This window comes from Hylobates moloch, unplaced genomic scaffold (genome assembly GCF_009828535.3).
Source record: "Hylobates moloch isolate HMO894 unplaced genomic scaffold, HMol_V3 SCAFFOLD_4, whole genome shotgun sequence".
Classification (NCBI taxonomy): Eukaryota; Metazoa; Chordata; class Mammalia; order Primates; family Hylobatidae; genus Hylobates; species Hylobates moloch.
Genome location: NW_026652279.1, coordinates 41,952,606 through 42,073,894, shown reverse-complemented (window position 1 = coordinate 42,073,894; position 121,289 = coordinate 41,952,606). Strand labels below are relative to the sequence as shown.

Genomic DNA, 121,289 nt, shown 5'->3' with positions numbered 1-121,289 from the left:
GCTTGAAGTTACCATAGTCATGAGATATGATATGCCTAAGGATGAGAAGGATAAAGAGCAGAAAAATAGAACAAGCCTAGGTTTTTTGGTTTGCTTGCTTTTTTAAGACAGGGCCTTGCTCTGTTGGCCAGGCTGGAATGCAGTGGCACAATCATGGCTCACTGCAGCCTCAGTCCTCTGGGTTCAAGTGATCTTCTCATCTCAGCCTCCCAAGTAACTGAAACTACAGGCATGTACCACCATGCCGAGCTAATGTTCTTATTTTCTGTGGACAGGTTCTCACTACATTGCCCAGGCCAGTCTCGAACTCCAGGATTCAAGCAATCCTCTGGCCTCAGTCTCCCAAAGTGCTGGGATTACAGGCATGAGCCACCACACCCAGCCAAGGCTAAGTTCTTGAAAGCACCACTGAGTCACTATCTCAAACCAGGAGCTTTTAATTTCCAAACTTCCTAACAGGGAGGTAAATTACTTTTCTGTATTGCTTGTGTCAGTGTAGTTGGGTATTCTAGTGCTTGCAGTTGAAAGCATCCTAATTCAGACCTCCCTAAGGACAACTCTTCAGGGAACAGTTCTCTGAACATCTGCTAATTGTCTTATTCTATAAAAACTGAACAGCAGAATTATGCTCTACCAATAATTTTCTTTCTAAAGTTTGAGTAAACTATGAGAGGAATTCCTCCTATAAACTCAATTTGACCATTCAGGGTGACCTGTTAGGTGAACAAGATGGTGTAGTGGAAATATGGTTGTCTATTCAATATCCATTTATCTCTTCCTCAATTGTGATGGAATTTGTTTTGTCCAGATATCAAACCTGCACATGGATCTAAGCAGGGGTGGGGTGGAGGGGGGCGGATCTTGTGTAAGCCATCAGCATAAGGTATTCTGTTGATAACTATTACTGGTCCATAAAAATACATATAACCTAATTTGGCTCAATCAGACCTTTAAAAAAGGGACGAAGAGTCCATGCCCAGGAACGGTTTCTCTCTCTTCCACTGTACTTGAACAAGAAAGCACATGACAGTCTTCATCAGTTCTGGACGAGAAAGCTCTGAGATGAAAATAACTTGAGTCTTGGGTGAAATCAGTGACCCCTATGATATCATCACATCTAGAGCTGACTCTAACTGGACTTCCAGCTATGTGAGTTTTCCTTATGAGGATTTTCTATTACTTGCTATCAAAAGCACCATAATCGACACAGATGGAATATCTAGCAATTTTTAATACCTAAAGAAATAAATACTGGGCATAATCACACATGCACTGTTTAGGAAAGCATCTTGGAATATCCATCATACCACTGAGCATTCAACTTTATATTTCTATGGTTTATATACATATATCCACTAGACTATAAGCTCTTTGAGGGAAGAGTCTATGTCTTACTACTCTTTGACTACTACTCTGTATAGTTGGCATATAGTATGTCCTCAGTAAGTGATGAATCAAATAGCCTCTCATCTTGAAAAACGTATGTCTGATTCACACATGAATTATCAACACTAGGGCTGTTCCCTGCAAATAACAGGCCTTCACTAAGTATGCATTAAGTGAATTTATAACTACAAATACATGATGTTTATACTGGATAACTAGTACACCAAAGAACACTGGGCTTCAACTTGCATCGCAGGCTACCAGCTGTTGGATCAGGGTGATTTCCTTAACCTCTCCAAGCACCTATACTCACCTGTAAAATAAGGATCATGGTTTTTCCATCACATCATAGGTCATATTAGACCTGTGAAAGACATAGTATTCCCAAGATAGGCCTTACTTAAGGATATGATCCTGTTTTCATCAATCTTCAAGTCAAACATTTCAAGGTTAGACAAATGGGGGACTAGAGAAAATAGTGTGAATATATCCGTATTGAGTTTAGTCATTATTGTGAAGAGCAAGGGCTTAGCAAAGAGGTGAATTAGAATGTGGTTGTTACCCACTAGGAGGCCAAGTTCTTCATTTTTCAAGTGACTGTGGTGATATCTCTTATCATTATTACCGAAATGCTGCACCTCATCTTTGGGAAGATTTAAGCACTAGGAAAGAGTGGGCAGAGGGTCTTGTGAGATGTACTTTTAAGTGTTGCAGAGGCCAAAAAGGGTGCTTTCAGTTCCTTTACAAATCAGGCAAGCATACCAAACTGGCAATAGTTTAAAAGAATTGTGTTGCTCAGAGATTAGAGAAATCAGTGCTCTCAGACACTAAGGTGTAAATGGATATATTTTTTCTAGAGATCACTTGGGGGCAGTCCTCAAAGCCTTGAAAACATGCATGGCCTCTGGCCCATCCTTAGCTGAGTGATTAGTAAAGGACACTTGTAAAGACTTTCCATAAGACTTCTATTGCAGTGTTATCAGAGTATCCAAAAAAAAAAGAAAAAAAAAAGTAAAAGGTGTACACACACACACACACACAGAGAGAGAGATGAGAATGTCATCGAAGAGAGGTTCTCTTGTAGACTGGTGGGATTTCAGATTTCTTCCTTATTATGTTTCCATTAAACCAACCAACAAAATAAAACAAACAAAAATTCAGAATTTAGGTTATCTGACATATATCCTGTTCCAGACTGAGACCCAATTCCTAGAATGGCATCTGACATACAGAAGGCACTCTATATAAAGTATTTCTTTAATGAATGAATGTTCAAATGTGCAAAAAGAAAAAACAGCGTATTGGTTAAATTACGGTCACAGATGAATTTATACATAGTCAATACAAATGACACCATAGACCTATACTCAGTGATGGTAAAATACATTAGGGGCAAAACATGATAATGTTATAACCTCATTAAAAATATGTAGCATAGAAAAAATTTTATTTTTGTTTTAAAAAATGTATAAAGGCATAGGAAAAGTCTGGACTAGTATATATCAGAAATTAACAATGGGTGATAAGGTTATTGATTTTTTTGTTTTCTTTTTTGTAGTTCCAGGACATATTCAAGCAGAGTTTGGATAACCATCTGCCAAAGATCTGTATTGGGTGGGAAGTTGGTTCATACCTGTCTTAATTGTCCAAGATTCTATTCTTCACCCAGATTATCTCTGTAAATCATGAAGTGCTTACTAAAAGTATTATATCCAAATGAATATTCAAGTAAAAATATAAACAGAATAAAATAATAGAGAATGCTAATAACAGTGCTAAATACTGTGTATACATCATTTTTAATTAGTACTTATAATCTTGTAAGTTAGGTATTACTTCTATAACCTGGTTTTTTTTTTTTTTTTTTTTTTTTTTTTTTCAGCTGAGAAAAACAGACCCAAAGAAGCTATGCCTTGCTTGAGGTCACATAGCCAGCTATTGAACCTAAGTCTGTCATACATCAAAGCCATGCTCTTAATGAATTAGGAAAGAATCTTAAGGAATCATCTGATTCAGCTCCTTATTTTATAAAGGAGGGACTTTTCCCATCACACAATGACACATGAACATTACATATCCTCTTAATTATGTTCTCAGTATCTTTTGTTCTTGAGATTTTAGACTCAATGTACTTACAAGCAGAATATGATCATACTTCATTAGCCCATTAGCAGCTATGAGGATGACAAGGTTGCTATACTAAGGAAATCACACTCTGTTCAACTCCAGGCATCACCATGGCATAGCACTGAGCTGTTTGATTAGTGACGTTTAGTACCAATTCAGTATCTAGCCTAAGCCAGCTTCTAATTAATAAGAGACAACTGTCTACCCTGTAGGCACGAAACTTAAGATCCTAGTCTATTTTAAAATGTAACTACTCGTGTACAGATTCATAATGCCAAACAGTTGAGATCTTCCAAGCCAAATCACCCTAATCTGGTCCAAAATCTAAACTAACTTTTCCAAAAGACAGCTAGTAAAGAATAACAATAATGGTTTAAGTAATAAGACTAAAGGCTTGTTCTTACCTTTAAGAAAGTTAAAAAAAAAAAAAAAGAGAGTGTTGAATGATATGATATGGCTACCACACTGATTCTGAATTGGTAAAGGGTTATTTTACTTCTATGCACCTAATTCTGGAGATTTCATTGGCTGAGATCAGTATCTGCTTTCTCCTGACAACAGATATCCAGAGTTCCCAGAATGACATAGTAATAAGAACATAAGAACCTTATGTTACAAGATTTGTTGGTATATATCCTTTGGGGGAAAAAGCCACGTGAGCAAATGAGGAACACAAAAAAGAAACAAAACTGAAGATCTTCCACTAGTAATATTTTACTTTCTTCTTACAATAAATTATAAATACTTTTTCCACATATCAATGTTCATCAAAGAACTCCCAAAATTAATCTTCTTCATTCTTCAGGAATTATTTATTCACACAGCAGACCACCTACAGAAAAATATTTATTTTAGAAAGTCAAATTTCAAACATCATGCCAGATCTATGGAGTCAGGGAATTAAGACTACTAGAAATGAATGCCTCAGATGAGTAATTAACTAATTGCCAGAATTATTCCAAATCAGTTATAAAATTCAAAATCAACATTTTAAAATTCTAGGTTTGCCTAACTAAAAACATCAGTGAAATTATTCATGATATTGTTTACTCTTTAAAAGTTTTTGAAGTAAAAACTCTGTGTGTGTATATATATATAATACATGTGTGTTTGAGAAATACATATTTCTCAAAAATATCCTCCAAAAAAGGCTAAAGCAGTTATTTTTACAGATATTCAAGAAACAAGACTTGCAAACCCCTCTTTGCTGATTCAAATATGCCTGGCGAAGATCCACAAAGTAGAAGGCAGAAGGTCAGCTCAGTACCCAAGGCACTTCCTGTGGAAAGTTACTCACTTAATCCCAAAGGCAAGATAAGGGCAACCCTTTAAAATTCATTTGGAAAAATCAAAAAGGGAGAGTAGCATAGATAGGGCTGCTGATCCAGTCAAGTCAATACCAGGCTTCTCACACCTCTCCCAGTGCCTATCCCAGAAGATTGAGAATAATGCTAGGCAGGTAATTAAATTGGGGTAGCTAACTCTTCAAGTCTAACGCAAATATTTCCCTCATTTAGCTGTTCACTTCATTTGGTTTAAATAAAGATAAACCACATCAAGATACAAACATCTAAACTCTCGCTTTTCTAAAAGGCTCAAAGGAAGAATACATTTATAGAAAAGTTTGGAAAGATAACCAAAAACGAAGCCATTCAACCTTTCAATTATAGCAGCCCATAGCACTGTTACCACTTTTGCAACTGACTACATAACAAAAGGGGCTATGTGGTGGAAGACGCTGGATTTAAACCTGTTTGGCTATATCTCTGGATGTAAAGTCTTTGACTGGAGGGATAATCTTTCTCCCCTCAGTATTTTCCAGGGTCTTAATAAATATCTGTTGAATGAATACATGTTTGAATGGCAGAAATGACTCTTTCTGGATTATCTTGGGATCATATTTTCATACATAATCAGTTTTGTCTGTGTGTGTGTGTGTGTGTACAATTCAGCATATTTTAAGCATCCAACTGTTAAGTTGTTAAACTTAATATTGAGTATCACCACTACTTAGTACTAGTCCTTTAATTTCTTTCAACAACTTTAGTCTCCAAAATAGGTTATTTAGGCTTCTTCTGACTCCTAAAGGCAGAAAAATAGTAGCCATCCATTTTCTCCTTATATTTCTAATGAGGTTCTAGGTTCTTCTAATTACTCTTTTCAGTAAAAGCAGCAGTCATAAAACAGAAAAAAATTGTCTAAAATCACTACCATGCCTATTTTTTCTTGAGTTTTCAAGTCTCTGTCTTTGCTACTACTAAATTTTCAGATAATTTACGCCTAGCATTATCCCTGCTATTCATCTTCAACTTAGGCCAGTGGTTGTTAAAGAGGAGTGCACTTGAAAATCATCTAGGAGTTTCTCAGTCAACAGGTGCAGACCAGGGCCCAAGTTGTGAATTCTGGAAAACACTCTTCAGATGATTCTGAGGTGCACCTCTGGGTAAGAACCACTGGGTGAATATAGCCTACTTTCAGGTTAAGTATAAAAAATGTATAATAGATTTATTCCCAATCTACTGCACTCGAGGTACAATTAAGATCTACTTAGGAATAACATTAAAATCTACAAAGGTTTTTGAATTAAGGAACTTTCATGATCATTGCCAGAAAGATCTAAGTTTGCAAAATATTTTTCCTTTGAAGCTATTCTCAGAAAAATGTGATCTAACAGTCTAAGAAATACCGACTTAGGTTAAGTTTATCTTATAGCAATGCAGACAGTTGTGTTGGATTTCACCCTCCAGCCAATGGCTGTTTACTGGGTTATATGCAACTGTACATTTCAGCAACAGGTCTTTCTAATTAGCATTCATAATGAGGTTTTAAGATTGAAGATCAAGATTATGTGCAATCCTAAAAATGAGTATGTTGGAATAAAATCTCATTAAGTACAAGGAGTGAAGTGTAAAGTGCCTGTGATTTGGAGAATATAAAAATCTTACTCTAATTTAATTCTACCACTATCCACTCTTAACTTGAGCAAGTCTTTTTTGACTTCACTGTGCCTCCATTTCCCCACGGAGGTTGGGGAAATAGGACACCTGGGACCAGTAAGGATCCAACACCCAGTCCTCTTCCAAAAATATTATTACACTGAAAATGAAAAACATGGCAGTTTGAATTCTTAGAAAGGTCCTCTATGGATTCAGATTGTTCTTCTTGTAACCAGGATTCAGTAATAATCAAGTCACATACTTAACAGACCTCAACTGAATGTCTGCTATCCACAACTCTCAAGGTACGAGCTATTCTGTTCTGGTTTTTACAGATGATTTATCATCACAACAACTCTACGAAGTAGTTTGGGCATGCATTATTGTCTCCATTTTACAGATGAGGAAACCAAGGTACAGAAAGTTAAGGACCTGCCCAAGACCACACAATCAGTTAAGCAGCAGATTTTCTAAGTCTAAAGCTTTTACATTTTCTTTTACACACAAATGAAGTACACAGACATAATTCTCACTCTCTGCCCCAATAACATAAAGAAAACTATGATATCATATGGTACTTTTGAATATATGCCACTTATAACAATTGTACCACCTTTGTGGTTCAGATGAAGTCCAAGATAAGCTTTTGATATTCCTAAAATTAGCATTTCTTTTTTTTTAATCACCACTTTTTATCAAGGCAGGTTCAGCACAAGCCTACAGCTTACGCAACTGATGAGGGAGTTAGATCACGAACAAGGAAACCATGTACAAATGTTAAGGTTGCATCTTTAAAAATAGTTAATAAAGTACACTTACCTTTTTAAGAACACACTCTCCTTCAAATTTACTTATTTTACAAAATAGTTCATTATGGGATTTCTTTAAATAACCATCTATTCTAAAAGCTACTTAAGTATATCATTTACACAACAGTAGATATACCATACTATATATAGAATCACAAAATGTATTATGGTTCTCTTTTTATAAATAATAAGTGAAATTCAGAGGAGTAATGTCTTGATGAAGCTAAATGTAGCTAAAGTTAAAAACATGCTAAACTAAACACCAGGAGAATAAAAATAAAGCCCCAGGACTTTCAGCCTAGACTGTTTTCCATTACACAGTAACTTCTTATCAGCTTGCGACAAGTTCCTTATCCCTCCTTTTTTATAGCTCAGTGAGGAAGACTGGCCATATGTGAAATTCCAAAGAGGCAGGAAAGAGGTGCAAGGGAAAGAAGGCAGGCTCTCCAATACTAATATATTGGCATGTGGCTTTGGCATTCTCTCTCAGCTGTTATTAAGTTAAAAGTGGTAGTGTGGTGTGGAAGTTAGGGTAGGGGCAAAAAGCAGAGGGAATCGGCCTGGAGACTGAGGCTCCAGTTCTGATACTGCACAACCCACCTTGGGGGTTATTTCATAACCATAAGCTTTAATTTGCTTATTTATTCATTCATTTAACAATCCTCCATTAAGCACCTACTATGAGCCAGGCACTGTTATAGGTAGTGGGGATATGACAATAAGTGAAATAGAAAATTCCTACTTTCTCAGAGCTTACATTCTAGCTGCTGTGAAGCAACACAGATAATTAAAAATATATATAATATGCAGGTGACAGTGTACAGAATAGAGTAGCCACTAGCCACATGTAGCTATTAAAATTTTTAAAAACTAAAAATTCAGTACCTCACTCTCACCAGCCACAATTCAAGTGCTCAACACCCAAATATGGCTAGTGGCTACCAGACTGGCAAGTCCAGGTACAGAGCATTCCCATCTTCACAGAAAGCTGTTACGACAACACCATGATAGAGTGATGGGGAACGGATGTAATTTACATGGGGTGTTGAGGGAAAAACTCTGTAATAAGGAGACTTTTGAAGAGACCTGAGTAAAGGGGGAGTGGGGCGAGGGGGTGAGCTAAGTTGATAACTGAAGAAAGAGCTTCCAAACAAAAGAGTATCATTTGTTTGTGGAATTGCTGGACACATATCAATTAAGGTCCCTTTCAGCACTTAAATTTGGATTAAGAGTTCCAAGTTCTTTTAAAAAATGGCCTGAGGCCCGCCGCCCTGTCTGGAATGTCAGGAGTGCCACTGCCCGGCTGCCCACTGTCTGGGAAGTGAGGAGTGCCACTGCCCGGCTGCCCACTGTCTGGGAAGTGAGGAGTGCCTCAGCCCAGCTTCCGCCCTGTCTGGGAAGTGAAGAGTGCCACTGCCCGGCTGCCCCACGTCTGGGAAGTGAGGAGCGCCTCTGCCCAGCCGCTGTGCAACCTTCCAAGTGTGAAGTGACAGCCTTGCGTGTGATCTTTTCTGTCTTCCCCAAGTTTGCATTTTCGACATTAGGGTTTACTTTTTAATTTAAAAAAAAATGGCCTGAGGGTTTAGTTTTATTCGAATAAAGCATGCTACAATTCCATTTTCATTTTTCAGAAAGCAATACTTCCATGGGATACCCACTCCCTACTTAAAAGCATTTATTGGCCAGGAATAGTGGCTCACACCTCTTAATCCCAGCACTTTGGGAGACCAAGACAGGAGGATTGCTTGAGTCCAAGAGGTTGAGACCAGCCTGGGCAAGATGGCGAAACCCCATCTCTAAAAAACAATACAAAAAATTAGCCAGGCATGGTGGCCCACACCTGTAGTCCCAGTTACTCAGTAGGCTGAGCTGAACCTCCCAGGTTGAGGCTGCAATGAGCTGTGATTGGGCCACTTCACCCCAGCCTGGGTAACAGAGTGAGACCTTGTCTCAAAAAAAAAAAAAAAAAAAAAAAAAAAAAACATTTACTGAAGTCCCACAATATTAGAAACAAGAAAGAGAATATGTTTCTTTTAGTTCCTTCAATCAATTTTCCTAAAGCCATGAGACCTAAAGGCTTTTGTCAAACCCTTTCTTTTTTTTTTTTTTTTTTTTTTTGAGACGGAGTCTCGCTCTGTCGCCCAGGCTGGAGTGCAGTGGCACTATCTCGGCTCACTGCAAGCTCCGCCTCCCGGGTTCACGCCATTCTCCTGCCTCAGCCTCTCCGAGTAGCTGGGACTACAGGCGCCCGCCACCACGCCCGGCTAATTTTTTGTATTTTTAGTAGAGACGGGGTTTCACCGTGGTCTCGATCTCCTGACCTCGTGATCCGCCCGCCTCGGCCTCCCAAAGTGCTGGGATTACAAGCGTGAGCCACCGCGCCCGGCCAAACCCTTTCTTAAAAGCTCAATTCTCCCCTTCCCCAATCTGCTAAATGCCTGTCTTTACTGACATAATTTACTCCCTTCACTGGGAACTGAAAAATCATGGTTTTTTCAAATTGATACTTAAGCATTTTAGATTAACCAGGCGAACTACCTTTCAGAGAGAACGTAGCCCAACTGCTGCTAAATCTGTAAAGCAATACACAATTTTGAAGCAAGAAGCTTACCATTTCATATTTTAAATCCTAGGGCTCTCATGCATTCCTTGTGGGCCTCAATTAGATGTCCACAGTGTTCTTCTCCTTTCTCGATGATACTATAAAACAAAATGTACTTGTTATCTAAATAGGCATTAAGCACATTATTAAGTATGCATGATAGTGATGGGGAGTGAGACAAAACATGGGTATAATGGAATGAAGCTGGAATTAAAACAAATGCTATTACCTCAAACAGCTTTGTTTTTATTTGATCTTATGATATGTCCATGCCTATGAAGACATTCCATAGATAAGTGATTTTGGGGGGGAAATCTGATAAGAAATAATCACACATATTAAATATTGCCTCTAGTCAATATCCAAGGAGTAACACTGCTCTATAAAGAAATAAACTGACTGAGTAAAATATTTATGCTAAATGAAGGGCACAGAGAACAGCTCAATTTTTTGCTTATTATCACAGATAAATTAACTTTCTGATTTTGCCCTACATTCAAACACAACCAAATAAATCTACTTCTAATTACATTAAAAACATAAACATCAAAAACATCTGGTAGCCAGGAGACCAAGAGGGGCACCCCCTCATGATGATCAAAGAACATTTTACTTGTAAAATTCACAAAGTAAAGACCAAGACTACACAGCTTTATTTCTAAGGCCTGAAAATGTGATTTGGCAAATAACCAAGTTAAGCCCAATTCAATTACAAGGAAAAATTGACTCCTGACTATGGATATTTGGGGAGAACCCACGTGGTCTGAGGCAATCGAGGCAAAAGGAATTTAAGGAAGGGAATAGGTTCTCCTTCCATGGAAACTCTACCCATCCTTCAATAGCTCAAGAGCTGCCTGCAAATGGGAGAGATTGCCTGGGATAGTGAGATCATTGTGAAGATAATAGCTAGCACTCTTTGATCATTTATTGCCATGTATACTGTGTTAGGCACTTGACATGGCTTGTATCATTAACCTTTACAATAATACTGGAGGGAGTTTCTTTTATTAGAGTCATTTTACAGACACATGAGGCTCAAGGTCACCAAGTTAGTGGATTAAGATTCAAACCTTGACTGTGGATCCCAGACTCTTAATCATGCTGTCATACTATTCAAGGTTCAACAGTACTTACTGTTAACCACTGGAACAATTTGTTCAGACTGCAGTCTTTCAATCCTGCCTTCACAGTATTATTTACAAAGTACTGAGGATTAATAAAAGCACTGAGCTCCTACACTCTTATTATCCCATTATAGCACTAATGATTTCTTTCTTATATCTACTATCTGGGAAAACAAAAAGGGCCAGAGGAAGAGATGCACATTCACGTTATCTGAGGACGTCCTCTAATGGGATTTGCTCCACAAGAGAGGCTACATGAGAACAAACCTTTTGTGGATTGACAATCTAGATGAACTATTCTGAATACTTTGTCCCCTGCGCCGTAGACTGGTTGATTTTCAACTTTTGGTTGCCTTAAAAAGGTTGAAGGGTAACTCTTCAGAACTGTAAGGAATGCACTCTGTGTCCTACTGTCTCTAAATTTTGGGAGAAAGCCTTAGAAATTACCAGAAAACCTTTCCTGTTTGTTCTTAACAAATCTATCATAGCCCTTACCACGTGGTATACAAGTCATTGGTATATGTCTCCATTAACTTTAAGCTCCTTTATATCAAGAGCCATCTTTATCCATGTCTACATCTTCGGACCTAATGCAGTGCTTAACCCATAACAGATATTCAAAACACATTTGTAGAAAGGAATGAGTGGTTAAAGCTTGCCGTTCTCCTCTCTCTCCATCGTTTCCCGGGACTAAGCTACGGGATAAGTCAACAGAGACCCGACCATGAATCCTACAAGGCCCAATAATTATCTCCAGAGCGCCGCAATGGGGCGGGGAGGGGGGCAGACAGGGAGGAGGAGTGGGGGAAGGGGGGAAGGAAGAGGGCAGAAGGCAGAGGGCAGAGGGCAGAAGGCAGAAGGCAGAGGGCAGAGGGCAGAAGACGTAGGGCAGAGGCACCGGAAGGCACAGGCCGCGGCCCGGGGCTCGTCGGCCGCGCCCTCTCCGGCTGCGCACTGACCACGCATCGCGCGCCTTCTTGGTCTCCGGGCAAGCGCAGCAGGGCTTCAGCGGCTTCTTCTCCTGAGACTCAGGCGGGGCAGGGTTTGAGTCAACCAGACCCGGCATCTTTCGCGCCAAAAGCAGCTATGAGCGGAGACAGCCAAATCTATGCCAGCCTCGGCAAACGCCGATTCGTCCGCAGTCACTTCCGGCAGTCGTTCTAACAAGTACAGGAAGTCCTGCCTCTCTCTGACAGGTGGGGAATTTAAAAGGGGCGCGTGCGCAGAAGAGGCAAAATTCGGGCCTTAACGAGAGGGTACCCCTTCAGCGCATGCGCAAGGAGGCCCGTTGAAAGGTCACCTGGACTGTGGTATTTATACTCTAGGACTCTAGGTCATAGAGTATTTGTTAAATCAACTTGGGGAGGGCTCACGAAGAATGAAAGCAGCAAGACAACAGAGATCTCGTAACACCTGCTCCTCCCCACCCAATATCGAAACGGAAGCCCAAGATGGTGAAATGATTTGTTCAAGCCAAACAGGAGAAACCACAAGTGAAAGCAAGTTCCCTTGAATAACAGACTAGTTTCCCCCTTTTCTTTTATCCGCCTTCTTCCTCATCCCCACACACTGCAGGCTTTTCCTGTCTTTCATTGACCTATTTAAAAATGAATAGCAAAGACATAGAACCACCGAATCCACAACTATTGGGGGGATTTAAAAGGTCCTCTAACCCCCTATACACCTCCTACGCACATTAAATCCCCAGCTAATTTGCATTTATAGCCCCCCTCCAACTGATTTCAGTATGAATTATTCAGTCATATATTCGTTAATATACTGATGAATAAAATTGAAAAATACCATTTCCATAGCATTTCCTCAGGTACATAGATAAACTGGTGCCTGTCTTATTCGCAACGAAATGGATATAATCATTGGATTTTTTTCCTGCAGAGAATTGTTGGAAACAGGCAATAAACTCTATTTTATTTTATTTTATTTTATTTTATATTTTATTTTATTTTATTATTTTATTTCATTTTATTTTATTTTTTGGAGATAGGGTCTTGCTCTGTGGCCCAGGCTGGAGTGAAGTGGCACAATCTTGGCTCATTGCAACCTCCACCTCCTGAGTTCAAGCAATTCTCCTGCCTCAGCCTCCTGAGTAGCTGGGATTACAGGTGTGCACCACCACGCCCGGGTAATTTTTGCATTTTTTAGTAGAGACGGGGTTTCGCCATGCTGGCCAGGCTGGTCTCAAACTCTGACCTCAGGTGATCCGCCCACATCAGCCTCCAAAAGTGCTAGGTTATAGGCGTGAGCCACCGCACCCAGCCAATAAAATCATTTTTTAAAGCAGGACTTGGAGGCACTGTTCAATAGCTGCCTGGTGATAGGTATTTTTAGGTACTTAAACTTTCAGCATCACCTAATCAAAGTTTGTTTCTATATTATAGATATTTAGCTCAGGGAATCTACAGGCATGTCTGTGAACTGGTGCTGTATAAGAGTAATTTCTATATGTGTATTTTTCAAGTTACTAAGACCATCCCCATTTTGTCATCTGAAAACTTTCAATAAGCATGATTTTTATTTCCTTCTGGATTGATATTTTAAATAATACAACATATTACCCTCATGTTCTAAATTCACCCTCATCCATTATCAATTCTTTCAACTAGGTGCTAACGCACATTGTTTAGAATCTTGCTAATCAAACAGTGCTTCCTGGATGAGCAATATCAACATCACTTGTAACCTTAATAAACAATAAAATGTGGTTCAACAAATCATTGGGGAAAAGAAAATAGGCTAACCATCTGGAGAAAATTAAACATTATATTAAAAGGAAGAGTGCTAGATGCATTAAAGACCTACACTGGAAAGATTGAAATATTAAATTAATAGCAAATTGTGGAGGAGAATATTTTAATACTGAAGGATGGGGGAATAACTTATGTTACAACATTTCAAAAGTACAAATTGCATGTCAAAAAAATTGAAGAAATCAATTACACCAAAATAAAGGCTTGGGGTTTTACATACAATACTATAGACAAAGTTAACAAATAAATGATAGAATTGGGAGAAAATATTTGAAATTAAATATTTTTAAAAATTTTAAAAGTTAAAAAACTAATGTGTTCACTTAGAATATGTATTCAGTTGAAACAATGTCACCTTCAGCCACAATATCTTCCATATACGTAGGGCTGTTGAGGTTGTGAACCATCATTTAATCTTCATGGCAGTCGAAATTATTATCTACATTTATAGATGGGGAAAAGTTGAAGTTCAGAAGTGTACATTTGTTCAAGGCTGCATAACTTGAAAGTGGCAATCCTGAGTCTCATCATCTTCTCCCTGTATTCTGTCTACTATCCTACTTAATTTATCTAAATGCAAGGCAAGGCCTGGTACAGTGGCTCACACCTGTAATCCCACACTTTGGGAGGCTAAGTCAGGCAGATCATCTGAGGTCAGAAGTTTGAAACCAGCCCAACCAACATGGTGAAAACCCATTTCTACTAAAAATACAAAAATTAGCCAGGAGTGGTAACCTGTAATTCCAGCTACTTGAGGGGATGAGGCATGAGAACCTCCTGAACTCAGTGGGTGGAGATTTCAGTGAGCCGAGATAGTGCCACTGCACTCCAGCTTGGGTGATGTAGTGAGACTGTCTCAAAAAAAATTAATTAATTAATGCAAAGCAAATTTTTTTTTTTATTTTAAAACTAATCATTGATCTGTATTCACTTGTGCTATTGCATTTTTATGTATAGGTAATGAACAAGGAAGAAAAGGAAGATAAATATCTAATAGAGTTTAGAGAGTTAAGAGAATTGAGATAAACAGTAGGTACAGATTACAGACCCAAAGACTCAAACAGCTTTTCTGCAATTGAGAAGATTTTTTGGCCCACTGTCCCTCCCTGCTTCAGGGAAGAAAGATTACTGGTTGTGATAACACTGCCTGTGACTTCCTCAGGTTAGCTAACACAGGCAGGCCTCAGGCAAAGGAGTTGAGTAGCAGCACTTTCTGTACCACACTTCTTTAACCTGCTGTGTTCCAGACATTTACAACCTTTGGTTTCCTTGCTGAGCGCTGTAACCCTTAACACTCTTTCAACAACTGCTTCTTCAGGATGAAATATTCTCCTGACTTTGAAAAAAAAAGACCAGTGGCCTTTCCAAAGTGAAATATTTAGTCATTTATATCTAGCTACTAAACTATCCTCTTGTTTCAGAATGGTACAGCTAACCCACATATGTGGGTTTCTTTTCCTTCCACCTTTTAATTTATGTGAAGTAAGGTGGAGCGTGCTGGCTCACGCCTGTAATCCCAGCACTTTGGGAGGCTGAGGCGGGCAGATCACTTGAGGTCAGGAGTTTGAGACCAGCCTGATCAACATGGTGAAACCCCGTTTCTACTAAAAAAACAAAAATTAGCCGGTCGTGGTGGCAGGCACCGGTAATCCCAGCTACTCAGGAGGCTGAGGCAGGAGAATCCCTTGAACCAGGGAGGCGGAGGTTGCAGTGAGCCGAGATCATGCCACTGCACTCCAGCCTAGGCAACAGAGTGAGACTTTGTCTCAAAATAATAATAATAATAATTTATATAAAGTAAGCTTTAAGGTCAACTTTTGATTTTTATGTTATCACTATGCTTTTCTTCTTTCTCTATTATTTTTTCTTTTCCTACCCAGCCTAAATGCTTTTATACTTGTGGGATGGCCTGTTTTGGTATTAAAGGAAAAGTAGGAGTATATAATATATGAAATTTATCATTTCCTATTCTACCCCAACAAAAATCTTAATAGCCCACTTCCCCCAAGAAAAATAATTTTAGAGAGCTGTAACTAGAGTTTAAATTGACAGTAGGTGGCTGATCAGTACCAAATAATAAAAGATAAAATTCACCCATCTGTCTTACAAAGGCAACTCTGAGATTAGTTTGATTCGTACCTTTTATATCAAGCTCTTGCTCCTCAATTTTGATTTTAACCAGAATTGGAACTCTTTTAAACCTTTGGAATGCTTTGCTATTACTATAATTGCTAAATTAGCAGGCATTAAGACTTGAAGTGGGGACTGTAGTGGACTTTTTCATAGCACAGTGAATATGTTTATTGTATGTTATTGAATGGGGATATTAGCTACCAGTGGCACCAAACAGCAATTTTGTGGATGCATGACAGCCCTGGTAATGCCAGAAGCAACAACTAAGAAAGTACTTTCTAAACTCCTTCTATGATAAAGGTATTTTTAGCCATTTTTCAGGCCTAACTAATCCCAGGTGTGCCAGCTTTACCAAGGAAGGGTGAGTAGTTGTTGGTGGAGAAGCAGTGACACCACATGTTGAGAAATAAGAATTACAAGACTTAAATTCTCATTGGCCTAATGTACTATGTCTACTTTGTATAAACTAACTTACAAAAGTAAGTAAGGTGATTTTTGTACTTATATCTGCCCCTGCAAAGAAAAAAATGCTTTCCAATTTCCACAGGTAAATATGTACTGTACAACGTTCTCTATAGCTGCAATTTTATTCAAATTGCCTGCCACAGTTTTATGAATGTTGGTTGTATTAGTCTGTTCTCATGCTGCTATAAAGAAATACCCAAGACTGGGTAATTTATAAAGGAAAGAGGTTTAATTGACTCACAGTTCTGCATTGCTAGGGAGGCTCCCAGAGACTTACAATCATGGTGGAAGGCAAAGGAGAAGCAGGGACCTTCTTTACAAGACGGTAGGACGGAGTGAGTGCCAACGGGAAATGCCACTTATAAAACCATCAGATCATGTGACACTCACTCACTATCACAAGAACAAGATGGGAGAAACTGCCCCCATGATCCAGTTACCTCCACCTGGTTCCACCCCTGACACGTAGGGATTACAATTCAAGATGAGATTTTCAGTGGGGACACAGCCAAACCATATTATTGGTAGAAGCCTCCAAGCAGCTAGGTCACACATGAAGGACAATTTATGACTTATAGCAATAGCAGCAGCAGAATATCAGCATTTTTGTGCCAGTTCCCTGAGCTCCAAGTCCCACAGGGTGATGTGAAGAAAGCCAGATGATATCCACATATGCACTGGGTTGAATTACAGGAAAGGAACAGTGAGCTTAGGAAACTCAAATATTTAGTTGTGGGCAGTAAAAATGTCTGACTTTTGCTCCCAAAGTAGACACTACCTTTGTTTTCCAAGGTTGTTTCCTACACAAAGGAACAAAGGCAAACAGTGCCACCCCTTGAAAGACATGCAGAAGGCCGGGCACGGTGGCTCACACCTGTAATCCCAGCACTTTGGGAGGCCAAGGCAGGCAGATCATGAGGTCAAGAGATCGAGACTATCCTGGCCAACATGGTGAAACCCCATCTCTACTAAAAATACCAAAATTAACTGGGCGTGGTGGCACACACCTGTAGTCCCAGCTACTCGGGAGGCTGAGGCAGGAGAATCGCTTGAACCTGGGATGCGGAGATTGCAGTGAGCCAAGATCGCACCACTGCACTCCAGCCTGGCGACAGAGCAAGACTCCATCTCAAAAAAAAAAAAAAAGACATGCAGAAACATGTGCGCCCATGGAGAATTATCTCCCAATGTTACTATGTACTTCATTTTAATTAAATTTTATGAACTAACATCTCTTTCCAATATCAAAGTTATTTTAATACAAGTAACCTCAATGACATGACCTAATTTCACAAAGGTTGTGTATTAGTGATTTATTGCTATTACTACGGACTGAATGTTTGTGTCCTGCCATAATTTATATACTGAAACCCTAATCCCCAGTGTGATGATATTTGAAGATGCAGCCTTTGGGAGACAAGTAGGTTTAGATGATGTCATGAAGATGGAGCCCCCATGATGGTATTAGTACCCTTATAACAAGAGGAGGAGACCAGAGCCCTTTTGTTGTACCCATGTGAGGACACAACAAGAAAGCAGCACTCTGCAAGTCAGAAGTAAAGCCAGGATCCTTGCCAGGTACTGAATTGACTGGCACCTTGATCTAGGACTTCCCAGCTTCCAGAACTGTGAAAAATAAATATCTGTTGTTTAAGCCACCGTCTATGGTATTTTGTTATTGCAACCCAAGGAGACTAAGACAGCTGTATAACAATATTACCACATACCTGGTGGCAATACATATTTATTATCTCACAATTTCTGTAGTCAAGGGCATTACTTAAGTGACTTCTTTGATTAGGGTCTTACAAGACTTGAATCAAGCTTTCAGCCAAGACTGTGGTCTCATCTGTGGTTCTACTGGGGAAGAATATGCTTCCAATCTTATGTTGTTGACAGAATTCAGTTTCTTGCTATTGTAGGACTAAAGGCTTTGGTTTCTTGCTGGCTATCAGTTCGAGGCTACCCTCAGCTCCTAGAGGCCTCCTGTAGTTCCTTGCAAAATAGGGTTCCCAACATGGTCACTTACTTCCTCAAAGCCAACAAGGGAGAGAGAGCCACCCAGAAATATGGGCATTACAGTCTTATGTAAGAGAAACATGTAATTACATCTATCCTATCATATTTGGCATTTTCTATTGGCTAAAATACTCGAAAAGAGGGGATCACATGAGAACATGAACAACAGGAGGTCAGGATCCAGGGGCCACCTTAAGAATCTGTCTACCACAGGTCGATTATCTAAAGTGAAAATTGATTATACAAATGGAGTCATTCCTGTTATACCCAACTAAAATTTAGAGTTAGAGGACCATAGGGGTGAAAAAACACTCAGGTCTCAAAAGCCTGCTCCAGAAACTATCCCACAAGCCCAATCCAATGAAACAGCTGCTACAATTTTAAGACTAGTGTGACAACAAATGGCTGCCATGACTTCAAAGCTTGTTTTACCTAGTAACTTTTGCCACCCAGCAATCAGAGCTTGCCAGCTCCTGCAAAATGCCACAAGCACCAATGAGCTTTCTTTCATAACAACTTAAATGACCTTTCTCTTTTCCCAATGAAACCTCAACCATTTCCTTTTTTTGTTTGTTTTTTTTGAATATATTGGAGACCACTTCAGTTTGTGTGTTTGTCCCAGATTGCAATCCTATCTCTTTGTTTATTCCAAAATAAACTCTTTTTGCTTGGAGATTAGTCTGTATATATTTATCTGTTATTGACATTACATGGTGTCAGAAGTGAGATGCAAAGCAGATTCACTTGGAAAGATAATGGCCCCTGGAACTATGGTGTGCAGTACTCACAGTCAGACCCCTTGAGCCCCCTACTTCTGCTGGTCATCTTTTTTCACCCCAGTGAGTCTTTCCTGGGTTAAACACCTTTTTTTTTCTTTGGATTTGAGTTCTTCAGCTTTATTTAGGATTTCTTTATGAAGGGCCTTTCCTCTCCTATTTATTAGGCCTCCTATTTATAAGGGATTTGAAGAAGGCTTTGTCATTCTTCCCAGTGAGTATGTACTTTACTCTTTGGTTCATTTTGTGTGCTTGGTTTTTATTTTGGCTCTTGTGTGTTTGGTTTTGCACTGACTCACTTGGGTATGTTTATTTACAAATGGACTCCCCAAATTCAAGGATATACCAAAATAGCCCCCCCAACATTGGGGACTCTAGCTTGTAATATGCTTAAGGATTATGGTCCATCTTGCTACTCTTTTTTTTTATCTCAATGGACCAATTACACTAAAGAAAATTTGGAATTACAATGGCCATCTCTTGAACTCCCTATCTTGTTTTCTTAGAACTAAATTAGAAGGCCATAGCTACAAAATTAAATTGCCTGAAAGGAGCATAAACTTTAAGTGGTATCTTGAAGCATCTAAATGTATTCAAGCCTCAAAAATCACCTAACTCCAAAATACCATCGCTAAGTTAACTAAGACAGATAAACAACTAAAGGAAGATTTTAAAAGGCCTTAGAAACTCAGAGTCTTTCTGCTACCCTGGTACCACCACCTCTCTCTCCTCTCTACCCTTCCCTTTCTGAAAACCCCACTCAATCCTGATACTTCCTCCCCTACTACCCTCCCAGCTTCTGATCCCCATCCTCAACCTATAAAAACTCATCCCTGTAGGGTTAGACCCATTAACAATCCTGAGGTTCCTTAGATTGCCTATGTCCTTGGAATAAGGCTGAAATCCATGTTAAAGCCAAGGAATTTCCTAAAGTTACCCAGGACGCTCTTTGCTTTGCTGATGAATTTAACATTACAATTGAAGCTTACTAGCCCAGCTTCTCTGATCTTAATCAACTTGTCCACATGGTTGTGGGAGAAGGCCAGGCTAATCACTGGGTGAAAAAGGTCAATTGTGGCTGGGTATGGTGGCTCACGCCTGTAATCCCCACAATTTGGGAGGCTGAGGTGGGCAGATCACCTGAGGTCAGGAGATCGAGACCAGCCTGGCCAACAGGGCGAAACTCCGTCTTTACTAAAAATACAAAAATTAACCAGGCCTGGTGGCACAGATCTATAATCCCAGCTACTCGGGAGGCTGAGGCAGAGTCATCTGAACCTGGGAGGCAGAGGTTGCAGTGAGTCGAGATCACTCCACTGCACCCCAGCCTGGGCGATAAAGTGAGAGACCCTGTCTTAAAAAAAAAAAAAAAAAAAAAGGAAAGAAAGAAAAAGGTCAATTGCACACACCCTGTATTAGTCTGTTTTCATGCTGCTGATAAAGACATACCCAAGAAGGGGCAATTTACAAAAGAAAGAGGTTTAATTGGCCTTACAGTTTCACGTGGCTGGGGAAGCATCACAATCATGGTGGAAGGCAAGGAGGAGCAAGTCCCATCTTACATGGATGGCAGCAGGCAAAGAGTGAATGAGGAAGATGCAAAAGGGGAAACCCCGGATAAAACCATCAGATCTTGTGAGACTTATTCTCTACCACGAGAACAGTATGGGGGAAACCATCCCTGTGATTCAATTGTCTCCCACTGGGTCCCTCCACAACATGTGAGAATTATGGAAGTATAATTCAAGATGAGATTTGGGTGGGGACACAGAGCCAAACTATACCATTTTGCCCCTGGCCCTTGCCAAATCTCATGTCCTCACATTTCAAAACCAATCATGCCTTCCCAGCAGTCCCCCAAAGTCTTAACTCATTTCATCATTAACTCAAAAGTCCATGGTCCAAAGTCTCATCTGAGACAACACAAGTCCCTTCTGCCTATGAGCCTGTAAAAAAAAAAGCAAGTTGGTTATTTCCTAGAAACAATGGGAATACAGACATTGGGTAAATACAACTTTTCCAAATAGGAGAAATTGGCCAAAACAAAAGGGCTACAGGGCCCATGAAAGTTTGAAATCCAATGGGGCAGTCAAATCTTAAAGCTCCAGAATGATCTCCTTTGACTCCATGTCTCATATCCAGCTCATGCTGATGCAAGAGGTAGGTTCCCATGGTCTTGGGCAGCTCCACCCCTGTGGCTTTGCAGATTACAGCCTCCCTCCTGGCTACTTTCATGGGTTGGTATTGAGTGTCTGTGGCTTTTCCAGCTGCATGGTGCAAGTTGTCAGTAGATCTACAATTCTAGGATCTGGAGGACAGTGGCCCTCTTCTCACAGCTCCACTAAGCAGTGCCCCAGTAGGGATTCTGTGTAGGGGCTCCAACCCCACTTTTCCCTTCTGCATTGCCCTAGCAGAAGTTCTCCATGAGAGCCCCGCCCCTGCAGCAAACTTCTACCTGGGCTTCCAGGCATTTCCATACATATTCTGAAATCTAGGTGAAGGTTCCCAAACCTCAATTCCTGACTTCTGTGCACCCTCAGGCTCAACACCACATGGAAGCTGCCAAGGCTTGGGGTTGGCCATCTGAAGCCATGGCCTGAGCTCTATGTTGGCCCTTTCAGCCATGGCTGGAGTGGCTGGGATGCAGGGCACCAAGTCCCTAGGTTGCACACAGCTTGGGGACCATGGACCCAGCCCATGAAACCACTTTATCCTCCTAGGCCTCCAAGCCTGTGATGGGAGTGGCTGCTGTGAAGACCTCTGACATGCCCTGGAGACATTTTCTCCATTGTCTTGGGAATTAACATTTGGCTCCTGGTTACATATGCACATTTCTGTAGTTGGCTTGAATTTCTCTTCAGAAAATGGTATTTTCTTTTCTATTGCGTTGTCAGGCTGCAAATTTTTCAAACTTTTACGCTCTGTTTCTCCTTTAAAACTGAATGCCTTTAACAGCACCCAAGTCACCTCTTTAATGCTTTGCTGCTTATAAGTTTCTTCCACCAGACACCCTAAATCATCTCTGTCAAGTTCAAAGTTCCACAAATCTCTAAGGCAGAGGCAAAATGCCACCAGTCTCTTTTCTAAAATATAACAATAATCACCTTTACTCCAGTTCCCAACAAGTTCCTCACCTCCATCTGAGACCACCTGAATCTGGATCTTATTGTCCATATTGCCATCAGCATTTTGGGAAAAGCCATTCAACAAGTCTCCAGGAAGTTCCAAACTTTTCCACATTTTCCTGTCTTCTGAGCCCTCCAAACTGTTCCAATCTCTGCCTGTTACCCAGTTCCAAAGTTGCTTCCACATTTTCAGTTATCTTCTCAGCAGTACCTGACTCCTGGTACCAATTTACTATATTAGTCCATTTTCATGCTTCTGATAAAGACATACCCAAGATGGGGCAATTTACAAAAGAAAGGTTTAATCGGGCTTACAGTTCCACAAGGATGGGGAAGCTTCACAATCGTGATGGAAGGCAAGGAGGAGCAAGTCCCATCTTACATGGATGGCCGCAGGAAAAGAGAGAATGAGGAAGATGCAAAAGCAGAAACCCCTGATAAAACCACCAGATCATGTGAGACTTATTCACTACCACAAAACAGTATGGGGGAACCGCCCCCATGATTTAATTATCTCCCACCAGCTCCCTCCCACAACACATGGGAATTCTGGGACTACAATTCAAGATGAGATTTGGGTGGGGACACAGAGCCAAACCATATCACACCCCTAAAACAAATATGTGAAATATGTAAAAAGTGCATGCATTCATAATGATATCAAACAAGCAAAAACTTTGTGGTTAACTCTGGAGTTTGGTAGGGCACCGACTCATGTCTCTGAAATTTCATAATTAAAGAGAACGAATCCAGCATTTACCCAGTCTTTCCTCTAAGAGGCTATCCTGGTTATCTCAGGATAACCAATGAGTTTGTATGAAAAAGTTCCTTTTATAGAAGAACCTCTGGTAATAAATAGAGAATTATTGAAAGTATTAGAAATTCACTGCTGTAGGATAAAAGACTTAAGAGACATACCAAAATGCAACATGAGGACTTTTTTTTGGATCTTGACTGGAACAAACCAACTATAAAAGATAATTTGGACTCAAACAGGAAAATTGGAATATTTATAGTACTAAGGAATTATTGTTAATTTTGTTAGATATGATAACGGTTGTTAAATTTTAGAAATCTGTATCAGTTTGAGATGCAGACTAATTTAAGGGTAAAATAATATTATGTCTAGGATTTCTTTAAAAAAGAGGGGAAGGAAACTGAAACTTGATTGGCAAAATGTTGCTAAATGTTGATTCTGAGGGATGGGTTACTTGAGGGTTTGTTATTAAAAGTAGAATCACTTTTGCTTATGTTTAAAATTTTCCATTATAAATACTTTTTAAAAGCAGAGCCAGTGCCTACCCCAAGTCATCTTCTGTTATCTAATGCCCAGGACTCAGAAAGGGTCAGCAATCTCAGATCAACAGTTAGTGATGACCTAACCCACCCTAAACACTGATGCTAATGAGTGAGGGGCAAAGTTCACAGCGTGCTAAGGAGCAACATTTAGGAACCTGACTGAATTCCGCAGCTCTCGGGACAAGCCCCCTGGAAAAGGGCTGGGGGAAGGGGCGGGGAGGCACCCAATTATTCTAGAAGGTTCTGAGATCTCCCAGGGATTTCCAAGAGGCTACGAGGTGTAACTGGCAAATCAATGACTTAAGAGTAGCTTTCTCCCAGCCTCCCCACTGTCTCTGGAGTATAGAGAGAAGCGAGCCTTTTCCTCTTCCACTCCGCCGCTCCCCTCTCTTCTCATCTTCCCCTCCACTCCCCTCCTGACCCTTGTCTGGCCACTCCTGCTTTCACTTCTCTCCACTCCTCTTCGGCCCGGTCCCGAGGCCTCCTCCCTCCTCCTTGCCCCGCCCCCCTATCCCTGCGCGCCCGCGGCCGTTACCATAGCGACGTGCAAGCAGCAGCCAGGCTTGACCCGCTGGTCCACTGCTGGCCGGAGGAAAGAGGCGGCACCATGAGCCACGCAGTAACCATCCAGGAGCCCCAGGCCCAGCCGCAGGTGTCTCAAACTCGGTACCGGGAGAGGTCGCGGGCTGGGAGCCACATCTCCAATCGAGCGTATGATTTTCTGTACGGTAAGGACAGCCGCAGACCTTCCTCCGCGTTCGTCGACTCCTGGGCCAGGTGGGCTCCCAGATGGTGGGACCTGGCCAGGGGCATGGCGAACGAAACACGACCCTCTGAACTGACCTCTTGCCCGCGGTTGTCCCTGGTCGGGTGGGGGCAGCTCCGAGCCCTCCAGGTGGCCGCACTCAGGTTGGGGTCTGGGGTTCGGGTGCATCGAAAGGCGCGGGTGCGCTCCGCTTCAGGGGGCGATCTTCCTGAAATCTGTTCCGGGAGTTTTGGTACCCAGAAAAGTATGCAACGATTTGTAGACTCGGAGATTCACTCAACGTTCCTGCATAAAATGCCCTACGAAAATGATCTTTTCTCTCCAACTCTCTGGGCAAATCCAAGTTGGGCGAAAAGAAGTGCCAGTTTATCTCATGCTTGTTTTTAGGTTTTGTTTTGTTTTTTTTTTTAACTTCTGCGTCAAAGCATTACTTATAGACTGGGTCCGCTGGCTCCTCTTGGGCCAATAAAGCCCCAGTTTATTTTAACGGCTTGGTTGTCCATTTTATGTTTTCTCTCTCTCCATGCTCCTTGAGTTCCTTAAGTTCTTGTTCTATACATTTTTGTAGCCTTCTGAGCACCTATTCTAGTGCTGATACATATACTAGGCGCTTCAATAAATAAATGTTTATTGAATTTGCCGTGGCAAGAATTGTAACCAGCTAAGCATGATTTTTTCCAGTTTTGCCCTCTGCAATCCCAGGTTTTTCACCTGAACCTTGATTGCTTTCAGCAATGTGGTGTTGCTTCTGGGAATCCCAGTCTCCTTTGTGTGGGGATCTCTAGGGTACACATTCCTAGATAGAGGCTGTGTAATGATTGTGACATATTCTGGCCAGTGGTTTTCTGTATGTACTCTTGGATTTGTGAAATAAATCAAGTTAGCTCCTGTAAACACATCACCATGTTTTTTTTTCACGGGTAATTTGAGAAGGAGGACAAACATCTCCCCAAAATATTAAGCTGGTTGTTTCTTTGATGCCGAAGTGCCTCTTTTACAGAGGAATTGCTAAATGTTTCCATGTCCCTTGCTAAGAACAGAAATTCACTCAGAGTAGATCAAATAAAAGTTTGGATTGTTATAAAACAGACAATCTCGCCGCTATTCATGGACAGGAAGCGAAGTATAGCCAGGGCAGATGAGAACCTGGACGGGGAAAATCAGAACTAAGATGCTGTGCTCTCCTGCTTTCTTTCTTTGACCTTATGACCTTTCACCTTGTTAGGGTTGCCACATTTAGCAAATAAAAATACAAGAGGCACCGTTAAGCTTGAATTTCAGATAATGAATAATATTTTAGTATAAATTTTTGTCCTGTGCAATATTTTGGAACATATTTATACTAAAAAATTATTCATTGCATATCTGAATTTAAATTTAACTGGGCATCCTGTATTTTATCTGGCAACTCTAGCCTTCTTTCTATGTATAGTCAAGCCCCAAGTTATGATATTTCAGTCAACAGTTGACTACATGTATAAGGATGGTCCCATAAGATTATAATGAAGTTGAAAAACTCCAATTACTTAGTGACATTGTAGCTGTCATGACATTGTAGCTGTCATAACATTGTAGCACAATGCATCACTTTTTCTATGTTTAGATATACAAATACCATTGTGTTACAGCTGTCTACAGTATTCAGTACAATAACATGCTGTATGGGTTTGTAGCCTAGGAGCAATAGGCTATACTATATAGCCTAGGCGTGGAGTAGGCTATACTAGCTAGATTTGTGTTAAGTACCCTCTGATATTTACACAACGATAAACTCACCTCATGACCCGATTCTAAGAATGTATCCCCATCATTAAGCAACACGTCACTATGCTTGCTTCCTTCCATCTGACAGAAAGCCTCTTGTGTATGGATTTCTCTTACTATGATAGGGACTAGGGTGGCATGCTTCTTGACTAATTAGCCCTAAAGCTCACCACCAATTGTATAGCATCTTTGTGTATTGTAGCTGAAAATTTAAGTTAGAAATTTAAGATTGGTTGTTGGCTGGCCAATGAATTGACTGGCCTTGGGCCAGGTTTCCACCTTGACAGAACTGTGGTGGTGCAAAGTTGAACACCTTTCCAGGCTCTTTTACCCTTCCCTACAAAGCCCTATGTGATCAGTTCCCTAGTTACTTCTCTGGCCTCTTATCTACTCTCTTTCCCCTCCTTCATTCTGCCTCATTCATCCTGGTTTCTTTGCTATTCTTCAGACGTATCAGGCATGTTCCCATCCTAGGGACTTTGCTGTTCTTCAGATGTATCAGGCATGCTCCCATCCTAGAATGTTCTTCAGATATCTAACTAGCTAACTCCCTCACCTTCAAGTCTCCTTACATGCCACCTTCTCAAGGGCCTGCCCTGACCACCCTAGTTAAAATTGCAACCAATCTTCCTTACCCGATTTCTTCTTTTTTAAAAATAACAACCCTCAAATTCTAGTGTGTAATTTGCTAGTTTATTATGTTTGTTATTTATTGTCTTTCTCTCGTGAAGTCAAAGATTTTTGTCGTTTTGTTGATGTATTCTAAGCACCTAGATAGAGTAGCCAGTCAATAAACATGTGGTGAATGAAGGAGCAAAAAGAGCCTGAGCCTCTTGCAGTTTTTCAGGCTTGGTGGGAATATCCAATGTCTGCATTCAGTAAATCGTATTTGTTGGGTTACTAATGAATTATTAGGTTTTAGGAATTGACACACATTATCCAAATTCAAAAGAGACTTATTTCTAAATCACAACCCCCAATTTATTAATTTCTATGGAGAAATATGTGTTACCATGTTATCTAGACTAGCTGGTCAGGGTATTTGCCTCCCCAGAGACAAGTCTACTTGGGAAATCAAGTGTATCTGAAGGCTGCTCGTTAATTTAATGGCAAATCAGTTGATTTTAAAGGGTGGTACAGTATAGTCAATCATGAATACTCTTCATCACTTTAAAGATATACCTGATAAACAGATACTTATAATAGCGGGGCAATATTTTGCTGAACTTTGTAAAAATAACAGTCCCATCATCAGCAAACTTACAAACTTAAGGGGTGAATTCTGAAGATAGCTGATTTTTTTTTAAACGTGTTTACCAATTCTGAGATATCATGTGGTTTGCATCTTTCTAGTGCACCAAATATGGGAGATAGTATAAATGTATTGCTTCTTTCACTTGCAAATTGGCATAGTGCATATATACAAAGTCTTTCCCTTGAAGACTTTTTTGGGCTACCCAGGCTCAAAAGGAGTTTTGTTCATAGGAGAGAAGAAAGTGTGTTTAGGGTGTAGTACTTGAAAACATGCTGGACTTTCTTTATGAATTCCACTTCCGTAAGCTGACTTGGAATACTCAGAAAAGAAAAACATCTTGACAACTGTTGCTGGCAGAAGTGGTAGAGTAACAGGGCCACATGCACAACAGAGCATGAGCTGCTGCAAAGTCAGGCAATATTTAAACTTTTAAATTTGTTTTCCAATTAAGAGATTACATTGCTTTGCCATTATTCTCAGCTTAGGGGTAGATATGTTCTATTTGTTATGCTACTTGATTGTTTATTTTGCAGATCCATTGTTTATTGTGTCAAGTGAGAAAGACCACACACAGGCAAATATCCAAGCCACCCTGATTCGCAGCAGACTGGTATGTCTAATTCATCAGCCAAGGCTACCTAATGAACCCGAACCATCTAGTTTGCCTAACTGCATTGATCAGATTGACTAATCACCAAATCTTCACTGGATTTTAGGTTCCACAGAAATTACCTTGCCAAGATTACTAGGGGGCAAAGCATCTTAATACTTGTGGCTCATTGTGAGGATTAAGTCACTAATAATGAATAGAGAACCCATAAGCTAATTTATTTCAATGGGATAAATATAATAATATATGCCCATGTTAAAAGAATTTAAGTAGTACAAAAGCATATACAGTATGCAGTAAATTCTAGCCCTGCTCCCCACCCCCTCCACATAAACAGCCATTGTCATCAGTTTCTTGGGCATCTATTTAAAGATATTCTGTGCATGTAGCAATAACCCCTCTTCTTATGCTGTATACATTGTTTTGTATGTTTTTAAAAAGAGTTTACAATGTAAATAAAATGCCTTAGAAAAGCTGATGGTATCATTTTGTCCTTTGTCTCCCTTCCCTAACATTAGAGAAAAGTTCCCAGGTTTAAAACCATGTTCAGTAACCTGATCCATTATCCAAGATATTCTCTATATTGGAGCAAGTCAGATCCTGTCCCACCATTTATCAGTCGGGAATGGAAGGGACATGAGGAGAAACACAGAGCAGCCCTCCGGCAGCTCGCCACGTAAGTGTCGGGTGGCTCCAGGGCCTAAAATAAATGCATTAAAAACATTTTTTTAAATTCATTTACCATGTGTGGTTTTAAAATGTTCAGTTGTGGTGTTATACTTAGGCCAAATTTTCTTTCTAAACCTCTTTTGACTAAACAAGCCTGATTATATATAATAGATATATGATTTTGTCTCGTGTGTGTGTGTGTGTGTGTGTGTGTGTGTGTGTGTGTATAGATATATATAATGACAATGACAACTCACCGCCAAACGCAGGGATGACTGAGTTTGTTGTTGCTTGGATCTAACTTAGCAACTGAAAGTGCTCTTTTCTGCTAATATCTAAAATATTTTTTGGAAACTTGCGGCCAAAGCACCTTCAAGGATAAGTCGAATTCTTTATTCTTTTAATTACTTACAAGTTCACATTTAGTAAATTAAAAATTATAAAGCCTTTTAGGCTGGACATAGAAAAACTGTCTTTTGGCCAGGCACGGTGGCTCACGCCTATAATCCCAGCACTTTGGGAGGCCGAGGCGGGCAGATCATGAGGTCAGGAGATCGAGACCATCCTGGCTAACATGGTGAAACCCCGTCTCTACTAAAAATACAAAAAATTAGCCGGGTGTGGTGGCGGGCGCCTGTAGTCCCAGCTACTCGGGAGGCTGAGGCAGGAGAATGGCGTGAACCCAGGAGGTGGAGCTTGCAGTGAGCTGAGTCAGCCTGTGTGACAGAGCGAGACTCCATCTCAAAAAAAAAAAAAAAATTGTCTTTTAATATTTTGTTATTCTTGTGTGCTTTTAATTAAAATTGGGCATTTTTGTATGTGGGATTTCATAAATCCACTCTTTTCTCAGCTCTTCCTCCCTCTGACTAAGTCCTGGTCTCCTGGCTCAGGGCAGGGGAAGAATCATATATACTCTAAGTTGTGTATGGCAGTCAAATGCAGGTTATGGAAGACTTTACTCTCAGTATGAGATACTCTGTGTAGCTCCTACTCTATACACAAGAAATATTAAATAGAAATTATATGTGGAAATATTTTAGACTTGAATAATGTTTTCTTGCTTCGTTTTAGAACTGACACTTCTTTTCAGATGCCTAGAGAAGTTTATGAAGATCCTGAAGTTACTGGAAAGAATCGCTATAAATACTTTGAAAGGTAGAACGTAATTACTAATGAATATTTGAGCCCTAATATTATTAGAGAACCTCTTTATGGTAATAATAACAGTTATCATTTTTCAGTGCATACAATGTGCCAGACTCTATTTTAAGTGCTTTACATGCATATCATCTAATCTTTACAACAGAAATGTAGGCTAAGATATATATGATCCCCGTTTTACCAATAATGAAGCTCAGACTGAGAAATGATAAATAGATTGCTCAAGGTCATATAAGCTAGCAAGGGGTAGATCTAGGGTTCAAACTAAGCCTGCCTGACTTTAGAGATACTGATTGCAACTAAGAATATGTATTTGAAAACATTTGAAATGAAGTCATCAAATGAATGAGACACAGTGGAGATACCATGAAGTCATAGTGAAGGGGAAACTTGTGTTCAGAGGGATAACATTTGTTCTCTTTGTGTGAATCTTGCCCAAACCAACATGGCCAAAAGATTCGTTTTATTTCATTTGTGATTTATGCTCATGCAATAACCATATACTCAAATCAAATTAAAATTAGATGGGGATTTCCTTATATATCTTACTGGAGTTAGAAAAAATAGTCTTGATACCACATCTGCATAAGCTTCCTTGAGAAAGTAAATTTCTAATCCACATTATTATTTATGAGCAACCTCCTTATGGAAATTTTGTGATGCTGACTTTTTCAGAGAAATGTTAAATTCTTAACTGTTAACTATACAAGTCTTAACTTTTAGGGGGAGGCTTTAGATTAAATCATTGTGAATTTCAGAATGTCTCAGGAACTTGAGAAGTTGCTGGGAACTAATGGCTGGCTGAAGCCCAAGTACAGGGCTTAAAGTGTGGCTTGTGTGGCTTCTTCAAGTGTGATTTGTTTACCATCTGAAGAGAAAATACTGGAGTGTTTATTAAGAATGCACATTCATTGGCTCTGCCCTATATTTACTGAATCTCGTGGGCCAGATCTGGGAATCTGCATTTTAGACAAGAACCTCCCCACCCTGCAGCGATTTTGTATATCCAGAAGTTTGAGTAACACTGATAGATGGGATATTTAAGCTCACTGATTTTTAAGGGACAAATATTAGAGCTGGAAGAGAGCTTAGAGTGCATTCATTGCAAAAGTCCCACACATTTATATTTTCTTTTTCCTCCCAGGCCTTTTCTTCCATTTTTTCAGCAGATGCCATTCAATGTTGTTTATGCCGTGTCCAAGTAAGTAACCATTATTTGAATGGTTTATTTATTGTTTGCTTCCATATTTTTTCTTAGAAGATAGTTCTCTAAATCACTATTTTTCAAATTGTGGATCACAAAGCATTAGAAGGGTATGAAATCTTCTAGTGTGTCATGAGCAGCATTTTAAAACATGAAACAGAATAGAAAGTAACCAAAGCATCAGGTATATGGAGGGTAAGTTGGTTTTTGTTTATAACCTTTGTTTCAGAAAAATATATGCATATGTTTATATGTATATGATGGATTATGATATAAAATGTATTTCTTAGTGTTGTCCATTTGTGCTGCTATAACAAATTAACAGATTGGGTGATATAAATAAAATAAATTTATTTCTTGAAGTTCTGAAGGCTGGGCAGTCCAAGAAGCAAGGCAGTCCAGTGGGCAGTCAGTGTTGGTGAGGGCCTTCTTGCTGTGTCTTCACATGGCAGAAGAAGCAAATGCTGTGTCCTCACGTGGTGGAAGGTGGAAGGGCAAAAAGGACCTATGCTAGTTCTCTCCAATCCTTTTATAAGGCACTAATCTATTGATAAGGGTGGAGTCTTCATGACTTAATCACTTCCCCTAAAGGCCTCACCTCTTAATACCACCACAATGGGGACTAAGTTTAAACATGAATTTTGGAGAAGACACAGACACGTATTCAAATTGTAGCAGTTGTAGTTTAAAAAAGTTGAAAAGTGCTTTAAATATCTTCTTTTGCTTCTCTGAAACACTTATGTGATGACAGTTCTTCAACATTTCATTAAATAAACAAATCAGTCACGTAATATTTTTTGAATGCTAGAATTTTATAACTTAATAACCATCTAACCTACACAGACAATGTGGTATACAAAGATAAATAAAACATGGTTTCTGCCCCACAACAGAGTGAACCAAGGTAAGAGGGAGGTAAGGGACAAGGGCTGAATCCGAGACAAATGTGTATTTCTCATCTCTAGTTTCAGGACAAGACAGCAGACTGGTAGAGTATTCCTTTAAAAATCTAATTTTTGCTACACTCTTTCCTCCGTTAATATAATTTAATATTTCTATAAGAGAAAAAAGTCCAAGGTATTCATGAAATTATCAGGAATAGAAACCTTTTTTTAAGGTCTCATATTTCTGAATACAAATTTATTCAGGACTAGGTTTTCAAGGGTGCATTTAGAGAATATAGTTATACCTAATAATATATATCATCATATGAATAGGACATATGTTATTAAATATCTGTAATCCTCAAGATAAATGCTAGTTATGACTCTACTTCACCCTTGACTTTTTTTTAAGACTGTGTGGATGCCTTTGGCTCTTTATAGAGATGGAGTACAGATTCCCTGCTCTCCCCAGACAGAGCAACTTCCTGGGGTACCAGTTTATCCAGAAATAGCTGTAGACTTACATTCTATGAAATGTTTTGTATGAGCAAAAGGGGAGCTATGAGCTATGTAGATCCCTAAAGATCCTTCTGGTAATTCTTTAAAATCAGGCTCACTGAATTACCTGCTTTGGAGGTCATAACTGCCTCAGTCTAAAAGTTGTTAAACTAATTCTAGGGAGTTCAGAGGCCTGCAGTGATGAACACCATGACCTCCCTGACTCCTCCCTAAATAACTGTGACACAAGGGATAAAGATTCCATCCAAGAGTTAAACCATGACATTTGACATTGTAGCTACTCTCTATCTCTCTTAGAACTTTTTAAAGAATGAATCAGTATTCCTGAGTGAGGTCAATTCTGGAATTCCAGTATGTTTGTTTCTGAGCAGTGAGTATAATGCCACCTTGTGTTATCAGGGATGGAATTGTCTTGGGACCAGCTGGCCTTCTCCAGCCACACTCTTTTCATGACTAGCTGTTGGAGGCTTTCCTTAGGATTCTACATAAGAACCTTTTCAAAGAGAATAAAAAGTTAATGCTTTTAAAACATTCAATGAAGTTCATAGTAGGACAGGATTTGCTAGGTTTGTGAAGCCCCTCTCTGTACAGCTCTTTTGGGGCTGGGAGAGAAAATCTAGAAGACTGTAGGTATGGCAGACAGTGCATGCTCCTGGTGCCTAGGCAGTGGTGGAGGAGGAAGGGCCTGGATAGAACACATAGAACAGCCCTGGCTGCCATAAGAGTACTAAAGCCAGAGCAGGTGAGCCTGAGGGCAGGAGCCAGGACACAGCAGGGGTCAGGCCAGCATGGAGCAGATGTGGGACCTTTCTGAGTTTGGGTCCTGTTTGAGGTTGGGGAGGAGGTGGGAAAGGGATCATTGCTCTTTGTTACTCATATTTTACTCTCCCCTAAAGCCAACAGAAATGGGGAAAAAATAGGTTGGAGAAATTAAGAAGTTAGTTAAGAAACCACGTATTAAGTTACTGAAAGAGTTCAAAGTAGCTTTCCTCTTTTACATTCTATTCCCTGACCCACCTGGAAAGATATAAAGCCAGAAACCTCCATCAGAAGAGTTCATTAGGCCTTATCATAAACTAAGCACATTTGATCAGATGGTTCAAATGTGTAATTATTTAATTTGAGAAAAAATAATTTATTCTCTTGATTCAAGATAATGGTGCACTAATATAATAAAACTTCATGTAACTTCCGATGACATAAAGCTGATTTGAAGTTATTTCTTCAACTAGAATTTTATAGTAGAATAATTTCTACTGAAAACATAAGAAGCCATATATTATCTACATGTTAGAAATCTGTAGCAACTACTGGAAAGTGACTTCAATAGCAGTTACAGTTCAGCATTAGAAACTCAAGCCCGGGCGCGGTGGCTCACACCTGTAATCCCAGCAATTTGGAAGGCCGAGGCAGCAGGATAACTTGAGGTCAGGAGTCTGAGACCAGCCTGGCCAACATGATGGGACTCTGACTCTACTAAAAATACAAAAATTAGCTGGGTGAGGTGGTGGGCACCTGTAATCCCAGCTACTTGGGAGGCTGAGTCAGGACAATCACTTGAACCCGGGAGGTGGATGTTGCAGTGAGCTGAGATCATACCACTGCACTCAAGCCTGGGTGGCAGAGTGAGACTCCATCTCAAAAAAACAAAACAAGACAAAAAAAAAAAAAAACTATGTAAAGTACTCGCTCCAGCACAGGTTGAACTTCCAAGCCGGTATTTCTTTCTAACTGGCTTGAAATGCTTTTTTAAAAAATTTTTATTTTTATATTTATTTATTTATTTATTGAGATGGAGTCTTGCTCCATCACTCAGGCTGGAGTGCAGTGGTGCGATCTCGGCTCACTGCAACCTCCACCTCCAGGGTGCAAGTGATTCTCCTGCCTCAGCCTCCCAAGTAGCTGGGTTTACAGGCACGTGCCAGCACACTCAGCTAATTTTTTGTATCTTTAGTAGAGACGGGGTTTCACATGTTGGCCAGGCTGGTCTCGAACTCCTGACCTCGTGATCCGCCTGCCTTGACCTCCCAAAGTGCTGGGATTACAGGCATAAGCCACTGCACCTCGCCCTTTTTTTTTTTTTTTTTTAAAGATCTTTGGTGTATGTATTTGCTGTGCTCGTATATCAGCTCTTACCATTGCCTCTGTTTTTCAAAATGGAAATATCTCTGTTATTGCCTTCATCTTTAGTTATTTATATAATTTAATCAATGCTTTCACCAACCTGAAAAAAATGTCTTAAGTCAAAGTGGCTATATTGGTTTTTTCTTATTCCAGAAGCAATGCATGTACATGTTAAAAGAGAAGATTCAGAAAAGCATAAAGATGAAAAAAAATTATCTGTTTAATTTTACCATCTAGAAATAATTACTATTATTTTATTGTATATACATCTAGGTATTTTTGTATGCATAAAAACACAGTTTTAAAATGTAAAAATGGAATCCTACTATACGTACCATTTAATAGTGTCATTTTTTTCTACTTTACAATGAATCATGGACATTTTTGAATGCTCACAGGTATAGATTACATTATTATTTTGAATAGCTGCATAAATTCCATTATGGCTGTGTCATTTTTTTTAAACAATTCTTGTATTGACGTGATCATTTAAGTTTCCAATTTTTCACTCTTATAAATGAGACTTTATGAACATGTTTACATATATATCTTTGAATACCTGTCCAGTTATTTCCTAGAATAACTTCCTAGGAGTAGAAATGCTGGAGCAGCCGGGTGCGGTGATTCACGCCTGTAATCTCAGCACTTTGGGAGGCAGAGATGGGCAGATCACGAGGTCAGGAGATCGGGACCATCCTGGCTAACATGGTGAAACCCCGTCTCTACTAAAAATACACACACACACAAAAAATAGCTGGGCGTGGTGGCGGGCACCTGTAGTCCCAGCTGCTCGGGAGGCTGAGGCAGGAGAATGGCCTGAACCCAGGAGGCGGAGCTTGCAGTGAGCCGAGATCGCACTACTGCACTCTAACCTGGGCGACAGAGCGAGACTCCATCTCAAAAAAAAAAATAAGAAATGCTGGAGCAAAGCTTATTTTAACTTGTCAGTTAGGTGTACCTATTTGTATTTCCGTCAACAGTTTATGAGAAGGCCTGTTTCTTCACAGCATAATCAATGCTAGGTACTTTCAATCTTTTAAATCTTTGCTTATGTGATAAAATAGCATAAAATAGTATCTTGCTGTTTTACTTTTCTTTGATTACTAGTTATTTTCGTTATCTTCTCATATGTTTGTTAGAAGTTTTACTTTTTGTTTTGTGAATTCTCCTTTACTCATTTTTCCATGGGGTATTTAACTGCCTAATTGATTTACAAGGGCTTTTTATATAGAAAGGCTATTTAAACTTTTTATCATATATGTTCCAAAACCTTTTTCTAAGTTTGCCATTCGCCTTTTAAATTTGTTTGTGATATTTTGAGGCATAGAAGTTGAAACTTACCCTCAATTCTATTGATCATCTCCTTTTATAGTTTCTGGCTTTTAAGCCAGGCTTAAAAAGACCTTCACTCAAAGATGATGTAAATATTGACTTATGTTTCCTGTTAGTACTTTTATAGTCTCATTTTTACATTAATTTTTTTAAAGATCTAGAATTAATTTTTCTGCAAGAGACAAGGTAACTTTCCCGCATGTTAATAACAAAGTGATCCTAGCATTAAATTATTGAATCATTTATCCAGATAGAGCCTGTCTGCCTGCCTGCCTGCCTTCGTTCCTCCCTTCCTTCCTTTTTCTCTTTCTTTCTTTCAGCAGAAACCATCTCTTCTCTTTTCTCTGCTCCCATATTTCTGGAGGGAAACAGAGTGAGTATCGAACTGAAACAAAGAAGAAAGAAACCAGAGAATGTAGTAATGCTGAACAGGTCCAGAAGTGCTGTACAGCATTCTAGAATAGCTCTGTTCTACAACTTTGCCCAGGGACACATATAAATAGGCACTTTTGTGGGTCAACCATGGTACTTTGACCCACTCAGTTTCCTGGCAGAGGTGAGAATAACAAGGCAATTCTCTCAAGATTTGGGCGCATAATCCTGGTTATAATGGATTCATGACTTTGTACCTGTCAACATTTAAAGGAGGAATGGACTTGACGAAGCTTCGAAGATTTGTTTCTACTTGATTATATAATATTTTAAGTGATCATAACAGGTTTCAATTCTTAAACTGATTTTTCCCTTTTAGGGCAGAACCATACACTTTTCCTCCTACTTCTACTAAGCACCTATCCATCCCTTCAAAGTCTACTGTGGGCACTCAGACTGATTATCGGGATGCTGACGTTCAAACAGATCCATACTCTCCAGAGTATGTAGTATGTCAGGACTCAATCCCTGAGCTCTTGACCTTGGCTACGCTTACTTGGGGTAAGTTGGTAAACCTCCTGACTATTGGCAGATGACAGTGCTGATAACCACACATGCTGTTCCAATGGCCCATGTACAGGCAATTGTGGTTTACAGTGTTGCTGTATAAAGTGTCTTACTCAGTACAGCAACTTCATAGACTCATAATTTTTCTGATACCTCTGGTCAAATAAAGATACTATCTTTTTATTGTAAGTAGTTTTATCGTACTCTATCTGTGAAGCTGAATTTCACCTTAATATTGCAGTTGCTTTGCTGACTACTCACCTATGTCCTCTCATTTCTCTCTCCTAGTGAATCACTTCGTTTTCATTGAGCAATCATACTTCTTTAAACATAAGCTTTGAGTGTAAAATACTGAATGCACATTCCTATGTATGTCATATTATCTTAATGTGCTAAAATATCTTAATTTACCAAACCTCCCTTATATACTTTATTAGATGATTTGGATGACTTGATATTATCTCTGAAATGCTAAATATCTTTCAGGCTCAGAAATTAACTCTTAGAATGTAATAAAATCTGGCCTAGGCCTATATTATGTGAACCTATAAAATTAATAAGTGAGAGTACCTTTAGAAATTATTAGAAATTAGCTTATCTCACTCACTTAGTTGTATTAATAGCTGGGAAACTGAGAACCAGAGAGGTTAACTAATTCCTCCAAGGACATAGAGATAGTTGATACATGGTAATGATTTTTAAATGAGATTACTTCCCCCCATTGTAACAGATAGCTGTGATCAAGTCTGCATCCCAGGCAAAGAAGATGTTTATATCTGGGCTCTAGTTTTCATTCTTGTTTCCTGGCCCACTTTATGAATCCAGATTAAGCATTCTCAACACCCATACTTTTTTTTTTTTTTTTTTTTTTTTTTGGAGACGGAGCCCCACTCTGTTGCCTGGGCTGTAGTGCAGTGGTGCGATCTCGGCTCATTGCAACCTCTGCCTCCTGGGTTCAAGTGATTCTCTTGCCTCAGCCTCCCGAGTAGCTGGGAGTACAGGTGCGTGCTACCACGCCTGGCTAATGTTTTTCTTGTATTTTTAGTAGAGGTGGCGTTTCACCATGTTAGCCAGGATGGTCTCGATCTCCTGACCTCGTGATCTGCCCACCTCAGCCTCCCAAAGTGCTGGGATTACAGGCTTGAGCTACTGCGCCTGGCCCAACACCGGTACTTTAAAGCAGAGGCTCTACTTTCAGGCCTAGATGGTAAATTAAAAATATGCTGAAACCTTCCCTTTCTGCTCTGAATGCATACAAATTACAGGAAAAAATTAATAAACATATAGACACACTTAAAAGCAAGAAAGAAAATATTCGTAATGTAGAAATGGAGACTTTTTCCTAAGAAAGAAGTAGCTGGGAACCTTTGGTGGTGAGTAGGAGCTGTGCATGGCAGGGAACCAGGTCCAAGTCACCTGCCTGAACGGGAGGGGCCAGCGCCCTGCTCCTGCACACAGGTGCAACTGAAGCCTGGTGCCTGCCCGATAAAGATTACAGACAGAGCAGAGTCAGGCATTCCTGCCTGTGCCCTTGGACTTTACCTCTTGGTGTGATAAGGACTTGGCGTTAAACTGCAGAAGGACAAGAGCCAGGCAGAGGGTCAGAAATGCTTCACTAGGCAAAAAACAAACAAACAAAAAAACAACCTAATCTGGTACACTGTCATAGCAGAACTGAGGTTAAAGTGTCAATAAAAGCCTCTATGAGCCAGGCCTACTCCTACCATTTGTGGGACCCAGGACTCTAAGGGAGGCCCACCTACCACGCGTATAGATATTTTAAAATTATAAATCAAGCTAGTATCTGTTAAGTAAAATACGTGTGTGTTTTTTCACAAACATCTTTATAACAAGTTAAAAGGACAAGTTTAAATTAGAATTCTTAGACTCCTGGGATTCCATACTGCAATGCGGCAGTGAGGCAAGAGCCTGCTGTGGCCTGCCCTTTTCTCTCCCCACCCTGGCTCTGCTCTACGTCTGAGGGGCCTGTCATGCATGCCCGTGATTACCCCAGCTCCTCTTCCCAGTGTTCACACATCCCTATGAACAGCTGCCATTTAGCCCCACCTTGGGCTTAAGGGTGAAGAAACAGCAGCATATAGTATGCTCTCAGGAATCTGAATCCTGTGAAGAGGCCCACGGAACCTTTGGAAGCAGGCTCGGGGCCATTTGTAGAAAGATTTCCAGGACCACCTGGAAATAGCTCCAGGTGGGCATGGAGCCTTGGACTCCTCACCTTGTGATGACGAGCAGGGCTCTAAAGAATGAGTTTAGGTAGTAGCCACTCGCAGGTCAAGGCTGCTTACTGACCAGGGTGCTTATGAGAGAAACCTGCAGCTGGTCTCCACCCAAGAACCCCAAAGCACACAAGGAACAGAGACACCAGGAGTGACCCACAACAAATAAAGGAAATGGAAGAATAAATTTCTGAGTAAACAGGAAATGGAGCAATCTGAAAAGGACTTAGGAAGTGCTTTCTATATTCTCAAAAGGATGAGGGGGAAATAGCAACACCAAAACAAGAATGGGAGTCATGGAAAAGAACCAGTTGGAATCAAGGGGGAGGAAAACTATAACGTTTGAAATAAAATGAACTCAATAGTAGAATAGACAGAGCTGAAGAGCAAATTAGTGAAATGACAGATTAAATGGACACATATTCCAGAATGTAACATATAGTGGTAGAACAAGATAAAAGAAAAGGAAGAGCTGTGGGGGCTAGGACATGAGTCTAGGGAAAATGGTAGAGAAGCAATGCAAGAATCAGTGGCTGAGAACTCCCCAGAACTAAAGAAAGACATTAGCCTTCACACTGAAAAATTCCACTGAGTACCAAGCAGAATGATTCTTTAAAAACTCACACCTCCTAATAAAAGACAAAGAAAAAATGAAAAAACTATTAGAAAAACTATTAGAAAGATAACTCAGATTACCTACAAAGGAAAGAAAAGATGGATATTTTGTAGTATTGCCTTTAAGGTGCTGTGGGAAAATGATTGCAAACGTAGAATTCTTTTACCAGCCAAACTGTTATTGAAGAGTGAAGGTGAAATAAAGACATTTTCATACATAAGAAGAATATCTATCTCATAGGATATTGTAAGGATTAAGTAAATTTATTTATATAATGTGTTCATATCTACAATCCAGCAATTTCACTTCTAAGTATACATCAAAAAATAAAAATGAGCACATTATTCTACTAACGGAAATGCATAGGTGTGTTCACCAAAAGACATATACAAGAAAACTCACAGCAGCATTATTCATGATAACTCCAAACTGAAAACAACCCAAATGTCCACCAACCATAGAATGGATGAATAAAATATAGTCTATTCACATAATGGAATTCTATATAATAATGAGAATGAAGTACAACTACATGTGGTTATAAGGGAGATTGTAGATGTGTATATAATCGCATATATAATGCTGAACAAAACAGGATACAGAAGAGCGCCTACACTGTGATTTTATTTACATAAAACTTAAAACCAATCAAAACTAAATTAACGCATTAGGAATGAGAATGGTAGCTATCCTTGGGGCAGGTAGAGACTGGGAAGGGAGTATCATGGGCATTCTAGTGTTCTGGTAATATTCTATTCCTTGATCTAGGTGCTGATTATATGGGATTTTTTTTTGTTTGTTTATGTATGCTATACATTCATGAAAAGTTTACATAAAGATAAGGGAAAAATAACGACAGTGAAAAAGGATGACACTGTAAGCACTGCGGGGATAAAATTAAGTGCTTATGATGTGTCAAGAACTGATCCAAGTGCTTTACATTTTAAACCTATTCAGTCTTCACATGTTAAATGAATAATAAAGTTGAAATAAATAGTTGATAATACAGATCTTTTTTTTTTTTTTTTTTTGAGACGGAGTCTCGCTCTGTCGCCCAGGCTGGAGTGCAGTGGCACAATCTCGGCTCACTGCAAGCTCCGCCTCCCGGGTTCACGCCATTCTCCTGCCTCAGCCTCTCCGAGTAGCTGGGACTACAGGCACCCGCCACCACGCCCGGCTAATTTTTTTGTAATACAGATCTTTTAAAAGGCAAAAGAAATGGTCATTAGGGCCATAAGTAATTTTCTAATAAAGATTAGTAGTACAGCCAAGCCTCTTGTAGGAAGTATCAAGAAAGAAGACAGAAGATGCAAACAGAGTATTGGGATTGAAAGGGCGACAGAGTAACTACAGAATAAACAATTTAAGAAATACGAGAGTGCTATGAATATCTTTCGCCCTATATTTAAAACTTAGAAAGGCTGGGGGTGGTGGCTCACGCCTGTAGTCCCAGCACTTTGGGAGGCTGAGGCAGGCGGATCACTTGAGGTGAGGAGTTTGAGACCAGCCTGGCCAACATGGTGAAACCCCATCTCTACTGAAAATACAAAAATTAGCCAGACGTGGTGGTGGGCGCCTGTAATCCCAGCTACTCAGGAGGCTGAGGTTGCAGTGAGTGAGCCGAGATTGCGCCACTGCGCTTCAGCCTGGGTGACAGAGCGAAACTCCATCTCAAATAAATAAATTAAAAAAAAAAAACTTAGGGGCCGGGTACGGTGGCTCACGCCTGTAATCCCAGCACTTTGGGAGGCTGAGGCAGGCGGATCACGAGGTCAGGAGATGGAGACCATCCTGGCTAACACGGTGAAACCCCGTCTCTGCTAAAAATACAAAAACGAACAAACAAAAAAATTAGCCGGCGTGGTGGCGGGCGCCTGTAGTCCCAGCTACTCAGGAGGCTGAGGCAGGAGAATGGCGTGAACCCGGGAGGCGCTGCTTGCAGTGAGCCGATATCACACCACTGCACTCCAGCCTGGGCGACACAGCAAGACTCTGTCTCAAAAAAAAAAAAAAAAAAAAAGAAAAGAAAAGAAAACTTAGATAAATTATATAATTTTTAAAGAAAATATAAATTACCAAATTGGTTTTAAGAAGAAATCACAAACCTGAATAGAAAAGTAACTGTAGAAATTGACTTGGTAAAAAGAAAAAAAAAATCCTTTTAAGAGCACCAGGCCTAAACGGTTTTACAGGTAAGTTTACCACACCTTTAAGGAACAAATAAGCTGTTTTATGCAACTTCTTTCAGGAAACACAGAATAAAAGTTAATTTATTCATTTTAATGAGACCAGTATAGCCTTAATTTGAAAACTGAATAAGGACAGTACAGTTATTCCTTAGTATTGGTAGCACATTGATTTTAGGACCTTCCAATCCTACCAAGATTTTTGGATGCACAAGTCTCTTATGTAAAATGGCATAGTATTTGCATATAACCTACACACATCCTCCCATATATTTAATCTCCAGATTACTTATAATTCCTAATGCAATGTAAATTCTACAGAAATAGTTATTATACTGTATTGTTTAGGGAATAATGACAAGAAAAAAAAAGTTTGTACATGTTCAGAACAGACACAGTTTTTTAAAAAAATATTTTCAACCTACAGTTGGTCAAATCCACAGATGTAGAACCATGGATATGAAGGGCCAACTATACTAGTAAGGAAACTTACAGGCCAATCTCACATATGAAGAAATATGCAAAAAAATTCTAAATAAGATACCAGCAATCTAATCTTGCTGTATTTTAAAAGAGTGACTTATAGCCAAATGGAGTTAATCAGAGAAATTCAAGTTTGTTGCAATACGAGAAAGCCATTCATGTAATTTATGTTTTAACCGAAAACATAGGAAAAATCCTCTGGATGCAGAAAAACGTATTTTATAGCATGCAATGCTCATTTATGACATATACTCTGAATAAACTGGGAGCAGAAGGAAATTTTAGAGACTTAATAAGGAGTATCTACCACAGCCTGTAATAAACATCGTACTAAAGGTGAAACTTCAGAAGCTTTACCTTAAAAGAAAAAGACATTGATAATGCTCATTATCACTACTATTTAACAACGTAGAGAAGATCTTAGCCCAGAGTTTATCAAGTCTGGCTATGATCTCTCCTTTCAGGAACATTTGGGAATATGAGTGGCATTTTTCTATGTAATAATGATAGGAAGTGCTTCTGGTATTTAGCTCATGGGACAGGGTATAGCTGATAGGCTGGCATGGATACTAAACATCCTGTACTGCTTGGAGGAGTTTCATACAAATAATTATCTGCCTGTTATGGCAATAGCACCCTGGTTGAGGAACACTGAGTCAGTGTAGCAAGATAAGAGAAAAATGGAGGCATGGCAATTAGAAGCAGCAAAACTATCCTTATTTGCACACGTGCTCACTTAGAATATCAAATGATCAGAACTAAAAAGAGAGTTCAACAAGAAGTCAACATAGATCAGTCACTTTCCTGTATGAGAGCAATATACAATTAGAAAAATTGTTGAGGCCAGGTGCAGTGGCTCACACCTGTAATCCCAGCACTTTGGGAGGCCAAGGCAGGAGGATTGATTGAGGCCAGGAGTGAGACCTCCATTTCTACGAAAGAAAAATTAGCTGAGTGTGGTGGTACACACCTGTGGTCCTAGCTACTCAGGAGGCTAATGCAGGATTGCTTGAGCCCAGGGGTTCAAGGTTACAGTGTACAGTGAACTATGATCTTGCCACTGTACTCCCACCTGGGCAACAGAGTGTGGCCCTGTCTCTAAAAAAAAAAAAAAAAAGGAAGAAGAAGATGAAAGAAAGAAAAAGAAAAGAAAAATTATTTACCTGAGGTCAGGAGTTCAAGACCAGCCTGGCCAACATGGTGAAACCCCATCTCTACTAAAAATACAGAGAAATTAGCTGGGCATGGTGGCATATGCCTGTAGTCCCAGCTACTTGGGAGGCTGAGGCAGGATAATCACTTGAACCCAGGAGGAGGAGGTTTCAGTGAGCCAAGACTGCACCACTGAACTCCAGCCTAGGTGACAGAGCAAGACTCTGCCAAAAAAAAAATATATTGAAAAAAATTACATTCATTTATTTGTTTTAGAGATGGAGTCTCACTCTGTTGCCCAGGCTGAAGTGTAGTAATATGATCATAGCTCACTGCAGCCTCAAACCCTATGGCTCAAGTGATCCTCTCACCCCATCCTCCCAAGTAGCTGGGACCACAAGTCCACACCACCATGCCACGCTAATTAAAAAATATATATTTTTTTGTGGAGATGGAGTTTCATTATGTTGCCCAGGCTGGTCTCCAATTCTTGGACCTAGAAATTCTCCTGTCTCGGCTTCCAAAAGTGCTGGGATTACAGGTGAGCCACCGCACTTGGCTGAAAAAGATTACATGCACGATAGCAATGAATAACAAAGTGCCTGGGGAATCACTTAATAAAAACGTGCAAGGGATTTATGGTGAAAAGTATAAATTATTCTTTAAGCACATAAACAAAGATTTGATGAAAAGAGAGAGCATATTTATCAATGGGAAACTCATGCTTGAATAGATAAGACTTCTCCCTCAAATAATTTATACCTTCAAGTAGTTCTAATCCAGATTCCCACTCTCAATATAACTACGCCTGGGTAAACTAGCACTTTTCAACTTCTCTTCCCAGAAATTATACAAAAGCAAAAACAACAATACTCCCACAAACTCCATTTTCAGTAAAACTAAAAATATATGTAATTCATGAACCACTAAATATTTGTAAGGACTGCAAAAAGCAGCTGAGATTGGGCAGATGCAATGTGGGAGGAAGTGAAGCATGCACCATGGGAGAGGAACCATCAGGGGATCTCAGAAGGCAGGGGCAAAAATATACTTCTGAGGGTAAATTAAGCAATATCCAGAATTAAAAATGATCATATTTTATGATGTAGCTGCTAGACTCTAGCATTTCTACTTCTAAGAATCCTAGAGAAGCTCACATATGGTACAATGAGACCAGTACAAGGATGTTTATTGCAACATTATGTATGATCAAAAAATTAAAAGCAATCTAAATGTCATTTGAGAAGATAGATAGCTTAAATTGTAATAAAGCCTTACAGTGGCAGAAGGAAACTAGATCTGTGTATATCAGCACAGCTAGGCTTCCAAAACAAAGATGAGTAAAAAAAGCAAGTTGCAGAATGAATAGCTATAGTACAATACCATGTATGTAAATATTAAACGTTTATCAGCACTGTGTCTTGCTTCTGTAGAATTCATTTTTGGTTCATATTTGCTTTTACTAGACAGGAAGTATAGTATAGTGCACAAAAACACAAGGTTCAGACTGCCATGTGCAAGTTACTTAGACTTTTAGCCCTTCAGTATCTTTATTTGTAAAACAGGCATAATTATGTTTATGTGATAGGGATTTGTTGAAGATTAAATGCATTAGAAAAGTGCTTGGCATAATAAAAGTGCTTAAATAGCCAGGCGCGGTGGCTCACGCTTGTAATCCCAACACTTTGGGAGGCTGAAGCGGGCAGATCACCTGAGGTCATGAGTTTGAGATCACCCTGGCCAACATGGTGAAACCCTGTCTCTACTAAAAATACAAAAAAAAATGAGCCGGGGGTGGTGGCAGGTGCCTGTAATCCCAGCTACTAGGGAGGCCAAGACAGGAGAATCGCTTGAACCCGGGAGGCAGAGGTTGCAGTGAGCTGAGATCGTGCCATTGCACTCCAGCCTGGGTGACAAGAGCGAGACTTCATCTCAAAAAAAAAAAAAAAAGTGCTTGGCGTAATAAAAATGCTTAAGTAATTAATGTTAGGTTTTATTATTATTATAATTCACTGACACATACATTTGTATATAAAATGTTAAGATTGAATAGAAAATTACAAATTCCTTTTTGTGTTTACTTTGGGAAATGAGAGAAGGGAATGGGGTTCAATGTGGTAGTTAAAAGGTACATCGGCTTTATTTATAAGGTTTCAATTTTTTATTAAAAAATGTGAAGTATATATGACAAAATGTGTACAGTTGTTAGGTCTGCATATTTATGGTATGATTTTCATAGTTTTTTTTAATTACTAAAGAAAATGCCACGCAAGACCCACAAAATAATATGTAGATACATATATATACATATATACACATACATATATATGGTATTTTGTATACAGATGTATTTACTTCTGTATACATCTATAAAAGTAAAAAGATGAGCTGGTAGTATTACTCCTCACTAAATGCATCATTGTGACTGCCTCTGGGAAGGTGATCAGAATGAGGAAACAGAGTACAGAATTTTAGCCTTCTCTATAATACCCAAATTTTATTTTATTTTATTTATTTAGTTTTTGAGATGGAGTTTTGCTCTGTCACCCAGGCTGGAGTGCAGTGGAGTGATCTCGGCTCACTGCAACCTCCGCCTCCCAGGTTCAAGTGATTCTTCTGCCTCAGCCTCCCAAGTAGCTGGGACTACAGGCGCCCACCACCACGCCTGGCTAACAATACCCTAATATTAAAAACAAGAGATAGTGAATTCATATATTACTTATTTGCTTTTTAAAAGCATAAACATTACAAAAGATCTGAAATAAGACAAAAATCTTAGGCATGCCCTACTGTACGTGGTAGAAATATGACTTATTACTTATTTCCTTGGATTTTTCTGTATATATAGTTATATATATAACTATATATGTATATAAAATTATATATATATAAATATAGTTATATTTTTAAATGAAAATAAAACAAAGGTTGGCTTATTGTGGTTCAGTGATCAAACAGGAAACTTGTTCCAGCCTCCCTTTCCTTTACCTGCTTTTGCAAGGCCACATTTAGAGGTGCTAGGCACCTAAGCGTGCTGGCATCCTCAAAACTTGATCCAGGGAGGCATACGCTGGTTTAGGTCTCAGCCAGTGTCTCGGAGCTGGTCAGGAGACATATCCAGTGGCCATATCCTCCTGCCTGACCTACAGGTATTGTGTCTTTGAATGCTTAAAGTTGGAGGTAAGAGATAGCCCTAAATTTTACATTCACTGTGGGGACAAAACCCAAAGATGGTGAATTCTCAGCTAGTGATTAGTGTCTTCATTTTCTGTTATTTTTTAAAAAAGTATTTGGCCAAGTGGCTTACACCTGTAATCCCAACACTTTGGGAGGCTGAGGCGGAAGAATTGCTTGAAACCGGGAGTTTGAGACCAGCCTGGGCAACATGGTGAAACCTTGTCTCTACAAAAAAATAAAAATAAATTAGCCAGGTGTGGTGGCACATGGCAGTAGTCCCAGCTACTTGAGAGGCTGAGGTGGGGGGATCATTTGTGCCCGGGAGGTCAAGGCCACAGTGAGCTGTAATCACACCTCTATACTCCAGCCTGGGCAACAGAGTGAGACCTTGACTCACAAAAAAGAAAAAAAATAGTATATATTTTTCACTTTTATCCAACAAATTCCCTACCCCATATTTTTCCCACCTCAGGGCTCTGAAAATATCTTGTATTTCAGTATATAAATTTGTTTATTACAGAGCATTCCAAGGTGTGATTATTCAGTAGTCACTTAATATTCTTCAAATGCATTCCAGCATCTTACATGCAACTAAAATGTCTTACGGCTCAATTACTTGCAAGAGGCAGTGGGGCACAGATAACACAAGCTGTGAGGCACATCTAGAGGCTGTTCCCTAATGTCACGTTATCCTGTCATGGCCCTTGAATTTAGAGAAGAGGAAAGGAACTGACAGGGAGTTAATTATATACTGGGGTGTGCGTGGGTCGGCCCACTTGTTCCTAAGCTGTGCTGCTTCATCCTGCAGGTCGGGGTCTCCCAGCAGGACAAGCTGAGGTGGAGATGATAGAAAGAGCCCGCGAGAAGCGTGCTTGGGAAGCCACTCTCCCCGCTCTGAGCGACACCTCCCAGTTTGAGAAGAGGAGGAAGATGATGAATGAAATGGAGAGGAAGGAGTGGGCCTTCAGAGAGCAGGAGATTGAAAAGTAGGTTCTCTACCACCCAGACAACTGTTCCTGCACTGGTGGGAATAATGTTAATACTTTATTATCTGCAAAGCATTCTCCCAAATGTATGGGTTGAAAAGCAATCCTCAACCTATAGAGATAGGAAATTGGGCATCCGGTTCTTTCAGGAGCAGTCATATGCTTCTGATGTGGTCCAGAAGCTCTGTATAATTTTCTCTCCAATAACATAAAAATGTAGAATGCCCTCTGTGTGTTTGAAGAAGCTCAGCATGGAACCCAGGTTTGAACAACTCCTGAAGGGCATCTCTGATTCTTCTTTTCCCTTTTCTCTTTAGTATCTATCTTAACTGTCACAGAATCCCACTAATTTCTGCAAAGCACCTTTCAAACTGTCCCTTCATGTTCATTCCCAGTGCCGCTGTCCCAGTGCCTGGGCTTTCTTCATACCCCTTCAAACAGCCTTGGCACTAGTCCTAGCTCTTACTCACCCCCCACCCCCACCCAAGACACTGGGTTCACAGTCAGGATACCTTGCATTCTAGCTAGAGCTGATGGGGCATTTCCTAGTTAAAAGACAAATTATGGAATTCTTCCATTAAGAGAGGAGTATATAACAATATACATAAATAACAATATGCTGAGGTAATTGTGGTTGGGTTTTCAATTATTTTAACTGATATATTTTCAGTAATGGATGTTGCTCATGTGGAAATGATAAGAAATTATGAGAACCAAAAAATTATAACTCTCTAGCAAGAACAAAGGAAGGGCATTTGCTGAGTTTGTCCTTTGTGCTAGGCTGTGCTGACGCACTTTATTGCTCATAGCAATGCTACCAAGGACCCTTACACACAAGAGAGGGACCCAGAGAGTTAGAGTCTCAGCTTGGTGCTAAATTTGGAACATGTTAAATTTTTTGCAACACCTTCAGATTAAGCCTGAATCCAGGCTTTGTGATGTTTTGATAAAAGCTTGCAATTTAATAAAAAAATAGTGTTTGGGGCAAAGTAGGTGTCAAATACCCAATCCTGTTGGCAGAAATTTAAATTTATTATTGTACTTTGGAAAAATATGTCTTTTCAAAAGGCATTAAAACTATTAAAAATGTATCTGACAGGTGCTGGAGAGGACGTGGAGAAATAGGAACACTTTTACACTGTTGGTGGGACTGTAAACTAGTTCAACCATTGTGGAAGTCAGTGTGGCAATTCCTCAGGGATCTAGAACTAGAAATACCATTTGACCCAGCCATCCCATTACTGGGTATATACCCAAAGGATTATAAATCATGCTGCTATAAAGACACATGCACACGTATGTTTATAGCGGCACTATTCACAATAGCAAAGACTTGGAACCAACCTAAATGTCCAAAAACGATAGTCTGGATTAAGAAAATGTGGCACATATACACCATGGAATACTATGCAGCCATAAAAAATGATGAGTTCATATCCTTTGTAGGGACATGGATGAAACTGGAAACCATCATTCTCAGCAAACTATCGCAAGGACAAAAAACCAAACACCGCATGTTCTCACCCATAGGTGGGAATTGAACAATGAGAACACATGGACACAGGAAGGGGAACATCACACACTGGGGACTGTTGTGGGGTGGGGGGAGGGGAGAGGGATAGCATTAGGAGATATACCTAATGCTAAATGACGAATTAATGGGTGCAGCACACCAACATGGCACATGTATACATATGTAACAAACCTGCACGTTGTGCACATGTACCCTAAAATTTAAAGTATAATAATAATAAAATTTTAAAAAAAAAGAAAAAATATATATGGAATTCATCACCAGCAGAACAAAAGGAAGAGTGTCCTTTAAGCAAAAGGAAAATAATCAAAAAAAGAAACTTAGAGATATAGGGAAAAAAATATAGAGCAAGGGTAAAGGAAATGTATGGGTAAATATAAGCAAATATTGACATTATAAAACGAAGGTATGCATGTGTTTTACAGAAGAATGGAAAAAAATGTTAGTCTATTAATTGAAAGGGGAATAAATAGAGTTAAAGTGTAAAAAAAAAATGTATCTGGCCAGAGCGAAGGCATCACCTGAGAAAGTGAGTACATTTGTTAAACTGAGGGCAATTTTAATACATGTATTTTGAGTCCCTTTTACATGCTAGACTCTGTGCTGTGAGTTGGGAAAATAGGGATGAATAGAAAACTGCTCTTCCTGACAGAGCTCCTTATGGTCCACTGGGGCAGGGGGAGCAGGGAAGGTGGACAAGGATGGGACAAAAGATCTTAGACCAACCCCTCTCAGGCTGTGTCTATCAGGTGATGTGCTGTTCTGTACAAAAAGTGCTTGGTGGAACCCAGGTGAAAGAACAGTTAGTTCTATTTAAGGTGGGTGATTTTAGAAAGAAAACTACTAAGAGGAGGTAGCTTCTGAGCTGGGTTTTGAAGCATAGGTAAGAAGCCATCAGGCAGATAGTAATATCAGACAATAATATCAGAAGCTATCAGGTAGACCAATACTTGAGAGGTGTTGGTCTGAGATTTTTTGCACCATCTCCTTGCCCATCTTCCTGCCCCTTCCTGCCCCAGTGAACTATAAGGAGCTCTGTCAATAATATTGGATTGATGATGATAATGATGATGATGATGATGATGATGATGATTAGTGGACTATAAGGAGCTCTGTCAATATCAGATGATAATTGAACGGTAAGGAGCTCTGTCAATAATAATAATATGATAATGACGATGATGATGATGATGAGTGGACTATAAGGAGTTCTGTCAATATCAGATGATAATTGAACGGTAAGGAGCTCTGTCAATAATAATATGATAATGATGATGATGATGATGATGAGTGGACTATAAGGAGTTCTGTCTATGATATCAGATGGAGAAGAAGAAGATCTCTATAGAGCATGGAACACTTATAGAGGGCTTACTATGTGCCACATGATGTTCTAAGCATATAGATCTCAAAGTGTGGTCCACAGACCAGCAGCATCAACATTACCTTGGAACTTGGTAGCAATGCAGGTGATCAGGCCCCATCCCAGGACCTACTGAATCAGGGGTTGGGGCCCAGCAATCTGTATCAGAACCTGCCCTCCAGATTATGCTGCACTCTTAAATTTGAGACTATCGTTAGAGCACTTTGTGTATACATTAACTCACTTAATGCTCACAACAACTTCATGAAGAGGGTACTATTATTATCTCCACTTTACCATTGAAGAGATTGAGGTCAGTGGTGACATGGAAAATTGAACCTAGCATTTCTAACTCTAGAGAGAAAGGTGACTGGGGTGTGTGGCTTAGTTTTAGAAATGCCTACCTCTCCATACTCATTTGTCACTACACTCTCGCCCCTCTCAAGTGCATTCACTCTGAGAAGCCCTGCCAGTGTGACATCTTGCTGTCCCTCCAGTCCTTTTGAGTTGAACATTCAGCTTCCCCTGCTGAGGCCCTGCTTTTCCTTTGTCAATGTGGCAAATCCCAATCCTGAGTTAACAGCTCCTCTAAGGAAGGCTTCCCCACCTGTTCCCTCTTTTCCCCCTGCCCTATCCTTTCTTCTTCCACAAAGAGTTTTCACTCTTCTAGCCTGGTATGTATCTCCTTGTGCGGGAAATGTCGGTTCTTATGCCTATTCCAACAGAACAGTGCTTGTTGAGAGAAGGTGTTTTATCTTGTACATCATTATTCCTGCCTGGCATGTGGTGGGCACTTAATAAATATTTGACAAATGAGTAAGTGAATAAATTCAGGTATGAATTTCTAAGCAGGAGTAAAATGTATGTTCAAATCTCTGTTTTAGGAAGGAAAACCTTGACAGCTGGGTGGAGCAAAGATTGGAAGGAGGACAGACTAGCAGCTAGGAGTCCAAGTTAGGAGTGAGATGACCAGGCATGAGCTAGGGAATATAAGAATCATTTCCGAGGAGAGATCCTTAGCAGCAGGAAGAAGGTGTAAGAGAGGCAGACTTCTGGGGGAACAAATGAGTAGGGTTTTGTTTTGTTTTTTTTTAATTGTCAAGGGGCAACTGGAGATTCAAATAGATGGAAATTCTGGTTCAGAAATATCTAAGCTGGGCTGGATGTGGTGGCTCACGCCTGTAATCCCAGCACTTTGGGAGGCCAAGGTGGGATCACTTGAGGCCAGGGGTTCGAGACCAGCCTGGCCAATGTAGTGAAACTCCATCTCTACTAAAACTACAAAAATTAGCCAGGTGTGGTGGTGGGTGCCTGTAGTCCCAGCTACTCGGGAGTCTGAGGCATGAAAACCGCTTGAACCCAGGAGGCAGAGGCTGCAGTGAGCTTAGATCAGGCTACTGCACTCCAGCCTGGGCAACAGAGCGAGACTCTGTCTCAAAAAAAGAAAAAAAAAGAAAGAAAAAAGAAATATCTAAGCTGGAGGTACAGATAATAAAGTCATCTGTGCATTGTTGGATGCACATGAGCAAGGTAGCCCAAGGAGAACAAGTTGATGGTAGGGGGAAAGGAAACAAAGGTTTGTTGAGTACCTATTATATGCCAGGAACTGGCATTTTCACCTCACTCCTTAGGATAGCATGCCAGAACTGCATTTCCTCTTCACTCCCCCTATTATGTAACCCTCCAGGAATACCACTCGACCTGGCACTGTGCACAAACCTCTTACTGTTCCTTTAGGCCCGTCTGCCTAGAGAGCCCTTCTTTTACCCCATCTGCCTGGCATACTCTTCTTCATCCTTGAGAACTACACCCATATATATTCTTATTATATAGAGAGTCTCTATTGAGTTGCCTCCCCCATGCCCTCAATTCATCTGTCGTACTTTTGCCAGAGTGGTCTTTTGACAATACATGAATATGATGCCAGCCCACAGAGAAGAGCCTGCCTGTAGCAGCTGTTCCCGTGCCCTCTGTTTGAGATGCCATATGCTTCTTTATGTTTTGTAATTTACTTGAAGACTGCAGGAGATTCGCCTGGAAGTTCTAAAAGAGCTGTTGAGGAAGCGTGAAGAGAATCAGAATGAAGTGAATATGAAGCACTTGAATGCCCGGTGGTCTAAACTGCAGGAGGCAAAAGAGGCAAAAATGGCAAAAATTCAGCGCACACATGTATCAAGTAATGGTGTAGTATGAACAATGAAGACAGTGGAAAAGTGGGCTTTGCTTTGGATCTTTGACCAAACCTGACTTAACTATGATATAATTCTGTTTTGGTCCTGGGAATCACATAGGTAAGGGCTGAGAGATGAGTTATTTCTTAAAGGTAGAAGAGTGGAGGAAATTCCCTTACTAAGAAAATCAAGTGATGGTGTCCTAACAGGTAGTCGAGTTACTGAGATAATGTGTGTGTGTGTGTGTGTGTGTGTGTGTGTCTGTCTGTCTGTCTGTGTGTGTGTGTGGTGGGATAGGTGTTGGGTTCCCCATATTCATGGTCCACAGCCGTGGATAAAGAGCCCTGTTTCTTACCCTTTCTTCATTTTGCCCTTAAAGGAGACATTTCAGACATCCTTTTTCCTAATCACCTTGCTACAAGAAATTTTAATACCGCAGATATAACATATATATGTTTATGTACTATATGTATATCTGTACTTTATACATGAAAAGAGGAAGTATATGGTTTATTATTTTTATTCAGTGCAAGATTAAGAATGACTGAATTAAAGATTCAAGTTAAATTTGTATTTGAAAAATTTAAGGCCAAGAGAGGTAGTTCACACCTGTAATCCCAGCACTTTGGGAGGCTGAGGTGGGAGGATTGCTTAAGGCTAGAAGTTCAAGACCAGCCTGAGCAACATAGTGAGACCCCATCTCTACAAATTTTTTTTTTTTTTTTTTTTTTTTTGTAGACGGAGTCTCGCTCTGTCGCCCAGGCTGGAGTGCAGTGGCTCAATCTCGGCTCACTGCAAGCTCCGCCTCCTGGGTTCACGCCATTCTCCTGCCTCAGCCTCTCCGAGTAGCTGGGACTATAGGCGCCCGCCACCACGCCCGGCTAATTTTTTTGTATTTTTAGTAGAGACGGGGTTTCACCGTGGTCTCGATCTCCTGACCTCGTGATCCGCCCGCCTCGGCCTCCCAAAGTGCTGGGATTACAAGCGTGAGCCACAAATTTTTTTTAAAAACTTAGCCTGATGTAATGGTACACATCTGTAGTCATAGCTACTTGGAGGCTGAGGTGGGAGGATGGCTTGAGCCCAGGAGCCCAAGGCTACAATGAGTTATGATAGCACCACTGCACTCCAGCCTGGGTGACAGAGACCTTGTCTCAAAATAAATAAATAAATAGTATCAATTACATGTGCAGACTATTTATATATGTACTCATTCACAATATAATCACATTAAAAAATTATTCAAAACTTATTTTTCCAACAAAAACAAAACAATCACAAAAACAAATTATTGCTTAAAATTATGTTTAGTGAACTTAAATTTAAAATTTTTCTTTTTGAGGAAAGAGCACTTAACTGCTAGATATTTATTTAGATACAATCAACATTTTTTTCAGTACTTGGTATAACTAATGATAGATCTGGCTAATTTTTGTAGGTGAATAATAAAATTTAAATCATTTTTACTTAATTTTAAAACCCAAGTCACACCCAGAATGCTGAGGATCAAATATAAACAACATCCCCAAGACAGCAGTGGCACACAGGCCCCCTCTTGCAGCATGACGTCATGATCTTGTGATAAGATTTCTACCCCTGTTGAAAGCGCACAATGCAGAGCCGCCAAAAGGGCTTGGGTCTGTAATGGGATTTGAGAGAAAAGGAGCACAGGAGGTGGCGAGCATGACTCTTTAGATGAGTATACTCCTGATGTGCACAGTTGAGCCTTTCCCTCTGACTGCCAAACAATTCAGAAAGCTGTAAGCTGAGACAGTCTTTGGTTTATTTTGGTGTTAACCAAGATGAACCTGTAGTCTTTGCTTTTGATTATTCTTGTAGGAGAGAATAACTCCCTAGTTCCCCACTGAACATGTATTTTCCAGTTGCTTTGAGTTTCATTCATTTAACAAACTTTTACTGAATACCTCTTCTTGGCCTGGAGCTTGAAATGCAGTTATAAAACATTTTTGACGAGTACCGATTGAGGACACTAGCTGATTCTGCTTCTGTCACTCCTGCCTGTCTCATAACAATCTGGGCCACACAGATGGCAGACCTCTGTTTTTAACGTTACATTCTGGCTGTCGTGAGTCATCCATGAAATTCATTCATTTCAATAGCTTCTCTGTGAATAACACTAGCATTGGCTTACTCTTCTGCATTTGTATAATTCAGAACAATATTTTAGAGATAGTCATGGAGGTATGTTTTATTTCAGCAATCAGAAAACTTGTAGGAAAAAGAAAGAATATAGAAGGGAAGTTGGAGAGAAGAAATATCATCAAGGATTATTCTGATTATGCATCACAGGTCTATGGACCTCTGTCTCGTCTTGGGTGTTTCCCAGACAACAACTCAGAGGACTTTGTAGTAAAAAACTACTATCTCAACACCTATGAAGGTAAGCAATTTACATAATTAGAAATCCAGTATAAGAAGGTTGTCTCAGAAATATGATTAAATATATAAAATGTAGAAATTTAGATTAAAAGCTAAGCAATAAAAATATTTGCAATAAACACTGATGAACAGGTTTAACATTATTAATGTGAGTTCATACAAACCAATAAAAACTACTAAGACCCAAATAAATAAATGGACACACTATAGAACAGTTCAGCAAGGACCAAATTCAATTAGCTAGTAAATGTTAAAAAATGTTTAATGTCACTAATAATCAAAAGTTACTTAACAATCAAATTGGGAAAAGTTTTATTCCAGGTTTATGAAGCCAACAAGAAATATGTATAATGAAATCAACCCTTTATAAAGAAATGTCAAAAAACTAGTGGGCAAGAGGATGGAGAACCAGGTGATAAGTTCATGGAGAGGGCTATACCTCTTATGAAGTTCAAAAGAGGCTTATTTAGTTACTTAATTTCACTGACAAATTGAAGTATCACATGGCCAAGATCATGAGTTGCTGGTTACAATGCTGAACTTGTAGCTCTGGCTGGCCATCTCCAGAGCAAAATGTAATAAATTGGTGAACGTCTACTTTAGAAGGGTGACACCACATATCATAGAATCATTAATTTTCTGTTGATTATTATTGTGGAATTGCTACTTTTTTGTAGGGCAATATTTTCACTTTAGAATGCATTTCTCATTGTACAGTCTAAGTCACTGACAACATGAGTTAATTATATGGAAATGTGCTATTACATTTCAGGGACACTTCATTCTATTATATGAGATACACCCTCTCAACAATTCTAATGAAACTGCTTGGCAAACAGCTACAAGGGTAACAATATACCTTAAAAATAATAAACGTAAGCACTGGATACTAAAAACATGTGCTTCCTTCCCATAGGATTAGTGGAACTTGAGTCATGTCTCCCAGATTTTGTGACACAACCCCGAATCAGAGCTCCAAAACCTAAAGTCATTACCACCAAAGCTGGTTTTCTGAAGAGGGCAGCAAGGTTGGACTATGAGTTGGCAGAGGTTCATAAGGTATAATCATTATCTGGAGGACAAAATGCTTCTAGTGTGATTTTTGCAGATAAATGCTACACTCCAAAAATTGCAGCAATGTCCAGTGGGTCAAACAGACCTAAATTCTCTGCTCTGCACTTTTCTGAGGTTGCCCATGCTGTGCTGAACCAATGTGTATTTCCTCTCATTTCACACTTCAGGAGACTTCTTGGAGATTTTTCTCCCCATTTGCAGAAGTCGTATTACTTTCTGAAAGCGTTTTCCACTTGGATCTCTATATAAAATTTGACACTATACTAAGGTGTAGCAAGTTTCTATTGTTGGTGTTAATAGCTGTAATAGGCCCGATTTTCTCCCTTTTGTGTTCATGTGATTAGGGCATATGAAGAAAAAGAGTCATGTTCAACTCCTTTCTCATCTAGTTAAAGCTCTAAAGGCTCTAGTTAAAGCCTTCACCAAGACCCACAGCACATCATCCACCAGCTGGGCTTTCCCTTTTGGTAGCTAGACTATAGGTATACAGAATCTGTGGTTTATGCTGGTGGTGCTCATTCTTTCCTGTGCATCAGAATCTCATGGAGGACTTGTTAAGACACATGCAGCTGGGCCCCATCCCCAAAGTTTCTGATTCAGTAGGTCTGAGGTGGGGCTGGAGCATTTGCCTTTTTTATAAGTTTCCCGGTGATGCTGCTGCTGCTGGTCCAGGAACCACACCTCAAGGCCCACTGTTTTATGATACACTCTCATCACTGGCCCATGCATGTTTGTTTGTTCAGTTGATTTTAGTAGTTAATAAAAATTGATGGGAACCTCTCCTCAAAACAGGACCTTAACAGTAATTTATGTATATCGAGATGGCTCTTTCCCACTTTATCCCCACATCCCCATCTCCTTTTACCCATCATTCTCTCACTTTCTGTTAAGATGTTTTATAGATTCTTTTTATTAGGTTATGGAAGTTCCCTTCTATTCTTAATTTACTAAAGCCTCTGATCATGTGTTTATGTTGAATTTTATCAAATGTTTATCTCTATCACACAATTTTTATATATTTTTTTAATTATTGTAGTAACATTTATAATTGTTTACAAATATTAATCTATCCTTGCATACCTGGGATGAACCTGCCTTGGTCAAAGCATACAGCTTATTTTCAGTACCTTGTTGGATTTGATTTACTCATATGTTGATGAGGATTTTGCTTCTACATTCATGAGTGAAATGACCTTCTTGTTTTCCTTTCTCATTTTGATTGTGTATGGGGTTGGTGTTATAATTACACAGGTCTCCTGAAATAAACTGGGGAATATTCCTTCCTTTTTCTTTTTTGAGAAGAGTTTAAATAAGATTGGGATGATTTGTTCCTTCAGTTTGGTAGAATATGCATATAAAATTATCTGGGACTAATGTTTTCTTCATAGGAAAAATTTTAACCACTACTTCAATTTCTTTACAACTTATAGAACTCTTCTGCATTATTTTTGGTAAATTATTTTTTTTTATAAATTCCATTTCACCTACCTTTTCAATTTTTTTTGGCATATGATTGTTGATAGTATTGTTTTATAATCTTTTAAATGTTTGTTTTATCTTATTCTTGTCTACTTTTTTCACTTACAATATTGTTTATTTATGCCTTAACTCTTTTCCTTAATCAAGTTTACTGAAGGCTTGCTTATTTTCTTAGTATTTATGTTTCCAAACAATGAACTTTTGATTTTGTTGATTTTCTGTATTATGTGTTTTTTAACCACATTAATTTCTACTCCTGTATTTATTCTATATTTCTTTCTACCTTTTTAGGGTTTGTTTCACAGGTCTTTTCTTAAATTGCACATGTAGCTCACCAGTTTCAGGCATTCATCTGTTTTATATAAGTATTTTAGGTTAAACATTTCCTTCAAAATACTGACTTTCGGTACATTTCATTAGTTTTGATATGTAGTATTTGTCATTCTTAATTTCTAATATCAAAAAAATTATGATTTTTTAATCTGTGAGTATTTAATAGTGTGTTTTAAAATTTCCAAATATGCAGGAATTTTAACTCATTTTCTCATTAACCTCTAACTCAATTGCACTGTGATCAGAGGTCATAGTCTGTGTGATACCTATCCTTTGAAATTTCATGAAGCTTGCTTTGTGGACCAGTATATGATTATACATGTAAAATAATAAAAGTACATCTTCAAATAACACTATGCCACTTCATGGGTAGAACAGGCACCTTAGAGCAGATTATTCCCAACTCCTTCTTCCCATCCCTGTGATATTCCTGTCATTCATTTCACTCATCCAAGTGCTATAATCAGCCAATACGTTTTTACTTTTATTGATTTAGCTAACAGTTACCTTTTAGATCAATTAAAAATAAGAAAAACAATATATTTTATTTATTCCTTCTCTTCTGCTCTTCTTATACTTATATCGATCTAAGTTTTTGATCTAGAGCATTTTTCTCCTGCCTGAAGAACTTTTTTTTATCATTTCTTGCAGGGAAGATCTGCTGGCCATGAATTCCTTCAGTTTTTGTTTGCCCCTTTATTTTGGGGGAGCGGGGGGAATGTAATTCGCACACAATAAAATCACCCTTTAAAAATATATAATTCAGTAGTTTTTAGCATATTTACAAGTCTGTGCAACCATCACCACTATCTAATTCCAGAATATTTTCGTCATCCCCAAAACAAACCTCATGCCTAATAGTGCTCACTTCCAATTCCCCCTTCCCCTCAACCCCTGGCAACTACTATTCTACTTTCTTTCTATTGTTTTCTTTCTCTCTTTTTCTTTCTTTCTCTTTCTTTCTTTCTTTCTTTCTTTCTTTCTTTCTTTCTTTCTTTCTTTCTTTCTTTCTTTCCTTCCTTCCTTCCTTCCTTCCTTCCTTCCTTCCTTCCTTCCCTCCTTCCTTCCTTCTTTCTTTTCTTTTCTTTTCTTTTTTTGAGGCGGAATCTCACTCTGTCACCCAGGCTGGAGGGCAGTGGCACGATCTCGCCTCACTGCAGGCTCCGCCTCCCAGGTTGACGCCATTCTCCTGCCTCAGCCTCCTGAGTAGCTGGGACTACAGGCGCCTGCCACCATGCCCAGCTAATTTTTTTTTTTTTTTTTGTATTTTTAGTAGAGACAGGGTTTCACCATGTTAGCCAGGATGGTCTCGATCTCCTGACCTCGTGATCCGCCCACCTCGGCTTCCCAAAGCTGGGATTACAGGCGTGAGCCACCGCGCCCAGCCTGTTCTACTTTCTTTTTATGGATTTCACGTACATGGAATTCTGGACATTTCATATACATGGAATCATGCAGTATATGGCCTTTTGCATGTGGCTTCTTTCACTTAGCATAGTGTTTTTAAGGTTCATCCAGGTTTTAACACATCTCAGTACTTCATTCTTTTTTTATGATTGTATAACATTCCATTGTGTGGATATACCACATTTTATTTATCTACTCATCATTTGATGAATAAACCAAGAATATAACCATGTTTAGTCAGTGGTTAACTTTTCTTTTTCTTTTTTTTTTTTTTTGAGATGGAGCTTTGCTCTTGTTGCCCAGGCTGGAGTGCAATGGCACAATCTCAGCTCACTGCAACTTCTGCCTCCCAGGTTCAGGTGATTCTCCTGCCTCAGCCTCCCGAGTAGCTGGGATTACAGGCATGCACCACCATGCCCGGCTAATTTTGTATTTTTAGTACAGATGGTGTTTCTCTATGTTGGTCGTCAGGCTGGTCGGTTAACATATTTTTAGGAACATCGTAGCACCTCTTGGGAGATACACTCATTCTTGTGTTTCTCAAGCTGACCTAGCGTCACCATAGAGAATATTAATATTCTGATTAATATTTATATCTGTGACCTAGATCTGGTAATGAAGGAAAATATAGGGTACAATATACATTATTCAGGTGATGAGTATGCTAAAAGCCTAGATTTCACCATTATGTAATATATTCATGTAAAAAACTGCACTTTTACCCCTTAAATTTATGCAAATTTTTGTTAAAAAAAAAAGAGATTATATTAATTGGCATTATTTCAGGCACTGTTGGATAAGAAGAATAAAGTTCTTGAAGCAAAGAAACCCCCTCGCTTCCTTCAAAGAAACCCAGTACCTCAACCTCGGCTTCCAACTCCAACCTTGGAAATGACGTCCAATGTAAGTTGGAAACTTTTTGGTTGAAATGCTAAATTCAATATCGTTGTCAGCTTATTCTTAGGATAGTTTAGCTTAAAGCAAATCTAATTTAGCAGTGTTAGTTTCCCAAGCTCTGACTTAAATATTGTCTTTATTCTTATGTATCAAACATCAGACACACAAAAACAAATGAGATGAAATGAAATCTAAACCCAGTCCTTTTCAAAAATAAAAACACAATTTAAAAAATCTTTCCATGAAAAATCAGCATCAGAAGGTAGTGTTCATGTATATGAAATAGCAAAAGAAGATTGAGTGATGATCAGCTACCATAGCTATCTTCCCACATGGAGAGATGGCTGGTGACTGTTGGAGTCGAAGAGGAACGAAATGCCAGAGGTGTCATCAAGACGGGCTTGCTTCTGGGATGGGAATGACTCAAAGGGCCCTGCCCAGGGCCACGTCTCACCAGACTCAATTTGAACAAGGTGTCAGAGTTGGTTAGGATTTAGAGGACTGACTCAGACTAGACAAATCCACAGGAACTGTTAGAGATGCCGTGATGCAAATTTATTACTTTACAGAGAGAACTATAACTGCCCACTGGATCAGGCTGTTCCTCTTGGCTGCTCAGCACATTATCTCTCAGTATGGGACAGTCCTCACAAGAAGCCAGATTGTATTCAGAAGGCTGGTGTGTTTCTTGGCTGAGGGCAGGTGTTGGTGGGAGACCACACTAATACCTGTTACTACCTCTGATGAGTGGCTCCTGCAGAGGGACCAGAAACTCCCACCAGCCGGCGGGGATGTGCTGCTGGACAACATTCTCTTTTCTAGACTTTGTGCAGGCCTTTGGTTGACACATTGTCTCTTTTTTTTTTTTTTTTTGAGACAGAATCTCGCTCTGTCACCCAGGCTGGAGTGCAGTGGTGCAACCTTGGCTCACTGCAACCTCTGCCTCCTGGGTTCAAGTGATTCTCCTGCCTCAGCCTCATGAGTAGCTGGGACTACAGGCATGTGTCACCACGCCCAGCTAATTTTTGTAGTTTTAGTAGAGACCGGGTGTTGCCATGTTGGCCAAGCTGGTCTCAAACTCTTGACCTCAGGTGATCCACCTGCCCCGGCCTCCCAAAGTGCTAGGATTACAGGCATGAGCCACTGTGCCCAGCCTGACAGCACATTGTCTTTCATGTGTGTTAGTGTCATCGATTAGGCTGCTGTTTTCTTTTTATATTCAAAGGAATCTTAATTAGATTTCCAGACCCTGCGTTTTCTGCTTTGGACACAGAGTTTTTAAGATGATTTTTATAGATGGCTAACCTTGTCTCTTATATTCTGATTTTATCAGCGTAGCTAAATTCTTGTGAGAAGTACCTTACTCTGACATAGACTAGCTGTATTTGTGTCTACTGATGATCAAACATGAAAAATCCTGTTGCAAAATGATGTTATAAGCAATACTTGTTGCTTTAAGAAATATTTTGCTGGAAAGGAATATAAGGAGATGAAAGTGGTTTCATTTCTAGGGATAGCATGGCAGGGAGTGAATTTTTTGCTTGTAATATGATTTGTTAATGATGAAAAATAATGAATTCTAATGTAAGTAACATTAAAATACTGTATGTTCAATAAGGGCAGGGACCATCTTTTATTTCTCTTTAAATCTTTTCGGCATCTAGCACAGTCTGTTTTGCTTGAAATAAGTCTTCAAAAGAATATTTGATGGTTGGACTGCTGCAGTTCGCAAGCTGCTTGGTTCTCCCTTTGTTCTTTTAGGAAGAAGAAGAAATAGAAATGGCTGTGATCTACCTTCAAAAGTTACTCCGGGGCAGAGTCGTTCAGAACATGGTGTGTAGGTCCAACCACTGGCCCTGCTTTTCTCTTTTGAGAATAAATTTTTTAGAATGTATATGTGCTTGGTTCCTTGGAGTGAATTCCCTTTTGCACCCTGCTATCCTATTCAGCTAAACTCGAGTTGCCTACCCATTTCCTTCTGGTGACCCATTTCCTTCTAATGGCATCGTTTGTCCGGGTGAGTGGCACAGTGTCAAAGAGAGAGACAGGAAGGACCTACCTGCTATTTTCCATGGTTGTAACTAAGGCAGTATGAAACTCACTTCTTCTTTGGAATTGTTAAATCCATACATTTTCTCACCTGAATTTTGGCTATTTAAGCATTATCAACCAGGTGGATTCCCTAATTTTCCACAGTCATAATACAATTATTTGAGTTTGCATATGTCTGGCAATCCCTACATTATAAATGAAAGAGCTAAATAATAAACTATGGTTTTGAACCCTTACTATATGCCCACACTATTTATTCTTTGCTCTACATGTGTCGTCTCATTTTTTTTCCTATCCATAATCTCATTTTACAGGCAAGTAATCTGAGTCTGAGGGAGATTTAGTTATCTGCCAGCAAATTCAGCTCTGGTCTTCCCGACTGTAAAGCCATAGCCAGATTATTTGTGTTGCTGGAGCAGGCACACTTCACTTAAAAAATGGACTGATATAAAGCCCCAGTTAATTTTTGTTCCCAGGCAGCTGTAACTCATAAGAGATTCAGATATGATGAGCAAATCAGCTGGATGAACGATTTGTGTTTAACATTGTTCTTTACTCTCCTTTCAGTATTTTCCCAAGAGAAATGCCACAGTTAAATTCAGACAACAGATTATTACAAACCAGGGACAGATTTATTGGAAAAGAAAATATGGCCACGAAAAATGCCATTCTCAGGCTTATTAGGGAAGGAGCACAGGAAATGAGGGGAAGGTTCTGGTTTCTTAAGATGACCCTGGAGTTGTCATCTTGTCCTTGAGAGGCATTCTCAGAAATTAAGCACAGCTCACTGAAAACTAAGCCCATTCTCTGCCTGAGAAGCTGAAGGCACAGAAAAGAGGGCTGAACTCTAGCTCTGTGGGACACATCTGCTCTGTGGAACCCAAAAGGCAGGACAGAACCCACTGTTCACAAGTGTCTCACCAAGTCACTGCGTGTGACTCCTAGTGCTTGGCATAAGGGGATGGTAACTTGCAGGTCTCTCTTTGATTTGATTTGATACAGATGTTTGAAGGGAAAGAAAAGCGACTGGAGTTGATCCAGGAGTTGCGCACCTGCCACGCACTACAAGAAGATGAAAAGCTGGTGAAAAAAGCCGAGAAGCAAGTGACCCTGGCTTTACAGCGGCAGAGGAACTTGCATGAGCACAAGGTTTTCCTTTTTTTGTTTTCTTGTTACTTTCTTGTTAGATTTTCTCCCTTGAGTTTATCATCGTACAGCAACATTATAATAAAAATTAATGAAATGATGAAAAAGAAACAGCCCCACGATCCCATCACTCTGTCAGCATTTTTGTGTGTGTGTGTGTGTGAGACGGAGTTTCACTCTATCACCCAGGCTGAAGTGCAGTGACGCAGTCTTGGCTCACTGCAACCTCTGCCTCACGTGTTCAAGTGATTCTCCTGCCTCAGTCTCCTGAGCTGGGACTACAGGCCTGCGCCACCATGCCTGGCTAATTTTCATATTCTTAGTAAAGACGGGGTTTCGCCATATTGGCCAGGCTGGTCTCAAACTCCTGACCTCAGGTGATCCACCCGCCTCGGCTTCCCAAAGTGCTGGAATTCTTAAATAATGCTGCTGTCATCCTTAATTTGACTGGGGATGTGCCCTTACTGATTTGAATATTGTGTTATTTTTTCTTTATTTGCAAAACAATAACAACAAAACAAAACTAATGCATTCTTTTCAAGATTTTTTTCCTTCCATTTTTTCCCCAAATATCCAGTGACTATTGTATTTCAGTTAGTGAGGGCTTTGTAGACTGAATAAATAACAAAAGCAACATGAAAAAAGTGAGAAATAAGATTTATCTTAAAATATAAGCATTTATTTTGGAGTTTTAGAGCTGTCATAGCTCGTGCTGGTTAAACTGCATATTAAATGTGTTACTGTTTCATGATATGTGGTGACTTTCATCATGACCTCCCAGCTGTGTGCTGCCTGACACAGCTAAGAATTACAGCTCCAAACCAAGAACTGTAAGTATTTTTCCTATTTTCTTCCAATGTTTGTCTATATATATACACACTTTTAAATGTTATTGACATAGTATAGCTACACTTTATTTTACTCCCTCTCCCACTTTTCTGTAAGTCAATCTGAAAAAGAATCAATTTGCACATAATTTAGTGTTATAGGGAAGTAATACTTAGTTAATATGACCTCCCTTTAGCAACATACATAACTCTTGTGTTATGTAGGAGTTGGGCACAAATGGTAAGCAGCCTGGAAATGACCACAACTTTCTTTCTTTCACATGACAGCAGCACCATGGATGGTTGCTGAGCTTGGGGAACTTTTGGGGGGCGAGGCAGAATGGGGAGGAAGCAAGCCACAGGCTGTGAGACCCAACAGAGAAGGAAGAGGAGAATGTGAACGCTGGAGTCCCTGAATCTAGAAGTCCTAGAGTCCTGGAAAAGCTCACATAAGGAGCAGAATGCCCTGGAAGTGCTGGGCCCTGAGACTGTGGATGAAAAAATGCTCTCGTTGGCCCTTTCAGGTTTCTGATCATGACTTTAGTGGGTACAGCTAAGCTAACCCAGGCCTCTCAGCTCATTTATTCCATTTAGTGGATATACGTGTGAGTGAAATCGTGTCAGCTTACTGCTAAGGGAGGAGGTAATGGGCAAAGCTGTCACTTAGCCAAGGACTCACTGCTTACCTTCAGCTGTACCTGATACACCCTGGATATATGCAGGGATCTGAGGGAGTGAGCACCTCACGTATACCTGCAGCAATGCCGGTCTGCCCCTTTCCCCCCTTATATTTCTGTGGAAAACAGTCCAGAAAATGCACAACCCCCAATTATGTAACACAGTACTTTCTGTCACTACAGTGGAATCCCCTCCCTAAACATTTCCCTTAATTTCAAATTAGATTGTACTGCCTGTGCATACCCAGATTTCTTGCTGAGAGAAGAGGCTAAACATGAGCAGGATTTCTAGCCACTTCAGGAATTTCAAGGTTGCACCTGACCCCGAGTGAGGGAGCTTATGCTCCCTGGAGAAAAGGAGATAATCTATTTGTGATCTGTGGGCTGAGTATCTACTGTTTATGAATGGAAGGAGTAGTGAAATGCTCTTAGCTTTGCCCTTTCTTTCCATCTCTCCCTATTATATAAGTAAAGTTGAACTTTGTGGTTAGAAAGTGTGTGGGCTAGGAGGCAGGTGAGGATGAAGATGGGTGGTGGTGGGGCCAACAACCACACTTGACTGATGCTTTTACCCATAGCCCCATGGCCTCTGAGAACTGAGTATTCCCTCCCTTCATATAGAAACCAGGAAGGGAGCTGAGCATAGAGGGAGAACTGTCACTGAGATGGTGGCATGTGACTGGAAGATGAGCCCTTTTCCCTTACAACCAAGGGTAGGAGAGGAAAGGGGATGAAGTTGCAAAGTCTAATTACACTTTTCTTCTCCATATGTCAAAGCCAGGACACAGGGATTCATAAATAGGCACTATAGCTGACTTCTGGCAGAGAGCACAATGGGTTACTAATTTTGCCTCAGTGATTAGATGGACATTTGGTCTGTTTCCTGTGCTTTTTTTTTTTTTTTTTTTCTGAGATGGAGTCTCACTCTGTCACCCAGGCTGGAGTACAGTGGCATGATCTCGGCTCACTGCGACCTCTGCCTCCTGGGCTCAGGCAATTCTCCTGCCTCAGGCTCCCAAGTAGCTGGGATTACAGGCACGCACCACCACGCCTGGCTAATTTTTGTATTTTTATTAGAGATGGGGTTTTGCCATATTGGCCAGGCTGGTCTCGAACTCCTGACCTCAGGTGATCCACCCGCCTCAGCCTCCCAAAGTGCTGGGATTACAGGCCTGAGCCACCATGCTGAGCCATTCCTGTGCTATTTCAAATATTGTTGTTAATGACTTCAAAGTTATTAAAAGAGTAAAAAGTACCAAGGTTTTCTACTTTCATGTTGTTCAAGATCTTAACTCCTAACTTGTGTGAAAGGAAAGATATTGAAAAAATTAACAGATATCAAGAGTGAATTTCTAGGAGATTCAATTTGATTAAACTCCAATATTATCTTTAATAAAAACTTGACATTTCCCTTCATGTCTGAGAAGACACACTTTACCTTGTCGATAAAATTGAAAGAAAAAAAACCCATTCTCCATGGTCACTAACAGAAAAGTCTTGCTAAATCCTCTTGCTTATTTGAGGGCTGTGGTCCATCAGTGACTGACCAAACAATCTACTTTCTCGTGCCTCAGTTTTCCTCATAAGAACTTTGGTTGGAGCCAATCGAGAGGTAATATTCCCAGTAAAAATTAAATGCATTCTGAAAGTGAATTGACTGCCAAGACTTTTGAGCAATCCAGCGCCTCTTCTAATAATCACCACTCATAGTGGAATTTGTGTCCTTAAAGTTATGTTATTCTTTTCAAGGTCTCACTGGTTGAAAACCATTTGGCTGGACTGGAAGGAAGGGCACTAGCAGACATGTTTGACTTCCTGTCCAAAGAGCTGGTGAGACTGCAGGAGGAGAGGAGGATCCATGCCTTTGTCATGCTGGCCGAGCGCCAGCGGCGGGTACGAGAGGCTGAAGAGTGTGGTCGGCGCCAGGTGGAAAAACAGCGCCTGCGGGAAGAGGACGAGATATTTAAGGAGGCAAGTAGGGGCAGCTGGGTGTATGGAAGCTGCCTAGAAGGAGCCAAGTAAAACCAAAGGAAGCTGATGACATAAAATGGCATTTGGCTTTTGTTTATGCATTGGGTTCCTACTGTATGCCAGGCACTCTACAAAGGCATTGTGGGAAACTTTGGAGGAAAAAACCCAGACACGATCCCTTCTCTCCTAAAGCGTAAATAACACATAATACGCACGTGTATAGAATTAGAAAATGTAATGAGTTCCATGAAGGAAACAAGTAGGACCCAGAGACACATTTTAAGCCAGTTACTTCACTTGCTGTGTGGAGCACAGGCTGTAGGGAGGACAGAGGGGGAACCAGGCGGCCAGGAAGGAGATGTTGAAATAGTGAAGGCCAGAGTGAGAGACAGGAAGTCGAGTATTACAGCCAGTGTCGGGCTTAAGCAACTGGAAGATGATGGTATTACTTCCTGAGGCAGGAAAGTTGAGAGAGGAATAAGCTTAGGGGCAGGGGAGGAATCAGGAAATCAATTTATATTTCGTTTGGGACATCTAAGCAGAGGTATTGTTTCAGTAGATGCATCTACAAGATGGAATTTAGAAATGAGGGTTTGGCTGAAGATGTAAATTTGGAAGTTGGTGACCAGCTTCTAGCCTCCTACCAATCTTAACACACTTTTCTTCAAAAAGAGTGACTGAGATTTAGAAATTATTGGCGAATCAGAACTTGCCATCCTTTACCTAATATCACTAAGGAAGAACCAGCTGGGGATGGGAAGAATAGCTGGGGATGAAAATAAGAAGAAATGGAACAGAGGAGCTACTATACACAAAAGCAGAGAAAGGGAAAAGCTGGTCAAAAAGCTTCTTAGGAAGATATCTTCTAAATGGGAATGATGTCAGAAAACATCAGCTCTGTCTAGCAAGGGCAAGAAAGGGTTAATATAGCCCTTCTAGCCTGATTTAAGAACCACTTAGGTAAAAAATGTACCCAGCTATGGACCCACAGATTCAAATATCATCCACATTTTAATTCTCAACCTTCCTAATTAAAATATAATGACTATTTTCCATCCTACTTCCCCAACCTCCATTCAAACAGGTTCTCTTGAAGAGAAATATGCTTGCACATAAATTATGAACCAGAAATGTAATATTTAATAAATTTCCAAAATATGCATATAGATAGTGAGAAACACAGATATAAAGTCATAGACTCATCTTTAAATACATATACATTTTTGCAGGCACATACATGAGGACATATTTACAAATATAATCTGGTGTGCACAATATTAGCAAGACATAGAGGAGCACACATAGCCACACGTTTCCTTATTCACATACATACACGCACAAACGTGTCCAGAAATTTACACATTTATAAAGATATACATAAACACACAGGTACATATATGGCTATGGATGGACCATAGTAAACTTTCTACCTCTCTACTATTACATGACTGAGCTGTCTAATTGATCCATATAGATGCAACTTGCTTCCTGAATAAGAGGGTGGGCTCTATGAGAGCATGAATATTGTATATTCCCTTTGTGCCTTGCACAACACAGCATCGATCCCTGTACCTAATAGGCATTCAGCAGATATATTTTGGTTGGTTAGTTGTTTGGTTGATACCGTATTAAACTGTCCATTGAGACTCTCCCGTAGAGAAGGCATAGGGATTGAAGGTTGATGTTTTACACACAGGTGTACGGTATCATATACTCAGAATTGTGCCGAAGTGCCAATCCAGAAACAGGTACTGAATTGTTACTGAGTCCCAGGCATTATCTCAGATACAAAGCTATGTTTAGACATGAAACAGAAAAATGCCCTACCTCTAAGAAGCTGATAATCTGTTGAGGAGACAGCATACATATACAGGCAAAACTAAGTATGCCACAGTTGATGCTTAATCTTTCTATATACATACACCTGTAAAGCAGGCAAAACTAAACTACTTTGCTTATGGTTACATACCTAGGGAGCAAAATTATAGAGAAAAGAAAGTGTTTACCATGAAAGTGGGAAGGTGCTGTGGTAAAGGAAGAAACCATGGTGACCTTCTGAGATACTGGCAGTTACTATAATACATGGGTTCTGACTTTACCCTAATTCATTACACTGTGCATTTATGTGCTCTGTACTTTTTATTTTGTTTTATTTTTCTAATCTCTGAGTTTGCTTGCAATGCACTTTTAAAATCTGTATCCTATTTCATGATTTCAAGTAAACTTTAAAAAGAAGCAGTCAAGGGCTGGTATGATAGTTCAATAAATTCATTAGAGACCCAGGATCCTTCTAGATTTCTGCTCTTCTGTTCCTAGGTCGTAGCCCTTCTGGCAATTTAAGATGATTGCTGGTGTTCCAGCATTATGTCCTCATGAAAGGAGAAATGAAGAGAGAAAAAAGGAAGCCAGGTCTTTCCCTTTAAGAATCCTTTCTTTGGTCAGAACGTGGTCATATGGGCAATCCAGCTCTTGTGGGTGCTAGGAAATGTAGTCTTTATTCTAGGCACCTGTTTGCCTAGCTAAAATCCAGGAGTTCTATTATGTAAGAGGAAGGAGAGAAAGGACATTGGAGAATACCTCCTAGTCTGTGCTACAGTTAGGTAGTTTGACCAAGTCATGTTGCTGGTAAGAACAAAGCCAGGATTTGAACCAGCGTTATTGACTCTGAAGCCCATGATCCTTCAGCAGTGCTGTCTTATTGGGTGCCCCCCGACCCAATAAAATCCATAATTCTGAAATGGGCTAAATGGGTGTGGACTGCCCAGAGTGAGTAGGTAGGCGGATGAGAAATAGACTATGAGATGTTAAAGAAAGTGAATGATTAGTGAAGGGACTGTTGACTTAATAAATGAAATATATGAGCTAGAAAAAGTTAACCAATGTTTGTGTATTTTTCTTGTGTTGTTTACAACAGCATACCTGTTTTAGTGAGGGTATTATTGTTTTTTGCAGGTAGTTAAAGTCCACCATAGTACTATAAGCTCCTACCTAGAAGACATAATACTGAATACCGAAGCGAATACTGCAGAAGAACAAGCCAGGGCAGAAATAGAGAAGATGGCTGAGAAAATCAATGACATTGCTTATGAAATGGAAAGCCGGTGTGTATCAAGAGAACAGACTGTAGAATGGAAAGGCCATTTGCTGGTACTCATATATATTTTTTCAAGAGCTTACAATTTCACCACCAAGTAGAAACAAATAACTCATACTTCAGCGTCCATTGTTTTATTAACATAACTCTTGAGAAGCCAATATGCGTATACCTCCGTATGTATTCTCAGTTATCCTCTGCAATCTAGATTACTCTCATTACTTACTTTCAGAATACTCGGAAGCATGAAAACAATGTGAATACGTGTGTGCAACATTACTGGGACTTCATCCCAAGGTTGCTGGCTTCTATGTATAAGCTGTGTTTCCAACATTCCTTTCCTGGCAGGCAGGGTAACTGAAGGACAGGGTCAAATCCAAATTTTTTTGTGGAGTTAAACAAACTTGCCAGGAATGTGTTATTTCAGATCACTTAATCAAGGAAAAGGTGATGGTGGGATTTGAATGGATTTGCTTACACAGCAGGAAAGCATAAATCAGCAGCTCAAGTGAAAAAACCAGGAATAATTCAATTTGTTTTATATTTTTTAGCCGAACCTATCTTCAGTCAGAGGAGATTGTTGCTGAGTTGGTTTATAGTTTTCTGATCCCAGAGGTGCAAAAATACTTTGTCAAAGAAAAAGGTAAGCCAGTGTAAATGCTTTACTTTAGGATTTTTTAAAGATGTAAATTATTTTCAATATCCCAGATATTTAAAATTAAACAGAGGGATAAGGAAATTTCTGAAGGGGCATCACTGAGTTTTCTTATTTCAGAGCTTGTCAGGTTCTCTTCATGCTGTCTGATTCTAGAATATAATCAGCTCTAGTACAGACGGGTTGTAGTTCTAAGAGTGACAGTATCAAAATCCAAACCTTGTTTAAAAGGATGTTCCCAAGTTTTCAGAAGAGCTGTATTTTTTTTTTAAAAAAGCATAAAACAGATATTGAGCATATAAAAGATTTTCACATTGTAGCAGCCTTTCAGAGGCAGGACACCTGAACCGTGAATGTTAAAAAGGAGGGGTGTTAGAAAGGTCTAAGTCTACCCTGCTGCTCTGCCTGCACCCCAAATAGCTTATTTATGCTGGAACTCCATCCAAGTATAAATATCCTAATTTATCATTTGTCACTGGTGGCATGTTTTTAAAGATTGATGCTTTCAGTCAATAGAGAAAGAGAAAATACTATCTTAAACAGAAAAATAAGATTTTTCCATACCTCTGAGACTGCTGATGGCAGGCTTGATCCTAGACAGAGGGGTGCAACCAGGAGAAGACCAATATTTGAGTGAAATAGCAGCTCAGAAGCATTGAAAATTATACAGGGGAATTCCAGATGGGCTTAAGCAGAAAAATGCTTAACATTTCAATTTGCTTAATCAGGGATAAAGAAATGGTGGAGTTCTAACACATTTGGAGAGGACAAAGAAATACCTGATTTTTCCATTGCATGGTTGTAGTGTAATTTTTAAACCAGTACCCCCTAAGGATAAGCATTTAGTTTGTTTCCAGTTTGTTTTCCTGTTACTAACAGTGCTTCAATCAATATATTTTACACATATCCCGGCCATGCTTCTGAGAGTAAATTCCTAACAGTACAATTGCTGGGATATAAGGTATATGTATTTTACATTTTGATAGATAGTACCAAATTTCCTTACAAAAAGATCGTTCTACCAATTTGATATTACCAAATTGCCCCACAAAATGATTGTTGAGTCGCATCAATAGTGTATGATAGTGCTTATACAAAAAAAATAATTTTCAGATCAAGTAATATATTTCTGTGTCACATTATGTTATAAAAGGACCTTATGTTTTCTAGGACCTTAAGAAAACATGCAACTCCTTTCCACTTCTCCTGAGTTCAAAATGAGGCCAGCCTGCTTCAAAGCCATTACACCCTTGGTTGAATTCCACCCTAGGATTGAAAGAGAGGAGGAAAACTGGGTTTAATATTTACTAGTTTGTGGCCGGGTGCAGTGGCTGAAGTCTGTAATCCCAGCACTTTGGGAGTCTGGGGCAGGAAGATCACTTGAATCCAGGAGTTGAGACCAGCCTGGGCAACACAGGGAGACCCAGTTACTACAAAAAATATTTTAAAATCAGCTAGGTGTGGTGGCGTGCACCTGTAGTCCCAACTACTCGGGAGACTGAAGTGGGAGGATCACTTGAGCGCAGGAGGTGGAGGCTGCAGTGAGCCGAGATTGTGCCACTGCATTCCAGCCTGAACAACAGAGTGAGAACCTGTCTAAAAAAAAAAAAAAAAAAAAAAATTTACTAGTTTGCGATCCCCTCCCCCACCTTGGGAGTCTGAGTTGAGAACTTGGAGGAAGACTTGAGCTAAAGGAATCCAGTGGAACTTATCTGTGGGCAAGTTGAGTGAGACCTTAGCCTCTTCCCTTTATATTTTTGCCAAATCAAAAAAGCCATATGAACAGGGAGCACACTAGGACCTTTTTTCTCTCTTTTCAAATGAGAACCATATATATTATATATGCACTCTTTACCCAAAATTAGGATAATATTATATACAGATGATTTTGAGATATATCACTTTTTGAAAAGCCAATGGATCAGAAAGACCTTAAAGATACCTGTGTATAGATATAAATAATAGTAACTGCCAAATTTTAAATGCATGCTAAGTTCCAAGAAGTTCACTAAACATTTTTAAATGTACAGTATCTCAATTTCTTTCAAGAGTTGTAGGTATATTCTCATTTTTCACTTAATGGAAATTAGCTCTTGGAGACATATGACTTGCAAATTTGAACCATGGTCTGTGTGACTCCAAAGCCCCCACTTTTTCAACCATATTACTGTGAAGTGCTAAAAACTGCTGAGTGAATTACCCCATCTAAACTAGCTGATACCCAAACAGCAAAGAATCCACGGTACTTCTTACGGTCCTTTACTAGCTATTTGACTTTGGGTAAATTACCTAATGTCTCTGTGTCCATGTTTCTTCTTCTGAGAATGCGGATATTAAAATACTATCTTCTAGGAGGATTAAATGAATAATTACATGTCAACTGCTTAAAACAGTACCTGGCACAAAGTAAGGACAAATGCAAACTGCTAACATCATCATCATCACTACTCCTTTCCAAGGGCTTAGGTGCTTACCCTGATAGTGAATATTCTTAGAATTTGGAGCTAGGGGCCGGGCACGGTGGCTCACGCTTGTAATCCCAGCACTTTGGGAGGCCGAGGTGGGTGGATCACGAGGTCAGGAAATCGAGACCACGGTGAAACCCCGTCTCTACTAAAAATAGAAAAAATTAGCCGGGCGTGGTGGCGGGCGCCTGTGGTCCCAGCTACTCGGAGAGGCTGAGGCAGGAGAATGGCGTGAACCCGGGAGGCGGAGCTTGCAGTGAGCCGAGATCGCGCCACTGCACTCCAGCCTGGGCGACAGAGCCAGACTCCGTCTCAAAAAAAAAAAAAAAAGAATTTGGAGCTAGGACTATGTTCTAAAGCCATGAGCTCGTAAACTCATCATCAATCTGTAAGTCCCTTCCACATTAAGAGCTAAGGCTCAAAGAGAAGTATAAGACAAGGTCTTTATTTGTAAGTTATTTACACTCTAGATATCAAACAAAATGTAACTCACATGAAGTGCTTCAACGCTGAATAGGTTGGTACAAACTCAAGTGCAGTTAAGTGGTAAATCTGGGCTGATGTAGTCAGAGGAGACTTCCTGGAGGATCTTGGACATGAGCTTCCCAGGTTTTGGAGTGCAGGCATTCCAGGTGAGGGAAACTGCTGAGGAGTGGAATGCAGGCAAGCCTGGTGGGAAGGAGTATGACTGGGCTGAACCAGAGAGTGGGAACAGAGGGAGCAGAAAGAAATTAGATTTGGGTTGGGTTTACCTTTAGTTTGCAAAATTATTTCTATCATGACTCTCTTGAAACATTTGGGAATGGTTTTGTTCAGACTTTCAGAGTGAAAATTTTTCTATTACTTTGGCACAGTGAAGAACGCACAGCAGAAACATATTCTTGCAGCCCATCAGATCATCCACAGTTACACAGAAAGCATGGTTCAAAAGAGATTAACTGAGGGAGAGCAAGATGAGGCCTCAAATGCTGCCATGTTACTTGAGAAAGAAACTCAAAATGAGAACAACAGCTAAGGTGAGTTTGATTTTCCACCTGGAAAAAAAGCAGAGAAAGGAAGAAAAGTGGCATTGTTCAGCTTTGTGCTGTGCTCTAACAATCATAATGTGAAGATTGCTGTTTAAGAAATGGAGGACTTCCACTTAAATTGGCACATTTTCTCTAGGTTGTGGCATCTACTGTTAAGATTATTAGAAAATTAGAGTTGATATTACAGCAATTAGACTCTTGTGATACAAAAAGTAGGACTCTAAATTATTTTTATGGGTTCTTTTAGCATGCGTGTACCTCGTCAAATGAAGCTATAGAATGTGTCAGTGTTATATATAAAAAAACTTGTTCTTACAGAAGTAGACAAGGTATGCCCTAATGCATTGTGCTAGTTGTAACCATGGTATGAGACACAGAGCCTGCCCAATTCTAGCTCAGACACCTTCTGCAGTGCCCACCAGGGGTTGGTCTTGGGCTCAACTAAAGGCTGTCATACTCACGAGACTAACACAGACCATATTTGGCATGAATATACTTAGAAAAATATAAGACAGGAAACAGCTTCCAGCAAGGCAACATCAGACATGTCTCTTCCTGTAGGAGCCCTTGCCATAGCTATACAGAAGAACACATAGCTATTTTCTTTAGTCCCTAGTTTATGGAGTGCAGATACAATACAAGGAAAAGAGGTTCACATTGGGTGGGTACAGGAACTGCCCTGGCATAAAAGCTTCACACCCCAGGGGCCAGAATCTCTTGTAATAATTCCATAGGCAATAGCTTCCAGGGTCCCCACCATGGATTTGCCCAGCTACAAAAGTCAACATACTCACAGAAACTCAAAGTTGTGGTTTTCTATTAGGTAGTCATTCCTCCCAGTTCAGATGGAATTTGCCAATCAGGGGTCATTTTTAAGTAGTTCAAGTTGCTTAATAACACAGTTGACACATATCACCTTATCAGGTCACTAGGAGAATAGAGCTAGGGAGTCAATTGAAAGTAAAATTCTCATGAGAAGGGGAATGGAGTGAACTTTTTGCTTATACTTTCTCCCTCAACCCTTTCGTGGTAGAGGCACATCTGCTGCTGTTTTGCCCTGAAGGTATGCCAGCCATCAGGTTGGGGAAAGTACCAGGGCTAGGGAGAAATTTTAGTTTGGCATTCAGAAGTTTTGCGTATTGGCCAGCTCTGCCACCAATTGTATAATCTTAGACAAATAATTTCTCTGCTTCAGTCTCTGGTCCAATAGAATGGAATCTTAAGTCTCAATCAAAAGGAATCATGGAAGGAAGGTTGAGATGAGAGGGAAGGTAAGAAATATTGCAGAGAGAAAGCTAATAAGTGACTCTTAAATATCAAACTGTGGCTGTAAATTACAGCAGAAAAACTGTTGACTTTAATAGTAAAATAACCTCTGAAATAATTGAAAATATAAAACATCTATTACATGTAATGTTATATATTGTCTATAAAATGTAAATTCAAGGACCAAAGCATTTGCTTACCATATTATTGTGATAAAAGCAAGCCTTAAGGTTGGGGTAGTCATTTTTCTGACATGGAAATTTAATAAGATTAATAATTTACACAATTTACATTGAATGCCTCTGCCTTTACTTCTGATTATGATACCTACTCTATGACATCCATAGTGACCTGTGAAATCAAGCCAGAGGAGAAAAAAAAATCATCTTCTATTTTAAACTTAGTGAAAGTAAAATATATTTCATTAAAGCCTATGTAAAGCATATATGATAATTATAAAATCTAGTTGCAAAAAAGTCTAGTTGTCAGGCTAACTACAGACACTCAACAAAGATGATCAACCAATAAATTAAATGGTTGGAACATGAAGCTTAGCTGTCCCCAAGGTATATCCTCCCTCTTCCTTCTTGTAGAGGGAAGCAGAGAAGGACAGATGTGAGGTTATTCAATGATGTCTAGGGAAAGGGGCAGTAGACATGGGCCACTGATTTAAAATACGTATTTTAAAATACATATTTTTAATTAGCTTGAACAGAGAGCTAATAAAGTAGTGAAGAATTTCTGGGCCAAGATCTAGAAGAAGATAGAAATTTAGGGGGTTGGATCTGGCATTTGGAGCTACTTTTTTCCTGGAAGAATATGACAATTCTAGAAAATGTGGCTGAAAGGCTGAGCAGTATTTTTAAAAGCTTTGCAAAACAAGGGGGACAAAAAACTTGAGTCAAGGTTGGGGCCCTGGTAAACCTTCTTCATTTGGGTAGGGACTCTAAAAGGCTATGCCCTAGTGGTAAGGGTTAACTGGAAGTAAACTATCCCTGGCATATAATATAGTTTAGCTTCTAATCATCTGAGTGATTTTAAAAATCTCAATCCCAGAAATTGAACTTAACAAGATCCTTGGTTTCTATTGCCTCAAGGAACCTGCCAGAAATAAAACGTAAATTCGCTTTACAGAAAGTTAACATTATTCTAGACCTCTATTTTCACAATTTCTAGAACACAATCAAGAATATTCAGGTACATGAGGAGACATGACAATCTGAACAAGCAGCAAAAACAACAGATGATAGAAACAGATATAAAAGGATCTAAAATATTGGAATTGTTAGACCCAGACTTTTATTTATTTTTTCCATCAGTTATTGGGGTACAGGTGGTATTTGGTAGCATGAGTAAGTCCTTTAGTGGTGATTTGTGAGATTTTGGTGCACCTATCACCTGAGCAGTATACACTGCACCATATTTATAGTCTTTTATCCCTCATCGCCTTCCCACTCTTCCCCCCAAGTCTGCACAGTCCATTGTATCATTCTTATGCCTTTGTGATTAGACACAGACTTTAAAATAACTATGTTTACTACTGTGGACTTCTATCTTCCAGAACTATGAGAAAATACATTTCTGTTGTTTAAGCCATCTAGTCTATGGTGTTTTGTTATGGCAGCCCCAGCTGACTAAGACAGATTTTGGTACCAGGAGTCAGGTACTACTGTAACAAATACCTAAACATGAGGGAGTGGCCTTGACACTGTTTATGGGTGGAAGCTGGAAGGGTTTTGATTTACATACTATATATATGGACATTGGGGGTGATTCTGGTGAGTTCTCAGATGGAAATATGGAATATGTTATTAGAAACTAGAGGAAAGGTGACCCTTATTATAAAATGGCAAAGACCTTGACTGAACTGTGTTCTAGTGTTTTATGGAAGGAAGAACTTGCAACCAATGAAATTGGATATTTAGCTGAGGATATTTCTAAGCAAAGTGTTAAAGGAGCAACTTAGTTCCTCCTGACTGCTTATTATAAAATGTGAATGGCAAGAGATGAATTGAAGAAGCAATTTTTAAGCAAGAAGAAATCAGAATATGAAGATTTGGAAAATTCTTAGCCTATTCATATTGGAAAAAACGAGAAAGCTCTTTCTGATGGGAATGCTAAGGGTAGGTTAACAGATATTTGATAAGTGTATGGGATTATATGAGCAGAAACATTGCAGGATGAAGTTAAGGAAGCCTATTGATTGGACTTCTTGAATTAGACAGGATGGGATGATAGAACTATTCAGCTGCAGACATGCACTATTCTTCAGGAAGAAGGAAAAATGATTCCACAGGAGATCCAGAGATCATCAGGGCCATTGTCCCAGTTTCAACAACCAAGTGGCTTTCACCATGAGCTTTGGAGGAAGGACCACCCAGTAGACCCCAGCTCAGCAGAGCTATGGGGTGGGACCCTGGGTCAGCAGAGCTACAGGGATAGGACACTAACCTAGAGCCATGGGGATGGGGCATTGTACAGTCAAAGGGGGCAGAGCCATGGGAATGATGCTGCCACCCCAGTGGGCTTAGAAAGCAAGACACTAAGCCAAAGAAGACTATACTCAAGAATTAAGATCCAGTGGAATTTGCCTTGCCAGGTCATGGACTTGCTTAGGATCCATCACCCATTTCTTTCTTCTGATTTTTCCCTTTTGGAAGGAAATATGTCTCCTATGCCTCTCCCACCATTGCATTTTGGAAGCACATAGTGTGGCTGGTTTCACAGGCTCATAGCTGGAGAATAATTTTGCCTCAGGACAAATCATATCTTGAATCTCACCTGTACTTCATTTGGATAATATTTATGAGACTCTGAACTTTAGAGTTGATGTGGGAATGAGTTAAGATTTTTGGTATTGTTGGTATAGAGTGAATGTACTTTGCATGCAAGAAGAACATGAATTCTACCTGGGGTAGAATGCTATGGATTGAAATGTGTCCCTGAAAATGCATATGTTGAAGCTATAACCCCCAATATGGTATTTGGAGACAGGACCTTTGGGAAAGAATTAGGTTTAGATAAGGTAATGAAGGCAGAACCCTCATGATGGGGTTATTGCTTTTATGAGAAGAGACATCACAGCGCTTCTTCTCTCCTTCTTCCTCTCTCCCTCTGCCATTCTCCCTCTCTCTCTCTTCCTTTCTCCCTCTCTTCCTCCACTTTCAGTGTGAAGACACAGTGAGAAGGTGGCCATCTAGATGACAGGAAGAGAACTCTCAACCAAAACTAGCCATGCTGTCACCTTGATCTTGAACTTGTAGCTTCTAGAACTTTGAGAAAAGAAATTTCTGCTGTTTAAGCTATCCAATCTATGGTATTTTGTTATGACACCCTGAGCTAAGACACTTACTCTGTTCAAAGGGTAAATGCCAATATTGAAAATTTCAAGAGAACTGGACATAATAAAAATGATATAGCAGATTTGAAGAAAATAGAAATTCCAGAATTTAAAAGTACAGTAGCAAAAGTGAGAAACTCAGTCAATCTCTCCTCAGAGATATTTAGAAAGAAGTACAGAAAGACAAAAGGATAGAAATTACAGAAGAGAGAGAAGGATAGATTTAGAATAACTTAATGATTTAGAAAAGGAGAAAAAGTGAGTAGGCATGGACCACTGATTGAAGAAATTTGACTACTGAAGGCAGGAATAATACGTTGGGAGATCATATGGAATATGAATTTTCCAAAAATGATAAAAGACTTGTTTTCAAGAAGACTTCTTAACCCTAAAGCAGAATAAATAAAAAGAAAATGATACCTAGATATATCTTACAATACTAATACTGCTGAAAGCCAAAAGGAAAAAGAAAAACCTTTAAAAGCATTCAAGAAAAATGATAAATTACCTTCAGAAGAGCAATAATTAAGCTGACAGTTGACTTCTCATCAGAAACAATGAAAGCCAAAAAGATGGAATGATATGTTCGATATATTGAAATAAAGTAGGATTCTAGGCAAACATATTCTTCATGCAAACATATTCTTCAAGAATGGCAATGAAAGACATTTTCAGACAAATGAAACTAATAAAATTTGTCACTAGGAGATCTGCAACACAAGAAATTATTAAAGGGTACTTTTTAAGCAGAAGAAAAATTATCCCAGTTGGAAGGTTGGAAATAAATTTAAGGACAGGTATGTGGATTGGCTTATTGACTGCATAAAACAACAATTATAAGAAACAGCAATAATAGAAGCAATGCAGTTATAAAACAAAAGAGTAATATATAAGTCAGAAGAGGGCTAAATGGATTAAATTGTTCTAAGGCACTTGCATTGTTTAGGAGGAGGATAAAAGTATAAGTTGACATTGATAACTCAATGATCCATAACAACTCAAGGATACATTTTGTAACCTCTAGGGTAACTCCAAAAGGATAGTAAAGAGATATATGACATCTAAGCTAACAGAAGAAAATGGGATTAAATTTTCAAAACATTCAATACAAAAAGAGGATAGAAAGGAGAAAAAAGGAAACAGAACCAATAGAAAGCACTCAATAAAATGGTAGATGTAAACCAAAATTTATCATTGAGTACATTAAATGTAAATAGACAAAATATTCCAAGTAAAGTCAGAATTTACCAGACTGAATAAAAATCATACTAAATTATATGCTGCTTGCAGGAAGCCTATATAAAATCTAAATATACAAAATGGTTGTAAGTTAAAAGATTGAAAAAGTTACCATAAAAACACCACCCATAGAAAAGCAGATATAGCAATATTCATATCAAAGAAAACTTTAAGGCAGGAAGTATTAGAGAAAAAGAGGGACATGCCATAAAGATAAAGGTCTAATTTATTGGGAAGATATAATGTCACAACTTAAATATACTTAATAGCACGGCCCCCCGCTAAATGTAGCAAAATTTAACAGAACTGCCGGGAGAAATCGACAAATCCACAATAATTCTGGGAAATTTTAATCTTTATCAGGAACTAACAAGCAAGCGGAGAGAAAAAACATTTAAAAATGAAATATTTGGCTGGGTGCAGTGGCTCACGTCTGTAATCCCAGCAATTTGGGAGGCCGAGGCAGGTGGACCAGTTCAGCTCAGGAGTTCGCGACCAGCCTGGACAACATGATGAAACCCTGTCTCTACAAAAAATTAAAAAAAAACTAGCCAGGCATGGTGGTGTGCGCCTGTAGTCCCAGCTACTCGGGAAGCTGAGGCAGGAGGATTGCTTGAGCCCAGGAGGCAGAGGTTGCAGTGAGCTGAGATCATGCCACTGCACACCAACCTGAGTGACAGAGGAAGACCTTGTCTCAATAATAATAAAAATAAAATAAAAATGGAATATTTTAGATACATAATTTTTAAAAACTTGGCCTAATGGACATTTATAGAATGTTACGCCCAACACATATTCTTGCCAAGGGCAGAGGGACGTTACCAGGGGAAAGAGAAACCAGAGGAGCCGTGTGGGCTGGCGTGATGGATTGGGGTGCAGAGGAGCCCCCGGGGTAAGGCCAAATTTTCCCATATAATGTGAGCTTTAGGTTTTCGGTAGATACTGTTTTTCTGCTTGAGAAATGTTTGAATATCTCTTGTTATTTAACGAGTTATGTCAGTAATAAAATTCACTCAGTTCCATGGACTTAACTATTGACACTTCTGCAATTTTTTGTTTTTTATGGGTTTTTATGTATGTGTGTAGTTTGTTTGTTTGGTTGGCTTTTGGTCAGAAAGAGACGCTGAATATTCTGACTTGCACCCATCACACTGACATTCAGTGGTTCAGAGTGGTAAAGTTTCAGTGTGATTTTTTTCCAGCTCAGGGCCAAGATTGAGATTTTTCTAAGTAAGAACACCATCCTCAGCTACTGTTACAGAATACTGAAGGGCTTTGGAAATTGGCTATTGCTGCAGACTTGGTAATACTTTTTAATGAATCTATCCTAATGTCGCAAGGCAAGCAAAGCTTACATGCAGAGCTTATGCTATAGTAAAGTCCCTTCATTGGCAACTAACATTATTTGAATCCCAAATAATATACTTCCTATGCTATGAAAAGTTAAAACAAGAAGGAAGATCTTCATTCCTACATATATTTGCATTGGATATATTTTCTGAGCCTAAACTACTTTTCTAGTAGCATTTTTGGGCCTTGAAACAAGTGCAAAGAAAATTTCAAAATCTATTTATCTGCAATGGAAGCATGTTCACCTTACCTTCAGTTGGAAGTAATTAATCTGTATTGTAATGACCTGCTAAAAAGAAAATATCAAGAGAAGAATCTAATAGAATTATATAAATGCCTTCCAAGCAATAAATATGGATGTTTATATAAAAGTATGTAATTGTGGATGGATACCAGTATTGGCCATACTGTTCTGAATGAAAAGACATTTTCAAAGATGTGATAGGGATGAGATGAGATAGGGGAAAATCTCATTTTCAAAGATGAAATGAGAAAGAGGAAAATCTAATTACACATCACTATTAATAAATGAACATTTGCAATCAATTTCAATGACTTGAACCCAAATTAAGCAAAATGTTATTCCCCCAAATAAGAACTCCATTCTTTTCATTAAGATAACTATATTACAAAAAGCTATAGTCAATTATTAGTAGTGTATTTTGAATTTTATCAAAAAATGTTGTGAAAATTTGTTTTCTCTTTTGTTAAATGAGTATCCTTGATTTTGTCATTTGGCTCACAAAACCTAAAATATTTACTATTAAGCCCTTTTCAGAAAAAGTTTATCATTCCTTACTCTACAGCAATTACAATGAAGTAGAACTAAATATAACACATGGAAGAATCTCACAAATATAGTAAGTACCATAATAACCCAAATCCAAAAATAATCCACAGTATGAATTTATTTATATAAAGTTAAAAACCAACAGCATTAAACTATAGTGTTTAGGAATGCACACTTAGAAAGTTAAGGTATAACAAAAAGCAAGAAAGTGACTACTGTAAAAATAAAATAAAAATCAGAATAGTGATTACTTTTAGGAGGTAAAGAGAGGATTGTGATTGGGAAGGGGTAAATGGGAGCTTGTGGAAACTATTTCCTGACCTGTGTGATATTTACACAGATGAGTACTGTACATTAATTCATTAGGCTGCACATTGCTTTTAGGTACCTTCCTATATGTGTCATATTCCACAGTTGAAAGTTAGTAATACAAGAAACATATGAAAGTATAAAACTCATTGGTAAAAGTAAGTATACGGTCAAATTCAGAATATTCTAATACTGTAATGATGGTGTGTAAATCACTTTTATCTTTAGTATGAAGGTTAAACAACAAAACTATTAAAAATAATATCTACAATAATTTGTTAAGGGATACACAACATAAAAAGATGTAAATTGTGAAATTGAAAACACAGATGTTGAGGAGGGTGGATAAAAAGTGTAGAGTTCTTGCATGCAATCAAATTTTAAGTTGTTACCAGTTTAAAATAGCCTATTGTAACTATAAGGTGTTTTATCTATTCCTCATGGTAAGTACAAAGCAAAAAAACCTATATTAAATACGCAAAAAGTGAAGAGTAAGAAATCAAGGCATGGCACTAGAGAAAGTCACCTAATTACAAAGGAATACAGCAAGAGAGGAAGAAAGGAACAAGGACCTACAAAACAACCATAAAACAATGAGCTAGATGATAGTAGTAAGTCTTTATCGATAATTACCTTGAATGTAATTAGATTAAATTCTCCAATTCAAAGACATAGAGTGGCTGAGTGGATAAAAACAAACAAATGAGACCTAACTATGTCCAGCCTACAAGAGTCTCACTTCACAGTTTAAGGACTCACATAGACTGAAAGTGAAAGGATGAAAAAAGATACTCAATGCAAATGGAAACCAAAATAGAAAAAGTGTAGCTAAACTTACATCAGATAAAATAGGTTTTAGGTAAAAAACTATAAAATGAGACCAAAAAGGTCATTGTATGGTCATAAAGGGGTCGATTCATCAAGAGGCTTTAACAATTATAAATATATGTGCACTCAACATTGGAGCCCCTAAATATATAAAACAAATGTTAATAGATATGAAGGGAGAGCTAGACTGTAATACAGTAATAGTGGGAACCTCCAGTATCCCACTTTCAGCAATGAACAGAACATCTAGACAAAAAATCAATAGAGAAACATCAGACTTACACTACACCTTAGACCAAATGGACCTAACAGACATATATAGAATATTCCATCCAGCAGCAGCAGAATACACATTCTTCTCAAATATACACAGAACATTCTCCAAGACTGATGACTGATAATAAGCCTAACAAACTTAAGAAGATTGAAATTATAGCCAGTATTTTTTCCAACCACTGTGGTATATAAAATAGGAATCAGTAACAGGAGGGATTTCAGAAAATTCAGAATTACATGGAAATTAAACAACATGGTCCTGAACAACAAGGAGTCAAAGAAGAAATGAAAAGGGAAATTAAAACAAAATACCTTGAGGCAAATGAAAATGGAAACACAAGACATAGTTATGGGATGCAACAAAAGCAGTTCTAAGAGGGAAATTTATAGCAATATGTGCTTGCATCAAAAAAGAAGAAAGATCTCCAGTAAACAATGTAATATTACACCTCAAAGAACTAAAAAAAGAAGAACAAACTAAGCCCAAAATTAGTAGAAGGAAAGAAATAACAAAGATTAGACCAGAAATAAGTGAAATAGAGATTAGAAAAATAATAGAAAAGATCAACAAAACTAAAAGTTGGTATTTTGAAAAGATAAAATTGACAAACCTTTAACTAGACTACTTAAGGACAAAGAGGGAAGACTCAAGGAAAATCAGAAGTGAAAGAGGAGACATTACAACTGATACCACAGAAATGCAAAAGATAAGACTACTATGAACAATTATATACCAACAATTTGGACAATCTAGAAGAAATGGATAAATGTCTAGACACCTGCAACCTATCAAGATTGAACCATGAAGAAAATAGAAAATCAGAATAGACCAATAATAAGTAAGGAGATTGAATCAGCAATGAAAAGACTGTCATCAAAGAAAATCCCAGGCAGGACCCAATGGCTTCACTGCTGAATCCTACCAAACGTTTAAATTTCAAAGTCTTCCAAAAAAATTGAAGAGGAGGGAATACTTCCAAACTCATTTTACAAGATTAGCATTACTCTTGTTTCAAAACTAGGCAAGGATACTACAAGAAAGAAAAATTACAGGCCAGTATCCCTGATTAACATGGATGCAAAAATTCTCAAAAAAAAAAGTAACAAACTAAATTCAACAAATTAAAAGGATCTTTCACCATGATCAAGTGGGATTTATCCTACAGATGCAAGAATGGCTCAAAATACACAAATCTATAAATGTGATATACCATATTAACAGAATGAAGGACAAAAATCACATGATCTTATCAATAGATTCAGAAAAAAAATTTGACAAATTCAATATTCTTTCATGACAAAAAAACTCTTAACAGATTTGTTATAGAACAAATGTACCTCAACATAGTAAAGTCTATATGTGACAAACCCACAACTAACATCATTCTCAACAGTAAAAATTTGAAGCCTTTTTTGCTATGATCAGAAACAGACAAGGATGCTCCACTCTTGCTACTTCTATTCAACATAGTACTGGAAGTCTCAGCCAGCATAGTTGGGCAAGAGAAAGAAATAAAAGGCACCCAAATTGAAAAGGAAGAAGTTAAATTGTTTTTCTTTGCAGTTGACATGGTCTTATATATAGAAAACCCTAAAGACTCCAACAAAAAAACTAATAGAAATGATAAAGTAATTAAGTTACAGGTACAAAATCAACATACAAAAATCAGTAGCATTTCTATACATTAACAACAAACTATACAGAAAAGAAATCAAGAAAACAATCCCATTTATAATAGCTACAAGGAAAAAAATAAAATACTTAGGAGTAAATTGAATCAAGGAGACCTGTACATTGAAAACTATCAAACATTGATGGAAGAAATTAAAGAAGACACAATTAAATGAAAAGATATCCTGTCTTCATGGATTGGAAGAATTAATATTGTTTAAACATCCATGCTACTTAAAGCAATCTACAGATTCAATGCAATCTCTATCAAAATTCCAATGACATTTTTCACAGAAATAGAATAGGCAATCCTAAAATTCATATGGAACCATAAAAGATCCCAAATAGCTAAAACAATCTTGAAGCAAAAAGAACAAAGCCATCACACTACCTGACTTAAAAATCTGCTGCAAAGCTATGCTAATCAAAACAGCATGGTACTACACACACAGACCAATGGAACGTAAGAGAGAGCCCAGAAATGCACCCACGGATTTGTGGTCAATTGATTTTTGACAAAGGTGCCAAGAACACACAATGAGAAAAGGACAGTGTTTTTAATAAATGATGCTGAGAAAACTGGATATCTACATACAGAAGAATGAAATTAGAACCTTTTCTCCACACCATATTCAAAACCCAACTCAAAATGGATTAAATACTTAAACGTAAGTCCTGATACTGTAAAACTGCGAGAAGAAAACATAAGGGAAAAGCTCCTAACATTGGTCTGGATGGTGATCTTTTGGATATGACTCAAAAGCACAGGCAACAAAAGTGAAAACAGACAAAAGAGATTACATCTAACTAAAAAGTTTCAGCACAGCAAAAAATAATAAACAGAGTGAAGAGACAACCTGCTAAGTGGGAGAAAATATGTGCAAACCATACATCTGGTAAGAGGTTAATATTCAAAATATGTGAGGAACTCAAACAACTCAATAGCAAGAAAATAAATAACCCAATTAAAAAATGGGCAAAGGACCTGAATAGACATTTCTCAAAAGAAGACACATACAAATGGCCAACAGATGCATGAAAAAAATGCCCAACATTACTAATCGTTCGAGAAATGCAAACAAAAGCCACAATGTTATATCACCTCATACTGTTAGAATGGCTATTATCAAAAAGACAACAAATAAGTGTTGAGGAGGATGTGAAGAAAAGAGAACCCTTGCGCATTGTTGGTGGGAATGTAAATTAGTACAGCCATTGTGGAAAACATTATGGAGGTCCTCAAAAAATAAAAAATGGAACTACCATAAGATCCAGCAATTCCACAACTGGATATATATCCAAAGGAAATTAAATCAGTGTGTGAAAGAGATATCTGCACTCCCATGTTCACTGCAGCATTAATCACAATAGCCAAGATTTGAAATCAACCTCAGTGTCCACCAACAGATGATGGTGGACAATTGAATACTATGCAGTCTTAAAAAAAAGAAGGAAATCCTGTCATTTGCAGCAACATGTCTGAACCTGGAGGGCATTATGCTAAGTGAAATAAGCCAGGCACAGAAATATCAGCATAATACCATGAACCAGGCATAATGCATCCACACACATACACATATGCTATCACTTACGCATAGAGTAGAAAAAAGTTGAACTCATAGAAGTAAAGAGTAGAATGTTGGTTGCCAGAAGCTAGTGTGGTAGGGAGATGTTGATACAAGGATACAAAATTTCTGTTAGGAAGAATAAGTTCAAGGGATGCATTGTACAACCGTGGTGACTATATTTAATAACAATGTATTATATTTTGAAAATAGCCAACAGAGATTTTAAGCACCCTTTCCACAAAAAATGAAAAGTATATGAAGTAGTGCATATGTTAATTAGCTCGACTGAGCCATTCTACAATGTGTATTTCAAACCATCATGCTGTACCTGACAAATATATATAATCTTTCTTTGTCAGTTAAAAGTAAATAAATGAAATAGTAAAGGATGTTGGCAGTAAGTCAAAGTAAAATGGAAAGAGAATCAGAAACAGTACTTATGACCTCCAGTGTCTACATATCAACTTTTCCCAAACAAATGTTCCATGGATAACTGCTCTTCAGGACATTCGTAAGCAGGCCTGCTTCTGGTATTTGCAAGACCCAGGTCAAGAGGATGAATTGAAGCATCATATCATATGAAAATATGTAAAGTTGTAAATTAGGCTAACATACTGTTAGATGAAATTTATTCTACCCACCTACTTTCACAAACATGTCTTTGAGATGATAACATTGAAAAATGGGTAAGCAGCTGTGGGCTTTATGTAATTGAAAGATGGCAAGAACCAAAGATGATAAGCTTAGTTATTATTGTACATGTCTGACTATTCTGTTTATGGTCCAGTAATATTTGGGCAAGTAATGAAATAAAGGCATACGTTGTTTTTTAAAAGTTAGAAATACATATGTATATATGTATATATATTTGTATATATACAAACAAATACATATATGTATATACATTATGCCTGCAATATACAGAGAATATTTCTGGAAAGGCCAATAAGAAGTTGGTAGGTAGCTGTTGCCAGGCATGGAAACTGGGGACTGGAGTTCACACTGGGGGAAAAGAGATTTACCTTCCTCATGTTGACATTCTTTTGTATTTTTATTTTTTTATGATGTATATATACAACCCAGTTAATGTACAGATGTTTTTAAGTGCTAGAATTTGGAAACTGACACACTGTGAAGTAAGAAACATCTGATCCATAAGGCTTATAAATAGCAGAGCTGGGATATGTGTGGGGCTGTCTGAGTTCAAAGCTAGGGCTCAGGCACACTGTAACACAGGAATTTTTTGCATGTATTGATCTGATAATGAATGTTTCTAAAAGATGACATAATCATAAACATTTGTTTTGCTTTTTTACAGATTGTGATTTTTTTTTAAAAAAAGAAGCTGTACGAATCATCATAAGGAATTCCAGCAGTCTGCACTTCTCCCAAGGTGTGCACTGCTCATAAACTTGCCAGTGTGTGATTCATGAGAAAGGAGATTTATTTCCCTTAAACATCCAATAATTTAAAATGATTTTCAATAATAATAATCAAATGAAAAAGCTTCATTCTCTTCAGTGTCTTCTACATGCCCTACTTAAAGAGAACATTTTCTTATCTCTCATTTCAATATTTTGTTAACTATGAGGATGTGCTGGTTTGTTGAATCAAACAAAAGGAAATGTTGTGGAATATTTTTCCAAGTAGTTTTGGTTCACTATTCACAGGACATTGGCATTATCTACTGAGGCTGAAAATGTGCATATTCATGACTCAGGATTTTATCTCCTAGATATATATCCAACAGAAATGCATGAGTGTGTGCACCAACAGGCATGACAAAAATATTTATAGTAGTGATGTTCACAATAGTCCCAAACTGGAAACCCGAGTGTCCATCTCCATCAGAACAGAAAACTATACTTTGGTCCACTTCTACAGTGGCACATCAACCCACCTTTGAGCTTTAGATCTAAGAAGTGTGTTCATGCAACAGCCATAGAGATGGTGCTATTGAAAGGCAATCTGCCCATCTTGTGTATTGACAAGCATCAGGATTCCATGAGGATTCTTCCTCATTCAAAGACTGTCAAATAGGAAAAAAATAGTAAATGAACAAAAACATCAACATGGAGTTCAAGTAATGAATGTATAAAGGAAAATGTGTGCTACTCTGAAAACAATAAAAGCTTATGTTAGAAAATATCTTACTGTAAGAAACAAGGAAAATTTCAGAAATATTTGCTGGCTGTTTTTAATAGGAGTCAAAAAGAAAGGGTCTTTTCAGAAACTGAAGTAGGAAATAATAATAGACAAGGTCAAAAAACAGATGCAGGCTGAAAAGAAAAGAAAGTGGGCTAAGATGGGAAAAAGATAAAAAGATTTAAAATCCAGCAACAAAATTTACACATTCATTTGAATGCAGTGAAAAGGGCAGAAATATCACAGCAGAGAATAAAATTGGTAATGTTGGTGACACATTTATTAAGTGATCCAACATGGGATGGGAAGGAATGGGCAAAGAGATTAAAATGACAGAAGTTAGCTGTAGATGACCTATCCTACAGCAATTGGAGTTCTTGAAGAAGAAACCAGAACAAATAAAATAGAAACAATAATCAGAGTTTAATAATTAATTTTCTGAATTTTTTTAAAAAAACTAATTATACAAACTTGAAAGGGTTCACCTTGCCCTAGCAAAACTAGGATTGGGGCACCTTTTTTTCCCCCTGAGGATCACTGACAAAAAAACACTGCACCACTAAGGAAGCAACTAAATTTTGTTTTGTTCTTTTAAAAATGCTAACCTGAACTAGGTAAAGGTTATATCATTCACTTTTGAAATAAAACATCGGGAACACAAAATGAGAAGTGAGTTAGGTTGGGCTGATAGGATAGAAGGTGGGAGGGGAATGCTATACAGCTGGGAACAGCAGACTTTCTGTGAAGGGCCAGATGGTCGCTACGTTAGGGTTTGCGGGTCTGGTGGTCTCCATCATAACTGCGTACTCAACTCTGCTGTTGTAGGGTAAGAGCAGCACTAGATGACACAGAAATGAATGAGCATGACTGTCTTCCAGTAAAATTTTATTTTAATTAAAATCAATTCATGTTTGAAAAAGGATTTAAAGTAGCTTCTAATAAAGGACATATGTAATGAAACTTAAAATATGAGATTTTCTTTAAAAATCTTTATCCTGGCTGGGCACGGTGCCTCACGCCTGTAATCCCAGCACTTTGGGAGGCCGAGGCGGGCGGATCACGAGGTCAGGAGATCCAGACCACAGTGAAACCCCGTCTCTACTAAAAATACAAAAAAATTAGCTGGGTGCGGTGGCGGGCACCTGTAGTCCCAGCTATTCGGGAGGCTGAGGCAGGAGAATGGCGTGAACCCGGGAGGTGGAGCTTGCAGTGAGCCAAGATTGTGCCACTGCACTCCAGCCTGGGTAACAGAGCAAGACTCTGTCTCAAAAAAAAAAAAAAAAAAAATCTTTATCCTTATGTAGACTTCTAAAACTATGTTTTGCATTTAGAAAGTCAAGGAAAATACAAGTTGTTATACAATTCTCATTGACTAATTGAAGTTTACTAGGAGAGGAAAACTTTTTCTTGATACCAGCAATATTTTACTTATAATGGCTTGAGTTAAAATGCTCCAACTTTTCTAATTTTGCTTTTGAAAATAAAACACCTATAGTGACAATAAAAACACACATTTAAAGCCATGTGGTCATAGTGACTGGAGCCATGTTAGTGAACTGGGGCTAGACTAGTACGATCAATAGCAATACAAAATCACAATGAACTGTCTGAGGCAGAAAACTTTTCGCATGGATGCGTAATCAGATATAGTGAATCATTGTAAAGAGAGGTAGTGCTTTAGCTTGAGGCAAGGTAAAATCCAAAAGGAAAGTGTGCAGTATGGGTAAAGGATCTCTTTAGGATGCGAAACTGTTAGCACAAAATTGTTGGGAATTCCAAGTTCCGGAAGTGCAGAACTCCCAGACAAATTATGTTAGAGCCTGATTGTTAGTTCAGGAGGAGCTTCCACTGCTAACTCCCATCCCCCAACTCAGTTCTAGGCCACTGGTACCCACTTGAGGGTAGAGTTGTATTTACAAACACTTGGAGTGATTTTATGCAACAAACTGCACAGAGGATTATAGACTCAGTTACTAGGGGAGTGGAGAATGCCAGCAAGCCCCTGAATTACAGTGAATGGCCTTCAACGGTGCTTATCAATTGTGGAACAAAAGCCAGCTAGAACCCTAACAATATAATAGGGTTACGGGATCTTTGGAGTATTGCTTTTCTGGCCGGAAACCTCTGTGGACAGTGGGGCCTTTGCCTGAGTTCCTGTCCTCTGTCCAGGAAGAATGAGGTATTCAGACAAGTGGAGGGTGAGCAAGACGAAGAGCAGCTTTATTGAGTGTTAGAACAGCTCAGAGGAGACCCACAGTCGGTAGCTTCTCTTTGTAGGCAGGTCGTCTGATCGAGTGTTCAGCTCTCAACAAAAAGGAGGCAATGGAGTGGGTGGCTCCTCCCTGCAGGCAGGTCATCACGATGAATATTCAGCTCTCAGCAGAGAAGGTAGAACCTCTCTGCAACTGGTCATTCAGACATCTTCTCTGCTCTGGCTGAGTCCATGGTTTTTTGATCTTCGGAGAGGGGAAGTGCATGCTAATTGGTCCATGGGTAGCTGTGGGCAGGCCCAGGAAAAAAGCTAAATAAGCTCCCCCTCCAGGCAGCAGGACCGGCAGCCCGGCCCCCAGGCTTCAGGCCTTCTCGGCATGAAGGTGGGACTTCACTGGGGCTCTGCCCCCTTCCGCCCAGGAGCTGTCTGCCTCCCCTGTCATTCACGGCACCCAGGCTCTTCCTGCCAAGGGAAGCCTGCAGGCCAGCGCTGAGCTGCCCTCAGCACCCCCTCAGCTTCCCTCTTGTGATCTTCAGTGCCCAAAGACAGGAGGGGGCCAAGGCAGCAGGGGGCTGGCATGTCAGCACTGCTCTGAACATGCACCCACCCTGCTGGCCTGTGACAGTGCCCTGGCTCGGCCCCAACCTTGCTCCACAATCAGAATGCACCAGGAGTAGGAAGCCAGGCAGCAGGAACAGGCACTTCCAAGCCTGTGAGGGCAGGGGGACATTCCAGGGCCCCCAAGAGTACAGGGATGCCTGAGTCTGCAGCCACAGTTTGGGCAGCTGCAGCTGTGCCCAGCAGCAGGCTCCTGCCTGCTCCCAGTCTCCCAAGAGGAAAGGGAGGCTCACATCTGCAGCCACAGTTGGGTGGCTGAAGCCCTACTGGGAGGGCAAAGCTCCTGCCTGCTCTGTGGAGTGGGAGGCCAGAGTCTACAGCCATGGTTTGGGTGGCTGCAGTGGCACCGGGGGAGCTCCCACCCCAACTCAAAAGGGGCGGGGCTCCCGCTTGTCCCTAGCTCCCACCGGCTCCATGGAGGGTGCAGCCTCGACTGCACCTCCCTGCTGTAGCCAGTGTGATGGCAGTGGCAGACTGTCTGGAGCAGCCACTGCCATCAGTAGCATGGAAGTTAAGAGAGTTTGCTCTGGACCCAGACTGTCCGGATTGAAATCACAGTCCAAGTTCAGTGTGTCAGACAGGTTATTTAATCCCACTAAGCCTTAGCTTCCTCATGTGTAAAATGGTATAACCATAGGTTGTACATCATGAGATTGATGTTGGGATGTAATGAATTCATTTATATAAAAAGCTTAGCATGCAACACACGGTAAATACTCAATAAGCACCAATTAGCTAATTTTACTATCACAAAGGGATAAAGGACAAAAGAGAAATAGATGGAGCATGTTTCCTGCTACCACACCTACCTCTGTATAGACAGTGGCGCAGTGGATATCAGTCTCTAACCCATCAGATGAGTTTCTCCATCTCATCCGGGGAACAATAAGAGACAGAGAGAATATGGATGTGCTATCATCTGCCGCTCCCCTAACCCCTCCAGCAAGAAAGGGATAGGAATGAGTACCTCATGTTCAGTAGAAACTTGAGGTGTTGAGAATAAGGGCTCCCTCCCTACCAGATATCAGTGCAGTGGAAGGAAGCCATAAGTATTGCGCAGAAGAACTTCCCAGAAAACTTAGCTGCAATCATTGACGGAGGCATCTTTTATGATAGGTGGCAAATGTTGAGGAAACTGGAAGTGAGGACTACAGTGGTTCTTGGCTGTGGCTGCATGCTAAAATCACCTGAGTACTTAAAAAAAAAAAAGTGCTTCTTGGGTTTCACCTTGGGCCAATTAAGATAGAATCTTTAGAAGTGGAGCCCAAGCAAACGGATTTTTTTTTTAAGGTTTCCCAAGTGATTTAATGTACATTCCAAATTGAGAATAGATGACGTGTTTTCCAAGGAAATTGTCCCTCTCCAAGCATTTACCATTCAGACTTACTACAGAAGATATGTCTTCAGTCCAGGTTCTAATTATATTTTCTTTGTAAAGCGTAAAGAATTTCAAAGACAAAAAAAATGTGTGAGAAAACACTGATACTGGACATAGTCATAACACTTGGTACTTCCTCAATAACACACTTGATAGTAATTTCCTGCGTAATTGTCTCTCTCACTGGCGTGTGAGGGCAGGGCAGCAGCTGTACCTAGTGAGTTCATTTGTTTTCATTTGCAGTGCTTAGCCAGTCCAGTCTCTGGCACCTATCAATCCCTCAGTAGGTATTTATTGAATGAAATTCTACATACTTAATGTTTGTAAAAGCAAACATTTGTGTGGTTTTAGAGATCATTTATTATGTCTTGGCATATTACGGTATGAAATGAGTTTCAAGGACATAATTCTAATTTATAACATTCATTCCTTATAAATGTTTAACTTTTTGTGATTCAACTTGTGAATGTTATCAAGGAACCAAGTAAGTCATAAAGGAAGGGAGAGGCCTTCTGTATGACATCCTAAAAGGAATTTATCCCATTTATCCTTGTACAAAAGACATACGACAGCTTAAGAAACCTCCAACAGAAGTTTCAGAGAAGAAGCAAAAATGTTCTTTTCACTGTTTCTTTTATTTTTAATAAAAATTAAAGATATTTTATTAAAACATGTCTATAAAATCAGCTTTCAATTATGTCAGAATGAAGAGGTCAGCAATACTCCTCCACTAAAAAAAAACCATACAACTGGACAAAATTGACAAAAGCATCCAGGGAACTAGAAATCTACCAGAGATGGGCAGCAAGTTGAAAAGCTCCTAGAGATTCAAGGAGAAAGAATTTTTTCCACCAGCTCCCATGAAGCTCAATCAGCAAGAATCGTAGTTTTCCAGTTTGGAGTTGGCCAAAAACCCAGTGGCTCTTCTGCCGGAGGAGAAATACTTAAAAATTTTTAAATTTCAATATTTAGGGTTGAGAAGTGGCATGAAATCTTGTGACTTTGCATATACTAAAAGTAGCAAACTCAGAAATGAATAGGGAAAGGCCATAGCTTTGTTAGCCCAAGGATGCAGTCCCAGTTGGGGTGAGCAGCAAACCAACCAGAGTGCTAATGGGGAGATCCTGGAAGGGTTCAGACAAGTTTTCCACATACCCCTGGCTGACTGAGAATACAAAAAAACTAACCCAGAGAAGGGAAAAAAAGGAGAAACATAAGACTAAAATCAAGTTGGGACACATAGAAAATAAATCACAAAATTGTACACCTCAACTCAACTTTAACATGCATTAAATATTAGTGTATTAAACACTCCAAATAAAAGGCACAGGTGTCAAAATGGTTTTTTGTTTTGTTTGTTTTTTTCTTAAAATTGTTTTGAAAAAAAGCAAAACCAAGCATATGATTTACAAGAGACACTTTTAAATATAAAAACAGTAATAATGAAAGTAAATAGATGGAAAATGATACAACAGGAAAATATTTAGCATAAGAAAACTAGACTGGTTCTATTACTACAGCTGGCAAAAAAAATTCAAAGCAGGAAGTATTACCAGAGATAAAGTAGGATATCTCATAATAATAATAAATGAAAACTAAATAGTCTTATCTATTTATGCCCCTAATAACTGAGCTTCAAAATTCACAAAGCAAAACTAACAAATAAAGAAGTAAACAAATCTCCAAAGTTGAAGACTTAACACCTTCTTCTCAACAGCATAGAACAATTAGACAAGAAATTAGTAAAATTTAGAAGATTTTAACAAAACTACATACCTTTACTTAACACTAATCAGAACACTATACCCAACCACTGCAGAATACATATTCTTTTCAAGTGTACATGGAACATTTACCAAGATAAGCCATACTTTGAGCCACAAAACATCTTTATATGTTTCAAAAAATGGAAATCTTATAAAATATGTTATCTGACCACAGAAATAACTAACTTAGAAATCAGGAACAAATACATATTTTTAGAAAATCCCTGAACATTTGGAAGTTAAACAATGTATCTCTAAATAACCTTTGGATCAAAGAAGAAATAACAAAGGAAATTAGAAAATACTTTGATGTGAATGACTGAGAAAATACAACTTCAAAATTTGTAGGATGTAGCAAAAGCAGTGCTTACAGAGAAATGTTAGCTATATGTACTCATGTTAGAAAAGAGGCTTAAAACCAGTTATCTAAGTTCCCACTTAAGGAAGATACAGAAAGAAAGGCAAAGTAAAACCAAAGTAAGTAGTAGGAGAGATGTTTTAAGACACACAAGAGCAGAAATTAATGAAACAGAAAGCTTAAAATGATAGAGAAAATGTTATTCTTTGAAGAGACTGGTTAAAAAAGAGAAATCACAAGTTATCAACATCACGAACAAGAGGGGTATCACTATAGTGGAAGAGGGAATGTCACTATAGATCTTACAGGCATTAAAAGGATAACAAAGGAATTTTTGAAAACTTTATGACAATAAATATGATAGCTTAGATGAAATGGAAAAAGTCCTTGAAGCAGAATTTACCAAAAGATATACAATGATAAATAGAAAATCTATATATCTTTGTATCTATTAAGTAAATTGAATTTGTTATTAAAAACATTCCCGTAAAGAAACATCCAGACCCAGATGGTTTCAGTGGTGAATTCCATCAAACATTTAAGAAAGAGATAATGCCAATCTCATACAAACTCTTTCAGAAAATATAGAGGAAACACTTTGCATCACATTTTAAGAGACCAGTATAATCATATCATCTGACAAAGATAAGAAAATAAAGTTACAGGTCTATATCATGATTACAATTGCAGCGTTGGTGGTATAGTGGTGAGCATAGCTGCTTTCAATGATTATGAATGCAAAAGTCATTAATGAAATATGACCAAAACAAATCCAGAATTCCAAAAAAGAGAGAGACAGAGTATTATTCAGGACAAAGCACATTTATTCCAAAGATGTCAGGTTAGTACAGCATTAGAAATATCAATGTAATTCAACATATTAATAGAAAAAAGATAAAAAGCATATGATCTTAATTGAAAAATTAACACAATTCTACACTCATTCATGTTTAGAAATTCTCAAAAAACTAGGATAAAAAGGAACTTCCTCAGCTTGACAAAAGCATCTATAAAGATGACAGCTAGCATCATAGCTAATGGTGAAATATTGAATGTCCCCCACAAGGATATCTACCCCCACCACACTGCTATTTAATATTGTATTAATCATTCCAACTAATGCAATAAGAAAAGAAAAAAAGCATAAAGATCAGAAAAGAAGAAAACTGTCTTTCTTTGCAGAAAACATAATTATTTACATTGAACATCCTCAGTAATACTAAGGAATAACTACTAGAACTATTTAATAAAGTCACAGTTATATCTCATCAATATAAATATGTATACATATAAATGTATTTTCTATATACTAGCAGCAAACAATTAGAACAGAGGTGTTTTTTAAATTGACTCAGTATCCAAAAAACATAAAACACTCAAGAATAAACTTAACAAAAGACATGGAAGGCCTCTGCACTAAAAACTACAAAACACTGCTGAGAAAAATAAATGATCTAAATTGAGAGTTATGCCATGTTCACATATTGGAACACTCAATGTTGTTTTGTAGTCAGTTCTCCCCAAATCGATCTGGCGATTCAATGCAATCACAATCAATATCCTAACAGGCATTTTAATAACTTTTCAAAGTTGATTCTAAAATGTATATGGTAAAGCAGAGAATACAGGAATAGCCACAATGGTTGGGCACAGTGGCTCACACCTGTAATCCTAGCATTTTGTAGGGGTGGTGTGGGGGCTGAGGCAGGAGGATCACTTGAGGCCGGGAGTTTGATACCAATCTGGGCAACAAAGTGACACCCCATCTCTACAAAAAAATTTTTTTGAAATTATCTGGGCCTCGTAATGCACACCTAGCTACTCAGGAGGCTGAGACAGGAGGATCACTTGAGCCCAGGAGTTTGAGGCTGCAGTGAGTCATGATCACACCACTGCACTCCAGACTGAGTAATAGAGTGAGAACATGTCAAGAGAAAGAAAGAAAGGAAAAGAAAGAAAGAAAAAGAAAGAAAGAAAGAGAAAAAGAAAGAAAGAGAAAGAAAGAAAGAGAAAGAAGGAAGGAAGGAAAGAGAAAGAAGGAAGGAAGGAAGGTCCAAAATAATGTTGATAAAGGGCAAATTTGAAAGGCTCATGCTACCTACTTCAAGACTTGCTATAAAGCCTCAGTGATCAAGACGGTGTGATATTGGCATAAGGATAGATAAATAGACATATATTGCAGAATAGGGAATCCAGACATCATCTCATACATGTATGGTTAACTGATTTTTTTTTTACTAAAGTTCCAGAGTTAAATAATGGGGAAAAGAGAGCCTTTACAACAAATGGTGCTGGAACAACAGAATAAATGAAAGAAGGAAAAATAGATCTTGACATCTACAACACACCAAACACAAAAATTAATTTGAGATGGGTTTCAGAATTAAGTTAAAAACTTAACAAATGTCTAGAAAAAGAAAAACAGAACATCCTTATGACTTATCTACAGGACTCCAAAGACACTAGTCATTTAAAAACGACTTACAGATGCCTGTAGCCCATTCTGGGGAAAGGTCATTCATCGTTATGACCAATGTGGATACAAAGCCTAACACAAAAAGGTCTTGAATTTTTGGAATAGGTTGTTCTGGTATTGATCACTGTTCTCAAAAGGAAAGCCTCAACACAACTATCTACCTGTACCATCTCCTTGTACAAAGAAGGGATCTGAAACATAAAGAAGAAACAAGTCATCCACTGGCATTGGTGACATCAGCAAAATTGTAGAATAGGCAGCTCCAAACTCCCATCCCTCTACAGAAATACTGAAAAACAAGAAGCAACTGTCAGAGCCAACTTTGCTAGAACTCTGGAAAAGAGTCAAAAGTTTACAGCAATTAAGAAAGTGCTGAACCAAGAAAAAGCAACTTAAACATGTTAGGACATTTACCAGTTTTTTAAATTGGGGGGAAAAATGATAGGAAAACTTCGTGGCATTTTTACTTATCCTTGCCACATCCCCTCTTTGTCTCAACAGCAGTCTTGAAGACAGCAACCCGTGTTCCCAGTATGGGACCCTGAACCCTGGTTCTGGAGGGAGCAGAGCAGGCTTCATTTGCAAATTACTGGAGTTTGTTTGTCTGTTCTAACCTATTCGAGAGCTAACTGAAGAGCTGATATGTGGTATGCATCTCGTTTTGCCTAACTGAGAACCCATGAAGAGGGAGAAGTGACAGTCATTGCTCAGAAACATTGTAAGGTGAATACAAAACCTGCAGCCACCTGGGGGCAGAAGATTAAGGTTGAGACATACAATCGAATGTCTATGGTCTGGGAGCAAAAGCCAGGAAGAGAGTTCCTTTGGGAAATTAGGGCAATTCAAAACTGCCAGTGTGTATTCAGGAGTTTAGAAAGCAACATGCATGCCAGGACAGGACACATGTTCAGAAAAGACCTGAGAAGACCCTAACCACTGGCTGAGCTCTGGGCTCAGTACAAGTAGCAAATGAAGGCTCATGGGAATTTTTTTTTTTTTTGAGACAGAGTCTTGCTCTGTCACCCAGGCTGGAGTACAGTGAGGTGATCTCAGCTCACTGCAACCTCTGCCTCTTGGGTTCAAACGATTCTCCTGCCTCAGCCTCCTGAGTAGCTGAGATTACAGGTGCCTGCCACCACACCTGGCTAATTTTTGTATTTTTAGTAGAGACGGGATTTTGCCATGTTGGCCAGGCTGGTCTCAAACTCCTGACCTCAGGTGATCTGCCTCACTTGGCCTCCCAAAATGCTGGGATTACAGGTGTGAGCCACCATGCCCAGCCTCATGGGGAATTTTAAATGGCCTACCAAAGTGTTAATATTGCCCCAAGACAGAGCCAATCCACAAAGACTAGAAGAGGGGGGGTTTACTTGTTTTGTTTTACTTAGCTCCTGGCAATCAAGGACAGCTCTATCAAAAATACTGGCTGAACACAAGCTAAGCCTTCAGCAGTCAAGACAAGCAAACCATAAGGAACTGGAAGAATCTGACTTCCAAAGTTAAAACACTGTAATATTTGAATGTTCAATTTTTAAAAATCACAAGGCATACAAAGAAACAGGAAAGGATAATGCATTCAAAGGAAAAAAATAAACTGACAAAACTGTCCATGAGAAAGCTCAAACATTGAAATTATTAGGCAAAGACTTTAAAAACTATTGTCTTAAATATATCCAAAGAACTAAAGGAATCATGGAAATGAAGAAAGGAAACCAGGAAAATAATATATGAACAAAACGAGAATATCAATACAGAGATAGAAATTATAACAAGGAATCAAATAGAAATTATGAAGGTGAGAAGTATGATAACTGAAATGAAAAATTGCACTAGAGGAGTTCAACAGCAGGTTTGAGCAGGCAGAAGAATGATTTAACAAACTTGAAGACAGGACAATTGAAATTATCCATTCTGAGAAGCAGAATGAAAAAGAGTGAAGAAAAGTGAACAAAGACTAATACCTGTGGAACACCATCAAGTGGACCAGCATATGCTTTATGAGAGTCTCCGAAGGACAAGGGTGAGAGAGAGAAAGAGAGACAGAAATTACATGTGAATGGCCAAAAATGTCCCAAATGTTACAAAAGACATGAGTCTACACATCCAGGAAGCTCAACAAAGCCCAAGCAAAATAAACACGAAGAGATACACCAAGATACAGTATAGGCAAATTGTCAGAAGACAAAGAGCATCTTGAAAACAGTGAGAAAGAGGCAACTCATCCTGTACAAGGGAGCCTTAATAAGATTAACAGTTGATTTCGCATCAGAAACCATGGAGGCCTGAAAACAGGAGGCCTGATGCCACTTCACACCTACTAGGATGGATACAATTTTTTTTTAATGGAAAATGACAAGGAGAGGATGTTGGAGAGGACATGAAGAAATTGGGACCCTTGTACATTGCTGGTGGGAGTGTAAAATGATGCCACCGCTGTGGTGAAGCTTGGTAGTTCCTCAAAATGTTAAACGTAGAACTACCACATGACCCAATGTCTTAGTCCATGCAGGACTACAACAAAATGCCACAAACTGGATAGTTTATAAACAACAAAAATTTATTTATCATAGTTATAGAGACTGAGAAGTCCAAGGTCAAGGCGCCAGAAGATTCAGTGACTGGTGAAGTCCCCTTCCTGGATCATAGATGACAGTCTTCTCACTATAACTTCAGGTGGAAGAACGGGCATCAATCATGAAGGCTCCACCTTCATGACCTAATCTTCTCCCAAATGCCCCACCTCCAAAACCATCACCTTGGGGGTTAGGATTTCAACATATGAATTTTGAGTGGACTCAAACACCTAGCAGTTCCACTACTACGTATATATCCAAAAGAATTGAAGCAGAAGCTCAAACAAATATTTATATACCAATGTTTATGGCAGCATAATTCATAATAGCCAAAAGATAAATGGATAAATTGAAGATGCTATATGCATACAATGGATTATTATTCAGCCATAAATAGGAATGATGTTCTGACCCATGTTACAACATGGATGAACATTACGCTGACTGAAATAAGCCAGACACGTAAGGACAAATATTGTATGATTCCAATTACATAAAATATCTAGAATATGCAAATTCATAGAGATAGAAAGTAGATTAGAGGTTACCAGGGACTCAAGGAAGGTAACAATGGGGAGTTGCTTAATGGATGGAGTTTCTATTTGGGATGATGAAGGGGTTCTGGATGTGAATAGTGGTGATGGTTGCAAAACATTATAATTAATGCTACTGAATTTTACACTTAAAATGATTTAAATGGGCCGGGTGCGATGGCTCACGCCTGTAATCCCAGCACTTTGGGAGGCCGAGACGGGCGGATCACAAGGTCAGGAGATCAAGACCACCCTGGCTAACATGATGAAACCCCGTCTCTACTAAAAATACAAAAAAAATTAGCCGGGCGTGGTTGCAGGCGCCTGTAGTCCCAGCTACTTGGGAGGCTGAGACAGGAGAATGGTGTGAACCCGGGAGGCGGAGCTTGCAGTGAGCCAAGATCCAGCTACTGCACTCCAGCCTGGGCAACAGAGCGAGATTCCCTCTCAAAAAAAAAAAAATGATTTAAATGGTTAATTTCATGTTATATGTATTTTTTACCAGAATAAAAAATGTTGGCTGGGTGTGGTGGCTCATGCCTGTAATCCCAACACTTTGAGAGGCCAAGATGGGAAGATCGCTTGAATTCAGGAGTTCAAGACCAGCCTGGGCAACCTAGGGAAAACCGTCTCTACCAGAAAAAAATAGCTGGGCATGGTGACATGTGCCTGTAGGCCCAGCTACTCAGAAGGCTGAGGCAGGAGAATCGCTTCAGCCTGGAAGGTTGAGGCTGCAGTGAGCCGTGATTGTCCCCACTGCACTCCAGCCTGGGCAACAGTGCAAGATCCTATCTCAAAAAAAAAAAAGTAAAGACTGATAAATTGTACCTTATAAAAATAAAATAAATACATAAAATGTGACTAGCAATTTTAAGACACTTAAATATTTGAATTAATTTATTGAATACCTACTCTGGGAATTAGTGTTATGTTTCCATTTACAGAGACAAAACAGGTCTAATTGATTGACTAAACAATAGCTGTAAATGTGGTCAGTGTTTGGATGTCTATTCATAGAATAGGCACGGTTTTTCTGAGAGATGATTTGACTCTCGGCTGTTTCCTGTATGACCCCTCAATTTACATTTTATTCAAGAGTTTCTAATATAATATCGTGGAGCAAAGAAACTTGACAGCAACAGCTGTTGAGAGAAGGTAACTATCATATTAATATTGCTGGGAAGAGGTATTGCGGTGTTATCAGATTCCAGATTTGCACCTTTTCCCCTCAATCCCTTTATCCCTCTCAAACATTATAGTGATTTATGAAAATATATGTATAATTCCAAATAATTTTTAGATAATTCCATATATACTAAATACCCAATTATCTCTTTGCTATCAAAGGATAATTTATCTTCATCATGACACTTGCCACCATTACAAGTTTAAAGCCTAAAAATGAAAACTTAAGAGGTTTCACACATTTAAGAGCTAACTCATTTAATAATAAATCAAAAGTAAGTATGAGTTTCATTCAGTAGTAGCATGAGCTAGCTGCAGGGAAGGTCCTCTCAAGGTGGTCCCTTTTCTTTTCAATAAAGGCAGAACTCTATTAAAGCATATTAGTAAAAACCATATTTAAAAGAATTAGTACACTGAACTGAGCAGCCACCAAATGCAATTTGTACCAGGTGATATAAGGGCCTCTGCTCTCAGGGGGCTTATAAGCAACTAAGGCAAGAAGTCACAGATATCATATTCTGCAGTGTAATTTGCAGATGAGGTGAAAACAAAGTGTTCCAAAATTCTAAGAGAGACATTGGAATTCTGACCACAACAAGTGTAATTTATGGAGCCTCAGAGTAATTATAGGATCTGAAACAGCTGGTGCTCAAATTTAGTGGTCCCTCCAGTTGCTGGAACCTGCCATTTCTGGGAAGTTACAATTTGCATCACTGCTTCTACTTGTGATAATATGAAACCGCTTTCAAAGAGAAGATTCCTATTCCTAGCCTTCTTGGGTAACTTCTACTACCTCCACTTAAGGATGAAAAGGGAGAAGGTTCCTCCAAGACTGCCTCATGGGGATCAGAGTGTCACCTCCATGCTCTTGCCCTAAGTGCCCCTGAGCACACGCCAGAGGGAGGCTAAGAGATTTTTGAGAAAGACCATGTGACTGGCTGATAAACATCTATTATCCTCAGATTCCACCTGAATTTATATGATCGGTGCATCACTCTTTTATTTTGTTCTCTCTGTTCCTCTTTTTAAATATAAATATTCTCTGGAGAGGGGGTAAAACATTAAATGAATTCACACTGAGGAAACTGGCCAGGCAAAATGGCTTATGCCTGTAATTTCAGCAATTTGGGAGGCCAAGGCAGACAGATTGCTTGAGCCCCATAGTTTGAGACCAGCTTGGGCAACATAATGAGACCTCGTCTCTACAAAAGAAAAACAAACAAAAAAAATTAGCCAAGCATGGTGGCACGCACCTGTAGTCTCAGGTATTTGGGATGCTGAGGTGGGAGGATTGCTTGAGCCCAGGAGGTTGAGGCTGCAGTGAGCCATGACCATGCCACTGCACTCCAGCCTGGGTGACACAGCAAGACACTGTCCCAAAAAAAAAAATGAAACTCTTCAGGCTGATCAGATCTGCTTTTCTCTGATGAGTAGCTTAGGAGCTCTACATTTCTGGTTGCTACAATAGACAAAGTGTAGGTGGAGGTCAAGGCCTCAAATTTCTCTGACTTCCCAGCTGGGCTTGCGAGTGACTCAGGCCCTAACCTGAGGGCATTAGTAAGCTGTCTTTAAGAACGAGAGTGTATTTTCTGGCTGTTTTCTTAACTCATTTCACTATAGAGCCATGCCTGATACTAACAGTGCAGTGCTGGACTAGAGAGGCCTGGCACTCCTACAGCCTTCTCCTGTCTTCTAGCTGGGACTTCACACCACAGACCCAGAGGAAAAGAGACCCAAAGATCCCTGCAGAAACCTGAGAATATTTCCTTTACCTCAGTGGTTTCATAATCTGTTCTTAGTTTCCTGTTTCTGCTGTAAATAATTCACTATATTTTTAAGAGAGAGAAGGCCAGGCCCTTGTGAGCCAGGAGGGATTTGAGAGATGATGAAAGCTACCTATGTTACCCATAACCTAAGGACTTCTGGCAAGGTGGCCTAACTGAGCTGGAGTCATGCCTTTTTTCCCTGGACATGGAGATACCTGTCAGTGCAGAAAGGCCTACTTTTGATCTTGGAAATAAGTTTCCTGGGGTGAGTTCTTAACTCTTTCCAGCTTTCCCACCCATTTTGGCTGTAGCCATGGCCTTCTGACCTGTGTTTCTCAGGGGACCTACGGGCCCCAGATATAGCCACATGCTGTCCTCCTACCCCAGAGCACACTGTTCAGGCTCCTTCCACTGGAACTGAAATCCAGTATTTCACTCACTCTTTTTCTTTCCAATATCCTCATGACATTCAATATTTCACTTACTCTAGGTCCTCCCTGCCTAAGGCCCAAGTCAACTTTCTGTCCAGTGGGATTTGCAATCCAATGCTTCCTAGCCCTAGCAGAATCCCATGTGGATAATCAGAAATGTGACTGAAAAAAGGACAGAGCCCTATGACTGTGGGTCCCAGTCCCCACTGCTGGCAGTAAGTCCCCAGCAGTGAGCTGTGTAAGCACCTTACATTCTGCACTTGGTTGAAAACAGCAAGGCAAGCATCCACTTGAGAAATGTTAACCCCTAGGAAATCCCAGCCTCAAGTCTTTCCCTTGGGAAGTGCAAATTGGATAGAGAAGAAACCGATTAAAAACAAAACAAACAAATCATACTTAGATATTCTGGCTTTTCTCACCAGGGCTGGATTAAAGCGTGTACTTCAAAATAATAACAACTTAAGTCAATAAATAAATGTAAGGAAGTCCGAATGTTCACATGAAGACAACTGTGGTCATTTTTTGGCAATCCCCGGTTCTCTTTTCTACCTGTTTGCTCAATCGTGGTCTCCCTTTCCCTCTCTTGTTGGGGCCCGTGCCCCTGCTTTACTGTTGCCAGAGGCTTGTACTTAGTTTGCCTTTTAGGTAGGAGCAGTTACTTCCACTCCCCACACCTGCCATAAAGCATCTTTGTAAACAAAGCAAGTAGAAGAAACATATCCTGATATCCACCACATTTGGCTTTTGTTGATTCTGTTCACTTGGGAGCAGCTGCTTCTGGGGAACAAGAAGGTTGAGGCTAAAGAGTGAGGACTCTTCAGCTCCCCGCTGGCAGGACCCGGGAGAGGAAAGAGCCCTCAGCTGGTCCATCCTTCCGACTCCTGGTCAGCCTTCTGTTCTGAGATCAAAGTGGGGGGGTCACACTCTCGAGAACTGTGCTCAGCCCCCTCATCTCACACCCTTTCCCTCTCCCTGTGTGCCTGCCTCCCTCTTACATAACCATGCTGGTGATTGGCACCGTCATAAATCAATACTTTGCTCACTTTCACATCAAGTAACACTATCCAGGGAGGTGGTTTCAACAAAGGAGGAAGTGTTAGGAGATCTAGGTTCAAATTAATGTTGCCCCTTGTGGTAAAGGACAGACACCCTCAGACTGATGAAATATGCTCAGAATTACTTAGACAAAGCGGATATTTGCCACTCTCTTCCCCTTCTCCTATGTTTTTATAGTGAAGAGACCTGAAAGAAAAAAGTAGGGAGAACATAATGAGAGTAAATACGGTAATCTCTTCATTTGCTAGTTCAAGTGCTGGACTTGGGACTTAGGAGTGGCAATGGGGCCGCTTAGTGCCTACATCTGACTTGGACTGAAATATAGGTGAGAGATGAGATTGTCTCATATCCGGGGAAATCATAACCTATGACTAGGACGGGAAGAGGAAGCACTGCCTTTACTTCAGTGGGAATCTCGGCCTCAGCCTGCAAGCCAAGTGTTCACAGTGAGAAAAGCAAGAGAATAAGCTAATACTCCTGTCCTGAACAAGGCAGCAGCTCCTTGGTAAAGCTACTCCTTGATCGATCCTTTGCACTGGATTGTTCAAAGTGGACCCCAGGGGAGAAGTCAGAGCAAAGAACTTACCACCAAGCAGGTATGGTTTTTCTTTCTTTCTCTTTTGCTGGGGGCTGACCGCCCTTCAGCTCCATCCAAAAGATGTGTGTGAACACAAATATACCTTCTGTTTGAGGTCAGCATCACAGTGGGTCATGAATCATGTTGGCCTTGCTGCTGTCTCCTCATTTCTAGGTTGGAAAAAAAAGCATGGAAACAATCACTTAATGTTGAGCCCCATTACTGATGCTTTCTGGTCCTGCACTAGCCTCCTAGAAAAATCACCACAGGAGAAGCCTCAACTACTGCATGAGTTACCACAAGTCACACATACAACCAGCTCCCTGTTACAGGGCTGGAGTCCCTGGACCCAGGAAATACCACCCTCCAGGACTGTGGGAGCTGGGGACTATGGGAACTGGGAGCAACTCAGTCCTGATTCCTTTTGGCCTGCTGGGTTAGTGCTGGCAGCCCCCTGAGGCCAAGGACAGCAGCATGACAGTCACCAGGACTCACCACCTCAAGGAGGGGCCCCTCAGAGCACCTGCCACACCCCTGCACAGTGCTGCGGCTGAGTTGCCTCAGACCAGTGAGTTTTCTACCTCTACTATTGAAAGGGCACCTTCTCCCATAGAACCGAGTCTTGCCTGCATGTGCTCAGTGCCACCAAGTCCTTCTTCTCTCCGCATTACAGCCCAGCTCGGCTGAAGCTATGGCCAGAGGCATTGCTTTAAGGCCACTCCATATCTAGGACAGGTCAACAGACACCTCTGAGGCCACTGAGTCTTGACTCAACGAATCAACGATAGCAGGCCCTATTCCTCTCCCACATGGCCTCTAATGACGTGGCCAGAGTTGAAAGGATGCTAAGGGAGGCCTCAGAGGCTTATTTAATCGGTTGGTTAATGGGAAAAAGTATTTTTCGGTACACAAATATGCTTTAAAAATATTTTAGTTGTGTCACAAAAGTCTAAACCTGGGGTTGACAAACTATGGCTCACAGGCTAACTCTGGCCCACCAGCTGTTTTTATAAATGAAGCTTTATTGGAACACAGCCATGCCCATTCGTTATGTATTGTATATGGCTGTTTTTGCCCTACAACAGCAAAATTGACCAGTTGCAAAAGAGACAGTATGGCCCACAAAGCCTAAAATATTAACTTTCTGGCCTTTAACAGAAAACGTTTGCCAACTCCTGATCTAAAAGCTGTCAGCTTGTTCCAAAATTATCATGGAATAAACCCAAGACAACCACAAAACTGACTAGACTAGGTTTTTTAGGTAATAACTTTTTAAATTATAAAGTAATACATCATTTCATGCTCCTTGAAAATGAGAAAGCAGTGTAGATAAACCTAAATTCACCTTTGGCCATTCTGTCAATCCTAATCTCCAGTTTCCCCAAAAGTACTTAGTGAGATATATTTACTGCCAGACTATTGTGTCTGTGTGTGTGTCCATCTATGCATAGATGTACTATTAAACATATCTGTTGTCATGTTGTTCTAATTCTGTTTTTCCACTCAATAGCATGACTTGGAGACTTTCCATATCTGTGTAGAGCTCTACTTCATTTATTTTAACTGCTATGTCATATTTCACAGTGTACACTTCTTTTTAGCCATTTTCTTTTTGATAGATATTTAAGCTTTTCCAATGTTTCAGTCTTACCAATGAACCTCACTGTGTTTTGTCTGCTTGTAGACATGTGCAAGTATTGCACTAGAGGAACTACTGAGAAGTTGAATTGCCACATCACAGGATATATGTGGTTCAATTTTTGGCTGCCAAACAGCCCTCCACAGTGCCCGAACCAACTGTACTCCCACCAGCAGAGAAGGATAGTTACTGTTCCTCCACACTCCAAACAATGCTTGCCTGTTTATTCAGTATTTTATCATTTTTTCCATTGAATTAGTGCAAATGACAACCCGTTATTTCAATATTTTAATTTCCCTGATTATTCATGAAGTTGAGCATTCTTTTTATAGGACCCCTCTTGGCCATTGTATTTCTCTTCTTAAATTACCTATTCATATCCTTAGCTTATTTTGTGTTGGATTTTTTTACTTCTTTGTAGGAGTTTGTTATTTATTCTCATGCAAATTATTTGATATGTGTGTAATATTCTCTCTAAGCCTTGTTTAAATCATACTTTTTAGCCAACAGAAATTTTTACTATTATTGTTGTTGTTAGTTTGATGTAGTTGAATCTGTCAGTTTCCCTCTTTCTGGATATTACTCTTTGAGGCTGATTTTTAAAAGATTTCTCAACTTCCAAGATTATGAAGCTACTTTGGTGCACCTTCCTGTAATACTTTTATTTAAAAAGTTAGTCTTTATTCACCTGGCACTTATTGCAATACATTATTTCAATGTACTGCAATACATTATTTCAATGTATTTATTGAAAAGTCCGTCTTTTTCCTATTTGTTTGAAATGTCACCTCTATCATGTACTAAATTCCCACTTACACATGTCCATTTCTGTGTCCTTTTGTATTTATTTCCTATTCCTGAGCCAATTTCCACTATAATGTTTACCTTTTCTACTTGATTTTTTCCCCCAATAAATAGAAAATCTATTTCGTGTTTTGATATTTTGCCTAGTTACCTTATGGAATTCTCTTAATAGTTATAAAAGCTTATCAGTTGATTCCTTTGGAATATCTAGTTAGACAAACATATCATCTATATATAGTGAGAGTTTTGCTCCTTCCTTTCCAATCTTTACAAACCTTAATTTTTTGTGTCTTACTGGTTTTTCTTGGCCATCCAGCATAATGCTGAGTAGTAGCCATGAAAGAAGATAGTCTCAGAACTGATGCATACAGTTGTGTGGGTTGTATACTGCACAATTCTAGGGGATACTGTTTACAAACACTTAGATGTCCTAGGCATTCTTGTCATGTTCCTGATTTCCATTTTTATTTTGTACTATGAACTCATTTGGAACCTTCTCTTTGGGGTTTGTTGAGATTGAAATTGTTTTCCTCTAGAGGATTTATTTTTGCTTTTGCCAGGAACCTGAGGACAGAACTAACTGGGACCACCATAAGCTTGGGGTCTACTGGCCACACGAATAGTGAGAACCCTGACCCAAACTTTCTTGATCGCAGGCCTGTTGTTAAGAATTTCAAAGGAGACTTTTCTTTTTGCTCTACCCAGAGCCAAGGCTGAGAAGGCCTGGGATAGACCTGTCTCCCTCCATGGTTTCTACTGAGGATGTCACTCTTAGGGGATCTTGAGTTTACAGTCTATGATCTGGTTAGGCTCTGGGCTTTGTGCCCTATTCTACCATTAAAATCCAGGCCCCAGGCCTACAGGAGTCCAGAAAACCGCAGGATGATCATGACTCCCCTTTCTCATGCCTCTGGCTTAGCATAATCTTATAAATTTTGGCCTCTTGAGACTTCCTTTACTTTTCTACCAGCTCAATCCTGCATGAAAAATGACACTCTTAAAAATTTAGTATTTCTGGGTGCTGTATACCAGGAGGATTTTCTCTAACCAACTTCTCCATAATAGTGCCAGCAATAAAATCTTTATTTTTTATTTTAATGACATTGATTCTAATGCTTCTCCAGTAAGATACATAGTAAAAGTGTTTAGTAACTATTCCATATCAAGTTAGTGAACCTCTCTTCTATTCCTCTTGGTTAACCAAGAATTTTAAATCATGAATGAATATTGAGTTTTATTAAATGCTATTCAGCATTTATTAATTTTCTTATCATATCTCCATAGTTAATTATATAGCTCATCCCAAGGGTGATGGAAGCAGAGATGACCCAGTAGCCACTAGGACCTTTGGAATGCAGACCCATGATTTTTCCATTAAAAAGAACAATAAATTCAGGGAACGTGGACAACATTAATTCAAATTCTTAGCGTGGTTGCCATGTTCTGTTTGTTGAGCCATCAGACTCTTGCCCTCACACTTCAGATATTGGTGTCCTGGGCACAACCTGGGCAGGACAGGAGGAATGTGTAGGGAACCCCTCTTGCATACAGGGGCTTTTTAGGTGGCACAATTTGAAGGGGGCTGGGAAAAGTTCCCTGCAACACCTCCTGAACCTCTTTGAAACATCGATATAACAAACTGAATCTCCAGCTGGAAACTGACATAAAGAGACATATCCAAATCCCTCATGTAATGTTTGAAATAATTTTCCTGGATCTGTGTAAGTTCCAAAGAGTCAAACTATAAAACCACAGGCAATACTGGCACTACACATGTATTGATAAGATAGGCAGTTAACTCAGAGGCCACTGTGTCCTGTTAAATATTGGAAGAGGGTACTGTGTGTACTTATGACCTGGGCTGATGGCAGCTCTCAACTCTGATCTGTGTCTAGCAACCTTCTGACCTCTTGGATCTGATGACCAAGTCCCAGGAAGCATAAAGGCCAATTTTCATTTATGGCCCCCTGAAGATAGCAGCTGACTTCTCTTTCTTGAATTCATAAACTGTGACTTTGGCTATCTGAGTTTCCTCTGGAGGCCTGCCCCACGCCAGGGCCAATGAGGAGGCTTTTGTGAATAATACTTGATTTGTTTCATAAAGAATTTAAAACATATAGCCTCATTTTGTCCCCATGAATTCTGTGAAAAAACAACTTGCATCACGTATCTATCTACATGACAGGCAGAATCAGAATAAGGGAAAAGAAAAGATGTTCTGGCCAGGCATGGTGGGTCATGCCTGTAATCCCAGCACCTTGGGAGGCAGAGGCGGGTGGATCACTTCAGGTCAGGAGTTTAAGACCAGCCTGGCCAACATGGCGAAAACCCGTCTCTACTAAAAATACAAAAATCATCCAGGTGTGGTGGCACACACGTGTAATTCCAGCTACTCGGGAGGCTGAGGCACGAGAATCATTTGAACCCAGAAGGTGGAGGTTGCAGTGAGCAGAGATCGTACCATGGCACTCCAACCTAGGGGACAGAGTGAGACTGCCTCCAAAAAAAAAAAAAAAAGTTCCGTCATTAATTGACTTCATGAACTGGAACACACCCCAGAGCCCCAGTTTCCTCATTTGCAAAAGGGATAATAAGAACTGCCCTGCCCCCGACTCCCTTATTCAACTTGGGATAAGCCCTGCCCTGCCTTCCTCCCAGACACCTTGACATGAAGTTGTAATTTTGAAATCATTTTGTAAACAGCAAAACTTGTGCAAATGTGAGTTAAATTCACCAAACATCTCCCTTCACTGAACAACGCCAACGGTTTTATAGGCATCACTTGCCTGCATCTTAGAAATTCAGTATTCTTATATTACGTTCCCCTTACCTGCTTTTTTCTCTTTATCCTCTGGTCAGTTCTGCTATTAATATGTGTGTGTGCGTGTGTGTGTGTGTGTGTGTGTGTGTGTGTGTGTGTATGTGTATCTTGGAGATAGTAGGATGATTACATATATCTATTTAATTATGCATGTGTGTATATATATGTGTGTGTACACACATGATTAAATATAATCATGTGTGTATGTATATATATGTATGTATACACACACATAATTAAATATAATCCTGTTATCTCCAAGAGTTTCTATCCCAAAGATTATCGTTTTTTGTTTTTTTAACCATTTACCCCCTTTTACTTAGACTCTGTTGCTTCAACTTCAAGTTGCCCACTCTTCTCTTCCCATAATCTCAGTGACCTGGTTCCAAAGCTTGTGCTTTGACTTCTTTGAAGACTAAATATATCTGTATGTCCTCCCCACATCCTTTTCCTAGGAAGGAACTATCTCACCCTCAAATGTATATTGACTTTAAAAAATTATTATTATTATTTTAAGAGACAGGGTCTTACTGTGTCACCTAGGCTGGAGAGCAGTGGTATGATCATGGCTCACTGCAGTCTCGAACTCCTGGGCTCAAGCAATCCTCCCGCCTCAGCCCCCCAAATAGCTGAGACTACAGGTGTGTGCCACCATGCCCAGACACTTTTTAAATTTATTTTTGGTAGAGACAGAGTCGCACTTTGTTGCCCAGGTTCATCTGAAATTCCTGGCCTCAAGTGATCCTCCTGCCTCAGCCCCCCTAAGCATTGGGATTACAGGTGTGAGCCACCATCCCTGGCCATTATATATACAAACTTATTTATCTATTATCATTTGATTGAGACAAGTTCTCATTCTCTTGCCCAGGCTGAAGTGCAGTGGGACAATCATGGCCCACTGTAGCCTTGACCTCCTGGGCTCAAGTGTTCTTCCTGCCTCAGCCTCCCAAGTAGCTGGGACTACAGGGCCCATGTCACCACACTTGGCTAATTTTTTATTTTTTTGTAGAGATGGCATCTCGCTATATTGCCCAGGCTTGTCTCGAACTCCTGGCCTCAAATGATCCTCCTGTTTCAGCTTCCCTAAGTGCTGGGATTACAGGTGTGAGCCACTGTGCCCGGCCTGTATATTGACTTTAAACAACAATTTATAATGTGAGTCATTTCACATATCTCTTTGATTATTTATTTTATTTCCTAGCACCATGAAGTTGTTTTTATTGACAAGATCATCTCCTCCATGCCAGTCTGTTTGTGTACTGCCAATTTTCTGTCTGGTTAGTTGGATTTCTTAGGTCCTGCTGCTACTGCAAGTATGGACTGCAGACCCATAGCATCAGCTCACCTGGGAGCTTGTGAGATGCTGAAGCTCAGACCCACCACAGACCTACTGAATGGGAATTGGCATTTTCATAAGCTCCTGGGTGATCTGTATGTACATGAAAGCTGGAGGATCACTCTCTTGGATTGTAAGCATAGGCTCCAGGTTACCTTAAACAGGGGCACTTCTGAAGCAGGCATGGGAGAGAAGGAAGGCAAAAATCTCAACTGCCAGGGCCCTGACCTCCTAGAGATTAAAATATAGTTCAGAACTCAGGTTGGGATCAAATGCAGTTTAATTGACATGGTTATCTTTTCCTTCGTTTTTGTAGTGCTTTTAAACTACTGTATTAGTCCATGTTCACATTGCTGATAAAGACATACCTGAGACTGGGTAAGTTACAAAGAAAAAGAGGTTCAATGGACTCACAGTTTCATGTGGCTGGGGAGGCCTCACAAACATGGTGGAAGGCAAACGGCATGTCTTACATGGTGGCAGGCAAGAGAGAGAATGAGAACCAAGCAAAAGGGGTTTCCCCTTATAAAACCATCAGATCCCATGAGACTTATTCACTGCCACGAGAACAGTGGGGGAAACTGCCCCCATGATTCAATTACCTCCCACCAGGTCCCTCCTACATATGTAGCATCATGCAAGCTGCAATTCAAGATGAGATTTGGGTGGGAACACAGACAAACCATATCAACTACTGATGTTACTTTCCTTTGTTTCCTTTCTTTCTGCTGCTTCTCCTCCTCACAGCTTCTGTTTCCTCGGGGTCCTTCCTGCTTCACAGCTTCCCTGTCCTGCCTTCTCTCTGAGTGCACTGTGGCTGCCATGCACAGGGCAGGACTGAGACACCCCAACCAGTCTACTATTTTGGCTTCCCTTTCAATTTAAATTCAATTTAAATATTCTTTAAATATTTGATCAACATTTATTTGGTGATGTTCTTTTTTTAGTTTGTGGTAAAATATACAGAAGGAGCAGGATTGAAAAATTAATTAATTAATTCTGGTAAAATTCAAATAATAAATTTTACCGTCTTAAGCATTTCTAAGTGTATAGCTCAATAATGTTAAGTATGTTTTCATCGTTGTGCAGCCAATCTTCAGAGGTTTTTCATCTTTTAAAAATGGAAACTCTACCCATTAAACAACTCCCATTCCCCTCAGCCCACAGCCCCTGGCAACCACCATTCTACTTTCTGCTTCCATGAGCTTGACTACTATACCTCAAATTTGTCTTTCTGTGACTGGCTTATTTCACTTAGCATAATGTCCTCAAGGTTCATCCATATTGTAGCATGTGTTAGAATTTCCTTTTTTTTAAGGCTGACTCATATTCTATGGTAGTATGTCCCATGTTTTGTTTATCCATTCATCAATTGATGAAATTTGTGTTGCTTCTACATTTTGTCTATTGTGAACAGTGCTGCTGTGAACATCAGTGTACAAATATCTCTTCAAGACCCCGATTTCAGTTCTTTTTCGATATACATCCAGAAATGGTTGCTGAATTATATGATAATTCTATTTCAATTTTCTGAGAAATTGCCATATCGTTATCTATAATGGCTACACCATTTTTACATTCCTACCACCTGAGTCCAGGGTTCCCATTTGTCTACAGCCTTGCCAACACTTGTTATTTTCTGTTTATGTGATAGCGGCCATCCTGAGTGTAAAGTGATGTTTCATTACGGTTTCCCTTTGCATTTGCCTTGTGATTAATGATGTTGAGTACTTTTTCACGTGCTTGTTGGCAAGTGATGTTCTTTTAAATGTGTACTATGGTCTTTATGGTCAAAATAAGTAATTTATTCTATGTAATTTTCCAAACCACACAACTTCTTGGAAGGCATGTTTAAGTGTTTACATAATAAAACAGTACATTTCTTCCTTGCAAACAGCCCTAAACCACATATTATTCCATTTCTGGCTCTGTCTGCCAACTTCAATGGGCTGTCCTCAGGTTTGGGTTGGCTGGAGTGGCCCTGTGTGACAGGCATGTGAGTGTCCCTGAGCACCGTACAGATACTAGTCTGCATTGTCAAGGAGTGTTTTAAGTCTCCACCTCAGGGTGATGACTGCTTTGGTAGGAAAGGAGGCAATTTAAAATTCACCTGATGTCTGATTCGTTCCAATAATGTTTTGGTGTCTTTGAATATGGCAGCCCCCTAGGCAGCAGCCCAGCCAGCAGACCTTATAACTTAGCTCTGTCTGTATGTCTGACATCCAGACTTACTAGAAGAGGATCTAAATGGGTCAGGGAATTACTTGTCCCCGGGACAGAGCAATTACACCATCCCTCACGGCCCCAGAAGGCCTATGGACCTTTGTTTGGGCACCAGGTGCTCCTCTGAGAGCAGGTTTGGGGTGGGCTTGGCCTCCAGAGTGGCCTCCTCCTGCAAGGTCAGGCTAGATTAACATCTGTGAGAGTCTCCTGTACAAGGAGAGGTGGGAGGCTGTGAACACTCCTATGTAACACCATTTGTCCCCTTGTGTAATTGCTTCACCAATGTTGACAGCTCATGTGACACACCTGTCTTCTTCTGATGGAGGAAGGAAGTAATACTATTTTCTATCAAAAGCATTCTTTGATCATCCCTGTCCTAAAAAAAAGTTACTCGATGGGTCTCTTGTCAAAATCAGTGATATGGTTTGGATGTTTTGTCCCTTCCAAATCTCATGTTGAAATATGACCTCCAGGCTGGGCGCAGTGGCTCACAACTGTAATCCCAGCACTTTGGGAGGCTGAGGCGGGCAGATCACTTGAGGTCAGGAGTTTGAGACCAGTCTGGCCAACATGGTGAAACCCCATCTCTACTAAAAATACAAAAATTAGATGTGGAATTCAGAATGGAAACAGGTGTGAGAGGGTTCAACAGAAGAAAACATAGCTGCCAAGTGTTTGAGTCCATCGGCAAGTTTGGGCTGGCCTTAGCTGTTGCAGAAGGCATGGTGAACTCTGCCTTATATAACGTGGATGTTGGGCACAGAACTGTCATCTTTGACTGATTCTGTGGAGTACAGGACGTTGTGGTAGGGTAAGGGACTCACTTTCTCATACCATGGGTACAGAAACCAATTATCTTTGACCACTGTTCTCAACCACGTAATGTGCCAGTCATCACTGGTAGCAAAGATTTACAGAATGTCAACATCATACTGTGCATCCTCTTTGGGGCTGTCACTAGCCAGCTTCCTCGCATCTTCACTAGCATCGGAGAAGACTATGATGAGCGTGTGCTGCCATCCATCACTACCGAGATCCTCAAGTCAGTGGTGGCTCGCGTTGATGCTGGAGAACTAATCACCCAGAGAGAGCTGGTCTCCAGGCAGGTGAGCGACGGCCTTACAGAGCGAGCAGCCAGCTTTGGGCTCATCTTGGACAGTGTGTCTTTGACACATCTGACCTTCGGGAAGGAGTTCACAGAAGCAGTGGAAGCCAAACAGGTGGTTCAGCAGGAGGCAGAGAGGGCCAGAACTCACTGGCCACTGCAGGGGACGGCCTGATGGAGCTGTGCAAGCTGGAAGCTGCGGAGGACATCACGTACCAGCTCCCTCGCTCTTGGAACATCACCAATCTGCTGGCAGGGCAGTCCGTGCTCCTCCAGCTGCCCCAGTGAGGGCCCACCCTGCCTGCACCTCTGTGGGCCAACTAGGCCAGAGCCCCAGTGATTCTTAACACTCCCTTCCTTCTGCCTCCACCCCAGAAATCACTGTGAAATTTCATGATTGGCTTAAAGTGAAGGAAATACAGATAAAATCATTTCAGATCTCTAAAAAAAAAAAAAAAAATTCCAAAATTTAGCTGGACGTGGTGGCGCATGCCTGTAATCCCAGCTGCTCCAGAAGCTGAGGTAGGAGAATCACTTGAACCCAGGAGGCAGAGGATATAGTGAGCCGAGATCGCACCACTGCCCTCCAGAGTGGCTGACAGAGCAAGACTCCATCTCAAAAACCAAAACAAAAAAAAGAAATGTGACCTCCAATGTTGGAGGTAGGCCTAGTGGGAGGTGTTTGGTCATGGGGGTGGATCCCTCATGACTGGCTTGGTACCCTCGGTCATGAGTGATTCTCACTCTTAGTTCATACAAGAGCTGGTTGTTTAAAGAGCCCGGCACCTCCTCTCTCTCTTGCTCCCTCTTGCTGTGTGACATGCTGGCTCCCGCTTCACCTTCTACCATGCTTGGAAGCTTCCTGAGACCTCACCAGAAGCAGATGCTGGTGCCACGCTTGTACAGCCTTCAGAAGCATGAGCCAAACAAACCTTTTTTCTTCATAAATTACCCAGCCTCAGATTCGTTTGTAGCAACACAAAATGGACTAACACAATCAGATCTCACTATAACTCTGGAAACCTGCTGCCCACCCATTCTCTTCTAGCCAAAGTCCACTTTTTTCCCCTCCAGAGTTACCGCAAGGAAAATGAACAGCCTCAATCCTTGCCACTCAGGCAAGATTAAAGAGTTACATTGCAGCAGAGAGGCAGGACAAGACCACTGTGGGCCAAGCGATCCCAACTCTGCCCAATCAGTGGAGGCTGCCTTCTGGAGGCTGTAAGGGAGGATCAGTTTCCTCACCTCTTCCAGCTTCTAGATGCCATGGCAATCCGTGGCTCACAGCCCCTTCTTCCATCTTCAAATCCAGCAACTTAGCAACTGACCCTTTTTCCACATCACGTCTCTTTCTCTGATCAAACCCAGGAAAGTTTTTCTAATTTTAAGATTCGTGTGATTAGACTAGGCCTGCCTGGATAATTCAGGACACTCCCCATCTCCAGGTTCTGTACCCTCATCACATCTGCAAAGTCCCTTTTGCCATATAAGGAAACATATTCACATGTTCTGGGGATAAGGGTGCAGGCATCTTTGAGCGCCATTATTCTATCTACCATAAGGACACAATCAAAAACATTATAGAGGCATGCCAGGCAATTAGTTAATGAAACAGTTATGACATTTTTCTGAATTCTGTGATGTTGTTACTTGTCCTTTTTAATGTTTGTCATTTGTTGTGATTTCTTTTCTCATTCTTTCTTACAAATATTCTCTTTGGTACATAATTTTGTATTTGTAATTTCATATTTTTTAAAATTATTTTTTAGACAGGGTCTCACTCTGTCACCCAGGCTGGAATGCAGTGGCATGATCCTAGCTCACCGCAGCTTTGAACTCCTGGGCTCAGGCAATCCTCCCACCTCAGACTCCCAAGTAGCTAGGACTACAGGCATGCACCAACATGCCCAGCTGAGTTTTTTTGTTTGTTTTTTTTTGGGGGGGTGTTTTTTTTTTTTTGAGAGTCTCACTCTGCTGCCCAGACTGGTGTTGTGTGAACATGGCTCACTGCAGCCTCAACCTCCTGGGCTCATGTAATCTTTTTACCTCAGCCTCCTGAGTAGCTGGGACCACAGGTATGTGCCACCACACTTGGCTAATTTTTAAATTTTTTTGTAGAGACAGGGTCTCACCGTGTCACCCAGGCATATCTTGAACTCCTGGACTCAAGTGATCCTCCCACTTTGGCCTCCCAAAGTGCTGAGTTTATAGGTGTGAGCCACTCACCCAGCCTTTTTTTTCTTTTTTTTTAAGAGATAGGGTCTTGCTATATTGTCCAGGCTGGTTTCATACTCCTCACAATTGATCCTTCCACCTCAGCCTCCCAAAGTGCTGACATTAGAGGCATGAGCCCCCACACCTGGCCTATATTCTTTTTTCTTAAATAGGACTGCCCAGGCCAGGTGCCGTGGTTCATGCCTGTAATCCCAGCATTTTGGGTGGCCAAGACAGGTGGATCACCTGAGGTCAGGAGTTCAAGATTAGCCTGGCCAACATGGTGAAAAGCCTGTCTCTACTGAAAATACAAAATTAATCTGGTGTAGTGGTCCATGCCTTGTAGTCCCAGCTACTCGGGAGGCTGAGCCAGAAGAATCACTTGAACCCAGGAGGCAGAGGCTGCAGTGTGCAGAGGATCACGCCTTTGCACTCCAGCCTGAGTGACAAGATTCAAACTCTGTCTTAAAATAAATAAATTAATTAAATTAAATAATGTAAAATAAAATAAAATAGGACTGCCCAAATTGTGTAAGCCTCAGAACTCACGTAAGCTGACTAAAGGGCACCTCTACTCGCCCATTGACTAACCTGAACACTAGATGAAATTTCTCTTCCAAACACCACTAGTTGGGGAGTCGGCTCTTGGCTGGGGTTGGTCAGTTTACAGGCCAGTAAGGGAGCTGGGCAGGTGCAGAAGTGGAGACTAGCTGTGTCCCAGACAGCGACTCTCCACCTGTGACCCTGGAGAGTCCTTTAGCAGGGCAAAGTGCAACGTAGGCAGACCTTAAGGGATGCCTCAGTAACAGATAAGCTTTGTGTGCCTGCAGGGGGACGGGAAGAGGGTGGGGCAGGAGAGGGAGATAAAAGGACTCTGAGGCATTGTACTGTGAATTCCTTCAGTCTGCTGCTCTGCTCAGCCAGTCAGCCCTGCCTCCCTTGTTTACGACCACACAGCACTGCTGTGTGTCTGCCTTTCTTTGTGACTCTTCTCTAGCCTCCGCATGGCCAGCAGCCCTCTTCTTTTCTCCTACTCTCTTAAGAAACATGCCCATCACCTGCAGTTTCTCTGGGCTCCCCGTTAATCCGCCTTCCTCATCTCCTAATGCTGCCTCCTCCCTCCCATTGCCAGTGCCTGGAAATAGTCAAGGCCGGGTTCTGTTCTTCTGCTTGAGTTTCTTTCACTTGGCTTCTTGACTCTTTCTAAACTACAATTCCCCCATTCTCACTGCCTTAGTTTTCCCTCTGTGTTTCTCAAACTATATCCCACCACACCCTGACAAGGGCTTCTCTCCCGTAGATCATCCCCCTTCTAGTATTTTGCTAGAAATATATAGTGGGATTTTCTCTTTTGCCCTACATCGTCACTAAACTTACCAACCTAATAGGCAGTGTCTTGCACCTTCTACTGATCGTTTCATTCTTTCTTGCACTAAAGATGACCACTTCCCATGTCTGTACCCAATTCCAATTTGGCCCAGATGTATCTGCAGCACTCACCCGTGTTCTCACCCCGAGTCTCTAAATATTTGACTCCAAAGATCACTAGTGGATCACCTCCCTGCCTCTCACTTTCCCCCAAGGCACAAAGTCTTCTCCCAGCACCTCCCTTTAGTCCTTCCCTTCCTCGTGTTTCTTCTGCAGGGGGAGGAACAGGTTCAACTTTGTGATTTTTTTCTAGTTTGTAGTTGTGATCTACCCTGTACCACTGAATCATCTCAAATCATTTAAACACTCACACCAAGTGTGCTGCACTTCATGGTTTAATCCCCTGTTGATCAGAAAACCCCAGGTCCCTGTAACTGAAGCAGGGTCTTATTCAGCCTGACATGACCTGAAATTTCTCCCTGACTCCTTTCCCAGCCCCAAGACAGGGGACTTGCAAGAGTCCCTGTGTTGAGCCTCCTTGGAACCCACTGTCCTCTGTTGGTCATGTTCCACCCAGCAGGTTCTGTCTAGTTCTAATCCTTACAACACTGCTCGCATCCCTTCCTTGCTCCATTGTCCAGCTCTGAGCTCACTCAAGCCTTGTACTGCTTTCCCCTTTTCCCTTCCCTCCCAACTCTATTCCTCTCCTCTCTACATACTCCTGGGAGCCTTGCTCCTTCTGTAGCAGAAACTTCACACACATTTTCTTTTAAATTCCCCTCCATTGCTATCTCCAGTCGCACCGCTCTTCTTCATTTCTTTCCCTCCACGTTCAAACTTGTCTTCTCTGGAGGGCATGCTCTCCTGGGGGCTTTCCCTAGCCCGGCCTCAGCGTGGCGTCTGCCTTTCCGGTTCCTTCCTGCCTTCTCTCCCCTCACTTCTTGCCCTGCCAGATCTGTCTAAGGCAAAAGCCCCTGCAGCAGTGCACTCTCCTCTTCCTCTTCATGCCCAAAGCCATGTCAGCCTCTTTTTAGCAGCTTCCATTTTATTGTAGGGACACTAAGCATAGAAAAGTTAGTGAGTAAAGCGAGTTAGTTCACATCAGTGGCAAGGGCTAGGACATGGCCTCCTGACTATGACAACAAGACAATGCCCACTATATCTCCAGCTGCCGGGAGCAAAAAACGAAGTCCTCTGACCTCCAGGACGCTACTGGCCAGCTGGGTCCTGTTTGGTCACAATCAGTCATTCCCATGTTTATGTGTGTGTCATTCATGGAAGACCTCCCTTCTCCCTTTAATAGGGGATTTGGGGCCTCTTAGCAAACGAAGTAACTGCACAAAGACGTATGTGTGTGTGTGTGTGTGTGTGTCCCCTTCTCATTCTTATGAAGTCCTAAATGCTCCTCCACTACCCCCAAACAAACACAGGGGATCTTATACTGAAAATCAGCACTCACAGAAAGGAAATGGCCTCGTGAGGAAGCAGCAGGAACAACCTGTTTATGGGAGAGTTCAGTGGGCCAGGCAGGAGGTGTCACGGCCCTTCCTCTGCATCTGCCATACCTCCTTCTTCAAGCTGTTTAGGTGGTGCTCTAGGGTGTCAGCCTCCAGGCATTCAGCCATCAGACTCTTACTCTAAAAAGGAAAGGGAAAACTGAGGAAATACAGGCAATTATAGAGGAGAAAATAAAAATAATTCCAACCCCAAATTCATCACTATTTCAATTCTCTGTATATGCATATCTACACACACAGATACATACATACATATCTCTAAAATAGAGCATATACAGGACATTATTATTATTGTAGTTTTAAACCTTCAATATTGTTTTATATGCACCCACATATTTACCCTT

The 121,289-nt window shown here is 39.9% G+C and overlaps 2 protein-coding genes and 1 pseudogene across 4 annotated transcripts; 2 read left to right on the top strand and 1 right to left on the bottom strand.

The window, feature by feature from the left end:
- Positions 1-4,211: 4,211 nt before the first annotated feature.
- LOC116466900 (cytochrome c oxidase copper chaperone) lies at positions 4,212-12,164 on the bottom strand. 2 transcript variants are annotated; one of them, XM_058437449.1, is made up of 4 exons: positions 11,944-12,164; positions 11,611-11,715; positions 9,870-9,958; positions 4,212-4,345 (listed from the first exon to the last, which is right to left on the bottom strand). In XM_058437449.1, the coding sequence occupies exons 1-3, from the start codon at positions 12,048-12,050 to the stop codon at positions 9,874-9,876; spliced, it is 297 nt and encodes a 98-aa protein (XP_058293432.1). In that variant the 5' UTR covers positions 12,051-12,164; the 3' UTR covers positions 4,212-4,345; positions 9,870-9,873. The 2 variants fall into 2 exon arrangements, with proteins under 2 accessions (XP_058293432.1, XP_032005978.1); XM_032150087.2 differs by lacking the exon at positions 11,611-11,715 and having other exon boundaries at positions 11,944-12,160.
- An 11,937-nt stretch (positions 12,165-24,101) lies between these two features.
- Positions 24,102-75,411, top strand: CFAP91 (cilia and flagella associated protein 91). 2 transcript variants are annotated; one of them, XM_058437448.1, is made up of 18 exons: positions 24,102-24,297; positions 27,888-27,964; positions 28,483-28,640; positions 29,705-29,788; positions 30,939-30,995; positions 36,609-36,790; positions 47,456-47,633; positions 52,549-52,706; positions 54,920-55,102; positions 56,018-56,160; positions 60,181-60,297; positions 62,053-62,124; positions 63,346-63,492; positions 66,743-66,968; positions 69,921-70,065; positions 70,610-70,701; positions 74,033-74,194; positions 75,402-75,411. In XM_058437448.1, the coding sequence occupies exons 1-17, from the start codon at positions 24,177-24,179 to the stop codon at positions 74,191-74,193; spliced, it is 2,301 nt and encodes a 766-aa protein (XP_058293431.1). In that variant the 5' UTR covers positions 24,102-24,176; the 3' UTR covers position 74,194; positions 75,402-75,411. The 2 variants fall into 2 exon arrangements, with proteins under 2 accessions (XP_058293431.1, XP_058293430.1); XM_058437447.1 differs by having other exon boundaries at positions 24,103-24,297; positions 66,743-66,964; positions 69,917-70,065.
- A 39,953-nt stretch (positions 75,412-115,364) lies between these two features.
- Positions 115,365-116,134, top strand: LOC116467417 (prohibitin 1-like; annotated as a pseudogene).
- Positions 116,135-121,289: the final 5,155 nt, after the last annotated feature.

Excerpts from the sequence above, each read along its gene's own strand:
- LOC116466900 (XM_058437449.1), bottom strand. The coding sequence starts at position 12,050 with ATGCCGGGTCTGGTTGACTCAAACCCTGCCCCGCCTGAGTCTCAGGAG. Across the intron at positions 11,716-11,943 it reads AAGAAGGCGCGCGATGCGTG|GATTCATGGTCGGGTCTCTG; the intron begins GTCAGTGCGCAG and ends TGGGCCTTGTAG. Across the intron at positions 9,959-11,610 it reads ACTCATTCCTTTCTACAAAT|TATCATCGAGAAAGGAGAAG; the intron begins GTGTTTTGAATA and ends TTTGTTTTATAG.
- CFAP91 (XM_058437448.1), top strand. The coding sequence starts at position 24,177 with ATGAGCCACGCAGTAACCATCCAGGAGCCCCAGGCCCAGCCGCAGGTG. Across the intron at positions 30,996-36,608 it reads GTTGTTTATGCCGTGTCCAA|GGCAGAACCATACACTTTTC; the intron begins GTAAGTAACCAT and ends TTTCCCTTTTAG. Across the intron at positions 70,066-70,609 it reads GCTTATGAAATGGAAAGCCG|CCGAACCTATCTTCAGTCAG; the intron begins GTGTGTATCAAG and ends TATATTTTTTAG.